Raw genomic sequence first — 116,635 nt, 5'->3', positions numbered from 1 at the left:
GATAGAGCTTTTTAAATTGTTGAATTATGCCTTGGTCCAGAGGTTGACAGTGAGACGTCATATTTGGGGAAAAATGACTAGCTCAACATTTTGTAATTTAAGATGGGGATGAGGAGCTGCATTGTCGACAAAAAGTAGTACTTTTCTTCGACTTTTTTATCATTTGTTTATCAAATTTCATAAGCCAGTCTGTCATAATCTGTGTCGTCATCCAGGCCTTTTTATTCCAACACCAGTCAACGGGAAATTTATTTACGTCTAATTTTTTGAAAGCTCGCGGTCGTTTTGCCTTACCTATGACGAGAGGACGTTCAAACTCACCAATCATATTACAGCACAATAGCACAGTCAACCGTTCTTTTGAAACTTTTCCACCGCTGCAAGTTTCATTTTTAAATGCTATAGTTTTATTAGGTAGAACTTTAAAAAAAAGCCCAGTCTCGTCGGCATTGAAGATGTCTCGCTTTTCATATTTATCGATTATGTTTGGTAATTTTTTCTTCCAGTCATCAACAGCTATTCTATCAACGGCTGAAGCTTCGCCACAAATAGATTTATACGAAATGTTATGCCGTTTTCGAAATTTTTCAAGCCACCCGTTTGAAGCTTTAAAATCATTTAATCCGTGAACTTCAGCAAGTTGTTTAGCCTTTTCTTGTATTGTTGGTTCGGAAATATTTTTTTCCCGAGTTTTGCTAAACCAGACGAAAAGTTCTTTATCAATCACACTGCCTTCACATTTTCTTAATTTCGTTAATTTTCGTTCTTCATTTCCATTTTCGACCCACACTTTATAAATTTCTTCTGTGTCAGACACAATATCGGCAATCTGTGTTATTCAACTTGAAACTTTTCTGCGAGTGCACGAATTCCTATGTTTCCGTTGTTTTACGGTAATCTAAAATGTCATTTTTTCGCGAAGCGACAACCGCTTTCGTTTTAACGTAGTCGTCATCGCGTCGAAAACCGTCACTAACTCCCATACTTTTGTCATAACCTTTTACACCTAACGGTTTCACCGATAACCGAATTTGTCGTAATCTTATCTTCCCATAAAGAGTTTGTTATCGTAATTACATTATTACGAGAATAAATACGAATGTGAATACGTATTATTATCAAATAAAGATTAGGGATTTACCATAAATAATGTCCGTTATTCGGAGAGTCCGCTATTCAGAGGTTTTTCAATGAAAAAGTAGTGAAAATGTCCCCGTTCCCCAAAAAACGTCCGCTAGTGGGAGGTGTCCGTTAGTGAAGGTTTCACTGTAGTTCTTTTATTTGAGTTTTTTGCAGAGCCCCAAATTGCGATGCCATACGTCCAGATTGAATTATATAGGATGATTTTGATGAGTATAATTAAGTTAGAACGAAGGAGTGGCCTTAAATGATGGAATCTGAAATTAAGCTTTTTACGCTTATTCTTTAGATGAAGAAACCAAATTAAACGCCTGACAAGAATAAGGCCAAGGTATTTCACTTCGGTCGAGTGGGGAATTTTAATGTTGTTTATTGATACATAAGAGCAGCTATAAGGTCGAAGTGCTAAAGTGACAAAGAAAGACTTGGATTCATTAATTTTATCTTCCAATTGGTGAACCATTGTGAAAGAGTATTTAGGTGAGTTTGTAGTTGATGAAATGCAATAATATGGTCTAGAGAAACTGATAATAAGGCGGTATCATCAGCATATATTCTAACTATAGTATCTTCAGATGAGGGCAGGTCAGACGTGTAAATGGTATTTAAGAATGGAGCAATATCACTGCCTTGAAGGACACCAGCAGAAATAGGAAATTGATTAGAGTGTTGTAAATTATGACGGACATTTAATGATCAGTTTTCTAGATACGATTTAAGTATTAGGTATAAAGGGACAAGAAATATTTGTTTTAGTTTAAAAGAAGACCGTCATGTCAGATGGTATCAAATGCTTTCGCAACATCTAAAAAGACTCCAGCACAGAATTTTTTGGTTTTGAATGCTGATGAGATGGTGTCCACTGAACAGTGAAGTTGATGGGTTGTAGCAAGAAGAGAACGGAAACCAAACTGGAAGTTCGGAATACTGTTATTAAATTGTGTAATGGTAGTGATGCGCTCGAGGATGACTTTTTTAGAAATTTACCAAGAAACGGTAGAAAGCTAATAGGCCAGTACGAGGAGGGGTTTTCTGGAGTCTTACCAGGTTTGAGTACAGTGAAAATGACTCATGATTTCTAAGTAGTTGGGAAGTAAGATAGGCGGAGGGCAGCATTATAAATAAGTGATAGATGAACAATCATTTCCGTAGGAGATTTTTAAACCCTTTGTTGGCCCGGAGATTTATATTTGCAAGTTTTTTCATAATGCCTACCATCTCCGCAAGGAGGTTAGTTTTGCAGGGAGGGCCATAGGTAAAGTTGATTGAAGAGAATCTAAAACATTCGACATATGTAGTACTGGTGTGAAAATGAGATGAGGTTTGATTCCTCCTGTTAGTTCTTCGGCAAGAATATCAACTATTTCCTTATCTGAGAAAGCAAGTGAGTTGTTTGGGTGGGAGTCTTGACTTTGTTTTACGCCAGAGGGATCCGGTAGAAAATTTAATTTTTTGTATAGGACTTTTGTACAAGTTGATTTTATGAGTTTTGAGTAGTGACTTTAGTTTATTGGAAAGAGAGTTGTACTTTATCGCATTTACCGGGTAGTGAGTATATTACCATTTTGATCTGGCTCTGCGTTTTTTAGCAATGAGTTGTCTTGATTCTGGCGATAGATTGTTTGAGAATAAGGTGGACTCTTGGTAGATGAGTCCTTGGCTGCTTTTTGAATGTCATCAGAGTTTGGCAACTACTTGGTCGACATCAGTAGTTGATTTTAATTTTATATTAAGAGTAGTTTTTTTTTGAGATGATGTCTTTGAATTTGTTCCAGTTTGTAGTACCCGGAAAAATAGTTGGTTTATTTTTATTCAAAGAGGGATGAGCTCCGATTTGTAACAAGGCAGGTGTATGATCAGAAGCTGGGTCATTTAGACTTATAATTTCAGTGGAAAAGTGATTTGAAAGATTGGTGATAAATAAGTCAAGAGTGTCGGGATGACGGTTGCTATGTGATGGCCAATAGGTTGGAAAAAGGAATGTAATTACCTTAAGATAATTGAACGAGAAAAAATTTTTTAGAACACAGCCTCTGGTGTTTGTTGACCGACTCCAAGTTTGATATTTAGCATTGAAGTCAGTGCCAATAATATGGGTGAAGCTTAGAGATTGAGAAAGATTACTGAATTCTGCCAAAGGAAAAGGTCTTCCTTGAAGAAAATAGCATGAAGAGATGGAAATAGTTACAGAGTTTATTGTCATTGAAGTACTTGCCGCTTGAATATTTTAGACAGATATGACGGAAGAGGTGCATGATTAATTGTATTGGAGATGAGGAGAGTAGCGCCTCTGTGTGCAGTACCATCTGGATGATCAGCTCTGATAATATCAAATCCGAATATCTTGAGTGTAGAGGTTTTAGTTAGGCGAGGTTCAGAAATATGAGTTATTAAAACTTTTTTTTCATTAAAAACTACTTGAAGTTCATTTAAATGTTGTAGGATGCCGTTAGCATTCCGTAAAAATATGGAGAGTGGTTGCAAGTTATTTACTAGCATTATTCATAAAATTGTCAATGATGCGAGAAGTGATATAAGTGGGTTTATTAAAGCTTTGAATGAGAAGAGATGTGCAGTGATATTTTGGTTTTGGCTTGAGTTGGTGTCTTGAGTGTGAAAAGTTGAGTCTTGATTTAATTGTAAGAAATGTTGTATGTAAGCTTGTTACAGAAATTCATAGACATTCACATCAAGTGATTGACGAGGAGTGGAACTTTTATTTAAGATATTTATTGAAGAGTTCGGTAGTAATCTTTTTTTAAGATCCAGGTGGAATTTACAACCCAGAAAGTTAGCCGAGTGATTTCCACCACATAGAGCGCATTTAGCCGGGAAACTGCGATCCTTAGTACATGTTGTTTACTCATGGTGCTCACCACAGTGAACACATCGAGGAGAGTGATTGCATTAGCTTCGAGTGTGGCCATAAGACTGACAGCGGTAGCATTGTGGAATTACTTTTTTAGGGTGTGGAATTTCAACTTTAATTTTTGTATAACATAATGAGTTAAGTTTGAAAATATCGGAATTTGTTGGACTTGGTTCAATATCAATAAAGAAGATCGGTAGGGGAATATTGGTTAACTTGTGAGTTACACATTATGTTACTAGTGACAAATCTTTTATTTAAGAATTCTTGCTTAATAAAAAAAGGTATCTGTGAAATTATGCATATTTCTAACTACGACGCGATATGGTTTTACTCTTTTGATTGGTATGAATGAAATAAGACGTCATTATTCTTGAGATATTTGATGACTGATCGGTATGAGTCAGGGCTTTATGTTTGCAGTTTAAGACCTTTAGTAGAGCTCTTGCAATCAAATCCAGAGGTATCAATTAATTCATTAATTTTTTGGCAGAAATTGTTGTAATTTATTTGTTCTTGAATAAAGATAGGAAATGGTTTTGAAGTTTTATTTTCATTGCTTACAAATTGAGTCTCAACTGTATCTATTAGTTGAACTTCGTTAGTAGGAGCAATCAGAGTAAAACGGTTTGTAGAAATAAAAATATTTGTGTCCTTTTTTTTTGTGGTAGGAGAAGTATAGTTTGGAGATCTATTTCGTTTAATATAATTTAATGGAATTGTTTTTCAATCGGATTCGTTGTTCAATAAGTCAGAAGAACTGTTTCATCCGTTTGATCAATTAATCTGTTGGAGATAATAAGCGGTGGTGGGAAAGTATTAGTAGTTGAATTTTTATTTATTGATGATTTGGGAATTTCGGTGATAGGCGTTGGTAGGCTATTAGTACATTGACGCACTAGGCAGCCTGACTGCAGCAGCCAGTTAGTTGAGCAGCCAGTTATTGAGCAGCCACTCCACGACCGACCGCCTGATCGACGTCAAGTCCGTCAGTCGGTCGACCGCTGTCAATCAATACATATCGTACATTTTTTTTTACATTTAAAATCGTATTTTCGATCGAAATGGACATAGAAGAGGCTATCACTATTTACCATTTGTCTCGTAAGAAGCGCAGAACAAAAAAAAGATATTGGATTCATCCTATATTTATGGAACGGCACTCAAAGGGGTTGTTTCAAAATTATTTTAAAGATCTTCGAAATTATCCGGAACGTTTTTTTAGTTATACTAGAATGTCAGTGCAATCGTTTGATGAACTTTTAGAAAATTATATTATATTTGTAATTTCCTCCCATCGTCTTCTCTTTAAATCACGATCGCTGTATTCATCAGAAGTTACGTCCCAAATTGCTTTTCGACTTTCGACTTCTCGAATAAAAACGCGGTGATCGTAAAAAATCGAGGAAAAACTACACACTCGTGCACAAGGCAAAACACAACCGGCTGGCCAAACTAGTGAGCGGATACTGCGGGCAGCCACATACATTCACGTTGTTTTCCTCTGGCTGCGCGCAGCGAGTTGGCTGCCGTGTAGTCGCACACGTTTTTCTGGCCGCGGCAACCAGTAAACATTGGCTGCTTAGTGAGCGAGCTGCAATAAGAAATCATGTATGGCATTGGCTACCGCAGCCTGGCTGCCGCAGCCAGACTGCCTAGTGCGTCACAGCCCTTAGGCTTCATAATTATGTAGATAATGTAATTTATAGGTTAGCCTTGGGGAATGTTTAAATAACTTATACATTACCGACCGTACGAATACCGCGACGAGCACTGTACACGAAGAACACTACACACGCTATCGAATACTGATAAAAGCGAAGCACGTGACAATTTATATGTGGACTGAACGACGTCTAAACACGAACTGTGATTATATTTTTGGATTAATTAATTAAAGGCGATATCAACGTCGATGGGATGATAATATGATGGCCGATTACTGCTGGTCAGTGTTGAGCCCAGATAACTAAAATTTTATCTAGATAAAGATAAAGATAATTTAATTATACTTTTATCTAGATAAAGATAATAAATTTAACATTTTATTTATATAAATCGAGATAAATTTTATATTTATTACCATAATCAATCAGCAATATGGTTGGGTTATTTTAAAAATCGATGTAGTTTCAACAGACCACAGTAGAAGTATTGCTGATTGAATAGGTAACTGTAATAATCAATTAATTTGTGCAAATTATTATAATTCAACAACTTTTACAATAATACAATAAATACTGAACATAATAACCACAGATTATTGATACTACCATTGATTATAGATAGTATAGATAGCTCACTGGATGGTTTTTCGATGGCGTAGAATATAACTGCCGGTAGATAGCGATAAAAGAAATAAATTTATTTAAATTGATATTTATAAAATAATCCCATATAGCTCCGTATCGAACCAATGTTGGTGTGCGTCGGGTGGGAGAAACAGATAATTTTCTATGATTCTCAGTGACGTAATCATGAAAATTAGTGAGTACCATAATTGACCCTCAAAGCCTGAGAGTCAAATCGTGAGTAACAGAATTGGTACTCAAAGCCTGTAGAACAAAACGTGTTTAAAATGTATGGCGGAGGAGACAAATCATGTGAGTACCAAATATAGTACTCATGGCAGTGAACTTATTAATACCAATTATATAATTAAAGGGTTTGTTTTCCAAAAATAAAGAAAAAATTATTTATACGAATAAAATTTTTATTTTTGTATCAAAAAAGCAATAAATAAATTTATAAATTAGAATATAATTTTTTTTTTTGTCTCTGAAATATATTTATGTGTAGGTCATCAATATTTTGATTATGGTTATGGGCCCTTAAAATTGTTTGACCCCGGGCTCTAAATTGTCATAATCCTGGCTTGGATACTGTGGACCAATTGGACATTAATAAATTAGCACAACAGTGGTCATTAAAATAACGTAGAATAGAGATTTAATTATTTAACTGTTAATTTTTTTTTAAGTTTAATTGTTAGTAAAAAAAAAAAAAAAAATTGTTAAAGTTTTATAAATTTATAATATATATTTGTATGTAGAATATGTATTAAAATATTTGTCTTTGAATCCTGGCCATCATAATTATATTGTACATACCTTTTTTTATAATAAAATCTTTGGTTAAAATGGAGATTTATTATACTGCACTATATACCTACTATTCAATGATATATAATATCAACATAGTTAAAAATAATAGTTTGGTATCTATAGGTACTACTATTTTTATTTGATACCAAAGTGAATAATAACTATTTTTGAAATATATAAAACAAATGTATTTTAAACAATAAGAAAAAAATAAAAAAAAATAAATTAAGTACATTATAACATGAAAATATTCGAGCAAAGCCAGAAAATTTTTATGGCTCCCCCTTACAGTTGATTTTTTGAGACAACTCTGTTAATGACGTTTTCTAAACATGATTTAAGATTTTGATTCTATGAAAAGACCCACGGAAACGAACGTTTTAATGTAGTTTGCTAATTCAATTAAACTCTATATGATATGATTCTATAACATATGTTATCATATAGACACAGATTATGTAAAACAGATTATATAAAATTTAATATAATCTATGGTTAGGGTATGTGTTACAATTCATGATAAGGCGGTTGAAAAACCGGGAAAACTTCCGTAATAGCATCACAGAATAGATTTGATGTGATAGCACAAACTATTGGAGACTGCGTACTTGTCAGTAATACGGTTATTTTACTAAGTTTTATACTGTGTCGTAAATCCATTTACAATTAACATTTAACATTAATATTGGTATAACATTATAAAATCAATTGAGAAATGGAATCTAAATTAATACCCACACGTGCTTTTGTCAATGGTTCATATTTGATGAAATACATCGACAAACCAGTCACTTTGATTGGTAGTGTAGTAAAGGTATCTACTATGTGACAATAGTTTTTATTTACTGTTATATATTGTTAATTTATTTTCTATAGGTCAGTGATGATAGCAAAACATTAACATTACAAACAACAGACGACCAAGTAGTAACAGTTAACTTCCATGAGGCCATTGACAGTTCATTAGATGGATGGGTAGAAGTGCATGGTTTGGCCAAGGATAAATCAACTGTTGGCGGAGAGAGTTATTACAATTTGCCATCATCAATTACTGTTGACTTCGGTAAAAAAAAATGTGTTATGTTTGGAATTAATTACAAAGTACTTAAGTTAATTTTGAAATTTTAATAGCTATTGAAAAATGAATTAAAATTTATAATTTATTGTTTAAAATACATTTTGAATCTAAAAATTTTGCATGCCTACATGATGGTCTTTACATATTTTATTCATATTTTCTCTTTTAATTTACCTATTTATTGACTATAATATTAAGTTTTTGTAATCACGTGATAATTTAATAATTTAGGAACTATTTGTTCTATTATTCAACTTACTGTTTTTAAATAAATAAACAATAAGTTTATATGTAGATATAAATAATAAATTAAAGCTTATACTGGAGTATTATTATATTTGTATAGTACAACTATACAACTAGTTCAAGTTAAAAATTCATCATTAGGTATATAAAAAGTTCATTTTTTCATATTCACTTGCAATTTTTATTAATTTTGTATATATTTGATAAAGAATTTTTAATTTGAAACCAGTCATACTTTACAAATATAATAATACTCCAAGCTAACATATTTATTTATTTCTACCCATGTATAAACTATTTGTTCATTTATTTATTAATTTACGAGATTTAACCATTTTTAATTTTAGTTTTATATTTTATTTATTTTATTATTTATTGTTTTTAATTTAAAATGTATTTCAGAGAAACAACAATTCAATGAAACTATTCGGTTAATATACACCTTAGCAAATCCATTGAAGTAATTAACGTTAATTAAATTTCAAGTCATGGATAGATAAATATTAAGTTAATATTTACTGAATTTTGTATTTAAATATTATCATTCCTATTTTTAAGATTAAATATTTTGTAAAACAAATTAATGAAAAAATAATAATTTTTTTTTTAAATCTTTTGTGTACTGATTTATTTATATTTCTTACAAAATTAATATATTACATCACAAAATAATTAAATCTATTATATTTCAATTTTATCAGGTATCAATTAAATGTATTAATTTAAGTTGGATATATTTTATACGTTTATAAAAGTAAATCTTAGCATACATAGCATACATACATAAACGCAATGCAATAAAATTAGCGACAAGATAGCTTTGTGATTGTTTATGCTTAAAACTACATTAAATTGTATATATATATATATTATATGTATATATATTATATGTATATATATTATATACATATAATTTATACTTATATAAAATTATACAATAAACGAATGCTCCTTATTCATTTTTAAGCATAACTAATACTATTTATAACATCTTTAAATAATAAAAGATAGATAAGTAATTAAGAGCTATACAATTTGTATTAAAAATTAATAACAAATTAATAATTATTAGAATATACATAATATTATATTATCATAAATATTATTACTTAAAATATATATGAATTCTGAATTAATATACAATATATGTACACTTTTATTCTCGCTTTTGATGCGTCCTTTTAGAATAGTTATCAGAAACCTGCATTATTTCACTCTCAATACTGACAAGTTCTTCCACATTGCAGAAAAATACATTGTGAGAAAAATTCACAATGTAAAAAACAACTGACTTCCAATATTTTTTATTGACCTTGAATACAATGATAAAAAAAATTAAATCTATAGCATCACTTCATTACTACCTGTCTATGCAAAAGCAGTGGTGTAATTTCAATTTTTACTAGCGTAGGATTATTGTAACTCAGCGGCTCATTTTAGGGTCTTTAATCCTCCCCCACCATTTGGAAATTCAATACCAAACTTTCGTTATTCAGTTGTGATTCTTTTGTATTGGTTTGTGCTTTCAATCCCATCGATTATGTTCAACTCCATCTTCAGGAATACAACTTAGAAAGTTGAGACATGAAATCAGAAGCGCATTAAGGGGGGATCTTAAGGGATATTTACCCCACCGAAATTTATAAGGGGGCGGTAAATTTGTAGAGAAAATATATACAAACAAATATTTTTACAAAAGTATTTGTAATAAAAAAAAGAAAAATAAATAATAAAAAAATCATTATATTCTTCCTAACCAGATTTATGAATCTAAAAGGTACCATGTAAATTGTGTATTGGAAAATTCAGAATTAAAATTTATAATAATATAGTAATTTACTATTATAGATGATACTATAAACAGTACTCGACTTGAGGGGAAATGGAGTATCCCAATTAATTTTCAGAAATTTTAGCGTCCCCTTACTATTATTGTATTATAATAATAAACACTTAACAAGTTTTGGGGACGTTTTTTTTTTAAAGTAAATAGAGTTCCTTTAATTTTTTTTAAGTCGAGCACTGACTATAAATCAGAATATTTCATATATGATATTTATGTAATATATCATAATGTATAAACCGTTAATTATACTCATTATGTAGAAAAGTATATAAAAATATATATGGGAGAATAATTATAGATCTCCCATGATTTAACAAATACGGTTTTATTATATAGGATATAGTAATTTAACTTTTTAAGGAAGATATTTATGGAAATATTTCTAGTTATACCAGTATTTTTTCAGGTTGTTTGAATTATTGTATTACTTGTTGTCTTACTGATAATATGTTTTAAAAAATTAAAAATATAGAACTATAATTCAATAATAACACATAACCACAATAGTTTCTTCTAAAGTATTACATCGAATTAGGTGTATATATACTATACGTGTACTAATTAATAATTTATTAATTTACAAATATTTGCATGTAAACGGATACAAAAATATGAATTGTGATTTATGTGTACCTAAATTATATTACATTCATATAAGTTATATTAACATTGATTTTATAATAACATAATGTAATTTAATTATAAATCAAAAATTGAAATTGTACATCAATAAAGTTTAAAACTCAATAAAAATGTGAAATCAAAGTAATAATTGTCCAAGGAACAATTATTACTTTGATTTCAATTTTCTTTTTTTTCATTCTTACATATTTATTTATCAACATACATAGGGGCTCAAAATTATTTTGCCGCCCATATATATGGACCTGCATAGGCGTGCACAGACATCTTTTTCAGGGTAAGCAAAAAGCTGCCACTGCCTATCCCCCCCCTAAAACTGAAAGTTAATTTAAACGTTCGAAATTCTGGTCTTAGTAACTATTTAATTTAAATTTAAATTTTTTTTCCCGAAAAAGTGACTGAATTTTAAAATCTAAAATAATAATAAATTTATAATGTAAATTATATAAAATTGATAAAATAATTTATAAATTTAAAAAAGTCAATTTCAAGTAAACTTCATGACTAATTCAAATACGTTTTTAGAAGTTCTATCCGATGACCAAGGAAACCAGTATGATTGGCAAAAAATTGATTCTTTTCGAAAAAAATAGAACCAAATCATATTCCTCGCAACAGTGTAATTTGACTTGTGTATGCGCGTGTGGAAGTAACCTTCCGCTAATTAAAGTGCTGGCATTGTTATCAATCTGTTTATTTTATATTATATTATACCTAAATGGACTGGGCTAAATATTGTCATAATTCAAAAGCCTATAAATAAACTCTCAAAGATGAGACATAGGTAATTTTGTAAATGAAAATTTTAGAAATTGACAGTAGCAGTCATTCGTGTTTGGTTTATGGTATATAGCTAAAATACAAAGAAGTTACTATTTTATTATATTTTTAATATATTATAAAATAAGCAATTCTGTGATATCTATGATTGGAAAACTGGTTCTGTCATAGCGTCGGTGCATTGGTGATTACAGGCACGTAGTTAGAAAATATTCACTAGGTGGGTCCCTTCCTCCCAGGACTTTTTTATATTATAAAAATGTAGTTATCAATGTATCATTATTACAAATATATATGTATATAACCTAATAATACCATATTTTATCATTTTGCTCTTCTCTTTGTAATTTTAGTTTTCTTTTGGCACATCCACTGAGAGGTGCCATTTTAAAATTATTTTAAATATATAAGATAAAATGTATAAATACTATAAATTGTACAAATATTTTAACGCAGGTGACGTTAGCATAAGTGCGGCGTGCACTGAATGTGCTCAATCGGAGACCATAATATAATTCTATATGAATCAATATAATGACAATACCCTCGCTCAAAGTATTTTAAAAATAGACATACAAGTATACAGTAGTCACTGTCTAGATATGATAAGAACAACTTGATATTGTAGTATAGTACCGGTATTTAGCTATAAATAGCAATTATTTCCTAATCGATCCTTTAAATTTAGTTACAAGTTACATTACTTAGATTATAAACCCGATGTATTTGGTTTTATTTGCGTCATATTTAGACAATATTAAAAATTTGGTAAAAATTTAAAGCAATCATATAATAATGGGCCCCTCTCAATATTTTAGGTGGGTCGGCCAAGTCCGGACACATATTAGGGTGGGCCATATATACCCTGGCCCTCCTTTAGCTATGTGCCTGGGTGATTAACAGCACGAGAGTAATATGGCCCGGCATGGCATATTGGAAGAGGGTTTAGAGCGGGGTAATTACACACAATAGTGATCATTTATTTCGCACACACTCATGGCGTTCACGCACACGTGTGACAAATTGCCTAAATTCAACCTCTTAAAAACTACCCGGATCGAATCCCCTTAAGTATTTAGGGATTAACATTTCGTATTTTAAAAACTTATTTTTAACCTCCTGAAAACTACTCTCATCTCCATTCATACATTGATAAAAATAATTTAATATCAATTACGTTAAAAAATATTTACCAAATAAAAATTGATTTTTTATCATAGTAACTACCTATTGCAGTAAACATTTGTGCAGAATATGTGTGATGTGTGTATAACTATTGTGAGTATTACTATAGTTATTAACAGTCAGGGAGGATCAGAATTAGTATATAGTATAACTTAAAAATATGCCTGGGGATAAATCTCCAACTCCCCCCCCCTAGATCCGGCCATGTTAACAGTAATTTGTTGGTATTAAATTTAACTATAATTATAATTAGAGAACAGATAAAATAAAAATGTTGGACCTCCCCCCCATAAAAAATTCCTGGATACGCTTCTGATCAACGACTAGATACGTATATCTTGATCAGTGCTTAACTGAGTTTTAATTGGTCAAAACTTGAATAGTACTGATTTTTGATCATCATATTTGCTCATATCTAATAACATCACTTATTATGTTCTACACTAGTCATTTTTACAATCTATATCATTTTATTTTTAATCATTGGTTTTTTAAAATTTTTTTTTCCGTGAAGTTGCCATTTTGCACAGACCATTTTTTAGTTCTCAACCAGAAAATCAATTTTTCCACCTTGGAATAATGATTTTGATATTTTAACATAGGCTACCTATGATTCTTCACCTCGTTCAAGATTTTAAACATTGAAAAAAGCTGTACCATTGATTTTATGAGATAATAAATTAATATAAAAATTATTATAAAATCAACAGCTGTACATAACTGGTAAGTAATTTTAACATTACTTACCAGTTATTTTAAATAAAAATAGATGTCCACATAAATAAAGGTAGATCCACTGTGGCACATATACTTGTTTTTGTACATTGTTTCTATGTTCATACAGAGAACTTTTGTAAATGTCCATTAAATAAAAATAATTAGTTAACTTGGAAAACTTCCTTCCGCCTAACAGTTAAAAACTTAATTTATGATTTATGATTTTAATTAGTGTAATAAAATTAATACAACAAATACACGGCGGCCAATTGTCGCGTGCTGCTCGTTGAACGGGAAAAATAATATTACTACGTAACTTTAATACAATTAATAAACAATCCATGTAATATTTATAAATAGTATAATTTTTTTTTTGTGTACAATTTTTAATAACTTAGGCGTGTGCCAATAAAATTTGGTCAACGTAACCTTTGACACGCGTGCAATAGGTTCACCACCACTGTTTTAGATTAAATATTGTTTATTTTTTTTTTTTTGGTTAATATTTCCATTATATTTTAATAGTTATTCTGCGATTCGAGACGGAGACGAATCCACCGAATCAGAAATCATCAAAATTGGTCCTACAACTAACTTACTAGTAACCCGACTTCATTTATACAGATTAATTTTAATCACAATAAATTTATGAAATACATATTTGAAAAACCTAATGAGTTAGGTAGTATAATAATTGTGATAAATATTATTAAAGAATCATAAAACCTAGAAAATGATATTGTATTATCAGTATATTATACATAAATGTATTTTTTTTTATATACATACAAATAACAATTTACATGTATACTAAGATCAATTACAAAACCATGAATAAAATTAAATCAATAAACGATCCAACTATTTTACCAAAAAAACAATTAATCGTGAAATAAATACAAATCGCCCAAGTAAATTCAATAAGTCAATGGATAAGCAATGAAAATATAAGAATTATGTTGCTTCAATAATGTAAAATATATCTGACTGTAATATTCCTAACTAATTTTATTAAGAAATTTATATTTATGGTCGTATGGGTATAATTAAAAAACAATAATTAGGAAATAAAGTGAAAAAAATAAAATAAAATAATAATAAAAAAAATTGAGTTATAGTTTTTATTATTTTCTTTAATACATAAACATTTATTTATATATAATTATTTTAATTTAAAAGTAAATTTTTGTATCACCTAATACTTAAATTTGAAAAAAAAAATAATATTAAATATAGAAATATGTATATATATATATATATGTGTGTGTGTGTATATATATATATTTTTTATATGAAGTACGACTTATTTGAATTGACAATACGTACAAGGGCGAGTATTTTCAAAATAGTTGATTTCCATAATAATAAGTCAATGAGAGGAATTAATAATAAAAAAAAAAATTATGAGACTATATCAATTTTGGCCACTCCACTCCATAAAACAAAGGAAGGCGATTTACAATTTTTTTTCTTTCATTATACTGCTAAATAATAACAACTAAATAAAAAATAATACAAAATCGCATTTAAGATAGAGGGGCAGAGCCCGGGAGGGTTAAAAGATAAGGGGTCCGCTGTTTATTTTTTAATTTTAGCGATTACCTGAAACAAAAATTGTTGTACATTATGATGTAAATACACTAAAAATGAAAAAAAAAATATATATAAAATTATACACTTAGTGAGAATGATTTTTAAATATTTGTGCACAATTTTGAAATTTGAAAATAAAAAGATTTGAATTTCAGAGTTGACATTGCTTTAATTGATTGCTGAATTGCAAAATAAGTATATCAATTTATAAATTCAAAGCTAAAATTAAAGTACATGAAGGCTTAATTCTTGCTCGCCTGGTTCGCAGTAGCTAGAAAAATATCAACAAACATTGTTTTTCTTTGTCTTTCCAATTTTTTATTTTTATTTTTTTATATAAAATATTAAAAATATTAAAACAAATGTAAAAAAATTACGATTCAAATTATTGAACATAAAAACAAACTACACAAGATAAATAAACAGAAGCAAAGAAACCATTTAATTGTTTTTGTAAAGTTATTTATTTAAAATTAATTTTCAGTTTGTTATATGAACAAAAATCATAATTTTTTCAAATATAATTTGACTATGGGTTACCTAGGGTGGCTGATGTCTGTGGGGGAAATGGTTGTGGCCCGCCAGCAGCAGCAGCGCCAGACACAGGTGAGCCACCTTGAGGTACAGCAGCATTTTGTCCATCATTATTATACTCCTTTTGTTTCAACATGGTCCAGTCAAATATGTAATCATATTGATGATTTAATGTTCTAAATAGAATGCGGAATAATTGTCTCAAGTACATATAATCTGGAGATTCTTCAAATCTTAAACCTCGGCTGTAATTTAGGAACATGGCAAATTCTGCTGGTAGTCCCTGAATAAACAAACAATTTTAGTACTTTATGATAAACATTTATTAACATTATGAGAAGAAACTATCCAAGAAATAATTTATAAAAAAGAATCAATAGGATTAAACTGAACAAAATAAACAAGAAATATTCAAAAAAAAAATATCAAAATATTTACATCTATACAAGTATTTTCCTAGTAATCAACATAACCCCATTTTTTTTAATTATCTTAAATTTTTTTTTTTTTTTGGGTAATCAGCTTATATTAATTAAATAATTCATGCAATAGGAATATTACATAAATAAGTATTTTTAAACTGTAAAATAAATAGGAGTCAGTTATATAATATAAACTTGAATGATCTTAAAATGTTAATTCAAATTATAAAAATAAGCATTAACTAAGTATCAATTAAAACTCTAAAACAATTATGAACTAAAAACTTTGGTAGGCAAAAATGTATCCATATATTATAATTAATAATAAGTGAATAAAAACTACATAAAAAATGTTCTACAAATAATAAAAGTATGCAAAAATAATTTTCTAAATACAACAACATTACATTAATCTCTTGAAAAAAAAAAACAATAGATAACAATACTTATCTAGATAGGATATATTTATAATACTTAAAAGAATTTTAATAAATAAGAAAATTCTAAAAATGTATTTACAATAATTAGTACCTTACTTTTAAACACTACAATACAATGGTATAATTTAATGATATGCATTTAAATCAGTATTACAATAATGAGAAAAACATGAAAATAAGGTTCCTCAATTTTAAGAAATTAAAACAGACTTCTTTTAAATTTTCTAAATATCACAGAAAATAAATAGATTCAATATCAATCAAAATACAACAGAGTATTTTTAATAAATGTTTTAATTCAGGATTTATTGGAATAAAATAATGAGGAGTAAAATTACTAATTTAAAAAATGTATCACCTTGCATAGGAATTCGACTGGCGTTGACATTTTTTTCTCACTAATTTTTTCATATTTTTGTCTTTTTGTAGCTGCCTAGAAGGATTTAATCAATTTTTAATTATATATTATATAAATTATAATATACTTTTATCAGTAAAATTTATTTTTTAATATACACACAGTATTTAAAATAAAATAGAAACTAGTGTATACCAAAATATCTTTAATAATCCATTAAATTACCTTTAATCCTTGCCATGGCAAACATCCTTTATTAAAATACATAAGTACATATCCCAAAGATTCAATATCATCTCGACGACTAAATTAAAAATAATAATATTATTTTAATAAATTTAGACATTAATACTTAATAAAGAAAATATTATTTAAACATAAATTATTAATTACCTCTGTTCAATTCCTAAATGAGCATTGATAGAAGCATAACGGGCTGTTCCTGTAAGATTTTTATCTTCACGATAAGAAATATGTGTTCTTGTCCGCATATCTCTGTATTTTTTAGCCAATCCAAAATCAATAAGAAACAACTAAAAATAATATGCACATTTACTTTCTACTTCATTAAAAAATTTAATTAAAATAAATAATGATATATTTTTACTTTATTGCAATGACGACCAATCCCCATAAGAAAGTTATCCGGTTTAATATCACGATGAATAAAGCTTTTACAATGTACATACTCAATACGGCTAATCATCTGATCAGCAAGCATAAGCACTGTTTTCAGGGTAAATCGCCTCGAACAAAAATTAAAAAGATCTTCTAACGATGGACCTAGTAAGTCCATCACTAAAATGTTGTAGTTTCTTTCTAGTCCAAACCATCTAAACATAAATTAATAATTTATTACAAAACAAAATGTGTTTTGTTAAGTTAAATTAAATTAAAGCTACATACATTTTCAAAATAAGAGTCATATTTTAATCAAAGTTTAAAAAATTTCATGTTCACTATAAATAAACCAAATTATAAATAATAGTACCATACAATACAATTGCATCTTAACTATAATTAATTAAAGCATAAAAGTTGATAGTAAATATGCATGTAATTATCAAATATTATACATTGGAAACTCCATAAAGATTTTATATTTAAAGTTTATATAAATATATACAATCAAGCAAGGAAAATCCTATAATTTTATATTACATTTATTTTAATTTTAATACATTATTTAAATGCTCTACAGTCGAATTACATGACCATAAATTACAATTAAGAATGTCTTTGAGAATTCTTTGAGAACCAAAAATGCAGTTGAACTAAGTACAAATCTTTATGTTAATAATTATAAATAAAAAACTAAATTTAAAGAAATATATAGGCCAACAATAAGTTTAAGGCAACAATGTAGTTTAGAAAAATTTAATCCAATCTATTTGTATTATATTTTCCTCCTGTAAAAATAAATATTATTTGATACTTATTTTTTATTATATACCTATATATAATTATTTATTTCACCTCTTCAATCTAATATATAAGGACTAATCCCTTTCTCAATCGTTTTTTTATTTAAATAATTATTTTAAATTTTAAAACATTCGTTTTGCCATTTATTTTATAACATTTAGAACAATTAATCATCAATCTTTGATCGAGTGACCGAAAAGTGTATAGTGTCCCTTAAGAGCCCTCGCCTTTACTATGATATGGTAGGAATACATTTGGTTAGTAAATAAAGGCTGATGGCTGTTCCGCCAAGGATGCGAAATCATCAACGGTTATACATTAAAGCACATCTAAGAATTTTGAACTGTGTTCCTTTTCTTTTTTTACTGTTTATTTTATTTATTTATAATTATTTAACATAGTAATCCTATAATGCTATATAATCCCTCGTTATTCACTTTTTTTTTATCCGCGGTTTCGATTATCCACGGTTGGGTCCACGATAACATATATTGATTGCGATTGCGATAACGTTTTACTGTTATTACACGAACACTAGAAATTTATTTTTGACAATAATTGTAGATAATTGTTGTTATATCGCTATAGGTGTAACACATATACATTATATATACTTATACTTATTGCAGATAAATCACAAAAGGTTACCTACATATGCATGATTAATAATCGTCAATTGTTCAGTTATTAATTGATTAATAATTGATTTTTAAAATTAAAAAAAAATTAAACCTAACCTCCCTTTTTACATTGATTTATGGTCTCGTTATCCACGCAGGTTTGCTGGAATGTAACCTTCGCGGATAATGAGGGATTACTGTATTAATTTTGAGGTAAAATTAAGAAGTATTTCCAAACCAATTATTACATTATTTTTTTACATATATAGGTTTATTTGGATATATTTATAGTATTGTTGCGCATTCATTGGTTTATTTGTAGTTTGTTTACTATTAAAAGTGGTTGTATTATCTGGTTATATTATTAAGTGTGCTGTTTATAGGACTAATTTTAAAGCCATCAATAGTCATCCTTAAGTCAACATAAAAAATAATATCCAATAATTTTAACTATATGTTTTTACAGTCAAAAATAGATGATCCATTATCCATAATTAACGATTTATATATTTTAATCAAGGTAATTATATCAGCACTCTACAATGATAAACCTTTTGCAGATTTGTTGAATAATTTATAGGTTAAATAATTTTAGTATATTTTATATGCATAAAAACATAATTAATTTGTTAAGCATGTAAACTTATGAGTTTATTATATAATATATATAATATAATTATTTCATAAAAACGTATACCATATGTTAAAATATAAAAATTAAAATGATTAACTAGATATATGAGTATGTTTGTAAGTATAAAGCTATTAATAGATTTGTAAATATAGCTGTATTTTATATCTTTATAAGAGGATGTCTCATCAGCACATTTGTTATCTTTATCTTAAACACTTGTTACTATATTTAGAAACACGTCCATAAGAAATAATGTATTGAGTTGAATTTTTTATTTGTTATAACATTTTTGAATGTATCACATATTCACTAATCTAATGACCAAATATTTACTAAAAAAAAACTTACAAAATTAGTATTGGTATAGAATGTATTACTTTCTAAAGTAGTATATTTTATTATATTAGTATTATATTATATTTTTAAGTACAATATTTATAAATTAACTATGCAAATATAAAAAATAATAATTTATAAATTATGTTTGTGAGTTTATTTATGATAAGTAAAAATTTTCGTAAAACAATAGCCGCATTAGAATAATCTAAAATATCTAGTATAGAAGTTATACTTTTAATTTAATTTGAATTTCATCATTTCATCAATACTATTATCAACATTTATATCACACCTAAAAAATATAAATATAATAATTATCTTTAAATATCAAAACTTATAAAGTAGGTATATTTATTAATACTTAAAATTAAAACTTTATAGAAATGTATACTTCATAAGTTGTAATATAAAACAATTAAGTTATTATTTCAACCATACTAAGATTGCATAATAAAAGAGTTTATAAGAGGGAAATGTTTTCAAAATGTATTGATAACAACTAGGCTTAGAGACTTCTAGCATTTGCATACTTTTTTTTAATTATTGTTAAATATAGCAGAGTGCGAAATAAATTTGTTTCTCTGTGCCATGATATCAGATCTAAAATTTGAATGTGCATATTTTTGCATATTTGATAGATTTTGCAAGAGAGTGCATATTTTTAAATGTTTATGCTTATTTTGCATATTTTGACAAATTTTCCAAATTTAAAATTAAAAACTATATACATATTTCAACCTATCGAAAGAAAAATATATTAAGAGGACTTAATACTTTTAGTAATATGCTATCTGCAAACTACCTCTCATATCTTGTTATAATTTTCGTGTAAGTATAAATAATACTATAAACCTGTATCGACCGTATAACCCGCTAGATATCGACCGGATGTCGATAAAGATAATAGTTGATATAGAATAATAGATTATTTATTTATTGTCCAGTTCAGTTGATTGTTATCCAGGGTCGTAGATAGGGGGTAGCGAGAGGTGCCTTACCCCGGGCGCAATTCCTGGGAGAACGCAAAAATGAAAATCTTGCGTTTAATGTTAAAAATTACAACGGTCAATGTCGTATATTTTGTTTACAAAATCTTTAACAGCCTTCATATTATAATCAAAACAATCATCGAAAATAATATATAATAAGCACAATATTTTCAAATTGAAAATACGTAAGGGCGCATTTTGAAGTTTCGCCCCGGGCGCAATGTTTGGTTGCTACGGCATTGTTATTATTCGTCGTTGTTTTTGCATCTCGCAATTACACAACGTCGAATCATAAGTAAAACGTCGTACGCGTATATTTTATAATATTGTGTAATGCCGAAAGTAGAACAGTATACGAGTAGCCGACTACAAAGTTTTGTTTCGGAGTTTAAAGATACATTAACATCCGATGAACACGTTTTATTTAGTGTACTATGTGGTCAATTTTTTTTTTAATGCATATAAATGCATATTATAATTCACATTTTAATGATTTTAGAAGTATATTTGCATGCATAATTATGTATTTTTTAGAGCTATAAGTCTCTAAGCCTAATAATAAGTAAGAAGTCAACATGGGTTCTCAAGCTTTTTGAGTAACACCCCCACCAATATAATATTAAAATATAATGATTGTACTCGTATTAATCATTCAATAATCATCAATATCACATTCAATTTTAATGAATTTATTTTTAATGGAAATTTTTTTTTAAAATTACAAATTTTTAAAATAAAGTCTATTATTTTATTATATTTATTTTTTAATTATTGAATTTTAAACTTATTACATTTAATATAAATTAATTAGAGAGTTGGCACGGTGGCTTTAATTTCTTAATGTTTGGTGATAACTGTAATAGAGCACATAAATAAATTATAATATACGCAAATGGAAGATAATACTAACTACTCAATAATACCCGGTAAAATATAAATAATTAAAAATAACATTTTTATATTTATGGTTTTTAAAAATGTTCAAATTTCCCTTGAAATTTTGCAACGCCTCATAGGTCCAGAACAAATGGTATACAGAAATGTCAGAGAAAATTAGTAAACCTAAAGCTTATTTATATAATATATAATAATGGAATATCTAGTCCGATATTAAAGTTTCTAAAATATCGAACAGGTAACAGAAAATAAGTATATGAAAATGACTAGATCTATAATGTTTAATTTCATAATTTTCAGAATTGTTAAGCTACTGATTTTATTCCCCGAGTACTTTATATTTTTGATTATAAAGAGGAGAATATCCATTGTATGTGGAAGTACTATTTTTTAGACGATTATTTTTCGCACAATTGTATCAAACACAATTACAACGGATTTTTATTTATTTACTGGATAGGGACAAGGAGAATGGGCTATCAGTCAGTTTAACTGTGTGACGTCAAAACCAGTAGCGGCTCGTAATAAATATTCTGGGGAGACTTAAATTATTTAACATTAACTCCATAAAACAAAGAACAAGAAAAACCCTTCTATTGGAAAATTAATTATGCTTAATACTTAATTTAATATTTAGTTAACATTTTTAACTTACTTTAATTGTAAATTTTTTTTATAAACTAATTCAAGTCTGAAATTTTTTTTATCTGCGAATTCGCAGATGACGGTGTACAGACGGCACGATGACACAGAAATTATAGTCGTGAACTCAGTTACAATAGTGTCTATAATACGCGGATTATTCTCCCCGGCCCCCTCCGTCCAACATTCTAAACCATTACATGTTATGATTTAATTTTAAAATTTACTGAAATGACGACCGTCGTCAAAATTATTAAAATAGTGTTTCCATCGAAATAACTTTAGGTTTATATTTTGTGGCCTTAAATTTTTAATAATAAATATAGAAAACACTACAACATATTTTCAATAAAAATAAAAATATTTCTATACATTTTTAAATAGTAATTATTTACAAGTAGCAGTTTTCTTTCTTTTTTTTAAGGGGAGACGCAGTCTCAAAGTCTCCCATGACGAGCCGTCCCTGGTCAAAACTGAACAGATTTTGACTGTAACTACACAAAGTTCTATTCGACGAAACTTCAGTAATTTAGCTTGAGTTAACCTGAGCTATGCCTTAGTCCTATTCAGTTCATTTAGGTTAAATGCCGAAGCTTCAGTTTATTATTCAGTTCAGTTTTTTCATCAGGCGAGGATTTAGTTAAACTAACGGATAACAAAGCATGTATGGGTCTCTAAATAAATTGAGATTAAATACGGTACAATATGCATTTTTTTTTCTTTGGAAGTTAAAAATTAATTATCCGATACGTTAATATTTTTATTTTAACTTAATTTCTTTAAGCTATTAAAAACTAAATTGAGAAATTAAATTTTAGAGTATTCTACTATAATTAATTATATTAGGCAATACATATTTTAGTCATAAAATGTATTTTTTATATACAGATTCGAAAAAAAATATTTTTAAATTTATCTTTTACATTTTCAAAATAATTTAATTATTATTGTTCGTGTAACATTACCAATAGGTATGATTTAGCATGTACCAGTTGCCTCCAAAATTAACTTTTTATACGAATTCCCTCTAAAATACAAAATGTACCAGTTGCAGTGCTGTATTTAGACATTTTACTTCTCTCTATGGGGATTTAATAATGATCTAAAAAATTATTAATAAATATTAAAATATTTAATTATCTTTATCTTTTTTTTTTTTTTTTTTTTTGATTTATTTTGAAAAATCTGCCGAAAATGTGCATCAAGATCGTATTGACAGAAAACGTATAGAATCAAAACTTTGAATCCTGCGAATAATTAATTCAGTATGTAAATAATAATAGAATGATTTATATTTTTTACAAAAAATTTGAATAAAAAAAATTAGGTACTCATAAACTATTGAATTCGAGGTAACCTCGAGTTTTTTGCCGATATTTCTTCTACATTTTTAGATATTTAGCATTAGGTTCATCATGATATGTGACATTTACATTAAATTTACTACATTTTTACATATAAAAAGGTATAAAAAATATTATTGTACTTCTGAAGCCACCGTCACAAAACTTTATACGCATTTCAATTTTTAATAGACCTTTTTGATGGTAAGAAAATAAAAACTCAGTCTTTTATCATTTTGTTATAAAATGGATTAATGATATATTAATTAAAAAACAAAAAATTCTGATATCAATGTTTTATTTTTTCTTACTCTAGGTTTTAAATTATAAAATTAGAGAACAAATTTCTGAAACAACCATTAACATTATAAAATCTCAAACAGTATTGGCTGATTTATATTTTCTATAAGATATAGTAATATTTGCAATAACGTTAAAATTAATAAAATAACAAATACAAAAAAATTTGAGTAATACTTAAAATCGATAGCTGTTCTGTGATAAAAAAAAGTAAAAACAGCTTGGAAATAGAAAACGAAATCAACGGTTTTGTAGGAGTGATAATACAATATTTTCTCGCGTTATACTGCATTATACGCAACTCTGCCCGGATGACCTATTAACCTAATTTTTGACTTACATCACCGAAAAAAGAAAGACGAACCCAAAAAACCGCCCACCCTTTAAGTGGTCTAATGTATTTAATAACGACTTCTTTTGTAAAAAAAAAAAACAAAATATGGAAAATAATCATTATTACAAAATACATCTGATTATAGATTTTAGAAGTAACGTTTTATTTATTTTCTGCATAACACAAATTGTTGTATATTTAATACAACTAATCAAATATAGATTATACGTGTATAAAAATGTGTGTTAAACATTAATGTTTGTTTTATATCAGTTCAAAACAGTTATAAATCTGCTTTTGAGGTATCCATAATTTGGATCAGTTGTTGCTATAGAAACACACTACGCAACCGTTTCGGATGACTGATTCAGTACGAACTATATAGAACTATATACGTTTTAAAATTATTTATAGTAATGAGATGAGTATAACAAAAATATCTAGGTATGTGTAACAAATTTGAAAATTCATTTATTTTATATATTTACCAAGGGAAATAAATACTTAAGTTTTTAAATAATACTAAATTTAAAAATTATTTTTTAATAACCTAACCAACTTATATTTAAGATAAGTTTAAGTTTAATATAATATCCAATTATACCTTGAAAAATGTAATGTACTATAATTTTAATCAAGAAATTAAAACAAAATATAATTCATTATTTCTAAATAAAATTAACTGGGGAAAAATGACATTCGTAATTGTTAATTATAGTTGGATAATTATAAACTGATATTACTGTAAAAAGTTTTAGTTTAAAAATAAATAAAAAATTTAATTTTAGTAATAAATTTGATTATATACTTAGCTTCACTAAACAAAAACTAAATTTTAAATAACAATAAAACAACCTATTTATTGCATAATATAATAAATACAATTAAATAACTAAGAATTAAAAAAACTCGATATCACGTTTGTCATAAATTAAAATAGTAATGTAAAACTCTTTCGCAACATAATTCTTTCTTTTCAGATATTGTAAAGCTACTAGCTATTAATTGTACACCATATTTTAAATTACTAAAATACGACCTAATATTTTTAAGTATGTCATCTCGGTATCCAAATAAATGAGTACATTATATTTTAACATTTATGATAATTGATAATTAATTTCAGTAACATGCATTTGTACACAATCCCTTAATAATATCATATTAGAATTACTCATGCATAACTAATGATTAAAAATTGCATTAAATTACAAAAACATTGTCACTGTGTTTTATGAAGTTCTAACATAATAATGTTCAGAGTTTCCCTTTCAATAAATTACTCCAATATTCCAATCTTTATAATTAAGTACATATCAAGGAAGAATTTATTCAAAGTGTTTCGCAATTTATCAAATGCTATAAAATATTATATTTTTTACTTAAATTTATCTTTAAAACGGAACAATGGTCAATTAAACTAAGCTAACAATTATGTTTAAAAAATATGTAATTATGTACATAAATTCAGGTCAATTACTTTACCAGAAGCCTTTATATCAAATAAATAAATAAGAAAAAATAGTTAATTATATTTTATTATTTATTAATTTAAACTATTAAGTTTCATAAAAAATAAAACCTAACCTAACCTTTGTGTATCCAAAAAGCTATAATCTATTTAACTATCACTTAAAATAGACCAAACCGTTGATATTAAGCCATTCTTTTTGGAATAGATAAATTAATAACTTCCGAAATTATTATAATTGTATTATACGCCAAAATTATAATTTCCGTATGCTAGTGATGATATTCAGATAGAGCAAAATATGTATGATACCACCGTCTGTCAACCCTTAATTATAAAACACTAGGTGGTTGTTTGATTATTTGTACATTATAATCAATAATACAACACGGTAATTTAAGTTTTTGTATTAGTATTAAGGACTCTGCATTGTAATATATCGACTTGAAACTAAAAAATTGAGAATGTCGTATGGAACTTAGTCTCATGTTTATTACAATTTTTAAATTAAAAATTATATACTTTTATTGAGATGTAAAAACTCAAAATTGCATTACATATAAAAATAATTAAACAACTCTAAATATCCAATACATATAATCAATTATAACAATCGTCCAGAATATAATAAATTGTCCAGCGGAAAAAACATTTGAATGGTGAATTGTAAAATTAACTAAAAAATTTAAAATCTTACGTACAAAATACGACATTATAAAATTAATTTAAACAATAAAATAATAAATTGTTTATGTTATTAATCACTATTAATATCAACCAATAATATAGCAAAATTTAATACTACAAAATATTTATAAATAGTATGTATAATCCATCATTAAAGATTCGACTAATACTAAATTCGATCCGTTATGATAATTTAATAATTTGGCTAGTCTTTAATTTTTGTCAAAAATACATATAAATCCATAAAATGAAAAACCAAAGATAAACACGTGTGATTCAAACTTAAAACAATTAGCTGTTATGACTGCATACGCTTATTGAGGCTTATTCGCAGCTGACGGGCCTCAGACGAAGACAATGATGATGGTTTAATGGCCCTAGCAACGTTGCCAAGTGACCGGACCCAGCGCAGTACTGTATGCAACGTTGCCGCAATGGTGCGTAATAGAAAAGTTTCGTGATATTATTTCATAGCAAAGAACACCGAACACACCAAAAATAAAATTTGAACAATTATGACTATTAAAGAATCGAACTTGAACTTAAAAAAAAGACAATACCATACTAACTACTTATTTAATATTTTATTATCATCATTATTGGTTAGAGACAAAATACAATAGTAATCGAAAATTTTCATTTGAACAGAACATATTTACAGAAATTAACAGTAGTTTTTACAACTCATAAAAAGAGTCAACCATTGTAATAGTATACCAAATATGTATATATATGAAAATTAAAGTAAAAATATTAAATTATTAAAATTTATCTAAATTTGGTATTTAAATATAACTAAAATAAATGTATTCAATGTTTAACCCTTCTCGCGGCGCTCATGGTAAATTTCAAAACTTAACTTTGAATGTAATACGAATATACATTAGTTATTAGTAGTTCAGGGAAATATTGAAATTATGTTGTTTAATTTTTATAATTAACAAACGAGAAACCTTATTTTTTAACATGCTTTTATAGCTTTGTCAAATACGTAATCCAATAAACGTGCGATCCACATCCTCCTAAATTGTCAAAATAAAATATAGTAATCAATAGGTAATATACCCACATATTTTTACTAATATTAAAACCTACAATAATAATCTTTTTTTTTTTTTTAGTATATTAAACATAAATATTTAATATTTGTTCCGATACAAATTAGGAAAATTAGAATTATTAACATTATATAGTATAATTTATGCTTATTACGAGTTTAAGTTAATATAATTACAATAAAATAAATTTTATTGTCAATTTACTGAATATACATAAGTTAATATAATAAATACAATAAGATTCATTTCACTTGTTCCAGTACACGATAATAATAGGCATAGTTATTTTTAATCATACCAGATAGTTGTTTATTTGAAAAATAAACCACTTAAATTAACTTTAATTAATCTAATCATCATACATATTGTTATAAATGGATACTAGCTAATATTTTCGATATTTTATTTGATAACATAATTACCTAAACATTACAATATTAAAAAATGATACTACTTAAAAAAACCGTTTTCAATATACATTAAAACAATCCACTGATAAAACAAATAGTAATTTATTAAGTAGTAAATCAAAATATATTATAAATAGTCAATAATCAAGTAAATCAAGTCAAGTAAATAATCATTAAAATTTGTTTGTTGGTAAAATATTTAAGGCATTAAATACAACATAATCAGTAATTTAGAGGAAATTTTTGACAATTTAAAGTAATATCAATATTATTTTAATTTTTTTTTTTTTTTTTTTACTTTTATGATTAGGTTTTAATATTAAGAAAACTATGAAATTTAGAGTACAACACCAATGCGATAAATAAAAATTACAAATAAATTATACATTCACCTAAGGTATTTTATTTAATATTTAATTTTTGTACACCATGTTTCATAGGTTTAAACTAAACAAACAATTCCAAGAAATACTTTTGGTTCATACATATTATAATGAAAGTAACTGCAGACAAAGGCACATTTCATCTTTAGTATTTATTACTAAGCCCAATCTAAAATGAGTGACAATATTCAACTATTTGTAATCTCTAAAGCAAGTTTGCTCAGTATAACATAATCTAACTGTACAATTTTTCAAAACTGTATTAAAATTTACTAAACTTATACTCAAATGAATATAAAATAATATAGTTAAGTACTATCAAAATGATTGCCTTGTGGTTTACTCAATTTGTATATTTACTAGGATATTAATAGAAGTTGATAACCAATATATTATAACAAATAATACAAGGGTAAAAATATATTTGGTAAATTTTTTTTTCTAAAAAAAATTCTAAAAATAACTATAATTTAATTTATTAAAATAAATTAAAAAAAAATCTAAAATATTATTAAGACTTTTTTAATGACTTGCCTCATATGTGGTATTCCAACTCCTCCTTGCAATACTTTGTAAAGCCTGCTTTCATATTGTAGCTGAGGGTGACGAGCTTTTGCACTTTCAAATTTTATTGCCACCTCCTAAAATAATCAATTATACTTAAATTTAAAAAAAATGAATAACATTCCTCTGCAAAATAACATTAACCAAAGTGATAATTATAATAAATAATTATTTGATTCATGTGTTATGAACAAAATTTAATCTAGAAATAGTCAATTAAAAGGGCTCTAAAACTAAATAGTTTTCTCGAATAATAAAAATACTTATAAAAATATATTTTCAAACAATAACATTATACCATAATAATAAAATTAAAAATATACCATATCAACAGAATAATAAATTAGGGTTTTTCTATAGCAAAATTTTTTACTAAATAATAAAATTAATCTAAATAAATAGGTATTGAAATACTTTTACTGTTCCAAAAATTAGACTAAATGGAAATATATAAAATAAGAAACTTCATATTACAATTAAAACATTCTTTACCTAAGTCAGAATTTATAAATTTAAACATGAATCAGGTGTGACTAATATAAAATAATATTAATATTAATTATATAATTAAATTGAAATTAAACAATATGTTAAAAAAATCCACAAAAAAATAACAAAATTGAGTATTTATACATAAAACATCAGATGTTAATATATTTATTGAAATAAAGTAAAAATAAATATTATTTAAAAAAAAGTTAGACTATGACAATCATATTTAAAATCCATACAAATAATATGATGTAAACTATTATACACTATTAAATAATTTATATAATTTACAGAATAAAATCAAAAGGAAAAAGATATATTAATGTAAAAACTATTTTAAACAATTTTCTTTGCAGTGTCACATTTATTAAATTTATATTTTTAACAAAAAAAAAAAAAAATGGAAGATTAAAATTTTTTTTTAATAATAAAATACACTGATCTGTGATTAAAAGAGATTGACAAAAGAAAAATAATTGTGGGTTTGTACACTAGATTATAAAAACAAAGTTACCATATTTTATTTATAATAAATTCTACGCAATTAAATATTAAAATAAACTAATAGATGCTGTCCAGTGTCGTATATATTGTGGGGAGGGGAGGTACAGTCCCCCCCGAAATGTTTTAAAAAACTTAAAAATTATTTTAAATGTTTGTAATATTTTAATGATGCTTTATGCTTATTTAGAATTTGCGTCCAACGTCAAATAATTTTTTAACATTCTGTAAATGTAATGTAGATAAGTACCTCTTATGTCTTGTTAGTAATGCTTAGATAGCAGTGATAAGTTAATTCTGTCCATAGTAGCCCCTTCCGGAAATATTTTCTGTGTACGACACTGATACTGTCCATTGAAGTTAATTTTTATAAATAAGTCAACATTGTAATTAAATAATATACACTGTAGTGTTAATCTATTATCAAAAATTCACCACAAATACATATAAGTTTAAGGTGATCTAGTACTTAAGTGTACTAGTCGTAAATTACAAATGCAAAGCTAAAATACAATCATTATTAAATAATACTAGATAAGTGTTTGTAATAAAATTAAACGGTCTAATGATAAAATATCATTTAAAATATGATAAATAAGTAGGTGGATAACTAAGTGTTTATTAAGGTTATAATATACTTGATATATACAAAAAATTTAACACATTAACTTATACATAGTCTATATGTAATACAAAAAACCATTACTATAGTAGTCACTATAGACAATTTATAGACAACCATTTACGTTTTTTATGAAGAAATAGAAATACAATACCAATAGAATTTTTAAATATACAAAATATAATAAAAAACACATGAATTATAATTGAGAAAGGATATTTTTTATTTTATATTTAACACCTTGGAGTTAAGAAGTCATATATTCAAGGTCTCAATTTCAAGGTTTAATATCAAAATTATATATTAAATACATTAATAATATATTAACTATATTGAGATATTAGATTAAGTTTAAATGATAGAATACATTTGTAATTCAAGTTAACTGCAGGTTTTTAATATTATAAGAATAATTAGAAGAAAATTATCTCATGAGTAATATACACTTAATTTTTAATTTTCTAGATATTTTGAATGTAATTTTCATTTTTAAAAATGTTAAAAAATTATTAATCGAACCAAATTTTGACATGAGATTCTATTTATATATATTACTATGTTATAATTATTTGAACCTAATGTTTTATATAACCACTTTTTAACTACTTGAAATAACAATACATTTTAGATTTAAGTACTTGCTTCAATTTTAAAATTAAAATAAACTTAAATATTGGTATCAACTTGAGTTATAAATTATTTAGTCCACTTTTGACATTAAAAAAAAAAAAAAATTATTATTACTTATTTTTCTTTTTAATAATTATATAATTTATTGTAGCCATACTAAATATCAAAAATTAGTTATATGTATAATTTATAAGAAATGTACTTACAATAAAAGTAAAATATATATTTATTAAATTTGTAATATTATATGTATATATATATATATATATATATATATATATAGTACATTATATTTTATATACATCATTATTTTCCTTTTACAAGATATATTACAAAACATGAAATATTTCTTAAAGATAAACTAAACAAATAAAGAAATTTTGATTTTTGATTAACTTTTTTTTAAACTAATTTTTTTTAATTTCTTGGAACTTATCATTAATATTTAAATTTAAATTATGTTAAAATAATATCTTCAAAATTGAATATAATATCAACATATTATACAAATTTGAAATGGATAATGTTTTAAGTAATAAAATGATACAGATATTTAATATATGCAGTAGTTACAAAATTATATTATGATCTAAATATTAATAATACCTAAAAAAGTATATATCTAATTATATATTATAATAACTGAGTAACCCAGCATCATCCACAGAAATACATTTTTTATCTTTATATTAGATAGGGTACTATAGGCAAAAACAAATAATTCACATAAAAAATAACAAAACCCAGTCGGTATTTTAATATCATTAAAATTTTTATGTGTTTCATCTAGGAAGTATTCAACTATTTTATATATGAGAAAAAAAAAGGTAGATTGAAAAAATTACTAGTTTTTTTTTATACAAAATACTAAATGAAACAATGAATAATGTTTAACATATCATCTGACACTTACTATAGTACTATCTTTAAACACAACAACATACTTGAGAAGCTTTTGTTTTTTATTATAATTAATAACTAATTAATGATGAATTTTATGCCTAAAACCTTCACCAAGATGTCCTATAATATTTTAATCATTGTTTTTATTCAATTTTAAATATAAAGATGAATAACTTTAAATTAGCTTTGAATGGGTAAATAATCTAAACCATTTTTTTTTTTTTTTTTTTAATATAATCTATTTTTGTTTTATATAAATTAATTATATTAGTTGCAATCATTAAGTAAAAAGTTTTGGAATGATTATTTGAAAAAAAATTCAAGTTAACTTGTTCAAATTGTTAGAATAGTAAATTTTTATTTTTTACTAAAAAAAAAAATTACATAAAATACAATGAAATGGTTTAATTTTGTAGAATAAATATTCCTTAAATTCATAAATTAACAATTGCTATACATATTTTAAATATTAACATGTATTTCTCGTATTGTTAATAATATGTATTATTAATAAAAAAAATTCAAGGAATATTATATCATACAATATCCATAGGAAAAAAACCTAATAAACAAAATTAATCAAGAATAACAATTATTATTATTATAAATTATATTTTTTTAAGATAATTATAACTGTATCAGTAAAATTAACATTATAAAGTAATATTCATTATTTATATATTAAATTAGTATCAATGAACAGATAAAATCAATTTATGAATTTAATATCTTCATATTTATTATGAGTTTCACAAATAAACTAAAAATCTTTACTTACATTATTTATTTCTTTTATTAAATTTAGAATTAATAATGCCATCTACTTAATACTTTAAATAATTAGTAGGTACATAGTCAATAAATTAATAAATTATATTTCATTATAAGTAAATAATTAAAAAAATGACCATCTATATTTAAGATTTCATATTTATTATGAAAAATTTTATAATCTATTTAAAATAAGTTTACATATGTAAAATTTAAATTTGTTTTATTATATTTTAGCTTTCTGGTGAAAAAACGTTTAAAACTTTCAAAAGTTCACTTCAGATACAAATATATTAAAATCATCCCAATAAATGAAATATCATATATTTGGTATTTCTTGCCCCATCAAATATTTCTATAACCACATAATATACAAGAACACAAATTGATAACATTTAATGTATCACCAAGAATGGACAAATTAAACAATATAAAACTATTGAATGTGTGTGTATGGGCGCGTATGTTTGTCTATATATTTATATATTAACTACAATAGTTAGAACATTATCTTTAGCCATTAGTCACATAAACACATAAAATTATGTAAATACTTATATAGACATAGAATTCCATACACGCATACGCTACACATAACATATATACACTCACACACCAACATTCAAAAAATGGCATGTACACAGTTCGGACCAAAACGATTAAAATAATAAAAAGCGATATATTCACCTCGCCATTGATAACATTCAGCCCGAGGAAAATCTCGCCGAAAGACCCGCTGCCGAGCCTTCGAACGACACGGTACTTTCCGCCACCTATGTAATCATGTTTGAACGTACTGGCGACATTCGACATTTTGTATACGACTTCCAGAACAGTTCTGTTCCTAAAATTGGTTTTTGACGACGCGTCGGGATTTACCTGGGCGCGCGCACAGATCGTTAGGATATTAAAATATTTTACAATCTAAGTTGGTTTGCCGAAAACTTATTCTAATGTTCACATAACGACCGACGGGACTGGAGAAAATCGACGAAAACAAAAAAAAAAATAAAAAAATTATTCCGATTACGTCCGATCGCTTTGTTGTTGTTGGCTCGTCTGACATTAATTCCTCCGCGACGCTAGCGACACTGGCGGTGTACCAAAAAGCCTCTTTTCAAAGAGATCGTGGAAAAAACGTTTCGGCACCACTGTGACTATCATCATCACCACCTCCACCGCGGTTAAATGTTGAATTCAAAGGACTTCTTTGTGGAGAATAATTGGAGTAAACAAATATTAAACCGATTAACCAATTATACTTTCATTATATATTTCTTCAACTTGTTTTTTTTTTTTTTATTATATAATATATCCGCGGCTTCTATGGCTATTGGACGTTACAATTTTTTTTTTTAACTTAATACATAAAATAAACAAATAGATTGGTGCATGTTGGTTACAGGAGGTTGATGATGTGTGTATTTGTGAGGAATTGGCAGAGCTTGACGATCTTCATCTTGTTATTGTTGGACTCTATTGCCATTTGCTACTGCACTACGTTAAACAACAATTATAATCAATGACAATCTCATATTTATTAAGAATACGTTAGATATTAATAAAAATGTAACGCGTATACCATATTATAGTCAGTGAATTTTAATCATCACGCCAATAATTAATACATAAATATTATTATAGATCTGATAAATACATCAACGTAATAAAATGTATTACTTTCCATAGCTTAACTATAAATTATATATTATTTATTAGTATATGTAATGACATTACGACAGAATTATTTTAAAATAAAAGATTAAAAAAAAAATACGCAACACAATATACACATCCCTATCTATAATTGTATTTCTGTGCGTCTACATTTTAACAACAATATTATTATAATGATATATTATGCAATTAAATATTTAAGAAAATAAAATCTTGAATATATCAATTATATAAAACTGGGTTGATGTAACAAAAACTTTTTGTTCTTAATTATCTTAATCAATTAATCATAATGATCAATAGAAAAAATAGTTTACTAGGTATAATATGGAGTCGGTTTATTTTCTCAGATATGAAAATTATGAAATCTCGTTATCGAATATTTTCTTATTTCTGTACATTAAAAATTGTTGTAATAAAATGTATGAGTTGAATTCATAACTTCGATATCATCTGGGGTGAATCCAAAAATGTTTTACGGAGGGAGCGCAGTAACACACTTTCATAATAGTCACTACACAATAAATATAAAATTATATTATTTTAATTTTCATAATTTTAAAATACTATAGTTAGTAGATAAAATTAATTTCGAAAAATAATCGAAAACCCAATATATTATATTATACATAACACAAACAAATTTTTAGTGATTTGGAGGGACGTGAGCCCCCTTCTCCTCCTTGAATACACACTTGGATATCGTATAGCTTACAGTTTACAGCAATAAGTGCACATACAGAGGTGCCAGGAGTATACAACACTCCAAGCAGTGGTGTAGACAGGATTATAAACGTTAACACAGAAAAGTATTATAGTCCTAAGCGATTTCGTCTTGTCGAGGTTTTACTGAACATATTTATTAGTGTGTTTACCCATAAATATATTTATCAATTCACCACTGATAATAACATATTTAATATTTTAACTTTAATCGATTTATTTCAATTAAAAAGTTGGAACTTATTTCGGAGTGAATTTAAATTTAAATACCCCCCCCAAAAATATTTTTATGGATACGCCACTGCCCCTAAATAGGAATGAAATAGCGATATTACCGATATCAGTTAAGTATTGATACTTTTCTTTCGATACAACTACTTTTGGCATCAATACCATTGTTTCGATACTATACTATACTATATTCATATCAATTAAAATGTACTGGTATCGAATCATTTATTTACTGCCCTATCGCCGATATAATATCGGTTAAAAAGTACTTATGTTTCATATCTCTGATCGGATGATATCAAATATTTTTTTTCAAAGTAAATTATTTATGCATGTTCAAATTTAACTAAATATAAAAAACAGAAGACAATGTGAATGACAATACATTATTAAATAAACATTAAATATCATTTTATAAATATAATAATTATATATATTCTAGATGAGTTAATATATAAACAATATACAAATTTACGAATAGTGTATAGAATATGCAAATTTTTTTATTCATTCCATATCAATTCTATTCGATATCTACTAATATCGGTAATCAGGGGCGCAATTTAAATGAAAAAACTGGGGGTGCTGAAGCCCTTCTATCTTTTTCATGTTCCTTAATGGTTTTATACACCTGAAACCCGTACAATTCAACAGTTACTAAAATATTTAGTAAATATTTGAATATTTCTAAATTTAAATTGTTCGCTTTGATTTTATATAATTTTGCGCATATAACGAAGTTTCCGTTTGTAAACACAAATGTTTCATCACATGATAATTTCCAGATTCTAAGTGTAGTGAAGAATATTATGGTTTTATAATGATGTTTGTATTTTATTTTTTTAACACTTTTTCGCATAGAAATACTGGTCCAAAAGTTTTTTCTAGAAACTTTTTAAATTTTATATTGGCATGTGGTGGTACTTTAAATAGGTAATTTTTAAAAATCTTAATAGTTTTTCTAGGCGTGAGAAAAAAACTGACCTGAAACGGTAAAAATACGCTGTAAATAAGACTTTCACTTTTCAGATTTTAGTTACTTAATTATAATTCCAAATGTAATGTGGCTAGAAACTTGAAACTTTTACCCTGTAGCAAAGATATTTTTTTTCGTATTTGATAAAATTTTCAAATGGCAATTTTGATTTAAATATAGAACTTTAAAAATACCTAATGTTTTGAAAGTCTTTATGAATCATTCAATATAATGGTTTAAGTTTAAGGATTTCAAAATCTGGTAACCCTACTTATTACTATTATCTAGTTCGAGGACCGAAAAGACGAAGAACGAACTTCCACCATCATTATTTAAATACTAAATTTATATATTTATACAATAAAAACTCTATTTTTCTATACATAATAAGTAATGTGTATTTAAATGTAAAATAACATGAACGCATTTGGGGGTGCTAATGTCAAATATGGGAGTACTAAGCACCCCCTCCCAAATTATGCCTATGTCGGTAATTCTGTTTCGATATTAGTACTAAGTAAAAGTGTCCATACTTTCCTTCGATATACCATCACTACTTCCAAGTTTTAAATTATTACCCTCAGTTTATTTTGAAATAAAATATTTTTTGAAGAAGATTATTTGTATTAATGAGAATGAGTTTATTTCAGTTTGCATTGATAATGCATTAATACCACCGACGTACAATGCACATACATTATACACAGTGCCTTAACTTAACTACTCTAGGCCTGTGTACAAATAAAAATTTTGAAGCCCTTTATTATTAAACATTCTTGAGAATTTTACCTTTTGAGTTCCATAATTTGAAGCCCGGAGCCTGTGCACACTTCGTTTTTACGACACTGGTTATTTTATTAAAATTATTATTAAATGTATTTTATTAATCGACCTTCGCCCCCCCCCCTAAAATACATCCCTGGTTAAAATAAATATTTTATACAACAATAACGTTCATCTACACGACTACTATAAGTCGATAACGATTACGATTGCAACACTGTAAGTGTGAAATTACATATATACTGTTTATTTCGAATTTGTTCAATTTGGTGAAGAACGTCAAAATATTTCGAATACTTTTGTTATCATAGGCGTGTTTACGGCTATGGCCAGACCTGCAAAATCCAGCTCCGTTTTAAATTTATACTTAAATTATTAAAAATAATCACTAAAAAGTAAAAATAATGATTAAATAAAACAGAACTAAATAATAAATATTTTCGCATAAAATATTATGTATGTTTTAAATGTCTATGTCAAAAACTAACCAATAATATTTATTATCTAATATCCATAGCTATAAGTACCCGTGTAGTTTATGTTGTATTTTATGTTATATACCTTTTATTTTTTTTAAGAGATGAAGTATATTATTTACTAGCTATAGTCACTATAGTAGCTACAATTACTACGTACGTTCCCGAGGTAGTGTATTGTGTATATAGCACTCTTTGTCTTCGTATCCTAAATTAAAATTTCAATTTTCCTAATGAAAAATGTTATTAGCCATACCTGCACGAAATTTTCAGACTCGCTTATGGTTGTTACGTACTGTGCCGTAACTAGAGTGTCAAAGACCAAAGTGCAAAAAAATGTACATGGGCCCCTCTTTCTTGAGATACATAAAAAAGTCGGACTTCAGACTATGGGAATTTTTTACTCCTTAGAACAGATAGTATTTGTGGATCTATTGAATTTTAAAGAACCGATAGATAATTTTCTCGCTGAAACAATTCTGTAAAAAGTTTCAACTTAGTAGATATATAAGATCACAATTAGATAGATTTTATTAATAAAAAAAAGGTGCGTGTTCCAAGAACGAGCATATGAAGTGAAACTACATTATTAATGATACAAGAAAAATATTAGTGACGTGATCAATAGGTTGAAATAACAGTTCGGGTTCATCACAGCTAAAGACATGTTTAAATCAAGGCTTATTGCTCATTGACTTTTTTCGATATATTGTTAGCATTACCCGGGGTGCACCACATGGAGGTCATATATCTAGCATTCCATACATTTATAAGAATGTTTGTTTATTTTTTGAAAATAAATATGACAATCTGAAATATTTAATAGTGATAGGTGTGGTGTACATCTTTAAGACTTTATATAGTTTTTTATCTAGAAAAATATAAAAAAAACAAAGAATTAGAATAAACTTATTCTAATTCATCAATTTCCATGTATTCGTCGGAGGATTTGTCTGTAGATATTTCTTTGGGAAAAGTAGATATGATAGCTGAAATAAGATATGCAAGTTCTTGATTGTACATTAGGTAGGTACTAGAGGTCTCTATTACACGTGTATTTGATTACACGTGATTCACGTAACGTAAAACACGTGTAATTAACATACACGTATATTTAAAAAAATATATTTTTATTACACGTCTTGTTTTTTTTTTAAATATATTATAAGCAATTCAATTTAAATCGCTGTATGCTTTTCAGACAAGTCACGCGTAATATACGACCTGGTTTTTTTTTTTTTTGGTAATTATTTACTCATATATTATTCTTGATTGCATATTCCAGAATACGTGATGGCTGAAATTTAGTACCACGGTTTACAAACGATTCAACGCGCGCTTCTTTTAAAAATGATAAAACCCTCTTGTAAATTTTAGTTTTATTTTTAATATTCCGTGTATTTAAATTATTCAAACTCAAACACAAATATAATTGTCAAATTACTAAATATATTAACTCAAACTGAAATTTATAACGAAAATTAATTTCTTTTTTTAATACAAGTGTATATTAATTACACGTGACACGTGTATACGTGTATTCATAGGCGTGTTCAGACTTTGGTGGCCGAGGGGTTAATTATGAGACTTATATTTTTTTTTAGACATGAATAATAAAAATACATTTAAAAATCAAATAAAAATACGTACATTTTACTACTATACTGTACTGTACTGAAACTATCGGTAGGTAATGAGTACAAATCACATTACTTTTTTTTTATTCTGGCACGGTTTTGTTGGAGGCAAATTTTGCCGGGGGGTCAGTGGCCCACCCGGCCCCTCCCGTCAACACGCCTATGCGTGTATTTAAATTAGGTACACGTCTAAAATCACGGGCACTAGTAGGTACCGTGTAAAAATCGTATCAATCGTAGTTCCTGATCTTGTTGTTGGTGTCATTAGATCATTACTAAATTAAGTTTGTTTCGGAAAAAAATGTATAAGTGTTATGGAGTGTATTGAAGCAAAATTTATATTAAAGTCTTCACTTAATACCAATGGCAATTGATTTCTTCCATTGAGGTTATCAAGGGAGGGGGAATTCGAAACCCCGCGTTTCCCAGCAGCGGGGTGGGTCCTAGTGACCTCCTGGATTGAAATACAGCAAAAAAGCATAAAGCCAAAAAGGGGAGGAAGGGGTGCCCCGTACCCTAAAGCGAAAATCTGTAGTCTCGCACCTCCGGAACGGTTCCCAGTTTGTCCGGGGACATTAAATTGAAATCCCACTGAGTTATGGTTAACTCAAAATGAGAGGGGGTAAAGACTTTTGTTCTCGAATGGGGGAAATTATTCTGCGGCCATAAAAACTCAGATTCCCATGGGTCCGGGGTCTTTAATTCCAATACCCGCTAAGTTGAGTTTAGAAAAGAAAAGAGTGATGGGGTGGTATACTGACCATTGCGTAGCAGATATACGATTTGCGTGCGCCTTCTTATCCTGTCGTTCAGTCATTTCATTCTAATCAGTCGTTTACGTGACTAAATATACAAGTATTTGTCATACCCTCAGTAAAAAAGTTTCACTTCAAAAAACTTGTAGAATAAACTACAACTAAAGATAAAATATATAATATGAATACATGATTATTGATTTTATAAATATGATTTACAATAAAATATAAAAGTATATTTATAAAAGTAATCTATTTATGTCACTCTAAGCTTAGTATTTTTCCCAATATTTAGATAAACAATTCCAAATAAAACGGACCAGACTTTTACCTTTTGTTATATAAAATTAAATACAAGATAATAATACAATAATCATGAATCAAATTAAATCAAATTAAAAAAAAAAAAAAAATTGACGGCCAACTATGGCCCTTTGACCCTACGGATCCCAGTGCTGTGCACCACCTGCACCTATGATTTTTACGGCACTGGTTACGTACTCATAATTTGTACTATTTTTTATCTATTTAAATTATTCTTAAATGAGGTTGAAAACATTTTTATTTTAGATTAGCAATTATTAGATAATGAAAAAATGTTAAGTATTAGTATCATTTAAAATTTTGGTATTTAAAAAAAAGAATCGTAGATACCTAAGAGAGGGAGGTATAATTTTGAGATTTTTCTAAACCTTCTACTTATTAAATTTAAATTTTTATTTATTAGGATTACGAATTCTATTACAATGTATGAGTTATATTAAACTTTCGAAGATGAAAAAGCCAGAAACAATTTTAGATTTTTTTGAAACAAACCGCCAGAAGTTAGTCATACTGAAAATATAATAAATCATGAGATTATTGAAAATGTAAAACCAGCTTCGACATAATTTAATTTTGATTCTCAAGACATTGATGCTTATATAAATTTAAAATATATATATTTAAAATAGAATAATTATTCTTATCACTATGGGTATTCCCAAATAGAAATGTATTTCCAATAGAAACTTCTAATAAATGTAATTTACGTTTTGAAATGAGTTGGCTAAAAATATATCCATGGTGGTGTATTCTGAAATAGAAGCTGATGCATTAAGTTTGTGTTATATTTTCCAATATGGATATTGGTAAAGGTAATCATGAAAAAGCTCAAAGTTTTGTCACATAACCATTTAAAAAATGGAAAAACGTGATAGAGAAATGTACCTTATGATCATGATAATGGTCAGTATCATAAATTATCTAAAGAATGTTTTGAACATTTTTTGTCAGTAAATAATCGAAAACAAAAATCTGTGATTAATGTTTTAAACTTTGAAAAAGCCCGTCAAGCTTCTAAAAATAGAAAAAATTATGTTCAATAATCGTAACAATTCATCTTTATGGTCGATTAAAAATGTCTCTCAGAGGAAAATATAATTCTGGATGTATAAATTTAAACTAAGAAGTGACAAATAATGGTACATTTCGTGAATTACTATAATTTAGAATGAACGCTGGAAATGACATTTTGAAAAAACACTTATCTGTAGGTTAGTTCATATGCCCAATATACGAGTGGTTAAACAAAAAATCAATTAATAAGTATTCATAGTGATATTATATCAGAAAATCTAGTTGATACAGTTAATCTAGCTGTTATTTTTTGTTATGGCAGATGAAAAAACTGATGTCTTAAAAAAATAACAGATGTCTATATGTATCCGTTACATTGAGACTGATTTGACAAATCTTTAATTCGAGAAGATTTTTTAAAGTTTGTAGTTATTTCTGATTTAAGTGGTCATGGACTAGAAAGAACAATTATTAAAAACTTACTATTACTTTGTATTAACTTAGAATTTTTAATTGGCCAAGGTTATGATGGCGCTGCTTCGTTGAATGGCAAATTGAATGGTGCTCAAGCTGTAATTTGTAAACAATATCCAAATATTTTATATGTCCATGAAATTGATGCTCTTCGTAATCGGCGAGATTATAGTGATTCAAATGTTAAAGTAACATATGAAACAAGTACATAAATACTAAATTATTTAGTTAGTAAAATAACAATAGCTCGCTTTAGACGTAAGGTTAGTTTCGGGGGCGCTTGAAATAGACGAGGAATAAGAGCGGACCCCGACATTTCACCACAGAAATATTTGACGCCGCACCATTTATGTATAAAATATTTTTCATAATAATACTTTAGTTGTATCAACTCAGCCTATCGGTTTCAAATATATACTAATTGGATGAGCTCGCAACTTGTTTATTTTAATGTAATTTGTTCTAAAATAAATTGTACTCCGTTAAATATATTATTAATAGTTATGTTGAGTGTTTCATTATAATTCATTTATATTTATAGTTTATAAATAGTGTTCCATATTTATCATTTTCACCAATACTCAAATAAATATTTACTTTATAAAAATAAAAAAACCTCTTTAAGATTATTCTATCATAACTGGGCTATTTATATATATTGTGCTTATTGTAAAATATTTTATACAGATTTTACAAATTAAAATAAATATGACAAAAAAAAAATATGTTTAAACAATTTTAAATGATTTATTATATTTTATACAGTTTAAATAATTCATAGAACAAAAATGTTTTTCCAGTACAAATTTTATAAATTTGGTAAAATGTATACATGTATTTAAATTAAAGGTAATTTATTAATACTAGTATATATATGTAAATTGTAAGAAATAAAATTAGCTCCAAGTTTCAGTTTGATAAAAGCCTTTAGTTTCCATCATATCAATTGTGTTTATAGGTATAGTATTATTTAAATTATTTAACTTTTCAACAATACTTATAAATACGTTTTTAACTGCTATTGGCATATCTTTTGCATTTCCAGCTATGAAAATATAACATTCTTTACTGGTGAGTAACTTTGATAGATCTTCTTTATTTTTTTCCAAAATGTGTTGCACATAACTAGAACAAATAAATGCTATTTAAATTAACTATTTAATTTTTTTTTAAATATTAACTATGGTAAGTTAAAAATTAAAAATATACATTTTTTCTTTTTGATCTCTTGAAAATGCAGTATGCAATGATAATTTTCCATTAAATATTAGTTGTTCCCATTCATTAACAAAATGAAAATCACCAAATTTATTTCTAGCTCCAAAATATAAATGTAAAGTTTTTGCATCCCCGTTTCCTTTAGCAACAGTTTCATGTATATAACTTCGAAATGGAGCTACTCCAGTACCCGGTCCAATCATTATCACATTACATGACTAAACAACAATTCAAAATAATAATTTAGTTTTTTAACTAGTTTAATTACAATTTTATCATTCAACATTTAAACAATAAAATAGTTACTTGACTGTATGGAAATTTAAATGTTCCTTTTTGAATCCAAATGGGAATTTTATCTCCATATTTTAAACTAGCAAGCCACGTAGAACACAATCCAATTCTTTTTGCAAATAATTTCGTCTTATAACTAACAACAGCAACAAGTATATGTATTTCATTAATGTGTACCTATAATACATGTTAAACAGTAAAATATTTGATTATTTATGAAATGAGATATAATTTGATGTTTAACTAATATACTAATATTATTACGATACGTAAATAAATATAAACATACTGAAGGTGCTGAAGCAATTGAAAAGGCTCTTGGGCGTATTGGAGAAAATATTTCAAAAAGATATTCCAAAGTTAAATTAGCTGTTGCATGAGGAAAATCAGTCAATACTTCAAGAATAGTTCTTCTTGGACGATTACAGTAATTATACAGTTCTTCTTGTCCTTCAGGTGTTGTGAATTCCTGTAGTTTTTCTTTTTCTAATTCATTATCCGTAAAATATGACAATAATTGAAATGTATATCTATTTGGTATAATCTAGAGAATTGTATTTATCATAAAATATAGTTATACTAACTCATCATTAAAATATAAAATATTTACATTTAAATCCCAAAAATATTTAGCACACTGATATAAAGTAAATGGTTTCAACAAATTATATGGTACAGGCATATCATTACTGTGCTGAGTTACACTTAATATAGAGGTAGTATTTAATTTCATCTTATTATCTTTAAGTATTTGAAATAAATTGTTTACAGAAGTTTCAGAGTTAACTGGACGCACCATTAAAATGTCACCAGGAGAATACTTAACACTGCCTTCAGTTAACTCAAATTTTAATAACCGTACATCCTAAAAAAATATGCAATTGACTTATAAAATTTCAATTATATATTAATAATATTCTTAGAATAAAATTTACTTGAAAATGATTTTCAGCTGTAGTTTTTGTGTTAGATAAACAAGTGACAGTGGTAGAATTTAGTTTTAATAAATCATTATTTGGCAAAATATCATTTTTGTGAATACCGCCAATTGAATTACATACACTCCACCTAAAAATAAATTTGAGAACATATAATTTTGTAGTCACATAGTTAAATTGATCATTTAATATAAATAGTTTTTACACAAACATAACAAAAAAAAAAAAAAAAAAAAAAATTGATATTGAAAAAAATGCTCACTTTTTCATAAAATGACCATTTCAATTTGATATTTAACAATTTATTTCTCAATTTTAGGTCATTCATTTTATGTACCACCCAAGATATTTTTTACTTATATTAGTTTACTGCTCTATTGAATTTTATTAGCAATTATTAAAAACTTATACTCAATAATACAGCACAGTGGCGTATCCAGGAATTTTTTAGGGGGAGGGGTCCAAAGTTTTTATTTTATCTGTTCTCTAATTATAATTATAGTTTAATTCAATACCAAAAAATTACTGTTAATAACTATAGTAATAGTCACAATAGTTATACACACATCACGCATATTCTGCACAAAGGTTTACTACAATAGGTAGGTACTATAATTTGAAATCAATTTTTATTTGTTAAATGTTATAAAAAAATACATAATTTAATTAACAATAATAAATAATATTAAAAAAATAGTATAAATTAAACATGGTTTATATATTATAGGTATATTATATAGGTAATTTATAATTTATATATTGAAGATAACGGGAAATTAAAATACACTAAATACTATTTACTATTAAACCATTGAGTATGTAGAAATTTCAATGGGGGGGTCCGGACCCGAACCCCCTCCTCTTGGTTACGCCCATGTTACAGCAAAATACATATGAAATACTGAAAATTAATTTTCTGAATGTTTAACAAATATTTTATTAGGATAAACGTGGAAAAACCATTATTGACATACTAACAAAATCAATTAATTTGACCAAATATCTATAGGGTCTACATAATATATACTTTTATCATATTATATAGTACTACTAAATAAGTATATTGTATACCAAATTATGGTGCAGTAGCATTAAATATGGTCAAATTAATTAATTTTGTAAGCACTTCTTTATTTAAGTGTAAATTATTTCTGTTATAATTGACTCAATGTTTTCAGTTGTATAAGGCTTTTTTTCTAGGTTTATTTAAATATTCTTCCAGTTTACTATAAAATTAACTTTTAACATTGAAATCCTGCATTTTTAATAAAATAGCATACCATAATTTCGTTTAAAATGAATTAAAATATATGAATGTACAATAGAATGTAATCTATACAGCAACTATACACTTGAATAATGATAATTAAAGTATATTACTTACTCGATAATTTAAAAAATTCCATTCATAATTAGAAGAAAATATATGTATATTGGTCACCCCAATAATTCAAAATGTTTAGTGCTAAGCGACACTTCATAAATTGCATGTTTTTTCTTTGCTAGAACCATTATTATATATATTTCTATATAAGTATAAGCTAAAATAAATTTATTGTAGCGATTATATAACCATCATGTATAAATCATGTATGTAAATTATGTACTTGTGATCAAACTAATAATAACAGCGATAAAATATTATCGTGGTTTATCTTAAATTGCTTAAATTTAATTAAACTTTTTAACATTAATCATATTTTAACAAAATTAATCTCTGTAATACGCAAATAGTTGTTGAAATCAAGTAAAAGGCTGTCAGTCTGAATATGGGCCCCGTGAAATACAAATGTTTGTCGCTAGCCAATAAAAAAAAAAAAAGTGATTGTGGCAGTTGAAGTTGGTGAAAAAAAAATATATTGCCCTACGTTTTTGTATCCCAGCTTTTACACTTTCAACTATATTAAAATAAATTTTAGGGACCAGATTGTAACCAACAATCTATCACAAAAAAAATAACAGATTTAATATGTAAAACATTTAAAAGTCAAAATAAATGTATAATAAATAAATAATATGAATGTATGTAACAACATTTTTCATCTTTCTTTAATTTAAATTATTTATTTTTCCTCCTCAATTATTTGAACACTGGGAAATTCGAAAACTTCTATAAATTTAATTTTCAGATCTGTCCACTGAATTTTGAATTATTGAGTGACTAAGTGTCTAGTGCTAAGCGACACTTCATAAAATGCATTTTTTTTTTTTTTGCTAGAACCATTATTATATAATCACTGTATTATCAAAATGCTGGTATGATATTATATAAAAATCAATAATATCTACAAATTGCAATCAACACAGGTGATCAATGATATGGTATGTTATATATAACACAATGATATGATATATGATATGAATTATTCATAATGAATATAATTATTTACTAGTTGCTAATAAAATTCAATAGAGAATAGTTAGAATATGTAAGATAATAAGTATAGACAAATATTGTATTATACATAAAGTAAAAGAGTACATGTGAAAAAAAATTACAGTATGTCACTTTGAAGTGGCTATTTTTTGAAATTTATTTTCTTAATGGTTTGGTTAGGTGTATTTACATATACATAAGCAAATATGTTCTTATTTTATGGTTTACTTTGGAGGTGGCAATGTATTTCGATCTATTACTGTTAATCCATTTGTAAGAGGATGAACTTTTGCTAATATATTCCACAAATTTTCTATCCACGAGTCAATAACAGCAAATGCTCCAATATCATGTTGATCATCAGCTAACCCAATATCACAGATTGGTTTTCCACCTAACTGTATAAGTCTTCTATAAAGTTTTTTAGCAACATGATTGAATTTTAAATATGAGCTGTCTCCAAGACCCAAAACAGCAAATCTAAAATATATTTCTTAATAAATTATGAAAAATAAATATAATTTAACATTATATTATAATTAACTTTAAAATGTTGTTTTATAAGACTATAAATTATTTTCTTACTCAACATTATTTAAAGAATTAGAAGGTAAATTTTTTCTTAATAGAAATTTCCAAGTATTTTTCATATTGTCCGGTTGTTCACCTTGACCGGTAGTTGAACAAACAAATATAATTTTGTTTTCAAAAATTAATTTGTCTATAGGATATTCATCCATAGCAGTAACAGGTCCACTATAATGTAACCTTAACAGAATAAAATTAATATAGTTTCTACTTTTTCTGTGTTACTTTCACTGAGACACTTCTATTATCGGTCTTATTTTTTATTTATTGTAAAATGTATAGTACTTATAGTTATAATGTGCATTTAATAAAAAATACATCAAATAAAAGCTTATAAAAACAAAAAAAATTTTTTTTATACAAATTTAATAATATTCTTATAAATTTAAAAGGTATTTAAAAAAAAAAAAAAAAATTTCATACTAAATAATATTACAATTAAAACTCATAAGATTTAGGAATTAGCTTACCATTTTGATTCTCGCCAAATTCTTTCAGCCACCTCTTGGGCACATCCAGTTTGACTACCATATAATATGAGAAGCCGACGACTCATGTTCATTATTTAAGATTCAACCTACCTTTTTAATTATTCGTTAAAAATCCCGCAAAAAGTTATAATATGACGTTTTGTAATTTAAATAAATAACGAATACCACTGCGGTACATTATCATTACCTAATAACCAACAACAATAACCAGAAATACGGCCATAGTACTATAATTTAATATATAATAATGTCATAGAATAATGCAGTAGTACACTATATTGTAGAATGCTAGAATGATGGACTGCTAAATATTAAAATAGGTGAAAATTAAAATCCAATTTCATAATTTAAATTTTTTCATCTTATCATTATCTCGCTTATCTACAGCTGTTATCCTCCAAAGTTCTAAGCATACCACACCAATCGCAGTACAGTAATTATTGATATCTGCGATTTCATTGGATAGTATAAGCCCTGATTCTTTTTTTATTGATATCGTGATCTAGAAACATTCCAACATCCTAGTGCAACATTTTTTTCTTGGGCACAGCACAACTTATTTATTAATTAATTTACCTGAATAATTATTTTTTTTTAATTCTTAAAGTAATCGACTTTATCATAATGTCGATTCTTAAAAATGGAATGAAACTACTTATTAACAGGGTAAGTACAATAACTCATATATTATGAGAAAAAAAAAAAAATCAACAATTTGCTTTGTATAAATACTTATTGAGTCCGTTTTAATGTTGCAGTCTGTAGATTTCATTGTAATGTTTTCCTAATTGTATTTAAATTTAATTTTTTTTTATAGTCCGCTAAAAATTTATTAGGAAATAAGTGTCTGCATACACCTTCATCACTGGTAAGGTCATAATTTATTTGGAACCCATTAATTCGATAGAAATCTTAATTAAACTCATAATTATACTTGTTTCTAGGACACTGCTAAAAATGTTGGAATCAAATCATCAATTGCAAGGGCATATACTTCTGGTGAATCAAATGAAGTATACCAATATATTTATTCTTAGTTTTTTTTTTATGTGCTTTTATTTAAATTTAATACTTTTATACAGGATAAATTTGCCAACATGCCAGTTGATCGAATTACATGTACATTGATTCCTGGTGATGGAGTGTATCCTGAATTAATGAACTCTGTTCAAACTGTGCTAAAAGCTATTGGAGCACCAATTGATTTTGAGACCATTTTATTTTCTGAAGTACAGCATTCTAGCAGTGCTCAAGTTGAAGATGTTATTAAATCAATAAATCGCAATAGAATTTGTTTAATGGTTGTTAATTATTCTAAATTTATTTTTTAATATAAATTAATAATACAATTGTAACTTTACTTTAAGGGAGCATTAATGAGTCCTGATGTAAGTTATTCTGGAGAACTACAAAACTTGCACATGAAACTTAGAAAAGGCTTAGATTTATATTCGAATGTTGTCCATGTTGTTTCCTGGCCTGGAGTAGCTTCTAGACATAAAAATATTGATATTGTAATTATTCGTGAACTTACTGAAGGAGAATATTCTGCCCTTGAACATGAATCTGTTGATGTAAGACTTATTTGTATTATATCATGTTCTTTATGTTATGTATTTATTTTTATTTTAGGGAGTTGTTGAATGTTTAAAAATTGTTACTGCTTCAAAATCACAAAGAATAGCAAAGTTTGCATTTGATTATGCTCTTAGAAATAATCGTAAACGTGTTACATGTGTTCATAAAGCAAACATAATGAAACTTGGAGACGGTTTGTTTTTAAAAAGTTGTTCAGAGGTAATGTATTTATATTTTGACTGAGTATGTAAACAATTTTGCAAAAAAAATTAAATAGTATTAATTTCCTAATTTTTTTATTGTTCCAAGATCAAACAACTGTATCCTAGTGTCAACTTTGAAGCTATGATTGTTGATAACTGTACTATGCAGATGGTGTCTAATCCTCAACAGTTCGATATTTTAGTCATGCCCAATTTATATGGCAATATATTAGATAACTTAGCAGCTGGATTAGTTGGTGGAGCTGGTGTTGTAGCTAGCTCATCTTTCAGCCCTGAATGTGCTGTTTTTGAACCTGTAACTAGTTAGTTATATTTAAGTATGAACTAATAAATGTTATCTTTTATTAATTTTAATAGGGTGCAAGACATGTTTTCCAAACTGCTGTTGGTAAAAATATAGCTAACCCAACAGCTATGTTGATGTGTGCATCAAAAATGTTAAGGCACGTTAACCTCCAGCATTATAGTGAAGCCATAAGAACTGCAATTAGAGAAGTGCTTGCTGCTGGCAAAGTAATTAAAAATAATAATTTTATAATTAATAGTACTATTAAGTATTAATTGTTATATTTAAAATAAAAAGTAATTAATTCAAAATATGTAACTATATTTTATTTTCATCATTTAGCAATGAAATGTTAAAATTTAAATTACTAAATATATTTTTTAATATTTTTTAGGTGAGAACAAGGGATCTAGGTGGTTCAAGCAGCACTCATGAATTTACTGATGCAGTTATAAAAGCTATTGTTTAAGTTATTACTTAATTATTTTTGAGAGTTAAACTTTACATTTTCCTGTAATAACATTTACCATTGATTTATTATCAAATTTCCTCAGTATTAATGAAATGGGTTTAGATTTCAAATTGTAATTGTGTTAAATTAATCAATAGTTTCACTATTAACTTTATACTGTATTTTTAATATTTTAAATAATATTCAATTATAATTGTTTTCAATAGAATATTAATAAACAAACATATTACTGAGTACTATATATAGTATTTCACTGTATCATTAAATGTAGAAATGTAATTAATGTATTTAAATATTATGAGATAGTTTTATGAAAATCTATTTATGTAAAATAATATTTATTTATAATTTACAAAAATGTCATTAAATTATGTTTAGAATAATGTTATACAATATATAAATAATAATAATTGTGTGGATATTTTATGCTTGATTTACTGAATATTCACTTATATAAAAAGCAATAGTCATCACTAGGGTCCGGATTTCAATGCTAATTGCATATTTTTTTGGTTGATCATACAGGGTTTCAAAACTAAAAATTTAATTTTTTTCATTTTTAGAATATTTTTAGTATTATTGGGTCATTTTTTTAGTTTTTAATGTATATTTGTTCGATTTACTAAACAAATTTAGCCTATTCAAAATAAAATCAAAAGACAAATTATTTTCTTGATATTTTAGTAGGTTTATCGAGTTTTCCAAACACGTTGTCAATCTTTATTAAATAAAAAAATTTTCGTTTTAGTTTTTTTCTTATCTTAATTTATTATTGACTGTGGAATGTCACTGGTATTTGGTTAAATAAAAAATAATTAGCTTGTTCGTATTACGTGTGAATGTGATTTTAATGTGTTAAATAATGCCCAAAATAAAAAAATTATGTCATTTTTTTATTTTTAAATTAATTTTTGTTGTAAAATGCATTTTTTAAGGATATTTTTGGCTATTTTTTAGAGCGTATTTATATAATTTTAAGTGCATTTAAATTCGGACTCTAGTCATCAAATTATTATTTTTTGTAATAACAATATTTGTTTGATGTTTATTAGTTGTTTAATTTAAAAAAAAGTAAATATGCAAAATGTTTATAAATATTTTGTGAAAAAAATTAATTGCTACCAAATGTATATTAATGTAAGACAAATTTAACTAATCAAACTAATTTAATATCCGTACACATATTTTTCTCCTTTGAAATTTTTATTAATTTTATAAAAATTATTTTTGAATATTTGAAGGCGTTCAATTATTTCATGAACACAAACAACTTTTTTTTCGTTAATTTAATAACAAAAGTCATAGGGTTCAAGACTTACTGCACACAAATTTTAGGAAATATGCATGCACAAATGCACTTAAAATAACCGAAATATGCAACTGAATATTTTTTAAATGCCAATTAAAAAATTTGATTTATTCATTTTAATTTAGACAATTTTTTGTAATTATTTACTTTTGACAACAATAACACTATCAACATTACTGAAGTGTATATTCGATTTCGTTTTCTTCGTCTTCTCCTACAATGAAAATATGTTTTTTCAAACTCGGTGATATATTGTTTAATACACTCGTTATTTTTGGCATCATTAAAATTACGAGAGCTACAAGAATAACGATTTTAAAAGCCACGACACACGAAAACAAACTGAATTCTTATTTTCCTTTTATGTAGTATTACTCTAAAACGATTTACGATAAGTAGATAACTTATCGTCGATAGTATAAGCAGGAATAATTAAGTATTTCCCTAGTTGCCAAATCCAGTTAATAATGTTATTATCTCATCTTCATTAATAAACCTCGCTATACGGAAACAATTACTTATTAAGAGTGATTAGGTATATTGAATAACGTATGAAAGTAAAAAATAAGTAAAGTTAACCTTTAAAATAAATGTAATTAAATAATGTAATTAATTAATGTACTTAAACAAAAACTGCGTAAATTTACTTTAAATATCAATTAAACTGCCAAAATTTGTCAAATATGCATTTTACTTAGAAAACGGCAAAATATGCGAAAATATGCAATTAAAATTTTTGTATTTCAATCTGTTATGACGTAAAACAAATTTAAATCTTACTTAGACTATTCTGCGGTCATTATTAAGCAATATGCAAATGCAACAAGTCCCGAACCCTAGTCATAGTAATACTAATACTTTGTACGTAAGCGTAGATCTAGCAATGGTATTCCCAACTCTGTCCACCTCAATGATCTAAGTGCCACTGGTCCTGAATCCATCTCCAGTCTTTTCTCATCTTACTTTAACTCGGTCTATGTGCCTTCCTCAGCAAGTAGCCTACCTGTTATTCCATTTGCGTATCATACTTTACCTTCTGACTGCATCTTTGGTATCGAAGATGTCGAGAACGGGTTAGCTGCACTAAAAAATGTACACTCCGTTGGCCCTGATGGTCTATCTGGGACCTTTTTGTATAACATCAGATCTGTCCTCTGTTTTCCTTTATGGTTACTCTTCAGGCGTTCAATGGATGATGGAATTTTTCCATCAATGCTTAAAATCAGCTCAGTCACCCCTGTGTTCAAATCTGGTGACAAATCTAACGTCACGAATTATCGACCCATCTCGATTCTAAGTCATATTGCCAAACTTTTCGAACACCTAGTACTGAAATCCATTCAGCCCTCGGTTGACTCTGTACTAGTCGACGAACAATATGGTTTCCGACCTGGACGTTCTTCTTCTTCGAACCTAATTGTGTTTAATAATTTTGTCCTTGAGGCATTTGAAAATCGCTCCCAGGTAGACGTGGTTTTCACTGATTTTGTGAAAGCATTTGACCGTGTCGATCACGCTATCCTAATTGACATCCTCTATAAGTCCGGTTTTGGCGAACCTATTTTGTCCTGGTTTAAATCATACCTGTCCGATCGTGTTCAGTGGGTTAAAGTGCTTGGATCAAAATCTGCTGTCGTTCCTGTTCCATCTGGTGTTCCCCAAGGTGGTCACTTGTCTCCCCTGCTTTTTTCGTTATTTATAAATGGAATTACGAAGGCTGTTCCTAATTGTAGATTCCTGTACCTGTAATTCTGCTGTATTTTTAGGCCATCGCCCCTTGTATATGTTAGCTATCTTATTTTACTGAATTATTATTGTGTACTGTACTAAATAAGGAACTTTTATTCCGTAAATTAATTAATAAATAATAAATAAATAAATAAATATTAGTATTTAATTAGTATTATCTTTAATACCAAATAATATTACTATAATCGACTTTATACTTTACATAAGAATAATATTACTCTATGGTACTCGTATCAGTACAGATTATATTAAGCCACATTGTAGATATATTTTCATTGTGCATTAAACATTACATAATTGGGATATGTGGTATAAGGTCTAAGACAAAGATGTGTGCCACTCAAAGGCTTAATGTATATAACAGATAAATTTCAGTTATTGAATTTCAGATCATCAAACAAATAAATATTGATACCTTTGGTTACAATTTATTTAATTCTCTTTTGATGACCATAAATAGTTCTGCACCATAGGATGAATTAACAGGTGCCACAGGATTTATACTTTATAACTTGTATCTTTACTGAATAAAGTTTACTCTCTAACAACTAACCACAATAGTGAGTACCTACTGGAAGTTCGAGGGTGAAATCTCTTTAACCTAGACCAAATTTCACTCTTTCTTAACTGACCACAGTAACGAGTACTGGATAAGAAAGTAAGTACAGAAACGTCTTGCTGCTCACAAAAGTGTTTTCTTGCCACAAACACTTTAGTACACATACTACAGATTTGATACACCTAAAATATTAGAAAAGAAATGAAAAAAAAAGTATTTTATTTAAAACAAAAATTGATTATTATAACTGCAATTTTATAATAAAACAAATAAAAATTTAACTCTTAATCAAAACCTGTAGTTAGCCATGACTACTTGATCACCGTTGCTGTTACTTTATATTGGTTTTGAAATAGAGATGACGACATTCGTTTCTTTTTACCTCATATGGAATAATAGTTTACAGTTATAATATCTACCCTACCTATGTATGATATTACCAATGTTGGGTCACATACATAGACCTTATACCAGGGCCGGCGTGAGGGTAAGGCGACTCAGGCGATCGCCTAGGGTGCCATTTTCAGGTGGGCACCAAAATTGTTTTTTACGATTTTGTGTATATGTCAGTAATATTTTTATATATATTTTTTTTTAACGTACCTATAACTTTGTATTAAAATATTGATAATAGTTATGGTTATTTCGTTTAGCCGTATATGAGAATAATATATTTTAAGTATATTTACTATGGTTTATCATAGAATGTTTAATCGTATATTTTGTTATGATTCCAAAATATTTGTTATCGTTCAATCGGGATCACGTCGAGCCGTCGCGACTCATGACTAAAAAATGATGTACAAGTTAAGCATAATATATAATTTTTTCTAAGTATAATGATATTACGGGTTGTTATATGAAAAAGGCGCCAGTTGGCATATTGGTCTCGGGCGTCATTTAGCCTTACGCGGGCCCTGTCTTATACTTATAAGCACAGAATAAAATATACATAGACATAATATATATTTATAATATATATTATGTCTATGGGGTATAAGGTCTATGGCCACATAATTTGTTAATCATTAATGCAATCTGTAATGTGTCAACAACCAATGATAACATTATATCTAGATGATAAACAAAATTTAAAAACGACAAAATTAGCTGTGTTTACTGTTCTAGTAGCAATTTAATTATATTTCTATCATATCATATTTAAGTGTATATTTATTAATTGATGGTATTGCAATTCCATAATTCCTATTCACTCTATATCTGTCTTATAACGAAATAACAATGCCTCACATGCAACACATTGATGAATTAATTCGAGAATATTTATTATTCCGAGGATTTACAAATGCATTAAAATGGTTTGATTTTGATGCTAAACAAGACAAAGATAAAGGATTTAGAGTAAGTCATACATTTAACTATTTATAATTATATATCTTGTTGTACAAGTTAACATTTTAAAGAATGTGATATTATAAAAATATAATAATATGACTTTGTTTCTTATTTTAATGTAAATGCTGTTTTATTTATTTATTCCAGGTGGACAAATTAGTTGAACAGATTTTGCAGCTAGTTTATTCCTATGATTTAACTACAATTAGAGAGCTTTGGTTACATTTTGAAAATAAATTATTTTCCAAACTTGATCAAGATATATCTTATGGTTGGTTACATATTTTAAAATTGAAGTAAAAATTAATATAACTTGTTTTGAACATTTTAGCTGTAAAAAAATTGGAAAATAGTTTGTTCAAATTTTACATCATACATGCATTGACTAATAATCGCTCTGATAAAGTAAATGAATTTTTAACAAAAATGACTAATGATTTACAAATGCAAAGTGAATGGAAGGATTGGTTTAGTAAGTATTTATTTTTTTTAAATTTATGATTAGATTCAAATATTTATTTATGTTATTTTATACTTAAGTGTTGCCATACTTAAAAAATATTGAAGAAAATCCATTGTTTGCCATTTATTTCACCAAGCAGTGGCAAGATTCATTTTTTATATCTCTGCATAATTTCCTATCCATAGTTTACCAAGTAAGTTATGTATTAATATATGATATTTTTTAAGAATCATTTTTATTGTAAAATACAACATAACATCAAAAAGATATTGTAGCTATTTACTTTATGAATAATTTTCCTGTTGAATATTTTAGGCATTTTCTGTTTTTATTATTTTTACAATATCTTAATATAACTAGTTATCTATTCCCTGCCCTGTAATATAACATATATATTTTGAAAATTATTTAAGTTAATACATTTTTAATTTTCAAGAAAATGTAGTTTAATTAATATCTAAAAAAATTCTTATGTATGCATAAAAAAAAAACTCCAATTACATAAATTATAAAATATATACTGTTGTATGCGTATAGATTATTCCACGTCCTAGTTTGTGTAATTATGAGGATGATGCAAATAAAATACGAAGACTTCAAGATGAAATTGATACCCTTAAACAAAAATTAACTGATGGAGTTACTCAACCAAAATATAATACAGTCAGTGGATCTTTTCATACTCAAAACTTAGATATCATTGATGATTTCTACACAGTATCTCAGTAATAACATAGTATATTTGGTGAATACAATTATGGTTATAATAGTTATTATAATTCAGCATCATTTTTAGAGAAACTATAAAAAATACCAACACCGATACATCCATAAAATCCTTAAGATCATTAATCAGAACTATTGGTGGATTGCCTACTAGTCCAATACTTGGCAAACAAGTAAGCACAAAACGAATATCTCAACCAATTCCTTCAACTACAGGTAACTGATTTATTCTATCAATTATTAACAAATCTAAAAATGTAGTTTTAACAAGTAAAAAAAAAAAAATTCAGATATGGGGTACAGAAAACATGTTGCAACTAGCTCCAAACTCAGTACAAGCCTATCAACATCTCCTTCATCTTATGTTATGATAAGACCAGGAAATACTGGGTGAGAATATTTAAATTAAGAAAAACTTATAAATTGTAATAATTGTATGTATTGACATAGGTTTTTAATTTTATAACATTTATAAATAATATATTTTTACAATTTTAACTTTCTCAGTGAGAGTACTCGGAGAACAGTTTCAAAGAGATCAATATCATTAGAACGTGATTCTACAAGGAGTAGAGGTCCCAGAGATGCTAGTTTAGACAATCTTGATAAAAGGCAACATAAAGTTCCTCCATTTCTCCTACTTAGTCAGGTAAAATAGAATTATAAGATTAATTCAACATTAAATTTGAAATGCTTATAGTATAAAATATTGTTCTATTATGTAATTTAGGAATCCTTCAACGAACATAAAACTAAAATTACCCAATGCTGGTTTAATTTATCTGGTTCACTTATTTCAAGCACAGATATTGATGGTTTTTTGAAAATTTGGTCAGCCGCTCCATCACCCAAGTAATTAAATATGTATTATTGCTCTTTGTGTTTCATCTATAAGGTATCTTAGTATATTTCTTATAGAAGTCATTCAATTATAATAATTTTTTTTCTAATGTGATGGGATATTTGTTAATTTATTTTAAGATAATTAAATTAATTTAAATTCTTATACCTACATATATGATATAATTTTAAAGAATATTTTCATCTGTTTACAAGGGCACCCATAGGAAAATTCTCAAGGGGGGACAACATTTTAATTTATCAATCTATTCATAAATATGAATGACCCATGATATAGGAAAGGGTTTACAATTTTACATTATACTATTACATTATATATATCAAACTGGAAGACTATAAAATTATTATTATTTAACCAATTTACCATAAAAGTAATTTATTGAAATTTTTATTTAATTAATAATGTAAATTGTATACTTAAAACATTAGTTGTATTTATTAAAATATTAATTTACAAATATAATATAAATATTATGATTGTGTACACATATACATATATATACTGTATTTCTGGAAATACACAATATTTTAAGAATTGATAGTTATCCATAGAATAGAAACGAAAAAGGGTATTATTATTTATAGCTGATAACCTGATTTTCCAAACTAAATAGATTTTTCATAAACAAATGATAGATTTTTATATATTAAATTAAATTTTTAAATTCTATTTAAATAAATATTTTCTGATCATAGTAAACAATTTTCCAAGATTTTTACCTTTTCTAGGGGGGCATGTCCCTCCCTTGCCTCCCTATGGGCACCCTTGTTTGTTTATGTTCTTTAATAATGAACAAATAAAATTTTCAATTTTACCAATGCAAATTTGCTTATTACACTTTTAACAAATATTATTTGTTAACAAAATTTGTATTATTTGTTTTTAAAATTATAATGAATGTATTGAAATTCAGAAATTTATAATTTATATAAATATAATTTTACATTTTTCAAAAAAGATTTTTATTATATTCATTTTGGAATTATAATAAATTAAAATTATTATAGTAATTATTATAATACAAATTATTTTATTAAAACTTCAACCTAAATTTAGAATTTTGCATTAGAAATATTTTAATTTATTTTTAATTTAATATCTCTAATAAGTAAATAAAAGCTTAGTCTGGAATATTCGGAGTATTATTATATTTGTAAAGTACTATAAATATGAATATCTCTAGTTAGTTTATTTTTGCAAGCAGCTTTTATATCATCATTATTATTGTATTAATTTCTAGAGTAATTGGATCAACAAACTTAAAAAAAGTTGTATACAGTTTGGATTGGTTCAAGACTAATGATCGATATGCATTGCTAGGATGTGATGATTGTTCTATAATTTTATATGATGCTAAAGAAATGAAAAGCTCTTGGGAATTAAATCCATTTAAGCAATCATCTAATTTAAAAATACAATGTGTTAAATGTGGACCCTCTGATTCTACATTTGTTTGCTCTCTTGTTTCTAAAGATAATAATAAATTACTTTTATATGATGTGAAAACTAAAAAAATTGAAGTAAGCTTGCAATTTTTATTAATAATTTTTATGTACATTAAATTAAGTAAAATATATTTCTACAGAGACAACTCATATTGGGAAATGATGATGTAGCAGTTACATGTTGTGCTTATAATCATAATGGCCAACTGTTGTATGCAGGATGTGCTGATGGATCAGTACGTACAGTTGATTTAAGACATAGCGAAATTGTTGATCGATGGACCCCTCATACAGATCGTTTACTGTGTCTACAATTATCTCCAGATCATAATGATTGTTACACATTAGGAGCAGATAACAAAGTAAACTATCTTTGCTATTAACGTTTTTTTTTTTTTATCATTATGTATTGTCTTTTAGATTTGTCGCACTAGTATGAATGGCAATAAACAGTCTTGTGTTTGGGAAGTGAATATTAAGAAAGATAATCCACTCCAACCTAATGCGTATATGAGTCAAGCATTTACATTAGATCAATCTGGTAGTTATATGCTTCTATGCCATAGTCAAAATAATGGAGGAAATATTTTTAAAGTAAAATAAAAATAAATATATGCGTGTACATAATATTATAGAAAGTTCATTTTTAAGGATTAATTTTTTTTTTTTTTTTTTTGAATTGTCAATATACAGATAACAAGTACTGGATTAAATATTGTTTTGTCACTTAAAGAGCATCAAAGCATTCCAGTTGTTTGTGATTGGTCATCTTTAAATCAATGTGGTACTTGTGTGACTGGTTCAGATGATGGTACATTATGTATATCTACACTTCTCACTCCATAATTTTAATTTTTCCATATTTTTATTCCAATATTGTGATGTGAAAAATACCTCATTAAAAATTATTATTAATTTTTATTTAAAGTAATTTGTATTTATTTATAATAAATTTACATTTATTCACAAACTGTACAGTACAACATAAATGTATTATATATCAATCAATAACCGTATTTGTCATTTAAATTAGTTCGTCCGTCACCAGTTTGATCAGCTGGTGGTTTCCAAATCATGTTTCCAAAGTCTTCTGATACATCTTTTTCGAAACTTTTAGCAATGATCTAAGTAAAGTATGAATAATGAATATGGATATTGAAATATATTTAATTTTGAATTTAATTAAAACTTAATAAAAATGTATAACATTTTTAAATAGTTTAAGTATAAATTACATACCTTTTTATCTTTTTTCTCCAACTGTTTTTGTCTCTTTTCAGCTTCTTTCAATTCTCTTAATATTTTTTCTAAAAATAGAATTTCCAAATGTTGGTTAATAAGGCATTTAAAATGATATTATAAACAGTAAAATTTAATTGTATTTTGTAATAATAATTAGTAATAGTTGTTATAAAAGAAAAAAATTCTCGATTAACTATAATACAATTAAATCAAATACCTTCAACTTCTTTTAATACATCTTTTTCTTTGATAACTGCTTCAGATTTTTTTTCATTGTGGACCATTTTTTCTTTTTCTTGAACATCAGATTTTATTTTTTTAACTTCTGGTATTGTAGGTTTTGTTACCAATTGACTGTTATTTGTAGTATTTACTTTGATGGTCTGTTCTACATTAGAATTATTATCTTCTGTCTGAGGGTTTAAAAGTTCTGGTAAAGTGGTTGGTCGTACAATATTGATTATTTTTCTTAACTTTTCTTCTTCATTTTGAAGTTCATTCATTTTCATCTATAATTAAGTAAATAATATACCAAGTAAAATAAATTAATATAATTTGATGACATAATCAATGGCTATACTTTTAATCTCTTAATTTCAATTTTGTCAACGGTTTTATAATTTCTGAGATCAGACATATAAGACTCTAAAGAGTCTTCATCATTATTTTCTCCATAATCTTTGTTAACATTTCTGTTTAATCTGTTAATTTTATTCTTGATATGCTTGAGATCAGTGACAAGAATTTTATGTTTTTCCATCTAAAATATAGGTATGGAATACATTTTAGATTAATTTTTTATACTATATTTTCATTAGTTAACTTAATTAAAAGTATAATATTTTAAACCATTTAATTTTATGTACCAATGTCTCAAAAGTATCAACAGTTTCTGCAGATTTCCCAAACTTTTTCATCCTTTTTTTACGTTTAGCATCAATCTCCCCTGTTCGATCTAAGAAATTATCTTCATCACTATCATAAAAATCTTCTTCTTCCCAATTTTTCTCTTTGCGTTTTCTACTTTCTAGAAGAAATGTTTAATTATAAAAAGAAATTAAAGTAATGTATACAAATATATTCACCATGAGTAGATTGTCTTAGAAGACCATACATGTCCAAAAGCTTACATGCCTCCAAAGCACAATGTACAATTGCTTCTTTTTTTTTACCACTTACTGTAGCTTCAGCAATTTGTGGTTTTCCAGTAATATTTGCTATTGGTAATCTAAAATAAACATTTGTGTTTAAATACATTTAAATTAATTAACAAAACAAATATAATAAAAATCTTATATATTTTACTCGATGCGACATGTAAATGTTCCAAATCTTTTTTCTGAAACATCATACACTAATTCTTGTCCTTCTCTATCAAACCAACCTTTCAATGTTTTTTTTGGATCGTCCAAGTATAATTGTTCATTTTCTTTAGGAGCAAAAGGATTTTCTTTAATATCTTCTTCTTCATCAGCATCTTCTCCTATAATATTAATAAAATATTTCAATTTAATAATAATATCAATAATTTATTTACAAAAATAATTCCAATTACAATAAAATAAAATTACAGTTGTGTGCATAAGTAACAAATTAAATATTTTTGAAAATAAAATATTAATATAAAATATATATTATAAGTTATATTCAATATTAATATTTTAACAAATTTTTTCAATCTCAGTACCAGAGGGAGTGTCTTTATCGAGATATGTCATAGTTACGGGTGTCTTAAGTGATAATATTTGTGAATAAAATTTCCAAAAATATTTTGGGTTAGTTTTGAATTTTATTTATGTATAATTTATAATCCCAATATTTAATGTTTTTACATTTAACTCGAAAACTATAAAAATGTATGTAATATTCTGGTGAACAAAGAAATTTGTTTTTGTTTGATTACAATTTTTAATGTGAGAATAAAAATAATTTTTTTAAATTAAATAAAAATGAGTAATAAATAAAATAAGTTAGGTAATTCCAAATATTTATACAATAACTTTAGTAATAGAAAAACTATTCCTAATTATTTTTAAAAATTTATATTTTTTAAATTATAATATCAAATAGTAGATAATACTAACCCATCCCCCAGTCAACACCTATTTCTAGTTTTTTTCTTTCTTCTTCTTCCTTTTTAAGTTTCTGCAACTTTTGATCTCGTTCTCTTTGTTCAAGTTCTGCTTGTCGTTTAGCTTTCAATTCAGTAACTGTCAACTCTGACTCTTTCTCTTCATCATCTGTTGGTCCTTGCAATAAATACATTCTGGTACTACCACCAAAACTAATCAAATGCCCTACCTGAAAATCATATAATTCAAAAGTGAATAAAAAAATTGTATTTGTACAAATACAAAGTAGAATTTAATAATCTTGATCGCATTTGTTCACTCTTTTAAATGTAAGCTACCAAGTCTTAATTGAATAAAAATATCTATATAATATATTTATAATACATACGTGAACTTTTGTATATGTTTTAGGCTTAATTCTTGAACGGTTTAAAAAAGTTCCATGTGTACTACTTAAATCATATAAATAAAAACCTCTATTATCGTCAGTGGTGGAAAAAGTAGAACGATACTGAAGAACTGCATGAAAACGTGAAATTGTAGGATGTGCCAATGTCACATGGCAGTTATCTAGGCGTCCAAAACAATGAAAAGATCTACTTTCCAATTGTATTGTACTTAACATCACACCCGATTTTAACTCCTAATTAAATAAAAAGTTATTTATATTAAAAATATAAGAAAACAACAAAGAACAAGTCGAACCTCTAAAAAGTATTTATCCCCAGGTTTACCGCCCCATGATGGCTCTTCATATGGAATAGGAACTAATGATGTTTTTTTAACGATTTTCTTCGGTTGGTCGATTTTTTCGCCAGTCGTTTCTTCTATATTTTCTATTTCATTTTTGGTCGTCACATCGTCACATTTGGTTGTTTTCATATCAGGACATAATACTGGTTTCTTTAAGCCCGGTCTAGGACCAAATAATTTCGTACAGGGCACTTTAAATACTGTCTCTTCAGTTTTATTCTCCTCCATCGCAAAACCATAAATTTCAAAAACGTTGCGACGGGGCCAACAAATTCACAGCAATAAGAGTAATAAGTAACTATTACAATAATAATAACAATACATTTTTGGAATTATTGTTATCTCTTATCTTCTGTTGTCGATGGATTGATAAGAATTGGAAATGGCTCCTGATTATAATACGATATTTTAAGACATTTGTGATTATTAATGTATTCATATTCAAATGCATATTTATTACGTATTTTATATAATTGATTATTGATCGTTATTTTTCTGTGGTTATTTATAGAACCAAAATTTTTGCGTGAGTGCTTTTTAGGTGAACTGAACACACTGTGCGACATACAGATTCCATATCTTCAGTAGCTTGTTCACCATTGGCCGATATCACGCTCAGTGGTCTATCTTACAAAAATCAACATCTGGCTGTCACTGTCATCTATAGACGCTAGTGCCACTGATATGGATTACAGATGGACAATGGCCACTCGTTGATTATCAAATTATTGTGTTTTGTTTATTGTCTTTTGCGGAGGTTGAAACACTGATAAAGGAAAGACAAAACAAAATTATTTTGTTTAATGCTTACTGCGACGTTGTTATTCCGACAATGACAAACTGACATTTGACGACTGCTGACGGTTTATACGTGTACCGAACGAGATGCTACCAATAAACGCATATCGTTAAGTCGCTACCTGTCACACTTCAAACTCCGTGGTATTCTATCTCGTTGTGGTGTTAGTGATTTTGTTTTTTTTTAGTGATGAAAGATCGAGAAACCGCTCCAGGAGATGGTATTAGATCTCTAAAAACGTCCAGAGTGTTCCGAATCATCAACTTCGAGCTCTATTCAAAACCGGTAATATTTCATAAAACTATACTCGAAATACGTTCACACTCGTGGAGGACGAGTTAATTAAATGTGTTTATTCGATCTTAATGACCTATGGTCTTGGTTTTATTTTGTATAAGATAATTAAATGGGGTTACCTAATCAAAACTTATCGCATACAAAGTCCGAATTCGTGTTTATTTTGTGAATTTTTCAAGTGCATTTCACACTAAGTCGTTTCTAATAGATTTAGATATATGCTTTTATTATATTATACCATGTAGATGCATTTTCAGAATTAATTTTTTACAATAATTACTGTGCGAAATGTATGTATTTTAGTTTTATATTTAACATGTAATATGAATTATAAATTCCACTGTGAATTATAAATATTGAATAAATTAATTGATATACTGGTATTAAGTTAACATCATATGTTATGAAATTTTTAGCATGTTTTAATTAAAATCTTGACATTTTTTTTTAGAATAAAGTGATCATGGCATTAGGACTTGCATCAATATCATTCACATTTGGTTACTTAGTGTATATGAGACATCAGTATGAAAAAATGGGGTATTATCCAGCTGTTGCTGAAGATGGTCACCATGAAGTCTACAAGCAAAGACAATCTAAATGGGATTGAAGAGTTTTATTGAATTTTAACATTTTACGATAACTACTTATAACTAATCAAACATTAAAAATGGAAGCATGTCAAGCCGTTGAGGCTGATATTGAAAAACTACTGGCCAAATATAATAAATATGGACCAAAATGGCAATTCCAATTGCATAGATTTATTTCTACCCTTGAACGGTATAAAAGAGAAATTGAAAGTCAAAGTTCTGAAGTAGACAAATGTGGACTATCTTCAACAATTTTACAAATGAAATTAGCTATAAAAGACATATCAAATGAACATCGACGCTGGCATAGTGATGTTTCAAGAGTTGGAAAAACTATTGATAAAAACTTTATTGCTAACTATACTGAAGCCAGTAATAAAAAAGTGTTTAAAACTGATTGTGAAAAAGAAATATTAAACAAAATAATTTGTGTGCATTTGTACAGGGATTCTAAATGGGAAGTTGCTGAAGAATTTTTAAAAGAAGCTGGTATAACGGTTGATGAAAAACATAAACAGCGTTATTTAAATTTAAATCACATTGTTGATAGTTTAAGGCGCAAAGACCCTGTGCCAGCTTTTCAATGGGTACTTCATAATAAAGCTCAACTGGATGCCAAAAAATCAGATCTAGAATTTAAATTACATCAAATTGTGTTTTTAGATATCCTCAATCGTGGTGAACAGTATGAAGCTGTTGTCTATGCTCGTACAAATTTCTGTCGTTTTGTTGATAAACAAAAGGAAATACAATCTACAATGGGAATGTTATTATTTCCACCTAATGTTGCTCAAATGCGTACTGAGGTTATAGATCTGTTCATTAAAGATTCATGTTTTGGTGATGATATGTTAAGTGTATGTGTGAATGTGGGTTGTTCAGCTTTGCCAGCTTTATTAGATATTAAGCAAGTAATTTGTCGTGATGTTGGAGGAGTTTGGAATGAAAATGACGAATTACCAATCAAAATTGACACTGGTTATTCATATCATTCCGTATTTGCTTGTCCAATATTAAGAACAAGAAGTGGTACATCTAACCCACCTATGATGTTAGTTTGTGGCCATGTAATTTCAAAAGATGCACTCAATAAATTGGAAAGGTCAAGTAGATTGAAGTGTCCATATTGTCCTAAAGAACAACTTCCATCAGAAGCCAAAACTATAACTTTTTAAATAATGTTTTCTATGAATGTATATAATTTAATTTAAAAAAATAGTGATCCATGTATCAAGTATATAATAATTAAAAAATGCATAATGTTCACATTTTTTAGAATATGACGGTTATATCATATTATTTAGTATGGAAGCTATTAAAGATTTAACTTCTATATTATTTATGAATAAATCCAATGAAATATTATGTTAACTTAAGTCTTTAAATATGTTATTTGTTCGTGAATCTTATTACTTAAAATCAAAGTTCTAATTTTTTTTTTTTCCGTTATAAATCTGTGAAAATACTGATTTTCAATTAGTTATCTCTTATGTTATAATTTGTAATAAAACTATTAAGAATTTTGTAATTGATGAAACATTTTAATTAAATTTACTGTGTTAAAATTAATAAAATATATTTAGTCAAATTATTATACTTAGAATAGGATATAATTTAGAAATATATTAGAAATGTTAATAAACTTAATAGCTATTTGTAAATATATATTTTATTTGTCAACTTAAAGTATTTTGTCTATACAATTTGACATAATTTGGTATAAATATAATGGGTTTGGATTTTTAATTGTTCCACGATTTACTTTAAACTTGAAAATAAATTCTGGTTTCTGTACTTGTGTACTTCATGTGACAATCACTGATTTTTTTTCACTGTCCTCATATAAAAATGTAGTAAATACATAAAATTATAATAATTAAGAGTTTATTGAATTCATTCTATTTATATATATATATATATATATTTAATCTTGATGGTTATACTTATAAGTAAAATGTATACTTGTTATAAGTATTCAAAATACTTTATTGAATACTTTCAAAAAAAGTATTTAAAAAGTATTCCAAATATTTTATTCGGAATGCTACCCAAGTTTGGTTATTATTGTATTTAATATTTGTATTAGGTACCTACATATTGAATAAATAATTTGGACTTAACTTTTGGTTATTTTTGTCACGTCGTCGCCATCCAACGATGATAACAACATAATATATATAATTATATTAGTATGCCATCTATTATAGTAGACAGTCTGCAAAAACCTGAATAAGTTATTGAAGAACTGGTGAAAAAAAAAAAGATGTCAACTTCTTATTATATAAAACTATTAATTTGTATTTATAATAATAGTGAAATATAATATAGTATAAATAATATACCTAATTATTAAATCATAATTCGTTTGTTTCCAAATTTCCAAATTTATTCGTATTATAATACAAATAATATTATACTTTCTACAATTATGTATTAGGTTCTGTTTAGATGTAGATACTGTTTAGGTTATAATAATTAATATATTACAATTTACAATACGTTCCATCAATACCAAATTAGTATAATATGTTGTAAAAGTCTAATATACATTATTTACTTATAAAAAGTTAGCATGTAATTCCACGACATTGCCACTAGCACGGGGAACCGGGTGGTACCACCCCCAATTAAAAGTTGATGTAGCTGCGTCAAACTTAAGCCCTTCAGTCCGCCATTGGATACTGTTATTATAGTTTAGCATTAGTAATTATGTTAAGATTAGAGTGGCTCTTAAATTGTGATTTGATGACGAATTGCAATGAGTATATAGAGACCGAGTATACTTTGACTTATGTGACTGTTAGCAGCGGCGGATCGGCCCACCGGGATACCGGGAAAGTTCCCGGTGGGCCGGTAGTCACATTATAACATTGAGCCGATGTACTTGGATTAAAAATTATTTTATAAAAATAATTTATTTAAGTATATTGTATTTAATTGTAAGATTGTGATAAAAACCTAGTGTAAACGTGATTTAAACAGTTCTATGAGCATTTAATCAACGAATAAAGGAGACATCAGCTAATAACTACATTGAACTGATTCAGCAATGGCGCACAATAAGGGCGTATTAATGGAGGGGGGGGTCCGAGGTCCCTCACCCCTGAAATGAAAAACACCTTTGTTAAAAATTGTTATTTTTGACATGGATATGTCTTATGGCTGGGGATTATTCCGAAAATTTGTTGCGACACTGAGAATGTTGCTTATATGTTTATTTTTTTATAAAATTATGTGGTGAATTTTGAGTGACTAATAAAAAAATTGTTTATTACAATGTAGTTTTTATATTTTTTAAATTTATAAATCATTAAAAAAATTGAAATTATTATTTTTCTAATGATTTAAAGATAGTCGAGAAGTCTTAAAGTGTTCAAGTAATTTTTGTCGTAATAGTGTGTTTTCTCCTTCCCTGATCGGTCCCTTCCAAAATGAAAACCTATATATGCCACTGCTATACGAATACATATGTATTTATCTATTTTTTCGAACTGATATGGTATAACTGGCATCCATAGGCGCAAATAGTCTGAGATTTGGGGGGGGGGGGGGGCTGAAATTCAGGTTTATATTGAACACTTTATTGACACTTACCTATATTACAAAAAAAATTTCTTCGCTACGCTCAGATTAAATGTACCAATCAAAATCATCAATTTACAATACTTAAAATATTTATTTTTTAATCACAACAAATTGTTAAAAATAAATTACATTAGTTTTTTTCTTCTTTCTTCTAGAAAATTTGTTTAAATTATCCTCAACGCCTATAACAATATATTTTTCTATATTAAATACACCTAATTCATTGAAACAGCTCTGAGACATAGTAGAACTTAAATACGTATTGATCCTTGGCATTGCCGAAAATGATCTCTCACAAGTGGATGAACTGACTGGTAATGTGATTGCTACTCAAACGAGTTTAAATAAATTTGGAAAAACTTGTTGTGTAAGACGTTCCTTAAAATATTTATATTCTGTGTTTTCATTTAAAATATTTTTAAATGCAGTCATTTCAGACTTTAAATCTTCAGTATTTATTTTTAAAACATCTTAAATAAAATAATAGTCAATAATTATAAATAATACATTTAAAATATTTATATTTTGGAGGAGTTATACAAAGTTCAGGAGGGCTTAGCCTCCCCCCTATTTGCATTTATGTTGGCATCCCCACGTTAATCAGCACTTGGGTAAAATGAGTTGCCGAATCGGCAATTTAATGAGTACATCCCTATTCTAGAAAAACTAAAATGGCGCTACTGATATGAAAGCCTAAGATCATTTATGTCAAAAATTTAACACACTGTTAAATTTTAACATTATATAGCGGGTATTATTAGTTTTGAAATTAAAAACAATTTTTCAATATTTTGGAATTACGTACAAGATATTAGTGGAAAATCAAAGCTATTTGGATAACCTTTTAAAAAAATAATACGAAGAAACAAAAAGTAAGCAATCAATGCTTTTAAACATAAACAATATATATTTTTAATATACCTAGGTTACTGATTTGAAAATTATGCTATGAGGTAGTTACTCAATTGAGAAAAATAATTTTTAATGTGATAATTGATTGTATAAAGATTTAATAATATCAAACCACCAGTGGCGTAGATACAATTTTTTTCTGGGGGGGGGGGGGTTTGATCAAGAGTAAGTTTTTAAATGTTCTTAGTATATCATAAAACTAGGTCATATGTAATAATATTACATTTAAAATGGTATTGTATATATATATTGTTCCGTATTTAATGAAAATGATTTTGTTACTCATTTTTTAATATGTACCTAATCATAGTAAAATCAAAATATTTTACTATAATATGTAAATATTAATAAATAATAATCAAATATCATTAAAAAAAAATCTGTGGGGAGGGTGGAAACCCCTTACACCCTCCCCGTAACTACGCAACTGCAAACCACATACAATAACCAAATTAAATTGAATTCAATAAAAAATAAATTAAAATTATATGGTTACCACAATCATTGGCATATTTCCGAGGGCGAGGAAGGTCCCGAGTCTCGAACTTCCTCTAGAAGAAATAAAAAGATTAGGTTTAGCGATGTTCTTAATAAATATAATAATAATATAATTATTAATTCATACCTTAAATGCATTTTTATAATATAAAATCAATTATTTTGTAGAAACATTTTAATCCTCCCCCTATTCCAAAAAATTGAAAATACGCCACTGACCACATTCGTGGGTTGATATATTTATTTTTATAATTACCTATTTATTTACTAACTGGGATTTTGGCAATTGGGAGGTTAAACTCCCTGCTTACCTACGCCACAGCATAATACGGAATGATTATTCAAATTACTTACAACTTATAAATAATCTCAGAACAAGTTGAAACCAAACATTTTTTATATTTGTTTGTAGGTATTCTTTCACATAATGTACGGTTTTTTTTAAATAAATGCATTTATGAACGCATTCATTTTATTGGAAAATTAACATGAACATTCTAAACATTGGTTAAATTATTAAAAACCATAATGGCTGGAGGGACTGAAGTATGAAAAATATGATATTTTTATAGGACGAGGATATGATTCCCTTCCTATCTACCCTTCCAGAAAACTATATCAAATTAAAATACTTTATCAGTAAAAAAAAGACAAACAAAATACATTTTTATAAGAAAAAGAAAAAAAATTTAAATATTATCATAATCATATTTATAGTATTTCATAATATGAGCTAAAAAATTGCAACACAAACTATATAATATTAAGATTCTTTACTTTCAACAATCTTCTAACAGACAATTATTAAATAATAGTTTCTAATTATATTAAATTGATAACTTATTAAGTAGTAGAGTATTATTAAGAATAATTAACAAAGGTTCAACAAACAAAATAAAACACAGTAGATAATTTATCAACATTATCATGTAAAATGTAAGTGTATATTATGTAAATATCTATGAAGTTAAAAACTATTCCTAGTTTACAAAACATAACGATAAAAACAATTTGGTTTCAATAGGATTAAATAAATTGCTCTTTTAGTTGGCTACATTTTTTAAAGCATCGGTAATTGCTTCAGCTACATATTTTATATTGTTCATATTGAGTCCACAAATATTTATGCGTCCTGATCGTAACATATAAATATGATATTTCTCTTGTATATAGTCAACATGACTTGCTGCAATTACACATTTTTTTTATGAGTTTAATGCAAAAAATAAAATAAAAATGGGATCTATTTAAAATTTACCTGATAATCCTGTATAAGAAAACATTCCAGTTTGATTAGTTACATGATTCCACTTTCCTATCGTACCAAGCTCTTCTAAATTTTCTCTCAAAACTTTTCTCATATTTTTTATTCGATTGGTCATTATCTTTAGGGTATCCAACCTAATTAATAAAACATACAAATGCACATTATACAAACACTGAACAATTATAAAAAATTTTACAACAAATCAGAAAATAATTATAAATTACCATTCTTTTTTAAGCTCATCATTGTTTAATATTGTACTGACAATACGTGCACCATGGTTAGGAGGATTTGAATACATTCCTCTAACAATCATGGTAACCTGAGATTTAACAGCTTTAATTTTATCCACGGAATTCAGTACAAATGTTAAATTTCCTGCTCGTTCATCTAAAAGAAATATAAATAAAATCAAATAAAGGCATTTCATCAATATTTTCACAAAGTTTTTGTACTATTTTATACGTAGTTCAAAAATATATTTTCAGAAAACCCAGTAATATTATAAAGTAATAAAATCTCACTATAAAGTCCAACATTTTTAGAAAATGATTGTGAACATAAAAATTCAAACCCTTGATCAAGGAAGTATCGAACAGACCAAGCATCTTTTTCAACATCTCCAGAAGCAAATCCTTGGTAGGCATTATCAAAGAACGGTATTAATTCACGTTCCTAAAAAAAATATTAATTTAATAACTTAAAATAAATAATTGTATGTTAAAAATGTTTTTATACATTTTAAATACAAATGTTATTTATATATTATAACATATTATGTGTTAATTAACCTTTCCTAGATAACATTCGCTTAATATTATTGTATTATACTAACTTTCATAATTTCTGCCACTTTTTTCCATTGTTCTTCAGTTAAGTCTAATCCAGTTGGGTTATGGGCACATCCATGCAATATAATAACTGAATGTTCTGGTGCATTTAATAGATCTTCATAAAGTCCATTGCAATCAATAGATCTCTTTTCTTCATCCCAATAGCGATAAGTTTTTGCTTCTTTAAATCCACTATTCATAAAAACCAGATGATGATTTTCTAAACAAAACATGATAAGAAATTATTTTTGAAATACAACCTGAAAACTACATTAAAATACAATGTTTATCAAATACTAAAGAATGTACAATTTTAAGAAATTATAATTTAATTATTAATTTATACATTCTTTATTTAGTCAAAGCAAAACATTACTAAAAATATAGTTTATTACACCATTATTAACATGACAAACACTGTAAATATAATAGGACATAACTAAAATGAATTTGATTTACAATTATTTTTCAAAAACCAAATTCAATAATTTTTTCAATTATTAATATTACAAATACTACCTGGACCTTTTGAACTTCCAAATAAAAAATCAAGAAAGTGTATAAGACTCAATTTTTGAACTAATCCCTAGATTTAGACGAGAATTACTTGTAGATAAAGGAAGGATTTTTGGCCGGCCCATAGTTAGTATTCAATAATTACAATTATTTTTCATTAGATTATATTAAGACCTAAACATTTAAATATCTATGTTTATGAATTAGTATGCAATATATGGATTAGGTATTAAGTAGTACTATATGGGTAAGGGTTTTGTGCACTTTATGGGGTCTATTCTTAGTTATAATATTAGACCTATAATATTTTTAAACTTTTACTGCATAATTATATATTTTTTAAATTAAAATAAACAAAACAAATTATAAGTTTTAGACTTTTTATATGTTTTATATTACACATGCAACATATAAAATGTTTTATACAATTATATTACCAACTTTGGTTTATATTAACCATCGTCAAATATTTGTCATTGTTATAAACCTTTTTAAGAGAAGTTGTAGTAAGATATTTTTAACTTACCCCAAGTTGGTGTTGAGTAATAAAATGTGGTGCAATTCAAATGTTTGACTAAGAATTCTCCACCCACTCTAAGTGCTCCTGAACCACTGATTGATTGTACTCCAAATATCTTTAAAAGTAATTAAAAATTGTTTTAAAATACACATAATAATTAAATTAGTATTTCATATTTTATCAAAAAGATTAAAAAAATTAAATTATTTATAATAAATTTGTATAATTTGTATTTATTTTCTTTAAGTTATTTTCAATTTTTTTTTTTTAATTACAGGTCGTCATAAATATTTTTATTTTGCACAAATTATACAGCAATACACTAAACAAGAACTTATATTTTTTATATTTTATTTATATTGTTTTTATTAGAGATATTTAATAATACTTTGATATTATTTTAAGAATATGAACATCAATAAAAATTCATTTAATTTTTAATTTTGTATATTTAGTAATAACTAGAAAATTAAAAAAATTTAAAAACTATCTGTATGAATATATTAGAATTAGATAAACAATTATAGATAAATTATATTTAAAATTAATACAAAATAATCTTTAAATATATAGTTACAATACAAATATTAAAGAAAAAATAATAGTAATACCTTTATGGCTGAATAATTTATATTTAATATTACTTTTAAGACATTTTAAGTTCAAACATTTTAAGCGTATGATAATTATGAGAGAAGTTCAAGAAAAAAGTTGTTTTTTTAAAATTATCAATTAGTACAAAGATTAAGAGATCATTATGCATAAAAAAATATTTAATAAAATTTACATTAAACTAAATTAGTTTTTAAAAAATTTGAATGTACATGTTTTAAATAAATTTTCCATGTAGATTTTACGAACCTCCATGGTTATAAATTGCTATCCAGATTTTTATCAGTATAATATTACAGATTATATAAGACAAGTAATCAGGGATATTTTATAAATTTCTTATAGAATAATAATGAAATAGTATGAAATAAATTATTACAGTTCCTTCTTCTTGCCGTTTAATGATATCACCCAACAGTAGTTGGGAAGCTGCTTTAGTGAATGGTTCAAAGCCTAAAATAGGTAGATATTCATGATTCACTGTATCCTGAAGTACCAATTCCTCAGCTTTTTTGACAACAGGAATATAATACGGTTTGCCTTCTTCAGTCCTGTATGCTATAAAATAAATAAAGCAACAATTAATAAATTATTAGTAATCTGACCTTAAGCTAATTCACTACAGACATTAAATATTCACATACCTCCAACAGACAAATTTACTTTTGATGGGTTATTATCTTCATTAAATAATTTCACCAAATTAAACACTTCGATGGGCGCCGCTTCTTGAACCTGGCTGAATATACTCATAGTTATGTAATTAATTTATTGTCAAAAAAAATCACTAATATTAATGAAAACACAACGAAAATACCGCTGTACACACGATGATGTATATAGTTTAAAGTAATTAATAGTTCAGCGATTATCAAGAATACAAATAAAAAAATGAATAATAGAAATGGAACGAGTAGTATCGCAATGTTTAGTCGCAGGCAGCATAGATTATTGAGTGTTTATTACGAAACAATCCTGACAAACTATTTAACAATAGTTTCATAGCGTTGATGAGTGCATATGCTATCACGTCAATCAACTATGAGTATGAAGTGAAGTGAAGAATAGTTCAAAATATTATCAGTCGGCGTGATAGTAACTGTGACCTATAGTCCGTGATACGAACACTGTCTCGTAAACACTGCAACCCGTACGACATAATACGCCTTTGATCGTCCCAGTAAGGCTCGTTTCACATATATGGTTCGATTTGGTTCGTTTTGGGTTGCTTCCAACAAGTGTGAATTGGTGTTATAGCCTGTGTTCGATACTTAATAGACAACTAATAGAACCGAAAGTCCCCTCGACATGAATTGGTTTTGTTCGGTTTCTATTAGGGTCCAAGGCACGTGCTGCCCCACCGAGATACCGGGAAAATCCTGGTAGGCCCTCATAAAAATTATAAGACCTGAGCCCTCTACCAAATAGGTACCTGTAGTTTTAGTTAAATTCAGTAATTTTATTATTTTTAACAATTTATTAATTGAATAATTGAAAAGAGAAAATTGCCTAAAAGTCAAATAATAAACTTCATTAGTCATTTACTGATAATGCAATTTTTGGTGTACCAACTATAACTACTAGCTTTGATCATGAATCATTTTGGTTTAATAATTATCAGCCTTAATTTTGAATACTCTCAGGAAAATGATAATAATATAATGTGTACAAGAAAAGAAAATGTAATTCATGTTTATTACACGTAATAAATGTTATTTATGAGTTCAATATGTATTCTTTAGAGCAGGGGTGGTAAACATTTTTTTAGTTCAAGTGTTAAATTTTAACAATTGTTCACGTGTACAAAGAAAATTATATTTTCTAAGAATAAAAATAAAATTACAGATATATTACATTATTTTTACTAAATTTTAGTCATTATTAGTGAAACACTAGCAGAAATTGTTTTATCGGTCAATACATTTCTTTCCTTCGATTTAATTAAATTTGTTATGGCGAATAAGCTTTCACAAACATAAGTTGACAAAAAATATGAAAGCATAAGGAACAGGCCCGTATTTAGGGGGGACCACGGTTAGGCACATACCCGGGGGCGTCAAGTCTCAGGAGGGGGCAAAATATTTTAGCAAAATTAATTTTAAAAATGATGTACCTAATGAAAAAAAAATAAAATAGTATGTTATAATTTGTAAATTAAAAAATAAAATTGTATTTTTATTATATTATAATTTGTTAATTAAAAAAAGTATTAAACGATTTTCATTTATAAGTTATATTTTAATATTAAAGAATCTCAATTATGGACGAATTAATAAGTGTTATATTATTATTATTTATATATACATTTTTTTTTTTTGGGGGGGGGCATAATTATATGCCCGGGTTAGGTTAAATAAATTCATTCCTTTACTTTTATGTCCAACCGATGGAATAAAATATAAAAAATCGTTCTACTGGATTCCCGTCTAAGTTAACGTATCTAACAGCAATTGAAGATCACGGAGCAACAATCAGACATCTCACTAGCAAAATCGTTTTTTCAGCTATTATTATTACAAAAAATATTTTACGTCGATTAGTGCAACAATCAAACAAATCCGAGCATTAAATATAGAGATATTATATAAATGGAGATTTTTGGTTTTTATTACAAAACTAAGACATCTATAAGCCATTATTTAATTTTTTTGTCTTTAAAAATACATTTTGAAACTTTTTTTTTATGAAATCAATTATAATTTTTGCCAAGGTATTTGAATATATTTTTTGTAAATTTTTAAAACTGTTTTTTGTTCATCTTGAACAATTTGAAAAAGTGGAGATGTCTTATTGTTGCTTCGTAGTCTTCAATTGTTCGTTGGTCAACTTTTGTGATATCGGGAGTAGAATGTTCAATTAACGAGAAATATTTAGCGGGCGTTACTTCACTTACAATATTATCAAACACAGATATATTTATTAGTGTGATTAACTCATCGCAAATTGTGTGGGACAAATATGAGACATTTCTATGACCTTAATTATCATATTCATTAAGATGTTTGAATATTAATGGATCGAATTTTGCAATTAATTCTAAGCATCCGAGGTAATTTCCATTATTTTTAGAACCTAACGTTTAATTATCGTCACAAAATGCAAAGTCTCTGCTCAGTGTCGCAATAACCGGGTGTGTTGCGTGTGTCAAACACATGGGCCCATGACGCTAGCTTATAATAGGGCCCAATGGTAATATTTTAAAAATATGTAGAAAGCAAGAGAATTAAACCATTTTTTAATAATAACTACTTATGGAGATTGAAAAATAGTTGATTGATTTTGTTTTGTACACATTATCGTACATCAAAGTTACAGCCTGTATAATCGAAATTCAAAATAGTTTGGTTACAAATACGGTACGGTTTCTCTGCAGAGTCCGGATGCGGGGAGGGCATTTATTTTACTTACACACGGGTCCAAGTTAGTGTAGTTACGGCACTGTCTCTGCTCGATAAAAATATTATTGTTTCAAATAATGCTGTATTATACTCTTTCAATAGTTCCCTTTTTTAGTGTTCAATTTTTAACTATATTTCAATACCTGTTGTAATTTTGTCTTGAAAACCTTATGTGAATAGATTCGTTATTCGTTAAACTTTTTTCGTGTTGTTCAATTTTTTCTAATCAGTAAATCCAGAATCGGTAGAACTAAACTGTGTTTTTTTTAGTAGAAAATAGAAGGCAGTAAAAGCAAAATATTGCATTATTGATATTGAGTATAGTAACCACTGTCTATTTTTTATTTCATCATTCAGAAGTTTCCTTCTGAAAATAGCATGGTAACTTCCTATTAAATTTGTCACATTTATGAATAGTATTATCAAAATTAATTAAAAAATAGCTGAATTACGAATAAAATAATCAATAATATCAAAATTTATATCCTACAAGACTGGATCTTTTAATGGACAAATTGAAACATTAGTAGTTTGCAATGGCGGGCCCAGAGGGTAGGACTGGTAGGTCTAGGCCTACCCTCTTTTTAAATAGTTATTATTCATATTTTTTTGAAGCATCCGAGTTGGGTCCCAAGTACTAGGAGCTAATCGCAGGTAGTGTACTTTTTGGGTCCTGGATTGTTATAGGTACTACACTAATTGGGTCCCGAATTATTTTAAGTAGGTACTACACTAGTTGGGTCCCCGATTTTTATAAGTACTACACTAGTTCCTAAATATTTTTTTAGTTAGTACTACATTATACTAACATTTTCTTTCCCATTTTAACAGACTTGGGACTGTCTATGATATATTTAGACCACAGATATGGTTAAAAATGTTTTTTATAGGTTTTTTTTTGGTTTTTTAGTTTCTTTTCCATTAAAATATAAATTATTAGAATTGTGTTGGTAAAAATATTAAAATCATTATATAATATAAATAAAAATTAATGGAAAAAACTAAAAAACCAAAAAAAATACTATAAAACATTTTTAACCATTCCTGTGGTTTAAATAGATCATTGACAGCCCTAAGTCTATTAAAATGGGAAGGAAAATGTTAGTATTGTTCGTATAATATAGTACTTACCAAAAAATATTCAGAAACTAGTGTAGTATTTATAAAAATCCGGGACCCAACTAGTGTAGTACCTATAAAAAATCCAGGACCCAACTACTGTAGTAATTTTAAATTCGGGATGCAATTTGGATACAGCTTATTTTTTCCATCATTGTTTTTTAATTTTTAATATCTTTAAATATTGTTAACAAGTCAAACAGGAGGAATTGTGTTTTAATATATTATATGATTATTTTTTCTAATTCAATTTAAAAATATTATGAAAAGTTTAAAAAAAAAGAAATAGAATAATGTGTACCTATATAATTTATAATAATTATAACAGGACTTGTCCTACATTTTGATCCTGGGTACGCCTCTGGTAGTTTTACATGAGAAATTAATGTCAGATTTCAAAATGTTATCATCGTCTCTTAACCGTTCAACTTTAATTAATTTATCAGAATTGGGATTCTGAAAATTTTAAAAGACCATATTTTAGTTCCTAAATTTAAATTTAAAAATTCCAACATTTTGGAAACTCACTTGCTGAGTAATAAATAGGGCTCGGATTTAAACGCCCTAAAAATATCAAAAAAATGCCCTTTCAAAAAATGCATTTATGACCTAAAAACTTTAAAAAATGCCCTAAAAATATCAAAAATGTATTATTTATTAAATAAATTCAAATTATTATTAAAAAATAAGTAAAAAGTGAAATTTTATTTACATTACATTACAAAAAATAAAAAAAAATTATAATCAAAAATTGAATTAAAAATTAATTACATATTTGAATTGCATTGTACGATTAATATTTATTTTAAGTTTTGGAATTTTAATGATCGACGGTTATCTGCCAATTAATTTTTATATACTCAAAATGACCTCTCAACATTAATTGAAGTTATTCATAATACGATTAATAGGTCAAAAATGTCCTAAAATATAAAAAAAATGCATTAAAAACGTCAAAAAATGCTCTAAAAAATATAAAATCCGCTAAAAATGCAAAAAATTGCAAAAATATCTCAAAAAATTTTTGTGGGTAGAACACGGAGTACCTGAAATAAATTTGTAGCTTGAAAAGCATCGTGTAAGACATCCTAAAAAAAGGTGCTAATGCATTAAAATCCGAGCCCTAGTAATAAACTATCTCACTATAAGAACAACAATGTAGATCAACAGTAATTACAGACGCAAAAATTAAAAATATTTTTAACAATCGAAGTTATTGAAGAAGTATTTATTAAAAAATAGTTTGAAACATTGGATCGAAAAAAAGTTATAACGTAGGTATATCAAAGAACGCAAATTCATCCTTTTTATAAAATAAACAATAAAAAAAAAAAAAATGTAATGTAATGAATAAAATTTTAGTCTAGTTTTAAATATTTTGGTACAAATAAGAATAACAACTTTATATTTTTTATTTTTCGTTATTGTTTATTAAATAATATTACTTTTACTTTGAGCAAAGAAAAGGCTATTATTTTGTTTTGTATTCAGAATACTGGATTAAATATGAAATTTTTAATTTTAATTCCAATTTTTGTATTCTTAAATGGAAAGTGAGTTAAAAATTTAAGTGTACAAAAAAAAGTAATAAATAAAAATAGAAAAACGAAAAACGCAACTATACACTGACATTGAGTAGTTATGAAATATAGTGTACGTAATTTAATAGATATTCCGTATTAAATAACGGTCTTTATCACGTTCTTATATATTGTTAAAACATATATTAAAATAAGTGTTATATAAAATTTTAAAACTCTAGTTATTAGTTAAGTTATTAACCTATTACTTATTAATAATTGTTTACGGAAGAAATAAAGGAAGTGTAACATGCATATATAAAAAATATATTTTTGATCAGTGACGAGTTATTTTTTTTCTATCGTAACAAGCTAGAAAAACTCACAAGTTGATCACAAATCTATAAAAATTCGTCACCCCTGCAATATAGCACTTACGAACAGAGTCAAATTATGGTCATAATATGAGGGAGCTATTACTTTTAGTGAGGCCCTTTTGCAAAAAACAATTCCATTTTTTTTTTTTTTTTGATTTTGTTATTTGTAATAAATATTACTTAAAATTAGTTTAGTTTATTTGTATATTGTTATATACAATACTATTTTATTTTTTTAACATATTTATTTGATGCCATTTCATATGAAGAAAAAAAAATTAGCAGCACATTGTAGTCCCTTCAAGTTGCGGCCCAAGACTATAGCGCCCCGTAACCTCCTTGATCCAGCCCTGCTTACAAATATAATTTGAACTCATGAGTAATCTCAAGTTATTATAGATTTACTATAGATCGGTATCGTGTATTGCCTTTGTAAGCATATAAAATGATAACAAAAACATTATCCAATTAAGATACTATATCTACCTAGGATACTCCCCCCGGGGTCGGCTTTAGATACGATCGACGCGTGCGACGGCACAGGGCGCTAAAATCAGAAAGGCACGTGAAAGGTATTAAAATTGAAAATAAATTTGATGGAACATTGGTGACGTAAATTATCTATTATAGGTAAAAATAATAATAATTTTATCAATATGATTTAATATAAATTAATTTTATCATTATTATTATTGATATTTATTATTATATCAATATGCAAGTAGTAGCTGATTTTCTTTGTAGGAGGTTCAAACCCCCTCCTTTAACAAGGTAGAAAAATTCTAGTTTATTCTAAAATTTAAAACGTTTATTTTTTAAACTTTTTTTTTATATAAATGAATAAATACTTAATATATAAGTACCTATAGTAAATTTATATTATTATGCCCCAGGTGTATAATATTGCCTGAAGTGCATTGCACGATATAAATAAAATCGATAATATCTACATCGTGGTGTATTGTGATAAATGATAATTGATAAGAGTTACAAATTTGGAAACAAAAACTCAAAGGGCTAGTAACAAATAATGATGAAATGCTGCCTTCGAATGCATTGGATGCCATCAGGCGTTGTGAATCTATCATATTCCCAAATATATTTATGTTCCCAAAAATTTTGTGTTGTCTCCCAGTTTCTACTTCAACGCCAGAGAGATATTTTTTTGGCTTAAAAAGAATAAAGACCTAACTCAGAAACAGTATGAAAGAGGTATGTATGTAATTTATTTTAATGTAAGTATTTAATTGTAATTGTTTTGGTTGAACAAAAAATAAATAAATGTATAAACAATAAATTAATCCTGATTTCATTTTATTGAACCGTTTGTTAAACAGGATCGTCTCAATGGATTGGTACTATTGAGGTATTATCGAAATATCGTCATCACGCCAGATGAAGTATTGAATGAAATGGCTAAGAAGCCGAGAAAAATTGACTTGGTGTTATTATGAAAATATAATATTTTATTTTCACAATTTTGAACTCAATGTAATTTCTTATAATGATATCCTCTATTAAATTCATATCTATAGAACTGGATCCCCACATAGAAAATTTTTAGCTACGGCCCTGGACCTAGCTAAATGTTAACATTATTCGTAATACATTATAAGACATACAACTAATATGGGCTCAAATAACCAACTATAAACTCTGTGAATCTTATTCGTAATAACCAATATTATTCTTACAAAAAAATATTAATACAACTTGGTATAAATTTCAATCGTAGTTATTGGCACAGTGATATTGAAAAATATGAAAATGGTTTATGATGGGTAAAACTCGATAAGAATGAGATAATTTGATCTTCAAACAGTGTGTCATTATAAAACCTGATTATTTATTTCAGATAATACTTATACTGCTTTATGTTATTATATTTCAGTTTTACCTAATTGAAATAAGAATAACTTACTATACAACTTTATTGAGACAAAAAATTCTCACTCGAGACTTGAAATTCTAAAAATATTATAATTCTATATATTTGTCAACTGAAACAATATGAGGGCCTCTTCCACCCATTTATATATTTTTTGAGACTATAAGCAAATCAAAATATAATATATAGAAGAAAAATTGTTTATTTTATGAGATTGGTATTTTTAGATTTTACTTGCGTTTATGCATAAAAACGTTGAATATTCTAAATACTTTCAAAACAAAAAATCCTCAATGATTAGTAGGTTCGGTGTCTGAAGCAATTTTTCTGATTGAAGTAAACTAGTAAACCCTTTCTCGTTATCCCTGACAAGGATTAATATAATATAATATTCAAAAGTTAAATAAAAAATATTAGATATAAATATTATAAAAAAGAAGAGGCAAATTTAAGACACTACGAAATATGCGGCAGTATTGGATGCAAATTTTGGAAAAGCAACAAAGTTGCAATGAATTATTATTGCATTGAATTTGTATATTTACTTTTGGTGTAGTAAAAATACTTGATTTTTATTTTTTATCTTACGATTTCAAAATGTTGAAGAGTGTATTAGAATTTTGTTTTTGTTTAACTATGTAGTAAAGTAATACTAGTTTTTTTCCCAGGAAATCGTCAATAACAATCTCATTGTTTATATAGATACAATATTATATTAATATTTATGTAAATATTACGTTATTTGGTTGAATAGAAGTAATTTTTTTATGATAATGCTGGCAAATTTAATTTGGTAAAAGGGGGACAGATTATGAAATCCACCTTTGTAAGCAGAGTAGAATTTATTGGTTTCAACTTTGAAATTTAGATTTTTCATCGGCCCTTGAAATCAATTAGCCATTTATATGAAGTATATAATAACTTATTAATTAGAATTTAATTCTACAGTTGTTTTAGTAAAAAATGTTTTAGCAAATAAATTCTACAGCCCTTTAAGATTTTTTTTTGTGTCTCGGCCATCCTATTTCTTATGGCTTTGGGTTAAGATACGTACTTAAATAGGGGGGAGATTACGTAGTATGAGATAATTTATTCAATAATAGTGTTCATTATATAACGTATATTATAATATATGAGTAGTTTATTATAAGTTTTTGTCTATACTAATTTGGTTAAAAAATTTAGAAATGTTGGCAATGTTTTGTTAGATGAATGCTTCTTCTGTGGCATAATGAAGAGTATTTTGGGTATACGATGATGATGTGTGCAATGGTGATTGGAATTTTGAATTTCACACGTAATTTTGGTTTTTTGATGTTAGGGTACAAAAGTACTAATGTAAAGTGAGAGTGGCCTATTTTAGCTCTATCGACATTTTTATCTATACACTATAAAAAATATATTTACACGTATACACATAAATAATTGTTTTGTGATAGTGTGAAGTTGTCATTTTTAATAATAGTATATTTTGTAAGAGTGTATTAAAAAATAAATTAATATAAATGCATACAAAAATTAATTTATGAACTATAACAAGAAAATAAATAACTAACCAGTGGCGTATGTAAGGGGTAGTTTGGGGGTTAATCCCCCTGGGTAAATTTACAATGGGGGGGATTCCCATTGTAAAAAGCTTTGTTAATAAAAATTAAGTAACAATAAAAATAATTATTACCTAAATATATCAAACCTCCATAAATATTCTTTACTTACGCCCTTGTAAGTAACATAAATATATTGTCATATATTGTCTTATATTTTCATAGTATTTATAATAAATATAATTTCCTTGGAACATTATGGAACATTACATGTAAAACCATTAACAACTAAACATTATCCATTATAAAACTAACTGCTTCTCTATAGGAAAATCATAAAAATAATAATATTTAAAATTCAAATATTACTTCAAAGGTAATACTCCTAATATTAATAAAATTAATTTTAGATCGGGGTACTAGTTAACATGTAATTATATTTGTTAACTAGTTGATTAGGTTCTAAAGGTATAAATCAAAAGATGATGAAGCAAAGATTAGGTTGTAAAAATATGTATCTCTCACATTAACGTGTAATTTAGAATACAATATCAATTAATTAATATACATTTAAATTTGTATAACATAAAAAATAATTTTTTCGAACCTCTTAAGTGATTGCATATGTTTTGATTTATTTTAACGTATACATTAATAATATATGAATAAAAATACATATTTATTCAATTCACGAATAAATATTACAATATCATTGATTAATTATATTTTATAAAATATAAGTACGTTATAAATTATAATACGTATCATTGTTACATTGTAACTATTCATGAAAATAATAATTACTGTTATTGTATATTGTAGATGATATTATATTATATAAATATTGATACATCATTATCACAAAGCGAACAATTTTCCGTATACGCAATTTGACGAGTCTGGTTACACAATACGATTTAATTGGAATAGGGTGACAATATTATCACAAAAACCTTCTAGAACATTTCAAAACTTGTTTTGCTTCTCAACAAAATTAAAATTAAAATTATTTTGCTGAAAGTGCAATTTCCGTTTGTTAAATATTACTGTGGCTAAAATATGAAAGAGGCAATAATAAAAAACAAATTTTTATTAATCAGTTGATTTTGCTTACACATTTGCTTACATTTTCCATTTCCATTAAACGATTCAGTTTTTATTGTTAAAATAAATAATTTATATTATAAAATTATATAAATTGTAATTTTAAGTTGAATAAGATTATTATTTAATTATTTTTTTTTCGATAATTAATAAAATTAGTAGTTAAGTGTTTGGTTGGACCATTATAAATACTAGGTAGTATTAATAGTCAATGGTTGATTTAATGAGATTATGAAATATCCATGTTGAAACTCCATGTTTGATTTTAATTTAATGTCTCACTTTTACATTATTTAATTTAATACATTTACAATAACACAAATACAAATGATTTTACTTTAAATACTCACTTTAATTAAATGAAGAAAAAACAAAATAAAATATTACAATTTATAAATTCAAATTCTAATATTAAAATAAAATTTAATTTATATTATAATAATACTATTTTCAAAAGTGTTGTCAGGAATTAATGTTAAAACAGTTTTATTGTTTATTTACATTTTACAATAAGGTTATATTATTATTCTGTTTGTATACAAATGAAGTAATAAATAAATATTATATAATTACCATGTGTAAGGAATTAATCAAAATAAGTTCTAGAGTCCAATACACTTAATTTATTTGATAACAGATAAAATTAATGTTCTGTTCATAATTTATAATTATAAATAATAAATATTGTTGAAAAACCAGAGATATTTAGTCAAAAGTAAATTTGGTGAAATGAACATCTTAATTATTAGCATAGGTAATAGGTACAACATTTAATCCTTGAACTATAAATTATTTTATTTATTGTAAAAGTTTTAAAAACATTTAAAATAATTAATTAATTACTTATACAACATTAAATATAAAATTATAGTAGTTTGACCGACTTAAGTATACACATAAATAAAAATAAAATTATGTTAAGTATTTGAAAGTAATCATTGTAAAATTCTTAAGATTTAAGTAATTAAATCATGGGACAACTCAATAACCTAATTAAGACTTATTTTAATTAAATTATAATTAACTCAGCATCATTCATACAACGCAAGCAATAAAATATTTTATATTAACTATTAATGCACAATTTAATTTGCTTGCTATTTAAGTTAAATGTTCAGTAGTAATTTTTTTTAGCTCAATTCCGATTTCCACGCATCATGTTGTTAATTTTTATTCGTGGTATAATTCGTAATGATTATTGAGTGATAATTTATCTATAATATCAAATTAAATACAGAACTTATATTTTATTTTAATTACTATCTATTTCATTTTATCAAAGTAGACAGGGGCGAATCCAAGGGGAGCTAAAGGAGCTATATCCCATCCCCTTATGTGTCATAATTATGTGTATATACTAAATTAGTATACTACTATTTGATATTTAAATATTTTAAAACTTCGGTACTAACTAAATATTGTCGAATAACGAGTGTTAGTCATTGATAATTACCTAAGTGTATTACTTCTAACAAAATAACTACAATATTTTTAGTGGTTATCGTGATCGTTGTGCCGACTCTCGTCTAACACTTATATTTTATAATTACAATAGTATAGTTTTTAAATTATGTTATGTCGTGGCAATGCAACTACAGCTGATCACAGTTAATTTACTATTATTAATTATATATTAATAAATAGATATTCTTAAAACTGTTTTAAAATTCTGGAAATAACTTTTTAAATTTGGTATTGTGAGGGGGTATGGGTGAATTCTCAAATCCTTTTTTACTTAACCTACTTATAAAAATGTTTAGCCCCTTCCATTTAAAAATTCTAGCTACGTCACTGAAAGTACATATTTTTAAAGTTTAAAAATATAACTATTGTCTAACTATTTAAGCATTCTACGAGTAATAAATGAAAATAATATTAAATAATTCACATTTATATATACATATTATCTATTGCTATATAACTTTTGTTATTTATAATATCAAATACATTTTTTCTGTATTCGAAGTGGTGTATTTTGGGGGGAGGGGAGTCTCAACTATCTCAGAAAAAAAAGTTTAAAAGTCATAAATTACTTATTATAAAAGTACAGAAAAAGAGAATATTAATTTGTATAATGTGGTTGTAATGATTGTATAAAAATAAATTAATTATAATTATTAAAATTGTATTATACGTATTTGTTATAATATATTATGTCTCATTTTTTAGAAAAATTTTAAACCCTCTCCTACAATAAATTTGAAAATACATCACTGTGTATTAATGTTGTAATACTACAATACTACAGAATAAGTACAAAAATTACAGTGTGATTTCAACCCAGAGAATGATTATTTTTCTAAATAACTGCTTATGAAATGAGAACTAGATACACACCTAGTATATGTTTTCCAAAATCCTTATATCTTACCCCAACATATTTGATTACAATATTATTCCCAGCAATGCATAATGGCCACTATGTGAGTTCGAATATTTATCAAATCCAACTGTAGTAGGTATGTATTTGTGTTTTTTGGGCTTTTACTTATACACTTGATATATACGGATATCGGGGGGGGAGGGTTGAGGGTACTAAGCCCCCCCCCCCAGAAATGTAAAGTACAGGTCTTAGCCCACCAGCCCTAAAAATTGTTAAAAATTGTTAAGTGACTAAAAATATAATAACTATTATAATTGTAAAAGGCAATTTTAATAACTAAATTAAAAAAAAATATTCTATGATAAAAATTAAATCAAATTCGTAAGATTTTACAAACTTATTGTCATGACTTGGAACGATCGTAATTAATGTAATATTAATAATATGTAATAATACATGCATTGGTTGTTGAATTTATTTAATTAATAATTTCTGTTTAGAATACCTAATCCAAAAATGTTTAAGATAAGGCACCTAATTGCTTTTTTGGTTAAATTGTTGAGTATTTAAAATTGTCAAACTTTGTAAATTGCCTTGTTGAAATAAATAATTGCGTACAGGGATGCCTATAGGTGTAATAAGCAAATAATGCTCAGCCCCCCCCCCCACTAATTTCCGCTTATGACACTTGATATAGTATGTGTTGAAAATCCAGAGAAGAATGTATTACATATTATAGTGAATTTCAACATGTTAGGTTAAGTTCAATACTCGCCCGAAAGGGCAATCATTATTTTTTTTTTTTTTACTAAACGATTGCAAACTACCACATGATGTAGGTACTCTACAGTATTCCCAAGTGGCAGGTGAATTGACGATTTTTTTAAGAAAAGAAGAGATTAAGTTATATTAATTTAATGTTCACGTACTATATAATACACACGTAAAGTCTTAATGTATAATGAGAATAAGTTTAAATAGTTTGACAGAATCAATTTTATACTAATTAGTTAAAGGCTTGTATAGTGGTTTTGTAAATTCTTAATAGCACCAATTTAATTGTAACGAGTGACAAGTATTATCTCCCAGGAACACAAATAACCTGTTGGAAAAAAAATGGTTACAATAAACGTAATAATTAATAAAATACTACAAGAATGAATACTTGTGTTGCTCTTCAAATATTGCAAATATCTGCAAACTTAATTTTTTGAAAAGCCATGGCCTATAATTCAAAGATCCACAAATTGCCTCATTTACGTCGCATAATAATAAAAATGTAATAAAAATCTGAGTTTAACTCTAAAGTAGGTATAATAGGTATATAGTAATATATAGGTATATAGTAATTATATTTAAAGCTCTTGCAATATTTTAATATTGAAGCATTTAATGAGATTTATATAAATTATGCCAGAAAGGGTGGTTCCTCATGTTACGGATAATTATTATAATTACTGATGAATCCGATACGAGTGTAGCCTTAGGTTATATTTTAAGGAAATATATAATATAAACACTAGAATACGAAAGAAAATAATAATAATATAAGTGTTATTAGAGTTAAAAAATCATTAAGTTGGTAAGATACTATTTACAGACATGATCATATATTTATAAAACAAAATATCGTTTTCAAAATATATTTATTTTAATATGCTCAACATTTAATGTTTCTATAACATTAATAATAAATAATAATTAAAAATTGATATGTTTATGAAAGAAAATAAAGAATACTATAATAATATATTTATTTGAGTAGGTATATGAATTTCTATGAAATTAAGATTCATGAGGTGTTTTAAATTATCAGTTGTGCGTTATACAGATTTAGTCCATTTTTTTTTCCTTTAGGGAATTTTAACAATAGTGACTTGCGATAAACTGATCAGAATAATATTTGAAATTAATATTATTTCCGAAATTATTTTTGCAGATATAAGCATTACAGGTCAGTTATCGGTTTCTGGCACGGTCGTTTCATTTTTATGGATTATCATCACTTGTGCCATGAAGTCGATAGACGGGAAATCCAAATGTATTGATAAATTTAGAAACAATATTGGATAGCAATATCCAAAACGATACCTATTGGGCACAACGTTCAGTTGTGCTTCTGCCGTCTATTTCTTTTGTTTCTTTGTCTTCATTTTTCTCTTCAAATTTCTTCTTCAAAGTTGTATTATAAGACCCTTAGTCTTTTGTTTTATTTTAAATTTTTTTAATAAAAATAAATTATTTTGAGCGAACATAGTCTAGGCCTGATCGCCTTTGGGCTTTCAACCTTTCGATAATTCACTGAAGTATTTTATTTTCATCTCCACTACGTTACTTTTCAACAGGTCAGTATATTTATATTATTATTTTATGTAAAAAAGTAACTATACAATTTTGCACAATGCCCGTCTGTTAGTCATTTTTAAATAATTTCCTATTTACGAAATAGTATATAATATATTATACTAAGAATAAAGGTGGGTATTTAGGTAGGTAATCTTAAAAAAAATATTATTAAAATATCTTACGAAATCTGGACTCCTTATAAAATGGTTGTAATTTAATACCTTATTGTTCACATTTATTTGAAATTAAATAAAAATCGGTAGGTAGTTTTTAGAAGTTATTTCGAGATTTATTTAAGGTTTTCTTATAGATACCTACTAAAACTTAATGGCTTCAATATTTTACTATTTTACTAATTCACCTATTCACCTAATTTTATTAAATTATTGCTAAAATCAAAATTGAAGTTTTATGGTTTATTTAAGTAAAATAGGTTCAAAAGTATTGCAGATGTTTCTTCAAAGGCGTATTTGAGTTGAGGCCATGGGGGAGGAGGCAAACTAATTTTTCTTCTATACAAACTTTAAAATAATTTAAAGATCATTAACTACAGCTCATGTTCCTGTTGGTCATTCGAGTAAATAAATAAAAATACAAGTACCAAATTAAATTAAATATTTATTTAATAAATATATTTAAAACCTACTGCATATAAGATAAGTAAACAACACAAATAGTTCCTTTATTGAAATTGTACCTTCAGTCTGAATCCTGTATAAAAAAAACAATGTATAATCATATTAGTAATAGTACCTATTTTTTAAAAACTTTAAAAGACAATTAAGATACGTAACGTAATTTAACAAATATCTAAGTAGAAAACATAAGGTTAGTAAGTAGTCAAATAACAAATTCCAAATTTCTTTTTTTCGTTTTAGCAAATTTGTTGATTATTTCATCAATGGATACAATAATATCTAAAAATGTATGTTTATTAAAATACTATATTATCTATTTTTTTATCATATAATAGTGATAGACTTGTAATTTATATTCTTAATTATTTACACATTACATTTTTTAAATAAATCAGTGTATTCAAAAAAAATATGAGCCATGAGGGGGGCGAATGCCCCCTTTGTCCCCCCCACAAAAATAAAAATATGTCCTTGTATTTCTTATAGAGTAAATACGTAAGTATTTATAGATAATAATTTTTTCAACTTTCGAGAGGCGAGTGATGTTTCTTGTCCTTGTTTGCCATTTAGAATTAGGATAACTGAGTAACTGGATAAACTAGGTAGATTTTATTCAATTAATTTAATAAATTAACCATTAATCCAATATTGTTAATTTAGATTTAATTAATTACTGTGGATATAAAGAAAAAAATTCTAAGGCAAAATGCACCATGTACTTAACATGATCCAGAACTTTCTCCAGTAACAATTTTGAAGTTTGATATTCAATCAGTTCTGGACAGTCTATAATATTTTTTAATAATTTGTAAAGAAATTTTAAATATAATGGTTAAAATATTTTCTAGGGAAAAGCTCATTTATATTATTGTAATCACGATAACGAGGATTTAAATAATATTATTTGTATGAAGTTTAAAGTTAAATCTTAAATAAAAAGTAACACCTAGATAATTAATTTCACTAATTTGAGGTAGATATTTAATTTTTTTTTTTAAATTATAATTAAGAATAATAAGTTTTTTTTCTTAAAGAGAAAGACATAGCATCACATTTTTTTATATTTGGGGACATACCGTGATTGTCATACTATTTTTAGACTTTTGAATTTTATTATATAGCTTGAAATTGTCTGCTAATAATAAAAAGTCAAAAAAGAATTATAATTATTAGTAGTATCCATCATTTATAAATAGTAAAATAATGTTGATAAATTATCTCCCTAAGGAGCACCAACCAATATGACATATATATTTTCAGTGATAAAGTTCTCATATTTTACAAGTTGAGTACAATTTGTTAAAAAGATACAGATATTATTAGATATTAATTGAAATTATGGTAGAAAACCAATAGTATTTTTTATTTTATTTTACTGGTATTTATTAATTATTAACTATAATTTGGAATTGAAAACAATAAATATGTAGTAGAACCTCAATCAACTATGCTCATTTTTCCGAAAAATTTGTGTGTTTCAAAAGTAATGACATAAGCATAAGTTAAGCATAAGCAATATATTGTATATAAGTTAAAGATGATAAATAATAATAATTTAATAAATAATATGTGGGCTGTATTATAAATAAATATATGGAAGTAATTGTTATTTTCTTGAACTTCTGCAAGCAGAAAACTGTTGACTTCTGTGATACCTTATGAATTCAAGAAAAATTAGGAGTGAAATAAGAAAAGTAATTTTTAACTACAAAAAAACTGATTAAATAACTAATTACTTGAAATGTTAAATCCTATTCATTTTAAAACATGACAATATATATTTATATACCAGGTTAAATAAGAAGTTCTGGGCTTCCATTTATCTGTTGGACTTCTCCTCGCCATTACATCAGATAATCAAGGTTCTCCACTGTAGATAAAAGTGAACTAGATATAAAAAAATTTAATAACCTTGCTAATAATTAATTTACTAAAAATGTCAAGATCTACTTATATTTATTTAAATAAACATTAATACTTCTCGGTAGGATTATGAATTCATTAGTATGTAATTTAAAATTAAATTAAAGATTTATTTATTCAAGAATTTTTTAGTTAGGGATCATCTTCTTCAGTTATTAAAGGCCATTAAGGCCCATTACCACAACACAAACTTGCTTCCATCTGTCTATCCTGCACTATAGTTTCTCCATCTTGTATTCCAATAACTGCTAAATTCTTCTCCACTTTTTCGATCCACCTTTGTTTCATTCTGCCAAATGGTCTCTTCTCCTGGGTTTTTCATTTTAAAACCTTTTTTATAAGACTATTTGATCTCTATGACCAGCCATGTCATTCTCCTATATTTTAATACTTCTACTTTGCATAATTGTATTTCTACATTACTTATTTTTTCATATTGTGTGTGCTATTATTTATTTTTGGCACAAATATTCTTTTTAATATTCTTTCAAATATTGCTATTTTGTTTTTTGTCTCCTTTAGTTGTTGGCCATGTTTCACATGCATATAAAAGAACTGGTCTAATAATTGTATATTGTAATTCACTCTGTAATAGCATTTATTTGCTGCCGTTATTCTTATTTTAATTTCAGTATGGTTATTATTTTTGCTGTTTATTGTAACACCCAGGTTAGGGAATAATAATTAGGGATCTAATTTATTAAATTATTGAATTTAAATTTTAGCCAAAATAGTATCGTAGTTTTAACCTTTGCACTAAGGATATATTATATAGTATATAACCCTTAACTACCGACGTCCAGTCTGTCAGACCGCCTCAAATATTTGTTTACCATTTTATTACTTATACAATGTTCTAAATTTTATTTTATTTTGTATTACCTCTAAATGATCGACGTCTAGTTAAGTCGGCAATGTTTAATAGTCTTGGGTTTTATTTTTTTCCTTGGAAATAAAACATTTATATTGAGAGCAGTCTGTCAGACCGTACATCAGTATAAACTGCCGATCACAATTGGTTATTTTTAGTCTTTCGATTAACTAACTATTATATTTTTGTACCCAAACGAGATTTGAAATTTTGACTTGGACAAATATTGAAATTTCCAAACCCAGAGAAAGATATAAAATATATTTAAGTGATTTGAAAAATGTTGATATTATAGAACGACGAGCTTTTATTGGCTTATTATTTTATTCTGCTATGATCAAATCAAACTATGAATATATTTCTTCAATATTTGCGACTGATGGGAGTGGAAGAAATATTTTTCGTTGTGTTACTAGTAAAAACCGTTTTTCTATTTTACTTGCATGTCTACGGTTTGATAACCCTGATGATCGAGAGGCCAGAAAAATTACATATCTGTTATCTATTTTGGTTGTAATTTGAAGTCTTAATATGTTTTATTTTGAAAATTATTTTAACTTCTAATTTTTAACTATGCATATAGAATATTTTTGTTGTAATGTTAATTTTATCATTTTATTAAAAAGTAATATTTTTAACCTTTCTATTTTATAAGTAATATTTTTTTGTTGTAGAGCATCATGACATTCCCTTCTGCTGTGAAAAAATCTGGGCTTACCACAAAACCTGGTTCAGGATCAAAAACTTTACCGCCAATATCGCCCAGATCACCTGGATCTCCTTTGAATGCTTCTTCTAAGATAATAACTGGATCAATTGTTCGAGCACCATTAGCTGGCAGTACAGAAAAGATTAGTATTGGAACTAGTGTAAAAAAGTCATTACTTCCTCCAAAAAGCCCAGCTGAAAAATCTGTTACTAAACCTGTTATTGATGCTAAGTTTGAAAAAATAGCTACTTCTGCTAGCAAAGGACCAACAAAAATTGCAATTAAACCACCTCCACTTAAAATAAATATTAAAGAGGCTGATACTAAAGAATTGCAATCTCTTGTAACTACAAAATCTATTCCTAAAACTCCAGTAACTTCGTTGGTGAAGTCCCCATTGTTGGCTAAGTCTCCTACAGTAAGCAAGCATACATTACCTTCTAAATCTCCAATTATGCCTTCTGGAGTAGCTAAATTACCATCCTCTCCAATTGCTAAATCATCTCAAGCATCTATTGTTTCTTCACCAGTGTTAAAATCTCCTCCAGTTGTTGCTGGAAGTAAGAAAATACTTACTAAATCTTCAACATCAAATGTATCTAAAACTTCCATTTCAACATCAGCTGTATCTAAAACTTCAACATTAAAGTCTGTAGCATCCAAGGCAATTGTTAAGGTTGGCTTAACATCATCAAAACCTGTTTTATCTACAGATCAAGCAAATGTTTTAAAACCTACCAGTCCAGTAAAAAAAACACTTGTATTATCTCCAAAGACTGTAACAGGTGTACAATTACCATCTTCACCAACAATAAAATCATCTATGAATAGAAGCCCATCTACAGCCTCAAGTGTAAAATCAATTTCTTTGAAAACTCCTTCCCCTTCAAAATCAGTAATCAAAGAATCTAGTTCTGTGAAAACATTACCTGTTAAATCAATCACTAATAAATCCAATTTTATTTCTAAGACCGGTCCAACTTCTCCAAAAACTATAGTAAAAAAAGAACACAGTTCTTTATCATTATTATCAGTGAAGTCTCCTACATCTATTAAATCTACTATTTCAATAAAATCAACATCATCCACAACTATAAAAACCAAAGTTATGCCGCTATTGACCTCCAAGAGTTTGACACCTAAGTCGCCAGTTACGAAATTACTTCCAGAAATTGAAATGAAAACTTTGTGTTCTTCAATTATAAAAACACCAGTATCCCCTGTTTTAAAAACCAAAACTTCAGTGTCATCCCCTACAGCAAAACCCAAAACTTCAGTGTCAGCTGCAATTAAAAGCAAAACTCCATTGTCACTTACAGTAAATACAACTACTCCATTATCGCCAATAGTTAAAACAAGAGCTTCTTCAGTATCATCATTAAAATCCCCAATAGTTGAAAAAAATGTTCCAACTAAACTGATATTAAGTCCAGGTTTATCCAAAAGTAAATCACTTTCATCTTCTAGACTCAGTTCTGTTTCAACTGAAAGTTTAGCTTCAAGAACATCACTGAAATCTCCAATGAGTCCAAAACCTTCTAAAGTTATTACAAAAAATTCATCGAAAGCAATAGAAATTGAAAAACCAATAGTTAAAAGTATTCGAGGACAGTCCATTAAAAAGAAGACCATTGACATTCCAGGAATAACCGAATTACCTTCCATTTCAGTTGTTGACAAACAAAAAATTGTTGGATCGCTGTGCAAATTAGAAAATGATTTTAATGAAGAAATTGAATACCCAATTTCTCAAATACCAGATCAAAATTCACAGTACTCAGAGAAATCATTACTGCACAATATTGTTAGTATCAATAATAACTCGGAAATTGTCAATAATATTGTTAATGAAGATGTATGTAATTTAATCAATACTCATAATGTTGACCGACCATCAGATGTTAAAGAATATAATTTAGAAGCTATAAAAGAAGACTTAATTGAACAATCTTCAACAAGGTTATCTAGAGTAAAAAACTTAGATGAAGATAGTGAATCATTTGATTTTGTAGTTGTGAACAAGGATGAATGTATTCCACAGTTAAATAACATTTCTCATTCGCCCAATAATTATGGTATTGCGTTTAAGGATAATCATTTTGTTATGTTAAAAGAAAATAATATTGTAGAGCAAGTAAATGAAGTAAAATCATGTATTGTAGATATAGATGAACACTTTGAACCTATGAATGACAAATTAGTACTTGGAGACGTGCCATTTGAAACTGACTCGAGTCAAGATGATATTTCGGATAATGAACAAACTAAGCAAAAGGAAATTTTTAATTCTGAAAATATTGATTTACCACAAAAAGATTATGTAGATGATGTATTTTTATTTGATAATTTTGATGGTGCTGATAGTACAGATGAATTCATTCAGAAATTTATGCCAAAGTCAATTCAAATGTCTGAAGGTGCATCATCTATTAGTACAGATGATGGAAGTTCTCTTAGTAGAAAATCCTATTCTGAAGCTGTTTCTGGATCATTTAAAGAATGTGAATATTACTTAGATTATGATTTTGATGTAGTTGATGACTGTTTAGATGATGATGATGGTAAATCTATATTTGTTGAAGTGACTGAAAAAGAATTTCCAGAGCTAAAACATAGAGATTTATCTCTAAAAAGGAGAAACAAAAAACATAAAAAAAGAAACTCTAGTAACAGAACAGAACCACAATCAGGTACCTATAATTTTTTTATTAATAATTATTACATTTTTTACTAACAATACATTATTTCTAGATTTAAATAATATTATATCCAAAATGAATTATAACCCTGAAGATTTTGATGGAAATGAGTTTTGCCATTATATCAATATGATGAAAGATTGCTCGTTTTATCCAAATGGGTTATTTTCATCGGATTCTGTCAAATTATCTACATCATCATCTTTATCATGGTTAGATATATCTATTCGTACTACTGATGATGACTTAACACCTTCCACGGAATACCTTAGTACTTATGAAATCTTCCAGGCAAGTAATTTGAACAAAGATTTCTTATTATCAATCATTGGATCTTCTGTCTCAACAACTTCATCAAATGAAACCTCCTGGTTTTGGAAGTCCATTGAGGGTAGACATCAATCAAATACCAAAGCCAATATAACTCTTAGCCTTAAACCTAGACCTAAACACTTAACCACACCTCGTTTTATGGTCCTACTTGCACTCATCAGTGAAGCTAAGGGTTATAATATTCAACCATCATTATCAGAACATTTTGTCACTATTGACTGCATGTCAAGATTTAATGAAAAAATTAAGAGACTCATGGTCCAAGGATTTTGGTTTGTGGGTCGCTTAATACAAGAAAGTTTGTCTGAAGATGAAGAATTAAATTGTGGAAATCCATTCAATTTTGTTGATGGTGATTTAGGTTTCTGGTGGGCAGGAGTAAATATGTTGGACTGGCTAGAGTACATGAAAGAAAGTAGTAAAAATCAGGAACTGCAAAATTGCTATCAATTTGTAGTTGAAAATTTAAATGAATATAGATACAACTCAGGTAAAGCCAAATTGAGCATGAATTCTGAGACACCTGAGGAATTTATGAGTGAATTGGACGTTGAAAATTTTATACACACTGTGCGTAATGTTAAATATTATAATGACAATATTTTTGTGGATAGCCAAGAAAACTTTGAAGCGATGAATGAAATCGATGATGAAAGATCTTACTATTCCTCTGATACCTCTGATAGTTTACCTGAATGGAAAATCTCTGGATAATAACTCTGAAATATTTATGCTTCTTACATTGTTAGATTTTTAGATTTATGGTAATATTTAAGTTCTAGGTTTATGGTTTCATTATTTAAATCATATTAATGACAAGGTGTTAAGTTTTATGTTAAACATAATAGTATTAAGTTAACTAATACTATGTATTTAATTTAAGTTTCTAAGTCTAAACTCTGCATTGTTTAATAATTGTATAGTCATAATAAATATCAATATATCTATATAAATATATATATAAGAGCTCCTAATAATTATATTTTGCATGTTTAATATTTAGACAAATATTTTGAAATATTATGATGCTTTAATTTATCTCTAATTACATAACAATAAAAATGTGTAAATAAACTGTTTAGTACCTTAAATTTAATTTTGTCGAACTTTTTTAATCGATTGTTTTTTTTAGTTATAAACATATGGAGAAAAATAATATTTATTAATATTTCTTAAAAATAAACAATATTACAACAATACATTATACAGTTAAATGACTACTGCATTAAAAATATACAGTTTTTAAGTAATACACTACACATAAGATCTGTACTAAGTTTGTAATCCATTTTTATTGTTTTATAAACTTTTTATTAAATAGGAAACAAGTTGAGTACAATTAATAACTTAAAGTTTCTCTACAGTAATAAACATATTTAATTTTATTATTGTTATATACAATATTAAATATCACAAAAAAAAATTGTTAGTCAGATTATTTAAAAGCAAGAACATGATGTGTAATTTTTCATTGTTCAAGTTGTATGAAGACAACAAAAAATAAATTTTAATTCAAAATGTTTATATATATATATATAATATTTTATGTTAAAAATATACATAACTAATATGTTATTTTTATATTAAGTACAAAATCAAATTAAGTACAATAAATAAAGACTATAGAATTTAACATTTTAAAACTGACTTAAACTAATAAGCACAATTCATATAATTATCAAAAATATATAAGAAACATTTTTCTTTTTGAAAATCAATTGATTTTATCATCCAACACCCTATATTGTAGTTGAATTATAATTATCAATTAAATATTGATGACACTATATTAAGTAATGAAATAATAAAATAGTTTAAAAAAAAAATATTATATTTACAATTGTTTAATATAATTTAATTTATACTGCAATTTGTTACAATAACAGATCAATATGGTAAATTTGGAGGTATTTTAGTTGAAGCCTTTTTTTTTTTTTTTTTGATACTGTTAAGCTAAGATAAAAGTTGATAATAATAAAAATTAAAACAAGCATTTACATTTATATTTACATTTAAAATGTCAAATGAAGCAAATTAAGTGATTATGACATAAATAAATAGTATAAATATGTTACTGAGAATAAGAATTAATATTCCGTCATTGCATTCAAATGTTATTCATTTATCATTTAAAATGAATTATTAAAATAAAAAAATAATGTACACTTCTAACTGAATGATTAAATTTCAAAAATAAATGGATAATTGAGTAAAGTATAATATTTAATATATGATTCACTTAGGACATAAATAGCATAGGGAAAATATTCATATGTATCTTATGGTAGGTTATAATACATAATAAAAAAAACAATTTTTCATCAACTATGATGATAATAATTTAGAAAACTAATGTTAGATCATTGTAACAATCACTTAAATGTTATTATCACATTTGTTTTAATGAAAATCATAGTCAATATTTAAAACTGAAATCATAAGAAATTTCATATTATGTAATTTAATTAATCAAAATTATGTTTTTAATATAGATTCTTTGCTACCTATAATGCTTTTATAATTAAGAATTTACAGTTTTTATTTTTACTTTAAAATAAAAATTCAAACTAAATCATTAATTATATAAATTTTATTAAATGTGATACACTATACAATTAGTTAGAGATAAATATACATTAATATATAAAACAATTTATGTTTAGCAATTTAACAAATATTTGACAAGTTATCAAATTATTAAGATGGACACAAAAAGTTATATTTTATGTTTAAGTTGAATTTGTTTTGTTGCTTACAAGTAGCGGCTAGCATTTGTTCAAGCAACCAAATAATTTCTATTAATTTGCATTGCACATGGAGAACATAACTGTAGAGATGATAATTTTCAATATATGGAAGACTAAATAATTTAAAAAGAGATTTTGGTGTATAAGGGGCTAAGGAGATAACATAAAATACTGATACAAGAAGTAAATAGTGTTCATAAAATGTCTGTATACAAAATTCAATAAATAACTAAATATTTTTTTTTTGCTGAAGGAAAGCTTTTTTATTATTTTATTGTGAAATTTGTTTACTATAAATTTGTTTTAAATTGTGATGTATAATATGCTTTTCAAAATATTGCAATATTGAGCAGAATTTAAAATTAAATATTTTAGTTTTTAAATAATAGCAACTGTGTGTTAAATTAAATGTGTTGATATAAAATATTTTGGTTATTAATATAATTGAACTTGATTCATTCGACATTAAAGTTAATGATAAAAAATTAAAACTTAAAAGTAAAAATCACTTTAAGAATTTTCAGCATCAATAATATGTTGAAGATCTTGAAAGTGGTTGGTATCTTGTGTCGGCAAATTGGAAACTTCAGCTTTATATAAAATATCATGACATAATGGACATCGATCCTATCAATAAATTGATAAAAATAAATTTTAGTTTCTCTATTTTCTTAATTTACAAAAGTATACTAGTTTACTTAAGTAAACAGAAATAGCAGTAGATTATTAACTGAAACAGTTTGAGCAATTTTATAGAATTCTCTATGTTTTTTTACAACTAGTCACATTAAATACATTTAATCATTAAAAACAATAATAAGTTATTAGTTACCTGTACATAAAGCCATTTACGTAAACATACACCATGGAAATAATGATTACATTTGGTAATTTTAGCAGATCCCATATTTTGATAGCATATGGCACAAACATCATCTAGCTCTTCCAGTTGGTCACTAGTGGCTTCTGGTAATGATTCAATTTTTTTCACAGCTGTACGACGCTTGATAAATACCCTCCATCCATCTCTAGCATCACACCATATATTAAAATAAGCATGTATGCACATCATAGATGCACGTACTGCACCACCAGAAACAAAAGCCATGATATAAACACCGTTTAGAAATAGAAATATACCAAAACAGAATTCCACCTGAAATTTACAAAAATATTATATTATTCATAATATAATGACTAAATATATAAATAATATATATTGTATAATTACTGTATTCCCAAATGCTTTGATGTAGTACACATAATCGTCTAATCTTTCCCAGAAAGTTGTACGATATGCATCAATTAAGAATAAAGAATAGACAGCTAATGATACTAATACTTTTATAATAATTTCAATATTGAAAGAAGAAACTGCTAGTAACCAAGTACTAATAGAATGGTGAGACCACAAGTATGTTAACATTGTTATGGGAAATGCTATAAGAAATCCACTAACTAAAAGAGCTCTTACATGCCTAAAAAATAAAATATCAAATTTTGAAAATACTTGTTATGGTATTTAATTAACTATTACAATACCTATTAAGTGAAGGATTGTGTGAAGCACTAAGAGACATTAATAATGGGTTGACAACATTGTGAATATAATGTAATAAGGCAGCACAAAGTAAACAGACATTTCTGTAAAGTCTTATAAATCGTTTTTCTGGTTCCAAACCTGTAAGTCCCGTTTGTAATGCTAATATATAAAACAATACTGCAGAAATTGTTCCAATACTTTTATCATCCACATCATCAGTCAACAATATCTAAGTAATTAAAAATTAAAGAATTTCAAAAACTAAAATGCATACAAATTATCTTACCCATTGAAAAAATGCACCAATGTAATGACAAAAATATGACACAAAACTTGTCATTCCTAAAACAGCTGTAAACGTGTCACATCCTTTAATTAATAAATATTTCATAGCTCCATACAAAGTTTCATTTTGCACTTCTATATCAGTTAATAGGTACAGAGTTTGTTCCAATACTCTAATGGCCCAAAATATTCGTAGAACACTTGGAATGTTGAGGCGGTTCCATTCCATTTCAATCAGAGAAGATATTCCATAATTGCTAATAATAAATATATTAACATTAATAATATATGTATATATATATATATAAGTAAAATAACTAATCATATAAGTTTAAGGAAACAAAAATAAAATATTCACATTTTTAACAGTAAATATATTTAGAATACTTAAAAAAAAAAAAAATCGTTGAAAAAAATTTAAAAAATTTTATCTGTTTAACTTTTAACTCTTTATACGAATCACAATTTTATTTTAATAACATACAAGTATCTGTATTTATTTTTGGGACTAATAAAAAGTTAAAATAACAAAATTTTTTACATATTTATATTTAAATTTGTTTCCTAAATAGTAATATTCCACAATAATTATATTAAAAATAGTATCACAATGATTTCTTACTTGATGGTCTCTCGTATGTGATTATATCCATCACAAATTAAATTTTTTATTGTAAATATATTCAACCACAAAGTTTTTAACATTGTAAACAGTGGTAACAATGTTGCTAAAACAGATATTGTATTCAACATCTCATGAGTACCTGGTATTAATGCGATTAAAGTAGGAATAATAAAACTAAAACTGAAAACCTGGAAAAAACCCATGTTAATTTTTTATCTTTGATTAATTATTTTCAATTAATTAAATAAAGTGTATTTACTTTAGGGATTGAATGATTTGTAGTACAGACTTGTAAAAAATCAAACATAAGTGATAAACAACATTGTAATATTACATTACGACATAATAAGTATAAAAAATCAAGAATCTGCAGTTGTGTAAAAAGATGCATAATTCCATAAAAATCCAATGCCATTACTTCATATATCATGTCTATTTTAAAATGTCCATATTTTCCTGATAGTACTTTCAATGTTTGTATATTTGTCCAATAGGATAGCAGTATAATACATATAGAAACTAGATGAAAATATACTAGGTACAAGTATTTAGCTGGTAAAACGAATAAACATGACGATGAACAGAATACTTAAAAAAAAAAAATTGTTCAATTAATAAACTAATAAGAATGTTTCAAAAAGTATTGAAAACCTACTTAAACACGATAGTATAATTTTGAAGAAGGATAGTAAGGTGGCCTTGTAATACTCTGTAGATTCATTGATTTCGTTTTGAACTATAGTGCTATTTACAAAGTCATTATTTTCAGGAAATATTATACTGGTGAATTCTGGTAATCCAAAACTATTTTTAAATAGTTCATCCATAATGAATATGGGTGGAACTCTTAACAAGTTACAGAGAGTCATTTTTTCTTTTTTTAGATATTAAAATCTGAAAATATCAAGACATAATCATAAAATCTGTGCAAATATCATTGGTATCATTTAATATTGAATCAAAAGTAATACATACAGTGTCTGAAGAACGCGAATACAACAGGACGATTTAAAAATAAAAGCATGTGAATAATTTATAATATGATAATTATATTTTTATTTTGATAAAGATTTTTTTTTCTTTATTAAAAAATACATTTTATTTGTCTACGATAACACAAGATTAATTGATACAAAAACTACGGAAACATTTTATATTATTCAAACTAGTCTAACTAAACTATACAAGAAACATTTTGAAAGTCAGTCGAATTCAAAGTAACTCGATCAGCCAACGTTGTGTTTGTTGATATTTACTTGCAGTATAGTGATATTTCAGATATTGCTATTGAGTATTGTTATCTAATTCTAACCTTACACCATAGATATAAAGCGGAAAAGGAATAAAAATAAATTGTTATTACCGATAACAGGAATCAGCTGAGATTTAGAGGATCCGTGCATAGACATAATATAATTTATATTATGTCTATGGATCCGTGTGATCTTATTCTGTAGTTCCTTTCAACCTTGATTATCAATCTGATGAATTTCGGTGTTTCTTATAGAATTAGATTAATCTGATTATTGAATCTCGGATTTTTATGCAAAAAAAAAAAAGTTGTATATGTACATATAATGGCGTATTTTCAAATTTGTTGTGTGTGTAGGGGGAAAGTTAAAATTTTTCTAAAAAATAGGTGATTTTATAATACATATTATAAAAATACATCTAAGGTACCTATGAATTATAATAATTATATTACTCTATTATTAATATAAATACAAATAAAGAGTTATTTACAACCACAAGATATAAATTAATGTTTTCTTTCTTTGTAACTTCGTAGCAAGTCATTTATGACTTTTGAACCGGAAGTCGAAACTCGGAAATCCTTCCCCCTCCAATTCTTGTCAGGTGTGTCGATCGGGCTGCAGACTTCGTAGTCTGGCAAAAAGAGCTGGTTCAGTTGTGTGTAGTTCGTGTACTAAGTCGTGCAGGAATTAGGTCAGTACCGGCGATTCTGAGTGGCTTCGGTGAAGCCGAGAAAGAGTTCATTCCTTTTGGTCGGTCAAGAGACGATGAAAATCAAATTGGCGGCTGCGCTGGTAACGAAAGTAGCATTTACGGACTTTTGATCAGCGAGATCGACAGTAGCGGTGCCAGGATTTTTTGCTAAGTAGAGCAAACGGAAGCCAACAATTTTAAGGTAAGGCCACCAAAAATGAGATTTCTACAAAAGATAAATACCATTATTTAATAATTTCTGCTTATGAAAAATGACTATATTATTATGTCTAAGGTTAGGTTAGTGGTAGGGCCACTGGTAGGGCCATGGCCCTATCTGGCCCGTCCCTGGCGCCGCTAGATCGATGAGGCTATTGTTACGTATGTTGATCATCAAACCATAGTAGGTAATGTAAAAAGTTGGCTTCTATGATAGGTTGTGATGATTCGTGGACGTTTCATTGTTCGTGGACTTGTTTTTTTGACGGGGACGAAACGTCCGCGAACCGTCGTGATACGTCAGCCATTTCGAAAGTCCAAATGAAAAGGCGTTTAAACCCGGGGTCGATTTGGAGTTGTTTGGGACCATGGGTTTTGATTCGGGTATCTTTGCGGCTGTCAATATGGTGTTTAACGATCGTGGCGTATTGTTGCCAGATGGAATCACCGAAATTTCCGCACCGGAGTTAATTAGGAATTGATAATGAATTTGAACGATTTTTGGGGCGTTCAATATAGGTTTTAAACATAAAGTAAAAAATACGTAATATTTTTTGTAAAGGTCTTATTTATACAAATTGCAAATAGGTAATTCATAAATATAAAATAAAAAAATTTAAATAAATGACCGAATTAATATGTTAATTTCTTCATAGAACTTTAACGCAGGGGCGGACGCAGAAAAAAATTTCGTAATGGGATTTTGAAAAAATAAGAATAATTACCGTCAGGCCCGTATTTAAAAATTTGGTGCCCCTGGGCATATTATTTATGCCCCCCCCCCCCCAAAAAAAAAAAAAATAAATAAATAATAATAATATACTTATTATTTCGTCCATAATCAAGATTTTTAATATTAAAATATAACTTATAAATGAAAATCGTTTAATACTTTTTTTAATCAACAAATTAAACAAATTATAACATAATAAAACATACTATTATCTTTTTTTATTGTTTTATTTTTTTTCCATTAGGTATATAATTTTTAAAATTAATTTTGCTAAAATATTTTGTCGCCCTTGAGACTTGACGCCCCCGGACATGTGCCTACCCGTGCCCCTCTAACTATGGGCCTGGTTACCGTTATTTTGAAATAATTAACTATTGACTGTTGTCGATCGTTATCACATGACCATATAACACAATATTTAGGGAAACCGTCAATCATAATGTACTGTAAAGGGGGATGAATAGGGTCATGGAGGTGAATCGGGTCAGTGTTTTGTATTTTTCGCATCTTATATGATAACAAATAAAATAATAATGATATGAATAATGTTAATGCCTCTTTGAAAACTAGAGACGCATGACGAAATTATAGATTTGTCACAATCATAGGATATATGCATTTTTCTACTATCAGTTATCATTTGTTGTATTTCCACCACTCAACAAACTTTATGTGGAAATCGCAGATCAAAGTAACTACAATGCTTCAAACAAGTTTTTTAAGTTGCTTAAACATATTTTGAAATTGAAAATATTTACTTCGTTCAAATATTATAGATATTTATATTTTTTTTCAAAAATCTAAAAAAAATTAAAAAAAAAATTTGATTTTGGGGTGAATAGGGTTAGTATGTATATAAAATTGGTAGATTCCTACATACGTGCGTAATATATTTTTGCTGGATTTTTTTTTTTTTTTTTTTTTAATTCAAATGTGTAGGTTGTTTTAGAATATGACTTGTATCCTAGAACATAACAATATGTTCTATGGTTGTACTGATAAACAAGTTATTTTTGTTTTAGAAATGACTTGCGAATATATACCCGATCCTAGAGGCAAAAGACATATATGGCATGAACCTAAAGTAATAAAACAAGCTATGTTCCCTATCCAAAAGGGTAACTCGATTAGGTCAGTTTCCAAAACTACTGGCATACCCTACAGTGTACTGCAATGCTACTATAAAAAATACAAGACTAACAATAATGTGGTAGTAAACAAAATTGGTGGTCAAACTACTCTTCCTGTGAGTATGGAGCTAACGTTAGTAGCCAACATAATTAAAATGTGCTGATTGGAGTTATCAAAACTAGAACTAAGAATGTTTGTTAAATATCACTTAGGTCAAATTGGCTGTACAATAAAGTGCTTTAAAAATAATTATCCTGGTATAGATTAGCCCGCCATACACGATGGGATTTTTTGACGGATTTGGCTCTCGAAGGATCAAGTCCGCTGGTAAATCCGCTCATGTGTGGTGATCACTGGATGAAATCCGTTTGGTATACAAAATCCGACGGAACAAGCCCTACAGATCGAATCTTTGATCGGCCACTAATTGACAAGGATCGGATTCTACAGAATAAATATTGATAAATGAATTCTCACGTTATCACCTATTTTTCTTATCCACAATATTATCAAATATTCAAATTTCTAACTGTGTAAGTTGTTTATTTCAAATAAATAATGTCGCGTACTGCGTAGTCACATAATATAAAACACACATTATAAGAGGTTCTCATGAACATCGAAACTGGGCGTGTGAATAAGTTAAATTGTTCACATGGTTATCTGTTTAAATAAGAATATGAATATCGGAGTCACATATACGTGGGTGGTTGACCACATCCTGGATCTTGTATTAAGTATGGGCCGGTCAAGAGATAGTACACGCATACAGAATCAATAGAGAATTATCATATTTTAGAGCGCACACACCGAATCAATAACGACTCATCACATTTATCATATTTTATTATCTTATTTCATTTACACTTGGGATTTTACACACACACATACCATATCACATATAAAAGGGACCCGAAAACAAGGGCAATTCAGACGAGTTTTGGCTATGCTGCACTGAGCACCTTCACGTCAGTGTATGTTATGGTCTGGACTTAGAAATATTTCAATCATTTTATAAGTTACAATTGTTAGGACTTAGATAATTTCTATTACTAGAATATTTACAAAATTGTAGTTAAGATAATTTTATGAGTTAAATAAATTTAATTATTTTAAAAAAAGTCTTAATTATTCTTGACTACACTTCCATTCAAGCGTTGACCTAGACGTTGTAACTGAATTAACGGATCAAACGGTTGGCACGTAACAATAATTTGAAATTTTGAAATTGTGTTATTAGTTTTATTACTATTGCAGTAGTGCAGTACTGCTATTCATTTTTAGTTATACAAATTATATAATGGAGTGGAACAGGTCAATCTTAAGTGATTTCATTGATCACTATAGATCCAATGAGTGTCTCTGGAAAATCAACACAGAAGTATATAAAAATAAGAATTTAAAAAACCAAGCTTATACTGAGTTTGTAGATCAATTAAAAAGTAATGGAATGAAAGATGTAAATGTGAAGGTAGTCAAAAATAAACTACAAAATATTCGAAGAGCATACAGAAAAGAAAGGACCAAAGTAGAAAGCTCTATACGATCTGGTAAAGGGTCTGATGATATTTATACACCATCATTGTGGAAAGTTTATACTTATGATAAATAGATTTTTAAGTTTTAGAAATATAATATATGGTTTGTTATAGAATCTCAGAAGCTGCTGACGATTAAACGGCAAAAAAGTTATAATTTGAGATAATCTTAGTTCACATTTATAATCTGAAGTTATACAATTAAGTGAAAAACATTCTGTTGACTTAATTTTTCTGCTACCAAATTCAACACATTTTAAGGCAGCTCCTTGATGTTGTCTTTTTTCGGTGATTGAAAGGAGCATGAAGAAATGTTCTTAAAAATTAGAAAACATGTAGTAGAAATGGTAAATTGACTGTAACTATTAATAAAGATTATTTTCCATCATTACTTAAAAACACATTATGTAAACTTGTTACTAAAAATGGGAAAAATATTATTGCAGGATTTGAAAAAACTGGAATATACCCACTAAACAAAAAGAAAGTTTTAAATATGTTGCTACCAGATACTGAAAATGATAGTTCATCAATAAATGACACTTCTTTAGTGTCAGAAATTTTAGCTACATTTTTGAAAAAATCAAAGAATGGAACACCTGACTCAACTAAAAAACATAGGAAGAAAAGATTAAAGGTTCAACTAGGAAAAAGCATAAAAGGGATGACCCAGGATAAGTGAACTTTGATGAAGCTGATAAACCAGTGGACATTGAAATGATAATCAATGAAGCCAAAGATAAACAAAGGCCAAACTCAAATTTAATTAATGTAGGCCAAATGTCTAGTATTATAAAAAATAATATCAAAGAAGGCTTATGGGTCGTCGTAAGTATGGCGAAACTAAGAAATTATATTTTGTTAAAATCATACAAATATTACAAAAGGGTGAACTTTATGAAGGGTCATTTACCAGATCCAGTAACTTCTCAAGTAGCTACAATAATGAAACCGAAGAACCTATATATATATTTTCAGATATCATTGACTTCTACACATTTAAGCTGTATGATATTGTTATGATAGTTCCTCAACCAACACAACCAAAGAGTCTGCACAGGGGTCGAATGCAATTTACTGTGAAACTAAGTGATATTCAAAACAGTGTATAATACATAGTAAAAAGTTAAATTTTATTGTTACCTAGATGAAGGTGCTTATTTAGTATTATTTAAAAATGTCATAATCTACCTAAAGTGAATTTAAAGACTGATTTGTTATATTACATATCTACCTACCTAATAATTAATTGTTTAAGAATTGTATTAACTTGTTAAGTTTTATCAAAAACAGAAAATATTATTATGTTAAGAAAAATTCTTATAAAAGTCAGTTTTGTTTTATTTTTATTGTTATATGAGGGTGCTTATTTGGTATTTTTAAAAAAATATTATTACCTACCTCTTGTTTAAACATTGCATTATTTATTCAAAAAATTAAAGAATTGTATTAATTAATTTAATTTTAAATTGTTTCTTTTCATTTTTACTTATATAAACTATTTTTCACTGAGCAATACATTTTATAGGTATAACTTAACATTTTTAAAAATGTATTTTACTGACCCTATCACCTCTGGGACAGTGTGAATACATTTTTAGAACAAAATAAACATGTGACCCTATTTGTCCCATAGTAAGTATGAATAGAGTCACATTTTTAAAAAAATATAAAAATATATCCGGTTAAGTGAATGTATTTTTTTATAGTAAATTATATTGGGAGACATCTTTCATTTCATTAAAAAAAAAAAAAAAATTAATCTATCTTAAAAACTCTAAGAGAAATTACCAAAAAACCTTTGAAATTGACCCTATTCACCCCTTTGAGGTCCATTGTAAATAATATTATATCGTATCGTTATGTATATTTACTTATTTTTACTTACTGATAATAAACGACTTACATACATGCATTATTTTTACGAAGTATTGCCATCATGGAATTTCAAAAAATTTGAGTTTTAAGTACCAATTACCTACCTTATTAAATACCTACCAATTATCTACCTTTTAGAATGCTTGGAAAATTACAAATTATTACAAATTCACTTTTTTTAACAAAACATTTTTTTTCTAGCATATTTTGATCGTATTTTGAACAATTAATTTTTTTAAGGTACATAAGGTAGGATCAGGGCCGGATCTAGGGGGGGAAGTCGGGGATTTATCCCCGGGCGTAAAATTTTAGAGGGTGTAATTTTCGTAATTATTAACAACTAATTTGATATTTTTAACTTCGTTAAATACTGATATTAGGTTAAAACTCAATAAGTACGATTGTATACTGATTATAAGAACACAATTTATTTGAGTATTTGTTTATTAATCTATGGATAGGGCGTAATTTTAACATTTTACCCAGGCGTAAAAATTCCTAGGTCCATCTCTGGGTAGGATAACTACGTTTGAAATTAATCATCCATTAATTTCGAGGGTAGGGGGGTGAACCCCCAATTTCACATTGAATTATTATAGCCCTCCCCCAAAATATATAAAGATAAGTACGATGGATTTTCTAACACAGTGATGTTTTACTTGGCGAAAAACGTCTTCACGGACAAAGCGGAACGGGATGGTGCGTTATCTTGGTGAAGCATCCAAGACTTGTCTCTCTACAATTTAGGTTTTGTCTCCTTACTCTTTCACGAAGGGTGGTCTAAACTTCAATGTAGTAATATTGATTGATAGTCTGACCTTCTGGGACCCAGTGAACATAAACTATTCCACGAATGTAAAAAAAAAAACGATCATCATGACTTTGAATTTTGATTTGGTCATTTTTGCTTTTTATAGCCTTGATGAGTTCGGGTTTTTCCAATGTACCTATCGGTTGTCTCTTTGTTTCTGGATTATAGGTAAAAAACTATGATTTATCACAAGTAATCACTCTATCTAAAAAGTAAGGATCAGTTTTAATGTCATTTAAAATGTCAGGGCAAATGTTCATTCTTGATTCTTTTTACTCGGGTGTGAGAAGTTAAAGCACTATTTTTGCTCAAACTTTACGCATATTGAATGATTCATGCAAAATCTGATGAACACTTTCTTTATCAATTCCTATTATTTTAGAAACAGCTCGAATACTCAGACGACGATCTTCACGGGTCAACTTATCAATTCGTTAGATGTTTTCGTTCGTTTTTGACTTGGAAGGTCGTCTAGAGCGTGGATCGCCTTCAGTTGTTTCACGTCCTTTAAAAATTTTAAGCCACTCAAAAACTTGTGTGCGCAATATACATTCATTCCTGTATACTTCTTTTAATATAGTATCATTTTTTGAAGCAGTTTTCCAAACCTTTACAAGAAATTTAACGTTAACGCGTTGAATACTTGACATTTTTCCGACGTGTCACTTTCACACGGACTAGAGCGGGCGATTGTTATAGCAAAACGAAGCGAGTGATTATATTTCACAATAAATAACCATTTAATAGAGTAGACTGTAAACACTGTACATATATATATATATATATATATAAAATATGGTTTACATAATATATGGATTGGTGTGCCGCGAATATTTTGTAAGAGATGAAGTGAGCTGAATTGGTAAAAAGGTTGAAAACCACTGCACTAATACCACAAACCATACATAAAATCAACTTTGCCAACATAATATATGTAATACGCAGATCTTACATCTCTTTATCGTCGAGCCATCCATAAACTATGAATGGAGCTTGAATGGAATAACTTCTTAGTTTCATACGTCCCTATCTTTAAAGAAATCTCCCCTACATACCATCTCATCCTTGGTTTCAAAAAGTAAATGTAAACCGTTCTATAATAGGATGTTATTCCAGGCTGCGAATGTGCGAATTCACTACTGAAACATGTGTACAAGTTAGAACTGAGCGATAACTCTTCATGTTCCCTCACCAACTGTGGTACTCAGTGGCGCCGAAAACGTATGGCAAGTGGGGTAAATACCCCAGAAATTGTTTAGGTGGTGGGTAGGTGGTTAGACTTGATAAGTGCTAGATATATTATTGTACGGTAAAATATTCCATAATATTATGTAATTACTAGATGTGTAGTAAATACTCGTTACTCACAGGTATACAATACTTGCTATTTATGATTTTTTGGTGAGTAGGTGGATACCCATAAGTAGGGTTTACCCCAGTGATATAAAAAAGGTTCGACGCCATTGTAGTACTTTCAATTTACTTTTTACTTTTTAATTTCGATTTTCAACATTTAATATTTAACTGTCCAGCATCCTTATATAATAGATATTTGACAATAATTTTCTCCTCTCTTCATACCAAATTCTTTCACATTGATTCTTTATCCTCCAAAACTCCACTCAAATTAAATGCATAACTAATTTCATTCTCCAATCCAGCCTCAAAATATAAAGACTTAGGCTTATTAGAAATGGATTTTATAATTTTTAGAGAGTAGAATTAACATGTAATTTTGTACTTAATAATAATTGTATAATAGTTATAAGTTTTGGTAAATGTAATAATTTAATGTTAAAATTTCAATAAAAAAATAATAAAAAAAAATAAATAAAAAAATAATATGTATTGTCTTTATTAATGTAGAAACTAGAAGTTTACAAAAATATGAAACTAAATGGTTAAATAAATTATGGTATGATGATAATAATAATTTAATGTTTAAATTTAAAATAATTAATAGTTAATAAATAATAATAATAATAATAATAATAATAATAGTTTAAATAATCTACATATTTATGGGTTATATAATTTAATGGCAAAAATATACTTATTAATTCATTAATTAAATATAATGTATTCTAATAACTCACATAGCTATAAAATTAATTATAAAGTGTATAAAACTATATATAGACCTCTGTAAATTTACATTGTTTAAAATCAAGTATTTATGTAATTATATGATTATAAATATGATGAATGTAAAACATTAAAGTATTATGTTTACATTATACATAAAATAATAATTTGACTTCATAATTCTAATAATAATTATTCTTTTGATAATGTCTAGTGAAATTTTGTTTTAAAAATAAATTTAAATTTATAAATTGAAGAAAAAATAATAGTTTTTTCTGCACTTTTTTCATAGTGATAGTTCAAATAACTATTTTAGCTTTATAAGTAAAGCTTTGAAATAGTTTTAAAAACATAAATGATAGAAATTATATAATAATATAATTTATATAAATATTTCTTTATTAAAAATAAGATTAGATTCTATGCAAACAGAATAAAAATTAAATACATTTACATATTTTCTACAATACATAACGTTTTAATCCATTCTCAAGTTTTTGGATCGTATGATTTTTGGCTTTTATTTTCACTCACTGTAAGTTCAAACCATGGAAGTATAAGCTTTTCTGTCTTATTAATGTAAATTAATTTTATCAAACCTACATTTACTGGTGACTTGATTAGTATTTATTTAAAACAACTATTGTCAAAAATGCTTTTGAATTTAATATTTAAAAATATATTTATGAAATACAATTAAAAATAATTATCAGTAAGAATTGGTGCTAGGCAGTGATGAATATTAATTTATCATTATATTATCTACAGGGAAAGTAAAAAGTCATTCAGTCATCATATAAATTTAGTATAATAATAACATAAATAAAAAAACCATATATAATAAAAAATAATTGTGCATTTTAACTGATTCAGCATAACAATTTTAATTAAATAATTTATGTAGATCAAGAATAGAATATATATTACTGAAATATGCACAATATAATAGACCTAATATACCATTAGCCATAAAGTTACAAAGAAGTTAACAGATAAGGTCAAATAATTATATATTTAATTTTACTTAATATAATTAATCATATTAATTTTCATTGAATAATTGTAAAAAAAATATTATTTTATTTAAAATATAAATGGAATGCAATATTGGAACACAACTATGTTTTAAAAACACATTATCGTTGTAAAACATTGTTAGTAAAATAATTTTTTCTATAAATTTAAAAAATTTGAAAAATCAAAGGCGATATAAATTAAATTACCCATTATTATATTTATTTTAAATTAGTCATAATCAAATAATATAAATTATATCTGTCTAATATATAATTATTCAAATAATTTGCAAATTCAATTTTATAATTGGTAATTTTAATTAATAAAATATGGAGTCAAACAAATTATGGCATAATTATACATAAGTTAGTAACATGTTTGATTTGATTTTTCTTTTTTTATATAACATATAATTTTTATCTTACAAGGCAGTAACAACAGAGCATTGATGATTTGAGCTTTTTTTGGGAGAAATGTTATTTTTTAAATTATTTCTAACTTTTGTATCCAAATCCAATATTCTAAAAAAAATAAAATAAAATAATATTAATACAATACACAACTGTACTTATTAAATAAGGAATATGTTTAAATATTGTAATAAAGGTTATAAGCTATTATATTATGCCATAGTTCAGTGTTTCTTAAATTTTTTAAGATCACAGAACATTAAACAATATTTTTTAATGTGGAACTCCTATGAAAATTATCTTAAAAAAAAGAAAGGTACAAAATTATGGCGATAAATGGTAACATTAAAAATATTACTATAATAATAAATTATAATACTAAATATAGAAAAATTCAATTAAATTATTTATTTATTATAGCATTCAAGAAGTAACATTATATTTGATTTCAGTAAAAGGAAAAATGATTATTAAATTAATGCATGAATCTTAATGGGATAGATATGCTTAAATGTGACTGCATATATTATCAATATCTGGAGTAAAATTTGTTAATGAAAGTTTTAGAGTCAGCATCAAATTCAACCTGTTTCGATATTTAGACTTGGTTGCAGTGACTGCTGAGATTCTACATAAATAAGTTGAAAAAAAAGAAAGTAGGACTCTCAATGCCTTTTTAATAAACATCTTGTATTCATATTGTACTGCATGGCACCATGTCTATCAAAGAAAATGCACAGTATCGTAAGCAAAAAATGGTAATTATTACAAGACATGTTCAATGGTTGAACGGTTGTAATAAATTCAAACCATAATTTTATCTGTTAAAATTTATGTGGAGACGATCCACATTCTGATTTTTCATTGTTAACAGTAGTTTTTTGACCTCTTACAATTTATAAGTTCAAAACATTATTGGCTATAAATTATTTATTGTACAAAGCATACTGTAGTTGAATATTATGTAATATTAAAATAAAATATTTTATAAATGTGCAACATTTATATTATTGTTGCTAACATGACTTTTTTCCTTTAGCCACCTTTGATTTTTAGTTTAATTTTTTTTAAATAAATTTTTTTCAATAATTTGAAAAGTTGATCATAATGGAAATATGTACTATGAAAAATGTTGTAAAATCACTGCTCCAAACTATTACATTATATGTAATCATAAAAATTTATCATAGTTTAATGAATATTTTAATTTTAAGAAACTTACTTTTGTATTTTCGGATTATGAGCTGTATTAGCATTTTCTAATTTTTCTAGGCGTTCGTGAATTGATGATAGTTGTGATTTGTTGTTCTATATAATAACAATATATTTTTAATTAAATTTTGTACAATAATATATGTCTTCATAAAAACTACTAACAATAATTTCATTTTTATTATCCTTAAATGTATTTAACTTTGACTCTAATGTTTGTTCCATTAATTTATGTGCTGCTCTTATTTCTTGAATAATATCTAAACAAATCATACACTATAATTATTTAGTTATACATTAAAATATTTCAGTAAATAAACCTACTTTTATAAGTTCATATTACACTATTATTACCACACAATCTTAGCTGGCATAACTGCTGTTTATTTATAATTAAATTATTTACATTAATCAATAGTTGTACCTATCATTTAAATATACGGAAGACAATTATATACATATTAAAAGCTAGATTTGATGCTCGAATATATTGATTATTATTAATTTCTTAATAAAATTACTTGTTATAGATCCTGGATCCGCACAAGCACATCGATCATTATTTCTGCTAGATAGATCCAATTTCAAATTTCGTAATTCAAATTTCACTAACTCCAATTCATTAGAAAGTCTCTGATTATCTTTTTTTAAATCTGCTATTTCATTAGCATAAATTGTATCATAAGATTCCCGGTCTGATTCACTGCTAATTAAATCAAATTTATCATCTTGGTTATTTAAACCTGGATCACTATGGGTACGTTTGATTTCAGATTCATTGTCTATGATATTAATAGGAGGTAAACTAGTAAATTGGTCTCTAGATAATATATTTTGATTTGGTTCTACGTATTCTCTACCAATACCAACAGACATATATGGTGAAAATACTGGATACATAGTATGAAATCTTGGATCAACAGGTATATTAACTGGGACAGGATACCCACACATAGCAGAATCTGACATTGTAGGATACAAACGCTGGTTAGATTGATTCCATTGAAGCGTAGAGAACTCAGATATTTGTTCATTATAATTAGGTGGCCGATTTTCAACTCTAGAATATTTTTGTCTGGAGAGTTTAGGTTTTTTCATAGAGTTAGAACGGTTTCTATTACTACCAGACGCTGAATTGCAGTCAGAAAAATTAGCCCTAGAATGAATAAAAAAAAATCATCAAATAACATATTATAAAGTGTTTAATGATCTATTCATTTGTTTATAATTTGAGATTGGTTTTAATAGTATTACCTGTTACTGTTAGTGTTGTACATTTTTATGAGTTAATAAAATCAAACTTCACATCAACTTAATAAATACTCAAATTTTTAAACATCAAATACCAAAATTCGAATTTTAAGATTTATTTTATGTACAATGTACACCAGTCATAGAATATTACACTGATAATTGATAAAGATTGATAATAATGCATAAACTGAAAGCGATTTTTGTCCAGAAAATGATAATGAATAACCATGTTGTAATGGTAAATCATTATTTACGAAAATTAACTAACATCTTGTCGTAGTTACTATAACCTTCACGGATAGAAACAAAGAATGCAATTATATAATATATAATTTATGTATGTTCGGTAATTTGGTTTGAATTCTGAGATAATACTTTCCGAATAATAAAGTTTTAAATTAATTTCTGAAAGAATTTAATTATTTTAGTTCTCAATTAATTCTTCGATATAGTTCAAGTAATAATAATATGTATTGAGTTACAAATAAAAAAAAAATCGTAATAATTATTTATTAACTACTAACACTTTCGAATGTCACTTTCGTGATTCATAGTTATGAGTTTTCTCGTTGATTATGTCATATTATATGTATTAAATTAAATTGTGATACTTGTTTATAAATAATTAATCTATTGTGATAATGTGGTAATCTGTAGTATTCGACTTGAAAAAAATTCGAAGGGAGACACAAATACATAACATTATTTAGGTAACAGTGGCGTAGCCAAGGGGGGGGGGCTAAGGGGGCTATAGCCCCCCCTCCCATGGACCGTGTTTATATGTATAATGTATCTTGACTATTTAATAGAATCAATGGATGCTCGTTTTAATCAAAGGCTTATTGATGTTATGCCACTTGAAGGACTTATTCCGGCCAATTTAAATATGTATGACGATAAAAATATTATAAAAGCTGCTAAAATATATGTCCAAG

General features: G+C 26.6%; 15 protein-coding genes and 1 pseudogene across 23 annotated transcripts; 8 read left to right on the top strand and 8 right to left on the bottom strand.

Moving 5' to 3' along the window:
* LOC112680386 lies at window positions 1-130 on the bottom strand (the record flags this gene model as incomplete). Its single annotated transcript, XM_025550471.1, is given in 1 exon segment — window positions 1-130. A coding segment is annotated over 1 exon segment (61 nt), but the record flags the coding sequence as incomplete, so codon positions are not given.
* On the bottom strand, window positions 98-3,639 carry LOC112680394 (tigger transposable element-derived protein 6-like). The gene is made up of 3 exons (XM_025550480.1): window positions 3,352-3,639; window positions 2,702-2,831; window positions 98-804 (listed from the first exon to the last, which is right to left on the bottom strand). The coding sequence occupies exons 1-3, from the start codon at window positions 3,637-3,639 to the stop codon at window positions 98-100; spliced, it is 1,125 nt and encodes a 374-aa protein (XP_025406265.1).
* Window positions 3,640-7,662: 4,023 nt separating this feature from the next.
* LOC112680343 lies at window positions 7,663-8,982 on the top strand. The gene is made up of 3 exons (XM_025550407.1): window positions 7,663-7,927; window positions 7,990-8,176; window positions 8,840-8,982. The coding sequence occupies exons 1-3, from the start codon at window positions 7,829-7,831 to the stop codon at window positions 8,899-8,901; spliced, it is 348 nt and encodes a 115-aa protein (XP_025406192.1). The 5' UTR covers window positions 7,663-7,828; the 3' UTR covers window positions 8,902-8,982.
* Window positions 8,983-14,938: 5,956 nt separating this feature from the next.
* Window positions 14,939-34,047, bottom strand: LOC112680331 (casein kinase I-like). Of its 2 annotated transcripts, none has more exons than XM_025550388.1 (8): window positions 33,657-34,047; window positions 29,021-29,127; window positions 17,562-17,787; window positions 17,348-17,487; window positions 17,180-17,258; window positions 16,955-17,029; window positions 15,741-16,017; window positions 14,939-15,209 (listed from the first exon to the last, which is right to left on the bottom strand). In XM_025550388.1, exons 1-8 carry the CDS (start codon window positions 33,780-33,782, stop codon window positions 15,199-15,201), a joined length of 1,041 nt encoding a protein of 346 aa, XP_025406173.1. In that variant the 5' UTR covers window positions 33,783-34,047; the 3' UTR covers window positions 14,939-15,198. The 2 variants fall into 2 exon arrangements, with proteins under 2 accessions (XP_025406173.1, XP_025406172.1); XM_025550387.1 differs by having other exon boundaries at window positions 15,133-15,471; window positions 33,657-34,046.
* An 8,836-nt stretch (window positions 34,048-42,883) lies between these two features.
* Window positions 42,884-48,313, bottom strand: LOC112680323 (NADPH-dependent diflavin oxidoreductase 1). Its single transcript, XM_025550378.1, has 9 exons — window positions 47,925-48,313; window positions 47,452-47,634; window positions 47,095-47,346; window positions 44,487-44,619; window positions 44,162-44,416; window positions 43,841-44,095; window positions 43,564-43,728; window positions 43,249-43,475; window positions 42,884-43,164 (listed from the first exon to the last, which is right to left on the bottom strand). The coding sequence occupies exons 1-9, from the start codon at window positions 48,014-48,016 to the stop codon at window positions 42,936-42,938; spliced, it is 1,791 nt and encodes a 596-aa protein (XP_025406163.1). The 5' UTR covers window positions 48,017-48,313; the 3' UTR covers window positions 42,884-42,935.
* Window positions 48,314-48,443: 130 nt separating this feature from the next.
* On the top strand, window positions 48,444-50,656 carry LOC112680324 (isocitrate dehydrogenase [NAD] subunit beta, mitochondrial-like). The gene is made up of 9 exons (XM_025550379.1): window positions 48,444-48,611; window positions 48,763-48,813; window positions 48,890-48,958; window positions 49,028-49,246; window positions 49,313-49,519; window positions 49,578-49,742; window positions 49,833-50,042; window positions 50,105-50,260; window positions 50,428-50,656. Exons 1-9 carry the CDS (start codon window positions 48,570-48,572, stop codon window positions 50,500-50,502), a joined length of 1,194 nt encoding a protein of 397 aa, XP_025406164.1. The 5' UTR covers window positions 48,444-48,569; the 3' UTR covers window positions 50,503-50,656.
* Window positions 50,657-54,840: 4,184 nt separating this feature from the next.
* LOC112680309 (WD repeat-containing protein 91) lies at window positions 54,841-59,871 on the top strand. Its single transcript, XM_025550360.1, has 13 exons — window positions 54,841-55,484; window positions 55,626-55,749; window positions 55,810-55,950; window positions 56,019-56,134; window positions 56,479-56,666; window positions 56,738-56,883; window positions 56,958-57,057; window positions 57,175-57,316; window positions 57,398-57,519; window positions 58,770-59,049; window positions 59,115-59,336; window positions 59,395-59,568; window positions 59,668-59,871. Exons 1-13 carry the CDS (start codon window positions 55,365-55,367, stop codon window positions 59,818-59,820), a joined length of 2,028 nt encoding a protein of 675 aa, XP_025406145.1. The 5' UTR covers window positions 54,841-55,364; the 3' UTR covers window positions 59,821-59,871.
* Window positions 59,872-59,918: 47 nt separating this feature from the next.
* On the bottom strand, window positions 59,919-63,365 carry LOC112680316 (kanadaptin). The gene is made up of 10 exons (XM_025550367.1): window positions 62,994-63,365; window positions 62,677-62,931; window positions 62,301-62,517; window positions 61,522-61,699; window positions 61,302-61,444; window positions 61,083-61,243; window positions 60,797-60,976; window positions 60,434-60,725; window positions 60,214-60,281; window positions 59,919-60,098 (listed from the first exon to the last, which is right to left on the bottom strand). Exons 1-10 carry the CDS (start codon window positions 63,267-63,269, stop codon window positions 59,979-59,981), a joined length of 1,890 nt encoding a protein of 629 aa, XP_025406152.1. The 5' UTR covers window positions 63,270-63,365; the 3' UTR covers window positions 59,919-59,978.
* Window positions 63,366-63,725: 360 nt separating this feature from the next.
* LOC112680315 (small integral membrane protein 8) lies at window positions 63,726-64,765 on the top strand. The gene is made up of 2 exons (XM_025550366.1): window positions 63,726-64,125; window positions 64,589-64,765. The coding sequence occupies exons 1-2, from the start codon at window positions 64,030-64,032 to the stop codon at window positions 64,745-64,747; spliced, it is 255 nt and encodes an 84-aa protein (XP_025406151.1). The 5' UTR covers window positions 63,726-64,029; the 3' UTR covers window positions 64,748-64,765.
* A 42-nt stretch (window positions 64,766-64,807) lies between these two features.
* LOC112680393 (protein RMD5 homolog A-like) lies at window positions 64,808-65,905 on the top strand. The gene has a single exon (XM_025550479.1). It carries the CDS (start codon window positions 64,808-64,810, stop codon window positions 65,903-65,905), a length of 1,098 nt encoding a protein of 365 aa, XP_025406264.1.
* A 4,729-nt stretch (window positions 65,906-70,634) lies between these two features.
* Window positions 70,635-74,540, bottom strand: LOC112680423 (aspartate aminotransferase, cytoplasmic). The gene is made up of 8 exons (XM_025550505.1): window positions 74,118-74,540; window positions 73,853-74,031; window positions 72,868-72,976; window positions 71,828-72,045; window positions 71,517-71,667; window positions 71,217-71,382; window positions 70,984-71,126; window positions 70,635-70,911 (listed from the first exon to the last, which is right to left on the bottom strand). Exons 1-8 carry the CDS (start codon window positions 74,224-74,226, stop codon window positions 70,769-70,771), a joined length of 1,218 nt encoding a protein of 405 aa, XP_025406290.1. The 5' UTR covers window positions 74,227-74,540; the 3' UTR covers window positions 70,635-70,768.
* Window positions 74,541-80,901: 6,361 nt separating this feature from the next.
* On the top strand, window positions 80,902-81,341 carry LOC112680392 (annotated as a pseudogene).
* Window positions 81,342-88,845: 7,504 nt separating this feature from the next.
* Window positions 88,846-97,186, top strand: LOC112680325. The gene is made up of 3 exons (XM_025550381.1): window positions 88,846-89,091; window positions 93,199-95,923; window positions 95,985-97,186. The coding sequence occupies exons 2-3, from the start codon at window positions 93,205-93,207 to the stop codon at window positions 96,977-96,979; spliced, it is 3,714 nt and encodes a 1,237-aa protein (XP_025406166.1). The 5' UTR covers window positions 88,846-89,091; window positions 93,199-93,204; the 3' UTR covers window positions 96,980-97,186.
* Window positions 97,187-98,189: 1,003 nt separating this feature from the next.
* Window positions 98,190-102,825, bottom strand: LOC112680383 (protein TRC8 homolog). The gene is made up of 10 exons (XM_025550468.1): window positions 102,441-102,825; window positions 102,121-102,359; window positions 101,725-102,053; window positions 101,463-101,653; window positions 100,842-101,097; window positions 100,555-100,784; window positions 100,244-100,490; window positions 99,845-100,168; window positions 99,522-99,639; window positions 98,190-98,218 (listed from the first exon to the last, which is right to left on the bottom strand). Exons 2-9 carry the CDS (start codon window positions 102,332-102,334, stop codon window positions 99,523-99,525), a joined length of 1,908 nt encoding a protein of 635 aa, XP_025406253.1. The 5' UTR covers window positions 102,335-102,359; window positions 102,441-102,825; the 3' UTR covers window positions 98,190-98,218; window position 99,522.
* Window positions 102,826-103,104: 279 nt separating this feature from the next.
* LOC112680369 lies at window positions 103,105-108,265 on the top strand. Of its 5 annotated transcripts, none has more exons than XR_003148299.1 (5): window positions 103,105-103,141; window positions 103,255-103,614; window positions 105,387-106,028; window positions 107,148-107,380; window positions 107,480-108,265. XR_003148299.1 is itself a non-coding variant. In XM_025550452.1 (3 exons), the coding sequence occupies exons 2-3, from the start codon at window positions 105,389-105,391 to the stop codon at window positions 105,843-105,845; spliced, it is 309 nt and encodes a 102-aa protein (XP_025406237.1). In that variant the 5' UTR covers window positions 103,526-103,614; window positions 105,387-105,388; the 3' UTR covers window positions 105,846-106,399. The 5 variants fall into 5 exon arrangements, 1 of the variants encoding a protein (XP_025406237.1); XR_003148302.1 differs by lacking the exon at window positions 103,105-103,141 and having other exon boundaries at window positions 103,526-103,614; window positions 105,387-105,610; window positions 105,708-106,028; window positions 107,480-108,264; XR_003148301.1 differs by lacking the exon at window positions 103,105-103,141 and having other exon boundaries at window positions 103,526-103,614; window positions 105,387-105,627; window positions 105,708-106,028; window positions 107,480-108,264.
* On the bottom strand, window positions 103,551-115,741 carry LOC112680368. Of its 4 annotated transcripts, none has more exons than XM_025550448.1 (6): window positions 115,701-115,741; window positions 114,968-115,602; window positions 114,612-114,706; window positions 114,457-114,542; window positions 113,250-113,345; window positions 103,562-103,638 (listed from the first exon to the last, which is right to left on the bottom strand). In XM_025550448.1, exons 1-6 carry the CDS (start codon window positions 115,721-115,723, stop codon window positions 103,581-103,583), a joined length of 993 nt encoding a protein of 330 aa, XP_025406233.1. In that variant the 5' UTR covers window positions 115,724-115,741; the 3' UTR covers window positions 103,562-103,580. The 4 variants fall into 4 exon arrangements, with proteins under 4 accessions (XP_025406235.1, XP_025406233.1, XP_025406234.1 ...); XM_025550449.1 differs by lacking the exon at window positions 103,562-103,638 and adding an exon at window positions 112,228-112,340; XM_025550450.1 differs by lacking the exon at window positions 113,250-113,345 and having other exon boundaries at window positions 103,551-103,638.
* Window positions 115,742-116,635: the final 894 nt, after the last annotated feature.

This window comes from Sipha flava, unplaced genomic scaffold (assembly GCF_003268045.1).
Source record: "Sipha flava isolate LNK unplaced genomic scaffold, YSA_version1 176_pilon_pilon, whole genome shotgun sequence".
Classification (NCBI taxonomy): domain Eukaryota; kingdom Metazoa; phylum Arthropoda; class Insecta; order Hemiptera; family Aphididae; genus Sipha; species Sipha flava.
The sequence above is the reverse complement of the archived record's forward strand: the minus strand, read 5'-3'. Positions and strand labels throughout refer to the sequence as shown.

What these genes read in the sequence shown, in the direction of transcription:
- LOC112680394 (XM_025550480.1), bottom strand. Translation starts at nt 3,639, where the DNA reads ATGCTAGTAAATAACTTGCAACCACTCTCCATATTTTTACGGAATGCT. An exon ending in CTAAAATATTCAAGCGGCAA is followed by an intron (nt 2,832 to 3,351) that starts GTACTTCAATGA and finishes TCGACCAAGTAG; the next exon opens with TTGCCAAACTCTGATGACAT. An exon ending in CGCAGAGCCAGATCAAAATG is followed by an intron (nt 805 to 2,701) that starts GTAATATACTCA and finishes TGTCTGACACAG; the next exon opens with AAGAAATTTATAAAGTGTGG.
- LOC112680343 (XM_025550407.1), top strand. Translation starts at nt 7,829, where the DNA reads ATGGAATCTAAATTAATACCCACACGTGCTTTTGTCAATGGTTCATAT. An exon ending in TGATTGGTAGTGTAGTAAAG is followed by an intron (nt 7,928 to 7,989) that starts GTATCTACTATG and finishes TATTTTCTATAG; the next exon opens with GTCAGTGATGATAGCAAAAC. An exon ending in ATCAATTACTGTTGACTTCG is followed by an intron (nt 8,177 to 8,839) that starts GTAAAAAAAAAT and finishes AATGTATTTCAG; the next exon opens with AGAAACAACAATTCAATGAA.
- LOC112680331 (XM_025550387.1), bottom strand. Translation starts at nt 33,782, where the DNA reads ATGTCGAATGTCGCCAGTACGTTCAAACATGATTACATAGGTGGCGGA. An exon ending in GTTGGAATACCACATATGAG is followed by an intron (nt 17,788 to 29,020) that starts GCAAGTCATTAA and finishes ATTTATGTTTAG; the next exon opens with ATGGTTTGGACTAGAAAGAA. An exon ending in TGCCATGGCAAGGATTAAAG is followed by an intron (nt 17,030 to 17,179) that starts GTAATTTAATGG and finishes AAATCCTTCTAG; the next exon opens with GCAGCTACAAAAAGACAAAA.
- LOC112680323 (XM_025550378.1), bottom strand. Translation starts at nt 48,016, where the DNA reads ATGAACATGAGTCGTCGGCTTCTCATATTATATGGTAGTCAAACTGGA. An exon ending in CAATTGCTTCAGCACCTTCA is followed by an intron (nt 43,729 to 43,840) that starts GTATGTTTATAT and finishes CATGTATTATAG; the next exon opens with GTACACATTAATGAAATACA. An exon ending in TTAAATTTCCATACAGTCAA is followed by an intron (nt 43,476 to 43,563) that starts GTAACTATTTTA and finishes ATTGTTGTTTAG; the next exon opens with TCATGTAATGTGATAATGAT.
- LOC112680324 (XM_025550379.1), top strand. Translation starts at nt 48,570, where the DNA reads ATGTCGATTCTTAAAAATGGAATGAAACTACTTATTAACAGG. An exon ending in GCAATAGAATTTGTTTAATG is followed by an intron (nt 49,247 to 49,312) that starts GTTGTTAATTAT and finishes CTTTACTTTAAG; the next exon opens with GGAGCATTAATGAGTCCTGA. An exon ending in AAGTGCTTGCTGCTGGCAAA is followed by an intron (nt 50,261 to 50,427) that starts GTAATTAAAAAT and finishes AATATTTTTTAG; the next exon opens with GTGAGAACAAGGGATCTAGG.
- LOC112680309 (XM_025550360.1), top strand. Translation starts at nt 55,365, where the DNA reads ATGCCTCACATGCAACACATTGATGAATTAATTCGAGAATATTTATTA. An exon ending in ACAAAGATAAAGGATTTAGA is followed by an intron (nt 55,485 to 55,625) that starts GTAAGTCATACA and finishes TATTTATTCCAG; the next exon opens with GTGGACAAATTAGTTGAACA. An exon ending in TGAATGGAAGGATTGGTTTA is followed by an intron (nt 55,951 to 56,018) that starts GTAAGTATTTAT and finishes TTTATACTTAAG; the next exon opens with TGTTGCCATACTTAAAAAAT.
- LOC112680316 (XM_025550367.1), bottom strand. Translation starts at nt 63,269, where the DNA reads ATGGAGGAGAATAAAACTGAAGAGACAGTATTTAAAGTGCCCTGTACG. An exon ending in AAACATATACAAAAGTTCAC is followed by an intron (nt 62,518 to 62,676) that starts GTATGTATTATA and finishes TATGATTTTCAG; the next exon opens with GTAGGGCATTTGATTAGTTT. An exon ending in TTGATACTTTTGAGACATTG is followed by an intron (nt 60,977 to 61,082) that starts GTACATAAAATT and finishes CCTATATTTTAG; the next exon opens with ATGGAAAAACATAAAATTCT.
- LOC112680315 (XM_025550366.1), top strand. Translation starts at nt 64,030, where the DNA reads ATGAAAGATCGAGAAACCGCTCCAGGAGATGGTATTAGATCTCTAAAA. An exon ending in TCGAGCTCTATTCAAAACCG is followed by an intron (nt 64,126 to 64,588) that starts GTAATATTTCAT and finishes ATTTTTTTTTAG; the next exon opens with AATAAAGTGATCATGGCATT.
- LOC112680393 (XM_025550479.1), top strand. Translation starts at nt 64,808, where the DNA reads ATGGAAGCATGTCAAGCCGTTGAGGCTGATATTGAAAAACTACTGGCC.
- LOC112680423 (XM_025550505.1), bottom strand. Translation starts at nt 74,226, where the DNA reads ATGAGTATATTCAGCCAGGTTCAAGAAGCGGCGCCCATCGAAGTGTTT. An exon ending in AAGTGGCAGAAATTATGAAA is followed by an intron (nt 71,668 to 71,827) that starts GTTAGTATAATA and finishes TATTTTTTTTAG; the next exon opens with GAACGTGAATTAATACCGTT. An exon ending in TTCTTATACAGGATTATCAG is followed by an intron (nt 70,912 to 70,983) that starts GTAAATTTTAAA and finishes GTGTAATTGCAG; the next exon opens with CAAGTCATGTTGACTATATA.
- LOC112680325 (XM_025550381.1), top strand. Translation starts at nt 93,205, where the DNA reads ATGACATTCCCTTCTGCTGTGAAAAAATCTGGGCTTACCACAAAACCT. An exon ending in CAGAACAGAACCACAATCAG is followed by an intron (nt 95,924 to 95,984) that starts GTACCTATAATT and finishes CATTATTTCTAG; the next exon opens with ATTTAAATAATATTATATCC.
- LOC112680383 (XM_025550468.1), bottom strand. Translation starts at nt 102,334, where the DNA reads ATGACTCTCTGTAACTTGTTAAGAGTTCCACCCATATTCATTATGGAT. An exon ending in CAAATCATTCAATCCCTAAA is followed by an intron (nt 101,654 to 101,724) that starts GTAAATACACTT and finishes GGTTTTTTCCAG; the next exon opens with GTTTTCAGTTTTAGTTTTAT. An exon ending in CACAATCCTTCACTTAATAG is followed by an intron (nt 100,491 to 100,554) that starts GTATTGTAATAG and finishes TTTATTTTTTAG; the next exon opens with GCATGTAAGAGCTCTTTTAG.
- LOC112680369 (XM_025550452.1), top strand. Translation starts at nt 105,389, where the DNA reads ATGACTTGCGAATATATACCCGATCCTAGAGGCAAAAGACATATATGG. An exon ending in GTGGTCAAACTACTCTTCCT is followed by an intron (nt 105,611 to 105,758) that starts GTGAGTATGGAG and finishes ATCCTGGTATAG; the next exon opens with ATTAGCCCGCCATACACGAT.
- LOC112680368 (XM_025550448.1), bottom strand. Translation starts at nt 115,723, where the DNA reads ATGTACAACACTAACAGTAACAG. An exon ending in GGATCCAGGATCTATAACAA is followed by an intron (nt 114,707 to 114,967) that starts GTAATTTTATTA and finishes TGATTTGTTTAG; the next exon opens with ATATTATTCAAGAAATAAGA. An exon ending in CATAATCCGAAAATACAAAA is followed by an intron (nt 113,346 to 114,456) that starts GTAAGTTTCTTA and finishes TATTTTTTTTAG; the next exon opens with AATATTGGATTTGGATACAA.